The sequence below is a fragment of the Semicossyphus pulcher genome, unplaced genomic scaffold, assembly GCF_022749685.1.
Source record: "Semicossyphus pulcher isolate SPU_LCO1_2020_fin unplaced genomic scaffold, fSemPul1.0.p SCAF_18, whole genome shotgun sequence".
Classification (NCBI taxonomy): Eukaryota; Metazoa; Chordata; class Actinopteri; order Labriformes; family Labridae; genus Semicossyphus; species Semicossyphus pulcher.
Genome location: NW_027211691.1, coordinates 10,200,258 through 10,322,153, shown reverse-complemented (window position 1 = coordinate 10,322,153; position 121,896 = coordinate 10,200,258). Strand labels below are relative to the sequence as shown.

The 121,896-nt window shown below is 41.6% G+C and overlaps 3 protein-coding genes across 4 annotated transcripts; all 3 read right to left on the bottom strand.

The window, feature by feature from the left end:
- Positions 1-6,798: 6,798 nt before the first annotated feature.
- LOC138595565 (uncharacterized) lies at positions 6,799-21,499 on the bottom strand. Its single transcript, XM_069666860.1, has 5 exons — positions 21,166-21,499; positions 20,762-20,863; positions 20,495-20,654; positions 14,406-14,538; positions 6,799-9,648 (listed from the first exon to the last, which is right to left on the bottom strand). Exons 2-5 carry the CDS (start codon positions 20,779-20,781, stop codon positions 9,425-9,427), a joined length of 537 nt encoding a protein of 178 aa, XP_069522961.1. The 5' UTR covers positions 20,782-20,863; positions 21,166-21,499; the 3' UTR covers positions 6,799-9,424.
- Positions 21,500-22,431: 932 nt separating this feature from the next.
- timm21 (translocase of inner mitochondrial membrane 21) lies at positions 22,432-24,887 on the bottom strand. The gene is made up of 6 exons (XM_069667685.1): positions 24,343-24,887; positions 23,848-23,910; positions 23,652-23,749; positions 23,423-23,496; positions 23,099-23,204; positions 22,432-22,885 (listed from the first exon to the last, which is right to left on the bottom strand). Exons 1-6 carry the CDS (start codon positions 24,644-24,646, stop codon positions 22,793-22,795), a joined length of 738 nt encoding a protein of 245 aa, XP_069523786.1. The 5' UTR covers positions 24,647-24,887; the 3' UTR covers positions 22,432-22,792.
- A 950-nt stretch (positions 24,888-25,837) lies between these two features.
- Positions 25,838-108,902, bottom strand: neto1l (neuropilin (NRP) and tolloid (TLL)-like 1, like). Of its 2 annotated transcripts, none has more exons than XM_069667340.1 (12): positions 108,807-108,902; positions 107,637-107,693; positions 107,411-107,545; positions 106,783-107,031; positions 55,634-55,675; positions 55,322-55,449; positions 45,452-45,534; positions 43,622-43,767; positions 35,140-35,253; positions 31,350-31,977; positions 30,416-30,490; positions 25,838-26,490 (listed from the first exon to the last, which is right to left on the bottom strand). In XM_069667340.1, the coding sequence occupies exons 1-11, from the start codon at positions 108,832-108,834 to the stop codon at positions 30,430-30,432; spliced, it is 1,671 nt and encodes a 556-aa protein (XP_069523441.1). In that variant the 5' UTR covers positions 108,835-108,902; the 3' UTR covers positions 25,838-26,490; positions 30,416-30,429. The 2 variants fall into 2 exon arrangements, with proteins under 2 accessions (XP_069523441.1, XP_069523442.1); XM_069667341.1 differs by lacking the exon at positions 25,838-26,490 and adding an exon at positions 28,224-28,326.
- Positions 108,903-121,896: the final 12,994 nt, after the last annotated feature.

The following is a 121,896-nucleotide window of genomic DNA, read 5'->3' as shown; positions in this document are numbered from 1 at the left end:
CAAGACCATAGATTGAATAAAAAGATGGACGACGCGTCTCCACCACCTGTCATTGTTCTTATTTGAAGCCAAAATTACCCCAAAGCGGGTGCTGCCATCTTGTGATGGTGACGTCTCGGTGGAGCCGCAGTAACGATGTCCTACCCGTTCCACGAACCAAAACACACATTTAAACTTACTGGAAAAAACGGCAAGGATCCCTCACGTCGGCGTGTTTAACAGCAGAACAGCTTCTTGCGTTGGTCTGAAGTTAACGTTCACAGATATGTAAACTGGTGCGTATTACTTCCCTCCTTCAAGTTTCCATTTGGAGAATCTCTGGGAATTAAAAATGCAATTATCATCAAACTACCTCTGTGAAGAATGCTGGAGCAACAACGTGCCATTTGTGAGGACTACTATAAGTACTTCAGCCATTAAGGGTCGTCCTCAGAGCCCATCCATAAAGACTGTTACAATCCAGTATCTAGTGATAACTTCTCCAGATCAAACAAGCTGATACCTCGACAGCAGCATCATCCCGCTCAAACACATGCCTGTCTGCGCCTGGTGCTCATCCTTCCGTCCTGACATCCACACACACACACACACACACACACACACACACAGGAGCAGGCCCGTCCCTGCCCTCTAGATTATATCTGTGGTGTCAGGCCAAGGAGAGATGATGTACCTGCTCATCACGCTGCTGACACTTGATGGTGATGAAGGCTGGTGTGGACAGAAGGACTGAAAACACTGTTTAAAGCAAACCACACACTCAGCCCTGTTACTGAAGAGAAATGTAGTCTCTTAAAAAATCATATAACATCAGACTTTATTGATCAATGCTTTTATATGATGGTTATCTTGTACTAAGTGATGCATGCCTATTGCATTGTGTACAGTTAGGTAGCTTTGACAGGTAGTTTCCACCACAGGCGCCGTCAGGCCCCTTGAAAGGGTTTTTAAAGACATCTGGGGGCCTTGAGATGATGGATGGAAAAGAACACAAACAAAGATCTGTGACATTGTTTTCATTGTTTGGAAGCTTCACCTCTTTTTTTGAGATAGCTGAGAGTTTTTCCTCTTTTTGTCACAACCTGAAACCATCTGAAAAGTTAAGAGGAGCAGTTGTTCTTTGGGAGAATAACTAAAAGGTTTGAATGTGACGAGGAGCTCCCGACTGTTTCTTTTTACAGATCACAAAGTAAAACAGTTGGAAAGCAGGTCATGTCTCAATTTGCAGAAGAAGTCGTAAATACAGCTGTCATATAAATGTACAGTATGTGAGTTGATGTACTTACCAGTAGTTTCTTCCCGCTGCTATATTCTTATATGGAAAGAAAACATATGTGAATGGAGTAAATGCATTTCAGGACCACTGAAATGTCAAACTGTTTTTCTGTACAGTTTTGTGAAGAGATTATACGTTTAAAAGCCACGTCATTCGAGTGACAGCTCGGCAAAAGTGACAAGTATTGTCTCCATGTCCACAGGCAGAGGAGCGTGTTCTGCGGCGGACTGCCGCCGTCCTGTTCCAGAGACAGACTCAGGAACTCCTTTGTCCCTGTGGCCATAAGACTGTACAACTCCTCTCGGTGATGGCAGGAGGACGCAAACAACAAACAAACTGACAAGTAAATTTACCGTAGGACTTACAGCTTTTTGACACTTAAACGTTCACTTATTATGCTTATAGATCTTTATGCACATTTGCACCACACTGTTTTGCACTAACTCAGGTTTAAATTAGCACTACCTCCATACAGCCACAACTCTCTGTTGCAGTGTATAGCCTTAATATTTATTTTGTCTCTTAACTTTACGGGCCTAACAGGGTGGGGGTGACAGATGTGTGATGTCATATGTCCTGAAAGCTACTGGAGGCCTAAACTTACCGCAGGATCAAGAAAGTATCTAGCTATCTCGCCACTTAGCTATCTTGCTAGCTATCTACTTATCTATCTAGGTAGCTAGCTACTTATCTAGTTCGATAGCTATAGCTACTTATCTACTTCTAGATAGCTAGCTACTTATCTAGCTAGATAGCTTTATTATCTTGCTGCATGCTTTCTGCACAATGCTCCCAAACAAAGAAAAGAGCCAAGTGGATGAAGATGTCACACACCCACTTTGTGGTGTCTGATCTTTGACAATATTTGAGCAGATGTTGATATCTGGATACTTTGCACTCCATCAGGTAGACACCGTCTCTGTAAACAGGCCAATGAATTCAATAAAGATAGAAACCGACTCGACCTTTAAGAGCAATATGGTGAGGGCACGATTGCTGCTGGCATCTTATCAGGAACACTCTGTTTTACACATGGAAGTGGTTCCAATTTTTCTTGTATTTTCTAATATATATTTTCAATATTTAATTAACTGTAAATTTGGCTACACTACACTGAAACAAACCATGACCTGCAAAGCTCATTAACCTCTGTTGCGTGTGGCAGTGTTACAGTGTACTCCCGCAGGAATGTAATATAATTTTGTTGCAGGCTAAAAATTCAAACTGCATTAAATAAACCCTTCTGCTCAGGCTTGTGACAGGTTTCCTCTTCTAAAATGTCTTTGCAGTGTTAAATCAGTAACAGCCATATTTCTGACATCTTATCCACCCTCACCCATGTCTGGAATGTGCTTTCCTGCTGAATTCAAACGGTGGGGCATTTTTTTTTCCCCCCACACGCACACCACCCTCAAAATATTTGTCATCTGATAGGTGCTGCACCTATATGAGACGCTCGGGAGTGCAATACATCTTTGACGAGACAACAGAGGGTAATTGAGCCGTCAGTTCTGTGTCTCGATCGACCTCCAAGACCTCAATAATCTTGAGAGGGGCTCAGTGAACATCCTTGAGGAGAGCGCGATGTGTTGTATCTATTATACAGCTGTTTATACCGAGATGTAATGATTAGTAAAGCTGCTGGCGTGATGGATAGTCGCAGGTTTCCAAAAATGCAAATACTTCCCCTGAAGACATCAATTACTCAAAGCTAAACCAGTGCACGGCATAGAGGAGTGACAAACAGGCTGTATTTAACAGTGACAGAAAATATATACATACATGAATCAATAAATAAAGGCTACTAAATGTTGATGGATTACCTTCGTTTCTATGTTTAAAGTGATGCCTGAATAGCTGCTTCAGAGCCATAAATAATCCAGCTATGTCTGAGTGTGAAAAAGTAATATAACATACCAATTCCAAACTATAGCGCTCATTTATTTTTACATTAAGAACACTACAGTCCTGCGCCTTTCTTCTGAAAGGATGCATATTTCCTTTGTGTCTTGTTTGTTAGTTGCTTTTAAATCATCATTTATCAGATTAATTTCACATGCAACATTTTCCTCTGCGCTATAATAAAGTGGACGTACACACACTGTGAATTGTTCCAGCTTGGCTCATTTGTATGCAGCTTAGCGGCGCAGCAGCTAAGAGGCAAAGATATGAAAAATGAATGTCCTTGAGTATCTGCTCGGTTATATATTCTGCAACAGGGACGTACGATTGATCGTGATCGAGCCCAATTATTTTTTTCCATCTAAAGTGCAGGAGTTTGGAACACATGTCAATACATTTTCGGTCTCAGAAAGTGTGTTATTTAAGGAATTAAAATATAAATTGAAGGGATAACCAACAGCAAGGCACGGTGGCACTCTGAAGCAACAGGTGCAGGCTGCTCTGATACACAAGGGTGGAATCATCACTGGTGCGATACTGCCCTCTGGTGGCAGATCATAGGTTCACAACTCTACAAGCTCTTGTGTGCATTTGAAAGTTTTTTAGTTGCTGTTTTGGTGTCCATACTGGCTGCAAGCTGTTCCTAACATGAGCACGAGAAATATAAGAGATAGAGGATAACATTTTCAGTAAAATTTATGTGCAAAAGTGTCCAAAGTGCATCCAAAGCTATCTTGATTGCCGTACAGTGTATTTTGTGTTGGTGTTCTCCCTTTCTTCTGTGTTTCTCAGGTGTCTTTTTCTCCCCTTGGTGCAGCTGGTGATTGAGCTCACCTGTCTCAACTTCCCAATCAAGGGCCAGAGCATAAAGAGCAGGAGAGACGAGGCGGCCAGTGCCATAGGGCCATTCAGCTGCGTGTGTGTCAGACCTCTTACTCCTTTTGTGGAAGGAGGGTGTTCTTCTTCTTCAAATCCTTTGTTTCTTTTGCTGTTTGCAATTGAAGTTAATAGTGACTCTAACTTGTTTTCTTCTCTTTTTTCTTCTTTAATTTATTGTTACTCCCCTCATGCCCTAACCAACTACAGGGAACGTAACAATGAAAAAAAGGTTGTTGTTCTTAGTATAAAATGTCCTTTTTGTAGTAAAGGACTGCATCTTTCAAAAGATACTCGCTTCACTTGGGTGAAAGACTGCTGAACACTCAGCTGAGCTCCAGCTGAGCTTAAGAATGCATTTTCACACACAGCGATAGAGTTTTGTTCCCTTTTCTTTCATCCGAGTCACTTAAAGAAGGACCTCATGAGGTTGTAGTTACAGGAACTAAGTATTAGTTACGTGCATTTTTCAATACTGGGTTGTTGTTTTTTTTACAACTTTGCACACAGTCAGCACAACAACAGTAAATGTGGACTGAATATTCTGACACAAAAAACATTTTGCAAAGTTGCGGTAAACTAGATTGTAATTAGCTCTGCAGTATAATCTTATTGGCGGCGTGAGTTTAATGTGGAGGATTACCTTTAGCTAAGCTGCATGGAAGAGTTTTAAATGAAGAAAAACTATACAGAAATTTGTTTTAAAAACCTGTAACATAAACTTTAAATAATATTAACCTGTAAAACTAAAAATGACCTAAATCTCCTGAGTGAAGGAAAAGCTGTATCCTAGATTCTCCAGGCTTGTCTGTAAACTTCAAACAAAGCATACAGCTCTTGGTTATTTCCACACCCCGGTCACAGCCAAAGCTAAATATAAAAGCTTGTTTAAAAGCCTCAGGCAATGCTTTCTAAAAGCAACCTCCATGTGATTTTACACATTAAGTTATCACTCCTCACAGGGAGGAGGAGTACTCGGCCTGTGTAAGCGGTTATATAATGTATTCTGTGACTCTGTGGGAGAGCTAGGGAGTAAATAACCCTGATGTCATTTAAGGAAGTCTCAGTTCAGGCTTTAAAACGCATTAAAAAACCTGGGTTTGAAATATAATCGGGCATTTGAGAGGCAGGTGGGGCGTAATGACAGATGTGAGGTGTATTATGGGTAATGTAGGTTCAGTTGAATTAAACAATATCACACGAGAGAGAGTGATGTACTGAGAATCAGCACTGCCGATTCGGTCGATAATTGCAGCAGTGCAATATTCAGTATAACATCACGACCTTGAGTGTGATTTTACTTTTATACAACAGTTAGACAAGTGGCAAAAAGGAGTAAAAAGTAACAAACAACAACGACAGGGGCCGGTTTGTTTTTTAGACAAAAATAAAGACACCTCACCCCCAGGCTAACTCAGCTCTACCATCCATGTTACCATGGTAACAATCAGTGACACATGCTGACCAGTAACACCAAATTTTGAACATCTTTGTTGGTCATTTCAACGGTCGGATTAACACCGTTTACTGTTGCTGCAATTTTTTTCCATATCGGGTTTTTGTTGTTACTGAATTTTCCGATTAAAATGCCCTTAAAACTGTTGAATTCCTCCTATAGACAAACATTTTCTGCTGGGATAAACGGACTTGAGCGGTCAGATGGGGTCTTAAGTCTTAAGCAGGACTGTGGTACATTGAATTCTGGGCAAATTCAGATGCAATTAAACTGCTTTGTGAAACGGATGAATTTAGACGTCTATCTGAAGTCTGACTATTTGTTATATCTAAGCCATAGTCAAAGTCTATCTTTGTGAAACTGGCCCCAGATTATTTTTTGCTCCAACTCAACTACACTGAACAAAAATATAAACGCAACACTTTTGTTTTTGCTCCCAATTTTCATGAGCTTAACTCAAAGATATAAGACTTTTTCTATGTACACAAAAGGCCTTTTTCTCTCAAATATTGTTCATAAATTTATTGTGGCCAGCCTAAGGCACACCTGTGCAATAATCATGCTGTCTAATCAGCATCTTGATATGCCACACCTGTGAGGTGGATGGATTATCTCGGCAAAGGAGAAGTGCTCACTAACACAGACTTAGACAAATTTGTAAACAATATTTGAGAGAAATAGGCCTTTTGTGTACATAGAAAAAGTCTTAGATCTTTGAGTTCAGCTCATGAAAAACTGGAGCAAAAAGAAAAGTATTAAAAAAATACAAAAATATTTTTGTTTAGTGTAGTTCCCCAACTTAACTTAAACTGGACTTTTGTTGCCAGGCAACCCAAACAGGGTCTACAGGTCACCACAGATCATCATCATCATCATGTTCATTTATCTGTATGTTTTAATTTATCATCAACCATTAAAAAAAGACTCTGCTGTGTGATTCAGAGGTACCAGCTAAATTAATTTTGACATACAGGGTCTGCTGTAATGTTAATTAGCAGTATTCAGAACACCTGACTGAGGCGGAGTGATACACATAGTGAAAAGTCCCAGTGATGTTGTTCTCTATATCAGCCCTCATGGAATGCCTGTCCCTTGAATACTTGCTAAGAACCAGCTGTGGTGTATTTCCTAATAACATTCAATAGAAACCATTAATTTGGAATGACTGTCTATTTATGAGAGTGAAATTAAGGACATATGGATATTTTGGAAACAGTGCAGCTATTCTTCCTCTACAGTGAAGGGAAATTTTTTATAAATGACTTCAAGGTAATCAAAAAAGTTACACTTGGAAGATTATAAACAACAGTTTAATACATTTTTACCTGAAACAGAAAAAAAAAAACCTCCACTCAACTCACAAAGCTACTGACTGGAGAGATCTGATATGTCGACCAGCATGGGAATGCACATGAAGGTAACAAACAGGACGAACAGAACAGTAGACGCCTGTAACACTACAGTTTAGGTAGTGAATCATCACACTGCTGCTGCTGCTGCTGTTAGTGAGTTCAGATTTGGACCTTGCAGCTTTTCTGTCGCATCCGTCAGACTGAGTAAGAGATGCTCCACGATTTGTCATCACAATATGAAGGATTACCGTTTAAACACATCACATTGTACGTTTTCATTTTGTTTTACTTCCTGATTTTTTTTTTTTTTATAATGTCCAGAAACTGTACACAGATTATATTGTCGCTGAAACAAACACAGACGGGCGGTCATGTTGGAGCATCTTCTTACAGTGTGATGCCCGGATTATGTGATACATAAAGCAAAAGAAAAGCACAGTAATGATGTTTCTCAAAGCAATACTATACAAGAAAATTACAAACAGGAGAAATAGACACACTCCTCTGACCTCTACCAGCCTGTGGTAGAGGGATGTGAAGATTACAGCGAACAGAAGCTGATGCTAAACATTTTTTTGGTTAGTCTTTGACAAATATTACAAAAACAAAAAGAATAACTGAGTTTTGTGGATGAATTTTTAGAGGATTGTTTTACATTTTAAATTGGATACTTTTCTCAATTCAACCTTCGGACCAACAATTTAATTCATAACTTTGAATTGGATGAAATGAAATGCGTTTTCATACCTGTCAAAGGTTGAAGTATTCACACCCCTGAAGACCTTTTGAGACACAGAAGTAACAGCACTCGTGTTTTTACCGTCTGCAGAGCCCTGTTTTTGGCATATAGGTGTTAATGTAAAGCAGCAACAAATAAGAGAGGTGATAATGCAGAGAATAACGTCTCTTCTACTGCCATATGGTGTTCATTTATTTCACCATCGTGTCCTCCCTCACTTCCATTCACAGATCTAATAGCCACATGAATTGCCTAATGTGCCGCTCTAATCAGTGTGATATATTAAACAGAACCAGCATCGCTGATGAGGTCATTACTTTAACATTTACTTAATTCATTATCAAATATTTCACCGTGAACAAACTTTGTCTTCAATAACACGTGCGCTGTGTTAATGAAGCGTCGAGAGCAAGAACAGTTGGGATACAATTTATTCACTATGCACATGTATTCTGAGGATCGCCAGATATCTAATTAAACCGTCTGCATTATTAACTCAACATCAGTTTTCAGAAGAACGTCTACAGACGGGAACACGCAGACAAGGGAATGTCCCACATTTTGCATGTGCCGCAGCAGCAGGAACTAAACACCGTCAAGCTTCTACTCGTTTCCCCAATCGTGCTTTTAGAATGAGTCAATTCACAGAGAATTTGCAGAGTGAAACTCACTGAGCTCCTCAAATGCTCTTATAATGTTGGGCCGCTGTATTCCAAGTTGCTGACTGGCTGCAGTGTCGGTCATAAAGCCCGCCTCCTCCATGTTAACAGATGGGACATGAGTCAAACTATAAAATCGAAATACACGCCAAATACATTTTTCTCAAACATGGTTTCTGTCAGTATAGTTATAGTTAGTTGCTGTAAAAAGGATGATTAGAGTAGAGGAGGATCGGTGAGAGGAATCGTCACTAAAACAATCACTTCAGTCATTGAAGTTTCCATATCTGCGAACGTCTGCTTCAGACCAACACAAGAAGCTGTTCTGCTGTTAAATACGCAGACATGCGGGATCCTTGCTGTCTTTCCGGTAAGTTAATTGTGTGTTTTGATTAGAGGAAGTGGCTACAGCGGCTCCACCAGCAGATCTCTGCTGCGCAACTCTGGCTCCAAATGATGTCACCATGGAGACCATCTCGAGAACAGATGGAGATGAGTCGTCCATCTTTATATGCAGTCCTTGGGGCTATCAAATATGTCATTTTGGCTAGAAATGTGGCCTGATGTCCCTCTGGATTTAAACTATTTGTGTATTTTTAGTTGCTGATCAATGTGGATGCATTAAAACAATCTGTTAGTTTCCCTACATTTGGAACACAGCAGTGCCATATTAAAACCTTCTTATGCGTGACATCAAAGAAAAATAGCTGCCCTGTGAAATTGGTGAACTATGTTTGATCTGTGAAAGGAAGTGGCCTCGGATAAACAGAAAAAAAACAAATTAAAGATTTTAAAAAAAGAGCACATTTGAATGCATCTTCTCACTGCTAATGTGTCACGCTGATTCCCATAGAGCTCAGAGGGCAGGGGGGGATTTTCCTCGTTGCTGGGAGGCAGGTTCTGCAGTCTTGACTGAGGCACACAGGCTTGCTGATGTCGTCTGTTATTGCCAAACTCATCAGATGACCATTTTTTTTACACAATACAAAGTAGAAAAACAAGTCTAAAAACCACAGAACAAACACACTCATACATACACACACATTCGCTCGCATTCAAATAAACATCTCCTCTCGTGTTGTGAGAGTTAGGCTGGCAACGATCACTGAGGTTGAATGTAGGAAGGCAGTGCATGGAAAAAGGCAAACTGGCATCGGTGACTGATTAGGTGGACCTGCTCTCTGGCTGCGACTCGCTGTGGCTCGCGGCGCCGTCTTCTATATTGATTTGTGTAGAAGGAGACAGCGTGTAAGGGGGCGGGGCTTCGTTTACGCTGATGGTGTCCCCTCCTCCCTCGGAGATGAGAGGAGAGAGACGGGAGGGACGGGCAGCGTCGGCCTCATCGCCCTGAGCGCACTCGCTGTAGGGAGGCGGCTTCAGGTCATCCTCTGAGAAGAAGAAAGGAGAATTAAGGTCAATAAGTTGTTCAGCTGTCTGAACAACGTAAGACGTAGTTCATGTTTGCAATCCAATCGCGTTACATTACAATGATTCTGACATGTTTACACGAGCAAGAGAGCCACTGCATCAAAACAAACCTCCCAAACCCTCCCTAAGCTGCTTCAACAACTGACAAAGTGTGTGTTCCTCAATGTGACAAACTGTGCACAGGAAGAGAAGGCAGGACACCAATGCACTCATTCAGATGTGTGAGAAACCCAGGTGCAAATTGCAGTTAAAGAAAGAAAGAAAAATGTGAAAAGAAACTCAGGAAATTATTGTGCTGAGGAAAAAAAGAGGCAGAAATGTTGGCAGGAAAAACTGACCCTGGAGCAGTGTAATCAGCTGAGTCCTCCTGGCTGCTCTCATCAAAAAACTTCTGCAGCCTTTCTTCTGCGTGCTGCCATCAGTTTCCTCATCTCTTTAAAACGATTTCCTCGTTTGCCTAAAATTTTCCTAATGAAATTCACTTCCTCCTCACTTGCTCCTCGCTGAAGCAATTAGCGGGTTCTGGTTTATCCAAATGTAATGTTAAGAAGTAACCCTCGGGGTGTCTTTCAATATCTTCCTGACCTGCTCACTGCCCAATCAGATCGCTCAGATCATCAGGTATGAGCCTCCTGGATGTACCTAAATTTTAAACCAAATCAGGCGAGGGTGTGTTTCATCACCATGGTAACAAACTGCCTCCTGACCTGAGATCTGTGGAAGCTTTATGTTCTCTTCAAAGCAGACTTAAAACTTTTCTCTTGTGCCTTTGGCTGTTAGTTTGTTGTTTGTGTGTGCACCTTGTGTGTTCCTGGTGTAAACCTGTGTGTGTGCTCTAATAGGGACAGGTCTGGGAGCATAAGACCTGCACTTTAAAGAGCAGCTCCAGTCATGTTTTAAGACGTATAAAATTCTCTGCTTGAAATAATAAATTGTGTCTGATATGTTTTTATCTGCAAAATATGTTTAATTACCTTGTAAAAATCCTCTCAAGGCAACTGCCCCCTCCGTCGTGAAAACAAAACATGTCTCTGTCATCGTTTAGTGGCAACTTGTTAAAACTTAGCTAGCTTGAAATGTAGTAATCAGCAGTAGTAACGTTAACGTTAGTAGTCAGTAGTGAGTTTGCAAAAATGACGATGACAGTTACAGCTGGCTCGCGCATCGCCAAAGTGGTTGCCATAGGTTACACATAATGATATACATAGCGTCGCTCCGTCCGTTAACGGGATTGGCTCCTTAGGTTTGTGACGTCTCAAAGCTGCCAATCTGGAAACGTGTTGTTCAGCCTGTCCTTGGTACACTGCAGAAGCAGTGCAAAAGCAGACAGGCCCAGCCATGGAGATGACTTTAACTTGTCACTTACTCCTACTTGTATAACAGTTGTATATACCTTGTATTTTTTATATGTATCCCTCATATTTTTTATTTATCTATCTATCTATTCTTATTTTTTTATATTGTATTCACTGACTTGCTACTTTGTCTTGGTACTGCTGTAACACCCGAGGTTCCCCCCTGGGGATCAATAAAGGATTATCTTATCTTATGTTGTCCCTGATATGTCTTGTAGCACATGAAAAACACCACATGGAGATGTTTACAAGGTTAAACACTCGACTTTCACTGGAGGGGGCTTTAATATATGTGAGTGTAGTATGTGTTTGTGCAGGGTCCTTTTGAATTTTATAGTTGTGTTTCTGGATTCATTTGTTTACTTCATATTTCATTTGTTTGTTTTTTTTATCTTACGTAAAGCACATATGGTTTACATTTGCATAAAACGTGCAACACAAAATTGAATTGAATTCAAATCCACTGTTCGACTGACTTTTGTTTGTTCAGGATTTGATTCAATTTTAACAAATATTTAAGCACTGACGTCTACGCCAGTGAACATATTTAATAATGCATATTTTTCCACTGTTATAATGTATATAACAATTAGTATACAGTGTAACAGATGTCAATAACCATGATGTAAAGCATGTCAGTTAAAGTATGCAGCCTTGCAAAGACGCCCTTAAATTCAAACTTTTTTTCTGATTAGGACAAACAGCCTCTTGCCTGTTTAGTAGTAAACAAAGAAAGCGACCAGCAGTTTGCACAAGGCTCAGTAGGAACATTTGTTTCTTCTCAAAATAAAGACAGAACCTGGATTATTTGGTGCGTGTAAACGTAGTCATTATATAATTAATGTTTGGCGATGGAGTGTCACAGTGAAGGAAAGTGTTTCCACATCAGTGACTTCAGAGAAACAGAAAGACTTTCCACTTCTGTTGAGCTTGTTTCGGTTGACTCTCTCTGACACCTGACTCCTGCAGTGACCACAGTGTCTCCCACAGTGCAGCAGCATGTTACAGGTAAACTACGCTGTGTGCTATTTGAAGAGTTATTTTTTTCCACCGTGGGGGTTGAGAGGGGGAAAAAAAAGCAGAAACAATTGCAGATCTAGTTTTTGATGTCAAAATTAAGACAGAAATATGAAGGTATGAAATCATACACCTAATCTTAAGCGTATAGAAAACAACGCAGCATTAATTATACATTTAGGCTACAGCGAGCCCTGAGACACTCTCTGGTATCTCTGACAAGAATAAAGATCATATGTGTGGGCGAAAGTGAGGCTGCAACATGTTGTACTATTAGTTCTCAAAGGTCACCACTTCCACCCCACATAAACCACATCCTGCTGTCAGCCTGCGCGAGCACTTCACATCATCAAAGTGGAAAACATTTGTAACAAACGGCCCTGTGAAGCTCGATTCAAATCTTCAACAACCTGCCCGGCCGGCTTTCAGTCTCTCATGAAACGACATGTAATATGTAGTTAATCATTTGCCTGACACATACGTTTGAGTGTGATGAGGTTATTATGACTGGCTTACTTCCCCTTTTGATATGACTGTGAAAAAAGGAGAACTTCAAATCCTCAAATAACATAAAACAAATGAAACATGAACAGGACTGGCGCATCGGGAGCACAGAATAAGGAACTAAACAACTCAGTTAAAAGACTCTACAGATGATAAAGCTAAAAACAGGCAACACAAATCAGTTAACCGACACAGCACACATCAAGGCAGTGTTTGGTGTACAAAGAAAGCCCTGAAGCTGGTGGTTTCTTCAGAACTAGGTTACTGACACAAAGTCTACTTTGTCTTTTTAAAGCTGACAAAGTTTTCAGTGTGTTCAAACATTTTATTCAGAATAGATTGGTTGACCAATAACGGTAACCTGCTGCAGAATAACACCTCATCCTGCACGTGGTGTTGTTGGTGCAGCGACACCTTCAAGCAGTAAGACACATGCTTGTCAGTCTGTCTTTCTAGGCCTGAGATTGTGGCATTGATTTTCACTAGAATCATAAAGCTGGTGTTTTGCATAATGACGAGATCCAAACTGTTTTCCGCAAGTTCAGGCGTCTGGATTATAATTGCACTCTGATCAGTGATGGTGTTTTGTGTGAGTGAAAATGTTTTAGACTTAAAGGGGACATATTTAAGCTTTGCAATCAATTTTCTATTATTCTAATGTGTTTTTGAATCACGTTGGTAAAGTTTGCGTCATTTAAAAATTGGATACATATTTCAAATTAATTCTTTTCTGAGCCTCTCCTTCCTCCTGAAAGTCGTTTTGCCATTCAAAGGTCAGACCACGATCGGCTGACAGTATTTGGAGTGACTGCGTACTGCACTGTCACTCCAAAGTTGTAGAAAACATGGCTGCTCTAGCATCGGTTATTCGGCCTGATATGTACGAGCCAGAATCGCCAGGAGGTGTCGGAATGGTAAGTTTAAATCTTGACTACAAACGAGTGCAAGAAGGCAGCCTGAAGTGAATGAGGGTGAATGATGATTGGTCGATTTCAGCGAAAGCAAGGTTCTATGCAGAAACCTGCAGCTGTTCTGAACGACCCATTTCAGAGGCGACCTTTTTAAAAATGTAATTCTGGAAAAACACGGAATTATGCCGTTTTAGCTGTGAACAATAAACCCATGCACAATATGAGAATATCCTTAATCATATAAGCTGGCTTCATGCTTCTGTGTTCACAGCTGAAACGTGAGCAGGCCCCATTGTGCTGTAGGCCATGCAGTAGAAAACATGCGTCTCTCGCTAAAAAAAATGTGCTTGCATGTCTGGGCTGCAGGGACGGTTCGGGCTGGTTTTGTCAGTGGAGATTGTTCAGAGTAAATTCAGCTTGAAGCTTGTTGAAAAAGTCTCTCTGTTCTGTGACACACAAGTCAATCTCCTCTGCAAACATTCTGCACATAGTGACCTCTGCTCTCTATCACAGTAAATCAAACTATGTGACGACTGAATGAAATATTCAGTTACTTTAGAATGAATCATTGTAAACACAGTTGCTGTGGGGAATGTAATCAGAACATGTACCTGGTTGTGCTATGAAATGGTGAAACCTGAAAGTCGTGTATCAACCAAAATCCTGCCCTGGAGATATCTTTAACAGGAACCTATTAAACCCTTGCATCATGCATAAACGTGGCTTTTCTTTCTGTGCGCTGTGAACCAGGAAGGAATTTCCTTTTACATGAGCGGATAACAGCCAACAACTGTGGCCAACAGGAAATTATGAATGAAGAAGTAGAAGAGGGGGAAAGGAAGGTCTTCCTGCCTCAATTTTGCATCAGCCTGATGAAAGAGGAAGCAGCATACATGGCTAAAGTACTGGATTAAAAAGAGTGTGTGCTACCTCCAGAGACTGCCTCATATGGGGGTGGCATGTCCAACTGGGAGAAGGATGCAGCTGGTGGCAGGGCCGTGGAGGGCTCCTCTATTGACAGGTCGTCCTGAACGCCGTACCAACTCGGCCACACTGACGTTTGCTACAGAGGGAAGGAAACAGAGTTAATGATGCACAACAAAAAAGCAGAAGCACAACAGCACACAAATATGCAAACAGACCAAGACACTGCTAACATGAGGAGGATACTAACTAAGCTGGTTTTACTGTGCACATCAGTGGAGAGCTCACTGCTGCTGGTTATGGTAATAATGGTTTATAGAAGGTGCGCTCCATTGGGCCCTCCTTCAAACTCTTTGCTTCAGGCTCTGATTAAAGAGCAAGTTTACACACTGAAGTACAAACACCACTAAACAAACACCAGGACTGTTTTCTAAGAGAGAAATGAGAGACTCTGTGTGTTATGGGCTGCATGTATTCTGTCTTTAAACATGACCAGCATGGAACGTTTTCACCCAAAACCTGATGGACCACATCAACCCCTCATACACAAAACACAGGAGTGTGATGCAATATCATACACCGTAAAATTTGGTGAATAAGACACACTTTTAATTAAGGACGCACAATATTGGATTTTTCACCAAAATCCGATATGTCTATATTTTTCAACCCTTTTTGCCGATTGCGATACCGATATATTAGGCATGTTTTTTTCCACTAATTGCAGAGAACATCAAGTCTCCACTGTAGTGGAATTGATATCATGTCTACTCTTATTGTAGTGGCCAAAAAACTGCCACACTGCAGACATCTTGCACCCTTCTTCACGCTTGATAGAAGAGGTGTTGTTCAAAAGGTCACGTGTCTAATCACTCATGTTTCTGAGCGCACCTGAATGCAGCATCCCCCCCCCAAACACAGCAGTATGGGAGACATGCCCAGACTTGTTTACCGCACCTACTACGTAGACATTACTGATCGCTGACGGACTCTTTTTATCGTGTGTGCGTCCATGAATATGTAAGTTAGTTTTGCACTGATGTTTATGTTACTCTCTGTTAGCGGCAGCTTTGGCAGCGAGTGTATTTTCAGTGTGTGTGATGTTGTTAAGTCCGGTAAAATGATGAGAATGTGAGCTAACTGGACATGGTCACGGACATGCATTGATGATGATCGCCATTGCAGCCGCCGCCCTCACAACAATCAACGTTACCATAGGCTGCCAGCTCCCGCTAGCAGCACCGGTAGCTAGCAGGATTGCAAACTCGACAGGGCGAAAAACTGATCCTAGACTATCATTTATGTGCATTTTCAGTGTGTTTTAAATGACAATAAATTGATAGTCTTGAAATAACTTGTATACACATTGTTGGAATTTTTCATGTCTGCCATGATCCCTCTGAGTTCTGGGAGGAGCAACGTGCACACCTGTGCTGACTGGAGTAAATGAGACACAGGTGAACTCAATCTCCCCTCAATCATCTTATAAATCAGAGGAGAACCCATTGCTCAGTTTGCTCATCAACCAACCAGACCTGTGCTCTCCTTTGCCTGTCAAGTGCGTCAAAATGAATTATAATTTAATGTTTATTTGTTTGACAGTGCCCTTTATTTGTTAAGCTAAATTTGACTTAATTTATATCCCTTTCCCCCCGAAATCTGTTGCCATTGCCAGTGGAGTATTCTGCTTTCGGTCTCTTTTTCTGCCGTGTCACCGATGTCAAATACGCGCGCGAAACAGGGTCAGTAAACAGTGAAGATTCTACGGTGGTTAGGTCTTTATTGTATCGATTACTCATTCAGTCTGTTTATCATACTCTGCGCCAACAAATTTGTAACGATGTTCGAGCGCTGCTCGGACGGAGACGGGCGGAATTTGTTGCTGAGATGACGACAGAAGTTACCGACAGAGCATAGCATCTTTTTTGTTTTCCCATCAATGCGATAATTACCCGGGTCTACTGCAGAGTCATTTGAGCCGCGTCTGAATGCCAATTGCAACCTTTCCCACACTTGTCTAGCAAAGGTGCAACTGTTTGCATAAAGTCCTTTTCTTTGGAATATCATGTCTCACTGCCTTTAATTTAGATAACTCATATCAATCATTGAATTTCTCTAAGCTCCAACCCTCCTCAATTATTTTACACCTAAACACACGTTTTTATTAATACATAGCTATAGAAAACCGTTTTCCCTCTGGGATACCCCCCAAAACAGACTGCGTCTGATATTCCAGATTTTAAAGATATAATCTTGAAGATTTTTATTTACATAAATGTCTGTTAAGTCACTATCTATCGCAGAATGAGGTAACACAATGGTGATTGAGCCTATGGCCCACTGATGAAAGCCTTAGCATTTGCAGAATTACAGGACTGGGTGTCGGTGGCGACTTTCACAGGAAAAAATCACAAGCGGCCAGCAGTGGTTGGTCTGCCAGAGAGGGTAGGCAGAGCTGAGCGGCTGCGTTTCCGGTCTCTGCATGTGTTGTGAGTAAACAGTAATCTACTATGGCTGAACAAACAAAGAAAAGATCGACGACTACAAATACAACTTCAAAAATAAGTGAAAATCCAAAGTAAAAGAAACAAATTTGACGCTCAGATGAAGGCAAACAGTCTAAAAAGCAAAGCGACCGTCAGCACGGAAAATCAAGAGTTACAACCAGAGCCAACCGTGGACGTCACACTGTTTGGATTTCTGGGAAGTGTGCTGCAGCAATTACCGTTTATCGCCATAGGTGAGAACGAAACTGAGATCTTCGAGATTACAACTTTAAGTATTCTAAAAAAAACTCTTTTAGTTTTAGTTTGTATACCCCCTCTCAGTGTTTTTCACTCATGTTGGCAAGTTACCTAACAGGAAGAAGGCCCATGCAGATTGAGCAGGAAGCCTGTGTTGATGGACTGATGCCCTTGCAGACTGATGTCATAATTAAGCCTAATTGCCATCCTGTTGTTGTGGGCACGACAGAGAGTGATAAGGGAAAATAGAGCACAGACGAGCCAACCAAAGTTCAAATGTTATTACCAGACAAATAGCATAATAGTCTATAAAGTTACATAATTATTATGGCACTTTTAGCCAAACCAATAAAGTGCTTCTGCAGACCTAAAGGTCTGGACAAAAACCAAACAGGATGAAGGAAAAAATAAACCTTTCAACTCCATCTCTCTCCAGGGCCGTCACACAACAAAAGCTTTTCCTCAAAGGGTTCACTTTTCAGGTAGCCGTCAATAAGACTGTCCGACAGGCTTAGTGAGTGATACTACATCAACACTTTCTCCTCCCCTTTACGTTTGATTCATTTAAGCCGAGGACTCGAGTCGTCTTGGAGTCTCGCCAGAAAACTTTCAGGGTGCTGGGTTATGGATGACTGTGGGGCCTCCCTGCCGCACATTCCATTAAAATCTAAACAGGGAACATTATACACCAGAGACGGGCGAAAGAAGGGCGCTGAAGAAGAGTAAGTGGTAAAGAAGCAAAACAAGAGAGATGAGGGGCAGAAGGGCTGTTACTGGATGTGTAATTAGCCTGTATACATACACTATGTGTCTGATAAGATGAGACGAATAGCATTCTTACAGTGTATTCGACTTTCCGGAAAATAAGACAAATATTTCAGATAGCACACAGGATGTTTCAACTGGTGTGGGGAAACCCAAGGACAAAAGGCCAAGCATGTCTAAGTTTTAACTGCATCATTTGCTTTGCTTTTTTCATAACGGGGGCATTTCCTGTCACACAAATATCCCAAAGTATGCCAAAAATACCACAGCCTGTGCTGTAGATAATATCAAGATTAACTGGAATTGACAAGCTCAGACTTAATTTCTCAGAACGTGTTGATAGCATTCAACCAGCCCCTCTTGTAATAAGTTCTAGGAAGTGGACAGAGTGGGCAAGAGTTAGAAATGATGTCAGAGTGAGCCGTTTCATATGATTCACGGAGCATATTTTAAGACGGCTCTGAATCACGTTGATTGCTTCCAGGTGTTTTAGAGAGGCAGTAAAGCAGAAAGGCTCTGGGGGAAGCACAATCATGATGACTGTCTAAACCTGTGGCATCGCCTGCAGGAAAGACTCCACACAAACTGATGCTGAGGAGACGCATTGCTATTCTAGACATCTCTCAGAAAACACAAATAAAACTACAGTCAAGCAGAACTTGATGGGGATTATAAAAGAGAAGGCTGGGTTGTATATCAGATTTGAGCTGTGGAAGTCCTCACAGTGATCAGGTGACTCTTCAAGGGCAGCACAGATAAACCACCAGATAAACAAATCGCAAACATTAGATAATACTTTCCTTTTACTTACTGATGCTTTTTGATTTCCACGAAATAAGACATGGTGACAGAGAGATTTCAAGAATTAAGACACACAGCACAAAGACAAAAAATTACTTTTTTTTAGTATGTAGGGAAATACCAAGGCTTCCAAAAGGGCTGTAATCAGGGCTGTCTGTAAATCAGTCTTCTCCTGCCTTCCTGCCCCTGTCTTCGCTGATGGTATTTGCACACAAGAATCTCACATGCATAGTTGAAATGTTACAAACTCGTTCCAAAAAAAAGGGTCCCAGCCACCCACTCACGAGTACTTTCTAACTGAGAAGCTGTCAACTGCAAACCCCTGACGTCAGCAAGGTCAAACAAACCAAGCCATGAAAGGTAAGCATACGAGCACATGCGAGCCTGAAGCGTGTGGTTATAAATGCCCAGCCGCACACTTGTACTTGTCAGTGTGTGACTGAAAGTGAAAAGGAAGTTTGTCATTCTGTTCGAAGTAAAAACGACTCACTGAAAACCACATGCCCCTCTTGAGAGAACTCCTCTGCAAAAATGTAACACAACTGTGACCTTATTTAACTTTCCCTTACTGCAGGCCTGCTTCTGAGAAAAGGAACGAAGTTCATTTTATGACACAACGCTTTTGGTTTGTTGTTGGACCATTAAAGTACTCATCGAGGAAGAACACACTAAATTCCCCTTTCTTCCACTTTACACATGATAACATATTCTGGTAAACATATCATAATACATTATAATACATGTGATTTTTTCCTCGAAATGAGCTTGAATATGTCAAAAATTTGCCAAATTCTGAACACCTCTTTCCTTCAAAGCTGGAATGGCCTTTGAACACTATCATCAATAGTGAAAAAGAGGATAGCTTTGTATGTATTAGCCCGTTATACACAAGGCGTGATTATTATGTCTTCTCTGACACACGGAGGTGGGGCGAAGTCGAGGGCACCTCTGAGCCGGCATCGGAGGTAGTAACTCTTGTTTTTGCTAGTTTAGCTACAACTAGAGCTGTTCTGATAAAAATACCAGTTTCAGAAATGCCTCAAATGTGGTAACTTCCATACTACCTAAAATGCGGATATAGGTATCAGCAAGTACGCCAGACTATACATCAATCATAATTAAAGAGCCTTGAAAAACAACTTCTTTCACCAGACATGAATAACGTGCTGCCACAACGCATTTGTTATGGCTGCCGCTGGAAACTTCAGTGTTGTAGCAGAAAAGAAGAACTGATAACAGGTATTGTATCACGTGATAATATAAAACCACACACCACAATGCAGTGCGAGCAAAGACTATTACTGTATTTATGGCTAGCAAAAATGGTCACACATTGGCCATATTTAGCAGTGGAAAATCCCACGGCTGTTAAAAAGTAACATGTACAGTATGTTTCTTTATTGCATTGGAATCTGAAAAGGTAATTTAATGCGTGGAACATCTCTAGCAACAGCACAGGTACCTACAAAGTAATAAACTCAAAGCGCCATACAGCATGTGCATGTCAAAGCTCCATCAGCCTCTGTCCTTCCAGCAGAGAAAAGCTTTTTAGCTGACTAGCTCCGACTACTATCTTTACAATGCTCTCTGTACTACACTGAGTAGTGGTCAGTCAATCTCTCCTGACCTCGCCGCATCACACTACTTAACTGTTTATACTTAGCCTCAGCCATAATAAAGGCATATCCCGGAGGCACAAAGGCACTTCAGATGTTGACTGCTACATTATGAGTTTAAAATGTAGAAAGAGTTAGTGTGCACATGGACGTGTTTGTCTGTACTTACACTCTGTCTCTCACACATCTGATGAAGGTAGGCCCTTCCTCCAACAATGACTATCTGAGCATTGCGAGGGTTGCTCAGATATGCTGCCAGTTGCCTTTGTCTCGATCGGTACCAGCACACATAGAAAAATATCTTGATGATGATGAAGATGATAACAACTCTGTAAAAGGGGAAATAAGAGCGGAAATGGGCTATGTTTACTCATCAACTTTAGACTCTTTCAGTTGAAAACATCGATGCATTTTTAACTGCAAAAGTCATACTCACATGTACCAGTACAGCTCCATGTTTAATGAGATGTCAGTCACTGAGTAGAGGCTCTCATAGCTGGGGAACAACTGGCTGATCCCTGTCTGAAACCACACCTCCCTTAGAAATGGTAAAATTTAGGTTAAATTTTTCCCTCAGAGGCAAAATTCACAACCATTATAGGTTATTATACATATTTATATAATAATATTAAAAAATAACTTAAATTAACACTAGCTGACTCACTTCTATTCACGAAGAAGCTCAGAGCATCTCACCACTTAAGCTAGGTTGAGTTAAATGTTTCTTCACTTTCGGTTAACTTAAAACAGATGGTATGTTAGCATGACAGCTCCTCCTTTAACTTAGCAAATAAAGTTATCTGCTTATACGCAAAAAAGACAACAGGATTTTAAACTTACTTTTAAGAGACAACCTGGCCTTTTGAGTTAGCTGGAAAGGTGTGCCATGTCCCTTTTCGTTGTGGGGATGTGACGCGAGTACAGCTCCAGGAACCAGCTGAGGCTAAAGCTAGCTTAGCTAAGCTAACGAGCAGCAGGCCACAACAACAACAACAGCCGCTTCTCTATTTACCCCCGCCGCGAACAAAACAACCGAAGCCGACCTGATTTATCACCATACCTTTCGGTATAATAACAATGTCTCTATCTATTTACTAGGCAAGCTACTCGTACACTTATCATTAAGGAAAAAACTAAACTAGTAGAGTTTTAGTACAGCCCTGTTCGTTCAGTACTGCCTCTGATCTCACAGTGGGCGGCGTTCAGAGGACTGTTGCCTTCACTGCTTCCCGTAAACGTCTTCCATGATCACAGGCGTAGGCATTCGGTTGTTTTTTTTACGGTCCGATGTTGTTGTTGCTTTAGGAATTGTACATGAAGCTACTTTGTGCTGCCGTAGGATAATGGGAATGAAAAAGCCAATCTTCTTAAGGTACACAATTGACGATTTAACTATTTTTTTTCTAAAAATGAGGCTACATCTTAGGTAGTGCTGGGCCGTATCATTTAGGTCCATAACAAATCTTAATATTTCCCAGGCTCAGGCAAGGTAGCATAAACTAGTCTTACAAATGGGCAAAACTGCAACCAATAAGTGTAAAAATATTTGATTAAATGTTGAAAATCCATCCCTTTGGATTCTGTAACCATTTGATAACTTTCAAAGTCTATTTTTTTTTTAAAACTATAAAATATATTCATTTATATTCATAGAAATATGAAAATGAATGAGATTGTATTTTAAGAAATCTGAAAGGTCATATCAGGTTTGTCCTATCTCTTGATCCATTACCTCCATCTAGTGGTCATCGTCCAATAATGCAATCCAGAAATACAAAAGAACCAAACACAGAATGTTAAAAAATGAAAAGCCCACCTATCAGAATAAACAGGTGTACATAACTTATGATAATATGTAATATATGAAGATATTTGAAATATGCAAGCAGAACACGAGAAATTATTTTTAAGATCTGACATTGTCTTTTAAACTTAAAACTTTTTTAAAGAGTAAAAGGTTTTTTAATGACTGACAAAGCCCCAATTAAACTATACAATAAATTCATAAGCCTTGAAGATCAACCATTGTGACATCTTTATTATTCAACCCAAAAGTCTCAGAAATAAGGCAACATTGAGGCTGTATTTTTTTGCATATGTCTGGTCCAAACATTTTTATTACAATTTAATGAAAAGCTTTTTTGATGCAAAATATTTAAAGATTTAAGTCATCCTGTAGTTTTTTATTGAAAAAAAAAGAAAAAAAATTGTTGCGCACATGTCAGATTTATAAACTAATTGCATAACATTTTCTGTGAAAGAGACTGTGCTTTGCAAAGCTCTTCACTAAATGATCACATTGTTACAGCAAAGTTTAAACCATTTAAAACTGCTGATGTTTAACATAACAGCTTTAAATACTCAATTAAAGATAAAGTCACTGTACATCCCCGGCCACTTGTCCAACAACACAAACCTGATTTTTTTGGAAACACATGCTTATTCAGCGAGATGTCACTTCTGAGTCTTATCGGTTATCTTCAACAATGATGGTTCGTCTTGGGTAGGTGTCTACATCCACAAAGATGTAACGAAACTCATATTTTCCTGTTTCAGGGTTCTGAAAAATAACAGCAGTATAGTTGATTGGTAAAAACTTTTTTTTTTAAATTACTTATTATCAACTTTGCACATTTAATCTCTTCTGTCACACGTGAAACTTCTTATGGATTTTAATAACAGATTCTTAAAATTGGGATAGTTAAACATGAACAGCATTGCTTTAGTATGACACATCCATTTCATACACTGCATGATAACAAAAAATACCAACCTCTTTTGACTCTGAATGCACAGTTCCTTTGAGGCCCGGCTCAGAGCCTTCGATGTAAAACTTCAGTTGCATGTGCTTCAGTCCGTCCTTCAGGTACTCAAAGTGACTGTGGTGGAAGCACACGTGAACAGGGTGAAAACACTGTTTAATCGACATTAGAACAACAATAAAGTTTATATATGTTTAGTACTGTACAACCTACATAAACCAAAAGGCTAAGATGAGAATTAAAGTGCCATAACCGGACAGAAATGTAACAATTATTTATTACCTCTTGTAATAATAATCAACAGCCTATATGTAAAGAGTAAAAGAAAATCCCACCTGACTTGTTGCCTTCTTCCACGACGGGTAGTCTCCCCATAACACTTGATTGGCTCCCCAAATGCACCGATCACCTTCAATTCAAATAACAAAAATGTTTTATTGCATTGAAGTGATACCTAATATACAGTCAAACATTTGTAACAATAAATTAATGCATTATCTGCAACCCTGCTTCATAAACAGTTAAGTTGTGTTATGTCAAGCAGGACAGTACTGTTTGGCTTACCTCTGGGTCTAACCTGACTTTATTGAAGGCTTTCCCATAGACTTTATTTGGACTTGAGGACGAAAACAGCTCCTTGAACACCACATATAACAGCCCTCCTGAAGCGCACACACAGACAGAGCAACACATATTAGTGCCCAGATCTGTGATATTAGCTTGGATGAGATGTTAAACGCCTGAAATCAAGAGTAGTCACCTGTCACTCCAAGCCCGATGAGGACAATGATCAAGTAGGTGAAGTCTCTGCCAGCATCTTTAACTGGAAGATATAAAGGGTGGGAGTTATTCAGCCATGCATAGACTTTTACATGTCAACAGTGAGAAACAATTACTTTATCAGTAAATATTTACCAACCATCTGCTGGTTACCTCTCACTTTTTTTGGATCTTGCACGATCTAAAAACACTGCTTTGTATTCTTATCACTTGTGGCGAAATTTTGTCACGTTCAGATAGTATTTATTGACTGAATCACAATGATCTTTCCGTCGTTAGATATGTAACCCTACTGTGCAGTGTGCATATGGATAAAGTCCATGTGTTTTGTATTTTATGTGCATGTAAGACCTGTTGTTGTCATTTCTTTTCTGCACTACAATTACAGTAAAACATCTTCTCATGCAATTCAGCAGAGCCGAAATGAGAGTAAACACAAGATAGTACACAACTCATCTGTAAGTGCTTTGCTTACCTTTCTGAGCAGCTGAGGGCTTTGGGCTCCCACTCTGATACCTGGAAACAGATTTGTCCCTCTCTTCTGGGCTGCTTTTATTTCGGTTTGTGGAGTCAAGCGAGAAACCCCGCCACCCCTGCGCCTGAATGAAGCAGCTCAGTGCTGGCACAACTGACGAAGGCGCCTCGACTCTCCTGTGGAAGGTCAGTCTGGATAATGAAGACGCTGTCCTGTGTGTGAGCACACATTTCTGCACGGAGTACTGTGTAGCTGGACGTTGTAGATTCCTGTGCAGAGCTCTCAATATCTGCGTATAGGCCATGCTTTTGTCCCCTGTGAATTAGCTGAATGTTAAACTCTAGTTAACCTGCACAGCAAGCTAGCAAGCCAAGCTAGTGTGTTAAAGCACGGTCGACAGCTCGTTCAAGCGGTGTAAACTACAGTAACCTACCACAGCCTTTAATTATTATATAAAAGTGACTCATTATACGACATGAAAGCGCTACTCACAAAATTAACTAACTTAATAGAACATGCTGTGCAACAGGGGGGTTAGTGTGTCATTCATATCTATCGTAGTATTTGTTTATCTGGGGCGCATGATTTTGTCGTCATGAAACGTTAAGGGACTTATGGGAAACTGAGTTTTTATACTAACAACACGTTGCTCGCTTCAACCGAGCACACAGCATCACGAACTAGCAATATTACACATATTCTCTTATAATAGTTAGTTACATTTAATTTGTGACAGGCATATGAACTCTTTTTAATTATAACATTTAGTTCAACTTAATATTTTCTATATTTGCAAAAGAAAAGAAAAGAGACAACCAAATGAACATAGAAGACATTTTTTAAGTTTTTCTCTGATTACCCCCACAGAGAAATGTGCCCAAAGACAATAATTAGACTGTTAATTTAGCACTCATTTTTGGGGGGGTCACTTAGGAGCATTTTAGGTTCCTAGGATAAGAGACATGTTAGCATAAAATTCGCACTTTTCACAGCTTGCAAAAACTTCGCCACATTAGCTTAAAATTGAAGCCATGCATGTGTTCACCAAATGAATTTAAGTAAAATATCCACTGCCCTTTCAGCTTTGTTTTTTAGTCTCAACCAACTCTTTGGGTAAGCATCTACCTCTATTTGCTTGCCTAACAGAAGTAGTCACATTTTTGTATAGCTAAAAATATCCTGAATGTAATTAAAAATACTTGTGTCAGCACATGAAATACCCAGTGTGTCTCTAAAAAGAATTTGTTAATACAGATAAAAGTATCTCTAAGGTTGTTAAAACCTAAATCTTAACCACCCAATGTACTGAGTATGTGATCTCACTAACCTGTCATGCAAAGTACAGCCCTAATGAGAAAATCAGATGTTACTGACAAAACAATCATCACACTAGAATCAGTAAACATTAGTTTATTGAAAACATTCTGTCCAGCATTTTCTTAATGTTATCAAAGAAATATGCAAACAGGTAAAAAAAAAAAAACACAACACAATGAAGTTTGACAAAGAGAAAGACATATAACAAATTAATAAAGTTTAGAAATCAGTAAAAGTGAGAGTAAATAAAGGTTAGTTGGATGAGTATAATAATGTATGCACCTAGTTATGGAATAAACATAACTTTATTTAAAACATTCTGTTATTTCATCTCCTCAACAAGGCTTTCTGTTATTGTTTTGATATAAAAACAACCTGATATTCTACTGTTAAGACATCAAAATAAGAAACAAAATTGGAAATCAGCAGCTGAAATATGCAATTTCATTTTGGGTGGTTACATGAAAATGATTTTAAAAAACCTGATTCTGTTTTTTTTTTTGTCTCCATGAACATCTTTACATTAAAGGTACGCTATTTTTCAATAACCAAAGTTTCAGTCCCGTATCTGAAATCACCAGTGTCCCATGGCTCGTCAATCCTAGCCACTTGTAGAGCACAGGAAGGGAAAATGCACCTCTGCAGTCCAAAGCAAAGAAGAAAATCTTGATGCATACACCACAAACCTTTTTTTTTTTTTAAAACGACACTCTACATTTGTAAAGTTACTCAGGACAACAGATCGCTCAAGATGCAAGGGAGAGAAACCTTAGCTCCGAATGCTGTCAAACTTGGCAAGATGCAGAGGAATGATGCATCTGTCTGATGTATCTGCAGAGAAATAAAAACACTATTACTTCAAGTCTGTTCTGGGCCCCCAACTTTCCTCATATGCTGCCTGCCTGGGCTGCTTATGATCAAATTGGTTTAGACTTACCTAATTATGAAGGTGTCAACCTCTATCTATGTACTGGCAGGTGAGTTTGTGTGTGTTTAATAGAGAGTAAAGAACACAGAGAAAGAGATGAGACGATGTGTGAGCTCTTTTAATGTCTTAATAAAATGTTGGAACAATTGTGAAACAGAAGGACAACACAGACGTACGATGTATGTGTAGAAAAGAAACATTTTATTCACTATCTGCAGAAGTATGGTTCTGTGAATGATTGTGTGTGTATGGAGGAAAAACAGAGTGAAGAGCATGGATGTAAATAATACATACATGACATTGATTACAGAAAATAATGTACACACAGATGGCAAATACCATAAAAATCAACCATTAAGAAAATAACAGGTACAATGATAGAGAGTAAGAAAAAATAGTTTGTGTGATTGTGTTGATGTCATTGTGCTCACAGCTGATCTACTTCTCTCATGCAGGCCTACAAAAGAAGCCTGCCAACAGTGTTATTTAAATGCGAGGTTAACCTGTCTCTTCTGCATTTTATATGGGGTTGATCTCATCGGGAAAAACACATAAAAGTCATTTAACTTGACTGTCAGTTGCCTTGGGATTGTTTGAACTTCAACGTCATTTTATTTTCCTGTTTGATGAAACAAATACTTTTGGTTTCCCTCGAGAGCAAATAGCCACAACAAGTAACCCAATATCCAAAAACATATAAAATCATGAAACATGGTTTGAGGGCACACTACAGAGGAACTACGGACCAAACCTCAATAAAACAAAGAAAAAAAGTGAATCTTTATTGTTATTTATTTTACAAAGCATCAGTAAAATCAGCCCTGAAAGATAATTTGAATAACTGTAAAAACTCCTTTCAATTTGCCCGAGTAGAAAAGTCTGTTTTAATACAAAGGTATTAAGCTAGTATTAAGAGAGTTAGAGGACAAACAGACTCAAAGTGAATACATAGCAAAAAAAAAAAAAAAACATTTGTCAAAAAGTTAGTCGACATACTTTAAAGGGAGTTTATGTGAAAAAGGAAAATGGTTTCATTTAAGTGTCGCAATTATCCTAATGATTTAGCTAAGCGATAACATGCAATGCAATTAATTTTAAAGATGCTTTTTTCATCACTTCTTATGTCCATATGATTTATGTATTAGTAGATGGGGGCTTTTAATATCTTAATGTTAGTATGTTAATGCTTTAATGGATATAAAATAAGCATGCACAAGCCACTCGGCCTTGAATTATTATCTAGTTAGTTCTCTAGTTAAATTAATCATCCTAAATTTGACAAACTACAAGCATCTATAATTAGCCGTTAAAATCATAATATGTTTGCTTTTATTTAGAAAAATACATGCTTAAAAAGAACTGGAAGATGTTTGATGACATTCATTTTGTTATCAGTGAGGAGTCTATGACAATGACAGATATGTTTCTCACAAACATCCCAAATTTAGTTTGAATAACGAATAAACGCGTTCATAAAGGTCAATGACTTTCCAGTGAGATCAAAAAATCTGGATTTACTACAGGACGTACAGAGCTGACTTATTTTCAGAAATGTTCACAGCATTGCCGCTGAAGGATTTTCATCTAGTCCTTTGTGTTCATCTTTGCACATGAATTCACATTACAAAGTGTCCCTTCATCAGAATCAGCATCATGCTGGTGTAAATCTCCGCTCCGCTTTTTCATATGTCAGTGACGCCCGTTCGTACTGATCCAGGATTGCACTATTCTCAAGAAGTCTACATGATGGAGACAATGCAACATAATGTAGAACATAAGCAGACACACACACACAAGAGGACAGCACATTTTTCACACTAAAAGACAGAACAATGGGTCGCACTTCATGTGACCACTCCAATTTACACAAGGATGAAGGTGCAAGCGTGAACTTCTACGTGGAATTTTTGCTTAATGGAACTAAATTTCTCTCATTAATTATTTACATCTGAGATTTATTGATGCAACTTCTTCTTTTTCTGTATTGTGCTTATTGCAACCTCATGAGTGCATAGTCATGGAGCATTCACATGAACTGTTACACACAGGCATAAATATGGTTCACAATTAACCAAACAGAAAATCAAACACTACAAGTGACATAAATCATGCAAAACTACAGAGTAATTCTGTATAAGTGTGATGAATAATGATTTGTAAATTACAAAGACATTTCAACAATCTCAGTTTATTGTATTCACACGGCGGCCATTTTGCTCTGACATCACGCTCAGGGTGGGAAGCTAAATGCTGTTATAATGTAGCATGGGTGTGTTCCAGGTTTGCTAATCGTCAAAACATATTAAATCTGAAAAATTGTTAACATTTCAAATCCCCTCGAATATTTGCAACTGAAAATACAATGGTTTGTGTTAGCTAACATTAGCATTTAACCACTTCCTAGCAAACATAACGAGACCTAAATTCCAAGCTAACAGAAGTGTTAGCTAATAATTGGTTAAATACTAGCTAGCATTAGCTCGTAACAGTCAGAATCTAGTAAATATGGTATTAACGTCACCCTGTATAGCATCACAGCTAGTGCCTGCCAATGTTTGGTTGTTATATACTAGTGTTGAAAGTGTGAAGCAGTGCTGACATGCGTCTCTGACCGTCCATGACACAACCTCTCCTCATTAGCGAGCTGGTGCAGGTTATGCTGTAAATATTTTACTGCTAATGTATGAAAAGTGAATAGTGTATAAATAGTGAATATAGCCCCACGGAGAACTAGCATGATTCAATTCTAAGGTAGCAGCTTGAAAATCTTAATTTTCTTGCCTGTAGACTATGACTTTTTTAGCTAACCTCCAGGTGAGCTAACACCAGTTGACTCTGACTTTTTTAGCTAACCTCCAGGTAAGCTAACACCTGTAGACTCTGACTTTTTTAGCTAACCTCCAGGTAAGCTAACACCTGTAGACTCTGACTTTTTTAGCTAACCTCCAGGTAAGCTAACACCTGTAGACTCTGACTTTTTTAGCTAACGTCCAGGTAAGCTAAGACCTGTAGACTCTGACTTTTTTAGCTAACGTCCAGGTAAGCTAAGACCTGTAGACTCTGACATTTTTAGCTAACCTCCAGGTAAGCTAATGCCTGTTGACTTTTTTAGCTAATCTGCTAAGCTAACACAATGCTGCTAACTCTCTCCTACAGGACTACTAGCCACTGTTACAACCTGTTCTGACTTGGCCGTCTCTAATTAATGACTTATCAAATATGCTGTTTTACGTAGATCTGAAACACAGCAATTTGACATAATTACATCATTTGAGCGACCCTCTCTGAGCATAGTGTCAGAGCAAAATGGCTGCCATGTGATCTGGTTAATGTGCTTTCGTTAGCATGTGCATGTAATGAAAACATGTAGGATTGTGTCTGCTGTCATGTTTGAGCTTTTATGTGGACTTAACAAGTGTTTTTACACCACTAGTATAAATGATGTGCTGTAGGCCTACAGGGAGAAAGTGCACAGGTTAGACATATTTATTTAATAACAGCTTCAGCTAAAGATGATTTAAAAAAAAAAAAAAAAAAAAAAATCCATGCTAATGAATAACCACTGAGTGACACAATGTATGACCTCGGGAGGACATACAGTAAACTCGAGCATCACAAAGACTTCAAACAAACTCAGTAGGAGGGCAAGATGGCTGCAAGCAGGAAAACCATCTTGTAGAAAATAATGATAGAAACATAAAAAAAATAATAAACCTGCGCAAAAATCACAGAAAAGGAAAAAACAACTTACATAAAAGTATATACTGACTGGGCAAATGATGACTACACAACATATAAAGATGTTGATTGTTGGATAAGGGTGCTTACCTTGAGATTGTCTCTTAGACCCTAGTTGTGTTGTACTCTGATTCATGTTTGCTCAAAGAGCCAATCAGGCAGAACCTGAAATGTCACGGCTCTTTCATTTAATATCAAATTCCTTTTGCATAGAATGTGCTACATCACAGCAATAACGTCATTAGTGCTCTTTTTTTGCTAATCTCTGGGAGCCTTGCATGCAAACTTGTAGAAAATTAACAAACACTCAAGAAGAACACTGAAAGTGCATGCAGGAGAAGATCGGACATTCAGATTATTTTTACCAAAATGTACTTTCACATAGTGTTTTTGTAAACATATACAGTTACTTTCTAAGCAGTCAAGGTGCAAGTTCACAGTAAATGTCCTCGTTTTTTAAAATATATAATCTTGCTCATGCCAAAATGTTGAGCCATATAGAATATATGCTATATATTATCAGTATCAAAGCTAGGAATAGAAATGCATAGTTTAGAATAATTTGGAAGGTAATAATCCTTATGAGGCACAGATTCAAGCCCTTTAGTTATCAGCCGAAACTGGACTGATAACAGACATAATGTCTTCTAACATGAGGTCTGAATTTGCTTGAAGACTGAATTAATCCTCACAGAAAATTAGAGTTTATAGATGAAAGCTAAAAAAAATCACCTTTTGAGGACAACTAGCAGGGGGACATGTTCAAAGATGTGCATGCAAGATCATAATTGAGCCCTTTGTAAAAAATTAAAAAGGTTTTTAATGATAAAAAAGGGGGGAAGAACAAGGATAAATGCAAAAAAAGCTTATTGTAATCTTAAATAAATAATGAGAGGAAGAGAAAGAACCAAGCTATAAGAGGAAAACGAAAATTAATGTAAGTATCCCAAACACATTCAAGACATCCCCATTGTTAGCTCTGGGGTTGTTGTTCTTTCCTCATCAGAAATCTATGGATACTGACCGCTGTACTGCCTTTTCGTGGCGTGAAAGCCGGTGGCTGGTGGTGGGAACTTCGTCCAGGTCGTCGTCCAGGTCGCATCCATTGTCCGCCGCCTCTTGCGAGTAGCTGTGCTTCATGACCAAGATGCTCCTGCGGTTTCCTGTGGTCGGCAACAAGGGCCGCACCGACATGGGCGGCTGCGGAAGGTCTGTGAGGAGGGTGGCCGCCGCTGCGTCTCGAGCGCTCAAGTTCCCACGGCTCCCTCGTCCACTGAGTGACAGCTGGGATATGTGGGCGGAGCCGGGGTTGGAGGAGGAGCCACAGTGGTGATCGTGGACGCAGCGTGAGGAGGCACGGCGGAGGGCGTGGTAGTTCTCAAAGTCTTCTGCCAGGTCGACTAAGTCTGCTGAGGTGGCTGCGGCTGCGGTGGCGCTCCGTAAAGTGCACAGCTCGTAGTGAGGCGGCTCGAAGACCTCCTGGAACATGGTGGGGTCAAAGTCCTCGCGCCGCAGGATGTACTTTTTACGTGGCTGCTTGATCTGGACGATGACAGAGACGATGAGGAGGATGAGGACGATGCAACAAGTGACACCAATTATGGTCCCATTTGTGTTGTTCAGGTTGTCCAGGATGTTTGCTTTCCTCTTCTCTGCAAAGAGGTAGAGAGACAGAAAAATAGGGTAACTTAATAGGATAAGTTTATGAGAATATAAACTATATGGCCCAGTAAGATGTCCTTCAAAATGTGTCAGGATACTTATGACTATGAGAAAACAGAGAAAATACTTGTGATCAATACTGTCATATTGAACACATCTTGATTCATTTTGCAGCCCTAACAGTCACACGGTTTCTATCACAAAGCATTGGTAGGTTACCCAGAGAGGGTAAGCAGAGCGAACGTAAAAGACTGCCTAATGTGCAAAGTTATTATGACTGAACAAACAAAGAAACATCCATGATGAGACTGCTCAGTGACTGTTGTCAAACCTGGATTAAAGAATCTCTGGAGAATGAGGTCAAGTAAGGTTCACAATTACACGCTTAATGCCATAGGTGCTGCCAAACAGAACAAAGCAGAGATCTTTGAGATTGTAACTTAAAGGATTGCGATTAATCAGGGTGTCTATCGGCTCAAATGTATGCTACAAACATTAGCATGTCTGGCTAATTAGCTTAATGCTTACAGCAGTTACCAAACAAAGCATTACTTCCATGGCCGGGGGCATTACATACTATGTTACTTTGTGAGATTAGAGGTTAGGTCAAAACATCAACTGTATTGTAGTTTCGTACTGCATAAAAAGCTGGTCCTGGTTAATACCATATCAGAGTAGCAGCTCTGTTTAGCTCTATTTGACTTCTTATGTGAGCTAAGCAGACAACCAGAGTTGTGACAAAAAAATAACACTTAAAATATTAAGACCAAGTAGGTCCACATAATATAAGAACAATGCAAGTAACGGAGTAGTAATGTAGGATGCTGACATTTTCCCAATCTCCTGTTAGCATTAGCTTCAGTGTTTTAGCACTAGATCATAAGCGTAAGCATTCAGTGCATATTAAAGAACTCTTAATAACAGGTTTGTTGTTTAGAGTTGATTTAGGTGAAACAATAAAAGTCAGCCAGAGACGGCATTTTTGACTAACTTATGTAGCTAATGTTAGCTGAATTAGCCAGCTAGGTAGAGCTGATGCCAACTGTCACAGGACAGAAATGAAAATCCTTGTTTTGTCTACCTTTGTTTGAAGTCAAGACCAATTATTTAGAATATTGCTAAGAATTTCAAGAAATAATCGGCCACTGTAAACTTAAGGGGGGCGGAGCTTAACAAATGGACATAAAGATTTCCTTAGTACCGTAAGTTTAATTAGCTAGCTAGCTATAGCTGATCAAATCTGCCAACTGTCAAAGGACAGAAATGAAAATCCTTCTTTTGTCTACCTTTTTCTGAAGAAATTACCAGTTATTTATAATATGACTAAGAATTTCAAGAGATAATCAGCCACTGCAAACTTCAGGGGGGCGGGGCTTAACAAACAGACATAAAAATTTCCTCAGTAACAGCCGAAAGAGGGAAATCTTCTAACAAATCGACCTTATCATGTACAAAATTGAGGTCAAGACGTTCATGAGCAATTACAAAAATGGTCAAAAAGAGTCGTAGCCAAAGTCTATTTATCACAAGGGAAGCCGCAGCAGTAGCACAGACTAACAGTGCGTAGAGAGCCATGAGATCTGTGACATTTAAATGCTGGATGAACATGTAGCACAGCACACTGCGCTTCAATGACACTAAATAGTTACATTCAGAAGTGTAAAGGAGAAAGGGATAAAGCCTGACATTTTACCACTAATGAGGACAAATGTGGGCACTACGGTGGTCCTATGCTTTACTAGAGCGAGGACAAAGAAGAAGATGGAGTAACAGGCTGAGAAACACAGCCTCTTCTTGCTGGGTTCTGCACAATTTCAAACTCGGACTGTTGGGGGAAAAGGTACCTTGCTTTGAGTAAGAAATCAGCCATGCAGGATTCAATAACCTAATTAATTTAATTTGTCGTTGGCTCTGGTTAAAGCTTCAGAGTTGCAGTGAAGCATACAACACAAGCAGCTTTTCAATTACATTTAAAGAAAGGACGGTAACTGAGAGCTGGAAGTTTACTGCAAAAAAGAAATAATGCGAAGCAGGTTAAAGGGTTTTGTGTATGTATATGTTTGAAGGAATAACAAACAAGCACCTTCTTAACTGTAAGCCAAGCGCAACAGTTTAATGAGCATCAAAACCACATTTTATATATTGCCGTGGGAGTTTCCATTCTAGAGGGCCAAGGGGAGCTACTGTATAGATCTCATCTGACTTTAAAAACTTTGAAGCAGGGATGGGTCATGTAAGGTCAAGGAACAGTAGACTAATTATTTCGCAATATAAAGCAGATAAAACAGACTAAACTCCAGAGTTCAAACATCTCCCTTAATTATTATCAGTACGGCTTGAGATACAAAAGTGCTGCAATGAGGGAAACTCGGTTATAAGTTTAGACAAAGTGTGGAGCTCCCAGAAGCAAGACACCAGGGATCAAGATCAGATCCAGTGGCTTTAAAATTCTGAGTGGAGTGAGGGATCAAGCTGCAGAGGAAATAAAGAAACTGACAGTATCACAAAGTCAGGGACTACACAAGACCTTGCTTGCTCTGAGGCATAAAAAAGAGTTTAAAATAAGGGCAAAAAACTAAGACAGTGGAGCAGATTTCAACAAGTTTCTATTTCTTTACGTAAAATTGTATAACTCAACTCCCTTTATTTGCAAAGTTTAACACTCAAAAACTCAACCTCTTGGCCTGTGTCTTGTTATCATGTCTGCTTTAAATGCTAAATCCTGATTGGTGCGTGAACAAATAAGACACCCCTTTTTTCCAAACTAAGCCACGCCCCCCTCAAACCAGCAAAAAGAGCAAAGAGAAATAGAAAGTACAGGAATCTCTCCATGAAATATCAGAATTGCTATAATAGAATTTATGTACGATCCCTTCACGTAAAGTAAGACACTTATTGAAAAAAAGGTTGTATGTGCCCTTTAATTGGTTACAAGAAGGCTATATGTGTTATAGTCTTATTACAGTACAGCAAAACAGTACCAATGGTGTCATGGAGGCATTACTAAAAATGCCTCTAATATTATTTGTAGCACTCATAAGTGACAATTGTCACTAATTGTCGCTGTCCATGGTGCTGAACCTTTAAACATAGCCTATTATAGTGTCTCTCTTCATGGTGCTAAACATTTCAGCTCATAAGTAACGTCTCACCTTTACACTGGTTCTCGTCCCAGGGGTAGACACAGTTCTGCATGCCGTTGCACACCAGCGTGTTGTTTATGCACATGTTACTGTGACAGAAGAAGGCATCTGCATCACACGGAGCTGGAGAGAGATAGAGCAAATGGAAGTGAAAATTCAGCACTGTAATTAAAGGATAGCGATGAAGGAAATGTACTTTAATGCAGCCTTCAAACGTTATCCTGCAATTACTCACTTGCAATGTAATCACAATACATTTTTACAGTTTTTGGTTAATGCTCCTTCATTTACAACAGCAAATATATTGGCAGACTTCAATATGCTGCAGCACAACTCAGTATTTGAAGTCGAGCTGAGGAGAAGTTCCAGTGTGCCAGACTTTTCCGGAAATAAATTTGGACCGGCATTACTCAAATCAGACCTGTTTCCCCCTGAACCCATCTGTTCTTCATGAATTTTCATCCTCATCCTCCTCTTCAAACATTTGCAGAGACAACTTGCGGATATGAATGAATTTCTCACTTACGTGTGTGTACTGTGTGTGTGGACGTGCACGTGCGAGTTATCTGAAAAGACGGCCATGACATTTCACAATCATCTGCGCAAATAAACACATCAAATTCTCCCTATTTATGCAGGAGGATGTTTATTTGGTCAACACAGATCTAAACCTGTCCATAAGTATGAGCATGTCATCAAACACGCCCTCCGAGTGCGTCCTCTCTGAGACACAAATGCTGCTATCTCCACCTTTTTATGACCACAGCGTAAAGAGTAGAGTCACCTGCCAGCAAGACATGGCTGTAAAACCTGTAAGATAATGTTACAAGCTCCATCGTAACATATATATGACGATGGGGCTATTTCATTTAAAGCCAAGGTGCCCTTTCTCTTAACAACCAATCATACTAATGCAGCTGATTGGCCAATTTATTGTTTCCTTCCATCAATCACAGTAAGGAACAGTGCAATGGTTTACACAGAAGTAGTTATCTCTTTGATATTCCTGGTTGTGTTATAGCAGGTTATAGATAATGGATACATTATGGCGATATTGAATTTTGCATTTAGCATCACTTTTACATCAAAGTTGCCTGATATATTTCACACGATTAGCCAGAAAGATTTTTCCAACCTGGTTACATTGATCTTTTCAGTTTAAGATCAATACTGGTATCTAAAATTCATATTGTGAGAAGATTTTGCCATTAGTGTCCTCCTTAGACAGAAATATTAACACACGATACCAATGTTAAAGTATTGCAAGAACTCAGATCTTTCACTTAAGCAAAGGTAACACATATAACACTGGATTGGAAATGTAACTTGACAAAAAAGTACCCAAGAACTTTAAGATATACGTACCTAAACATGCTAATGCAATAAGTATGTTATAGCTAGTTGAGGTTATTTGAACTATTTTAAATACACTTGAGTTGTGAATAATATACAAGGTATTATACAACAGTTCCAACCAAGTAATCTAATTGGACACGAGGCATTCCATGAGTGCTGATACAGAGAACAACATCACTAGGACTTTTCACTGTGTGTATCACTCCGCCTCAGCCAGGTGTTCTGAATCCTGTTATTCAACTTCACTTGTTTCACATGTTGCTTTATTAATTAAACAAACAGATGAAGGAACATCATAGAAAGTAGCAGCTCTGTGATAACTTTTACACACAAACAAAGTAGCAAGAGTGCAGGAGAATGTTTGGGTTGCTTGGCAACAAAAGTCCAGTTTTAGTCAAGCTGTGGAACTAGTTGAATTGGTGGAGCAAAAAGTAATGTTATACAACAGTTAGTTCCAACGTAAAGTAAATCTGATTGGACAAGAGGCGTCTGTGAGTGCTGATATACAATACAACATCACTGGGACTTTTCACTGTGTGTATCACTCCGCCTCAACCAGGTGTTCTGAATACTGTTAATCAACGTTTCAACATTACATTAATTAAGCTGGTACCTCTGAATCACACAGCAGACTCTTACTTCACTGGTTGATGATAAATTCAAACCTACAGATAAATGTACATGATAAAAAACAGCTGATCTGTGGTAACCTGAAGGAGAATGTTTGCAGTGCTGATATTCAGTACAACATCACTCCCTCTCATTCAATATTGCTTAAAAACATTTATCAAGTTCAATACCTCTGAAATGTAGAGAGGCAGAATGAGAAGGTTGCTGTAAGTACAAAGTATTCAGTAAAGCACAAGCATGGTCTTTTAGAAAAGTATGTGAAGGGCGAACGTACTTGGAGAACACTTTCTTATTTTTATTTATTCGCCACCGACATGTGAACGTAATGGATGGCTCTATTAAGCTGCTCTCTCTCTGTTTGTCTCTCATTCTCTCTTTATCTTTCACTGGCACTGGATACTAAAGCAGCTTGCCAGTGGCATGGCAGTCCTGGGGACTATGTGACAGTGTTACCACTGTGATGTATGGCTGTTTTCATCCCAGCACTTATCCCGAGTGAATAATAACACACCAAATTAGAGTGACTTATCTCTTTCTGTCTCTGTATGCCATCCTGCTTGGGTCTTTGCCAGTATTTTCTGACTCATAGTGTCTCTCTGTGTGCGTTCTGATGCTTTTCTTCCAATTTTCACCCCCTGCCTCTTCTTCTCTCTTGTTTTTTATTTCAGACAGTTTATGCCAAAGCTTTGACAGTTGTTGTCTTTGTCACCAGCAGAGGGAGCCCACTCCTTCTCTTTCTGCTCCCAAGTCCTCCTCTCTCCTCCACACACCACAGGGCGAGAGCAGACGTTATAAAAAGTGCGAGCTGCACTAATCTCCTGCGAAAATTAATTTCAAGACATTCTGTAATAAAAGTGCCCTTTAGCCCACACAGAAACGTTCGCAGTTGCTGCTGGAAGCATAAATTAACTCCTAAATGAGTGGCTGATGAAAACAGTCTGGGTGCCTCTGCAGAGAAGAGCTTCTGCAGTGGAGCGCTGGGAGCAACACATTGTTATAATGAATTTTTAAATCAAATAACCATTATAGATCTCTGTTTTGTGTTCTTTTGTTCTATATGAGTTTAGTTAGGCTACATTTAGGAGATGAGGATCGCTGTCAGTTTTACACAACTGATTCTTCTTTCAACAGAATGGTTTCTTTTAATGCTTTATTTGAATTTTCCAGCCACCGATATTAAGTGGATTACATTTGCTACGTTTGTTATGATGTAACTAAGTTACAGTTGATGATACCATCAATCCTTGCGTGCATCAATCCAGTATTGCTTCTCACTTTATTGTGCGCTGCGGTACAATCCTCTCAGTAAAGTGTGTAAAGATGATATTATCTTATCTCAGACTTTGACAGATCTAAATGTTTACAGTGGGCTTCATCAACACGTTTAGTTGATGACATTTCTCAAAAACCTTGGATATGGTGAAAGCCAATCATCCATCCATCCATCCATCCTTTCTCTCATCCCTTAATTCATCCATCCTTCAGTTCATTCATCCATCCTTCCAGTTATCCTATAATCCATCCCTTTATCAATCCCTCCATCCCTTAATTAATCCATTATTCAATTCATTCATACAATAATTCACCCATCTATCAATCCATCCATACTTTAATTCATCCATCCATCCTTTCACTCATCCATTAATCCATCCCTCCATCCCTTAATTCTTCAATTCATCGATCCCTCAAACCAATAATTCACTCGTCCATCCATCCCTCCATCATCCATCCATTAATTCATCCATCCATACTTTGACTCATTCATTGCATCCATCCCTCCATCCCTTAATTCTTCTATTCTTCAATCCATCCATCATCTATCCATACTTTAATTCATCCATCCATCCATTCTTTAATTCATCCAATCCTACCTTTCACTAATACATTGCATCCATCCCTCCATCCATCCATCCTTTCACTAATCCATTCCATCCATCCATCTATCCATTCATCCATCCTTTCACTAATCCATTGCATCCATCCCTCCATCCCTTAATTCTTCCATTCTTCAATCCATCCATCCCTACCATCCCTTTATTCCCCCATCATTCAATTCATCCATTTGGGGTAGACAGCAGCTCAGTCTGTAGGGACATGGAGGGTGGCTGGTTCAAATCCCTGTGCGGACCAACCATGGAAATGGGGCTGGTAGCTGGAGAGGTGCCGGTTCCTTTCCTGAGCGAGGCACCGAATCCCTAACTGCTCTGGGCCCATGTCCATGTGCAGCCTCTGACAGCTCTCCATTAATGCATGTCCATAGAGTCTGTGTGTGTATTTCGGGCCTATGTGTGTGTGGAGCATGCTTGTACTAACAGAGTGAAAAAATTTAATTGATTGTCTTCTTCTACTTCTTCCTCAATAAACCATTCCTTAGTTCATAGATCCATCCATTTATGCATCCATCAATTCATTCTTTTATCCTTCCACTCGTCCAGCCATTTATGCAACCACACACTCATCCATCCAGCCAGCACTGCTTCCTACCCTCCTGCATGTTGCAGTACATTGCTGCACTCTAATATCCCCACAGTATTCTCTTTAATCCCAGAGCTCCCACTGATAACAAGTGCATACAGCTGATATAATCTGATCTAAGACAGAGCAAAGATCCATATGCTAACAGCCACTGGCATACTGTCTTGCTCTCAAATGCTTCCATGCATACAGCGCAGAAGCTCTGCAAGAAACAAGAAGTGATGCGCGTGGTGAAGCTGGAGCACATTTCCATCTGCAACCCCAGAGACGCGTATCTGTTGATGAGGCGTAACAATGCTGACAGCCAATGTGTCACACAAGCACATTTATCACCTAAGAGATAATTGCTCCTTTGGTAAAGATAGCCTTCATTTTTTTAGACTTCAAATTGGTAACCTTCCGCTGCAGACTGTGTGTGTTTGCCTGGGAACAGAGCGAGAGCAGTAGAATCGGCAGGTGTGAGCACAGCACGGACGATAAAGCAGGATGTTTGTGTTTGGGAACACTGCTCTTCCCCATCGGAGAATCTCGTTGGGAGTCAGCAGCTGTGAATGGTTTTCTAAAAGCTGCTGGTCCCACTGGGCTCCAGCAGCTGTGAACAAACATATAAACGCTTAGGATCGACAGTCGCGAGGGAGCGCTTAGTGTATAAACTGGACAATAAGCTCTAAATCCAGAGAGTGCACCTGAAACAGAGCACACACACTCGGTTACCTTTCACTGTATCACTGCTCTTGTTTTACTAAAAGTGAGTAGAGGTCGAGAGAGGGTTCTTTGGGCCTGATAGTGTGAGGGGCACTCACACTTGCCTCTCATTGGGCCTCATTCACTAATATCTGCGCAGAAATGTTCTTACTCTCCGCAAAAAATAAGTACTTGCGCAAAATCATCGTCGGATTTATGACACATGCGTACAGGCCAATTTTGTTCTCACCACCGTGCATATGTTAGTAAATCAGAACCATTCTAAATTGACAGGCGCGTGTCCACGATCTGCCATCAGCATACTGCCACGCCTCTATTTCTCTATATAAGGACATCTGTTTGGTGCCGCATGAAGAGAGCAGTGATACGGAGAAGCTGAAAGAACGTGAAAGATGGCCTCAAAAGGTAAAAAGAAAAATTTCACATCAGCAGAAATAGAAACAATTGTAACAAAAGTGTTACATTTCAATATGAACATTTTCATATGGTCTACTCTGTTGTAAACTTAATAACTCAACTGCTATAATTGAAGTTTTAATTATATGACAATAAGTTATGAGGATGACATGGCATTTACGTTTGGTACATACATTAGTAAATTCAATTATTGTTGTCTATTAAAGCCTTTTTTTTTTCAATAAATGAAGTTTTAATATAGTATGCATTTAGTCAAAAGGGTGTGTGTTAACATTACCTAGGACATTTCTTTCATCATTTGTACGTACGCATGGTCTGAGGGAGTTCTACATTTGTTCGCAGAGTACGAAGAAATTTAGGTAAGAACAAATTGATGAATCCCAGATTTGTGCTTCAAACGTGCGTACGTACAGTTCAAGCACAGATTCGTGCGTACGCACTGTTTGTAAATGAGGCCCATTGAGTTTGGTGAGGGAATCATCTCACTGCAGGGTCAGGTGTGTCTAATTGCCCCTGATTAACACCAGGTGTGGGAAGCCTATATATGCCCTTGTGTTCCAATGCTTTGTGCTGACTCATTATCTCACCATCAGAGGTAGTGAGAGCTTCTCTTGGTGTTTTCTCTTGTTTTGAGTCCACAGAAGCACCACAAGAGCCTGTCTGTGTGACTTGCTCACCATGACTACAGATACCTCAGATGGATTTTTATTTTTTTGTGGTCATTGATTTACACTTAGTTTCTAGCTGCTCTGCTGGCACGGCTACAACCGTGACTAGACTTCCTGCAGATTTTCTACCTGACTGTTGACAAATTGACCATCATAACATTCTACTGGAAAACATGAACAACCCAATAGTACTAAAATATATTGACATTTAGATTAAATTATGTCCAACAACAAAAATATAGTCGGAAGGGGGTCTGTATCTTGCATCAATAGATGCCAAGCACAATCAAAGGAAACCTGTTAGCGTAAAGCTAACAGTTAGCTAACAGGCTGACAGTCACAGAGCTTGCAGATGTGTGCACTGTTATGTCCTTCAAAGCTACACGCATCCGGGTGAAATTCTGCGTTTTCAGGAAGTCCTGTTTCCTTGGTCTCCCTGAAAGTTTAGCTTCCTGTCAGCTGCTCAGCAGCAGTGGTTTAGTTTCCCCTTATTGAAGTGTTATTTAGTGAAGGGAGCTTGTTTGTTTTTTAGATCTTATTATTTTGGCGTTTCACTTCTCCTATCCAATCCCTTATTTGTTTTTACTATTGGGGCTGCAAGTGCACCCACTACAGCGCCCCCTACAGGCCTGGAGCGCTTCTACTGTGATTACTGGATATGAAATGTGTTTCTGTTGTTTTCTGGATTTGGGTGGTTTGCTACTGATGCATATTTTTTCGGCTCTCTGCAGCTCGCTTGTTATTTGCAGCTTGTTATTTCCGTTGTTGAATTTCTTTCGGATTATTGTATGTGTTTTTGAATTTGCCGCCCGTTTCTCTGTATGGACATTTTGGGCAGTTGTGATGTGTTGGCCTTTGTCAGCCACCTTTTTTATTTGTGCGTTAAAAACATTTCAAATTTTACTTTTTTTTTTCTTACATGTTTGTGTTTTATATTATGAAATTAAATCAATCAAAGCCATACACAAACAAAATGGATATATGTACATGAGATGAACAATCTTTATATTATATATCTTCTATTAGAGTCTTTTAATATAGCTTTTTAAATAGTTTAATGTAGGAAATGTTCCTACTTTTTCTTAAAAAAGAAGTTGTTGTGCAGGTGAAGTAAGTTCAGTCAGCACACCAGACCACTTTACTCGTCTTACTGCTCGAGCTCTCAGTTACACCTGTTCAAGCTCACGCTGACAGTGCTGCTGCAGTGCTGCCGAGCTATGGTGGATGCTGCTCTAAAGGCGGAGGTCTGGCTGGGGGATCGCCTGAGTGACTTGGGCAAAAGCGTTGCCCCGGCAACAGCACATCCTGGCTCTGCTTGGTGAAAAGGCCTTACAAAAGGGACGCTGGCTTCACAACACAAACAACTCTGCTGTCGCTTCTGTCGCCTTTTGTGCACAAACTAGCCACTTATCTCTTGTTATCAGTGCAATGAGCGACCAATGGAGCAGATATGTAAGTTACTGATTTGTACTTCGGGTGCTGAGGATTCCACACATATGTGGATCTAGTCAGTGCATTTTTATACAGGAAATTGTGGTTTAAAATCATCTACATCATCCTTTGACAGATTCCTCTCCAAGTTCCAAAAATGCAAACACATTTGGCAGTGCATTTCTGTGGCAATAAAAGGCCCTGACAGACACCGACACACTGTATGCTCACCTCAGACCCTCTTCATTCAGCTCACTAGTACAAAGACTGCCCTCTGCAACCCCTGTCAAACTACGCTCTCCATCAGTGAGGAGCTGCTGAATGAGAAAGAGGAAGGCTGTGTTTGTGTACACAGTGTGTGTGTGTGTGTGTGGATTTAAATCTCTCCCAGGTGCTTGGCTCAAAGAAGAAGGGGAGATGTGGACAGACTGGAGCTCATGTTTCTCTCTCTATCCATTTATCTATCTATTTAACTGCTAGTGCTGCAGTGCTGAGCTAAAATCCACTAATATTGTCACAATCACCCACAGGCAGTATTCGCCATCTAATGGGAATCATATTCCTTGGTTTTCCGCTAGCTGCTATTTAAATGGTCATAAAACTAAATGGAAACCTCTGACAGCACCGTTCCTATGAACGGCGTCTGATATAACTCTCCATAAACGTGGTCACTGTGCTTCCATCTCCCTCTAATGGCGACCGCTAAAGACCTGACCTGTTTTATTTTGGTGTCAATGTTCAATAAGCTAGTCAGTCGGGTCATTGTGCCGTAAACATCTTTTATGACCGTGGATGTGTTTTTGTCTTACGTTCTTGGTAGGTTGTGAAAAGGATTCGGAAGCGGCTCTTGCGGCTGGCCTCGTCCGCCCACATGCGGATGACGCCCAGCGTGGAGACCAGCATGATGTCGTTGGCCACCGTGGAGCAGTACTTGCTCTTCAGGTCCTCCACCGAGCTGAGACGAGACAGGATGAGATAAGAAACCAGACTTTATTATCGAGTTTGAAAGTTATTTGCAGTGAATTTTAATGATCAACGTAATTTAAGAGAAGCTAAGAGCAACCGTGCTTTAAAGCTCATATCGTTTGATCACAACTTTTCTTTGTTATCTGAAGATAACGAACTCGCTTATTTGTTTTTTTTTGGGCCTGTTGTAGTCTATGATTCTTTAATTAGAGCCTTATCTCAAATATCAAATATTGTTGTCCTTAAACCTGATTTGAATATCTTTATCTTGTGATAAAAAAAGTGTCTTATGTCTGGCTGTTTGATTAAAATACCCTCTTCCCTCTATCTGTCTTAAATATAAAACCACTTCCAGCTGATAGCCATCTTAGCTTAGCATCAACTCTGGTAACAGGGAAAATGCTAGCATTGCTCTGTTCATAATCCACCTGCTGGCTCCTTTTTAAGCTCTTTAGCTCTCTGTTACATCCGATTAAAAAAACAAAAACAAAGTGTAAAAAGTGTGTTTTTTGGGTGCGGTTACAAACTTGACTATTTCTTGGTCGGGTGCAGTGACTTTCTGGAGATTTCACTTGTTGCTTAGCAACTTTGTGGTGACAACAAGACTCCCTGTGTTGCTAATGTGCTAAGCTGCTGCCTGTGGCTTTATAATTACCATACAGACAAGAGAGTGGATTAAAAACAAGAACATTTTTGAATACATTTTTAAAGGGATAGTTTGGGTATTTTTGAGTAGTGTACTACGTACAGTAGATAACGTCTGCACTGCCCCTTCCAACACAGAAGCTAAGCTAAACACTGCTGCAGACAGGGTCAGGAGCACCACATACTTTACCCACTAAAAAGAGTCCTACATATAAACAAACGTGTCACTTGAAGAGTACGCTGTGTTTTTTTATTTTTATCACCGCTTCACATTAACAGCCCTTTCCCTCGGCACTATTTCTTACTCAGCACAACGGCCCTGAAAACCTACTATAGACTGTATAAATAATGGATGTAGCCATCTTGACGTCACCCATTGGTTTCTCGACTGCGTAAAGGAAGTCGAAATATGGCCACCGCCATGTTTGTTTACTGGAGCCTGAAGTGACCAGGCTGTAAACATGTTTATTTCTGCTGTAAAAATTGTCATTTTCCCATCTGCTGTAGTGTTATTTCTTAGTTATGGAGCCAGCCTCAAGTGGCCGCTCGAGGAACTGCACTCTTTCACACTTCCACATTGGCTTTATTTTTCAACAACGGAGGTTGCCACAACAGCTGTTTAGGTCACTCACAGGTTTGTAGAAGAGACGACAAATAAAATAAGTACCTCACACAACCCTGCTTCAAAAAATCCAAACTAACCCTTTAACACTTACTTGAAATTTGTCTCAAATAGAAAATTAAAACTGCATTTTCCTTTGTGTTGTAAATGGCTTCCTATAAAATAGAATCGGATGTGTTAATCAGTCTTTGTCTTTAGCTCTCTGTCTGTTACCCAGCAGGTCAGGTGAGGCTAAAGCTTCACTGACACTGAAACTGTAGCTTGTCAGAACCATTAATTTCACTTATTCACATAGTTTAATAAAAAAAGAAAAAGCATAATTGTAAGTTATTATCTCAAGAAAGGAGATTATTAAGTCATGACCGCGTGATAAAGAGCCTTTTGTAGGTGTCAAAAATAATCATACCTTCCACCGTCGTACACTGCCACGAAGTTGCGCTTGCATTCATTGGAGTTGGCCATCTCATAGTCGAGAAAACGCAGGTAGATCTGTCCAACGCACAGAGGCAGAGAGGGGAAGAAAAAGCACACGTCAAATGAGGACATTTAAAGACATGACAAAGGAAAAAGGTGAACAAAACAGACGCGTAGAGGAGTGACAGCGAAGATTTCAGCTCCGTACTATTATGTCCTCTGCATTTTACTCATTATCCAACTGTCTGATACGGCCGCTTTGTAATGAAATAAGACTGACAGACTGCAGCTTGTACAAAGTCATTACACACGCATATCAAATGAGGACTCGGAGACGGACAGAGTCTATTAGCTTTGGACTCATTACCCATATCTGTTGAGATAAAACGTTACACAAAACCTACAACCTTGTTTAACTTTAAGGAGGCCTCGGACTTTTTGCACAGGCTTTGGATGTTTAAGAAGGAAATGTCGCCCATTTACAACTCATTTTACGCAGAGACTTTGGAGTTAGAATCAAAGATATACAGTAAGACTTTCAGACTTACAGATATTACCCATATAGATTATTTTATTACCCAAACAACCTCCTGTCCAGTTAAATCTCCACCTTGCTTCCCACCTTGACACTTCCACACAGCTTTACCAGGTGAAATTAACACTTCCTAACTGCCTCCGCATCATTGTCTGTCACTCATTCATCAGGCCCAGATCGCCCAATCACAGCCCTGGTTCTGGTTGGCCGAGCACACCGCTCGCCATCATTACGGTTAATGAGAGGACCGCTCCCGGACTGTGACAGGGGAATGTGACGCTTTTAAATGCCCGAAGCCACAGATGGAGTGGGATAATGGACCCCGCAATGTCAACTGGGCTTCAACAACATGACAGGTGAAATGGATCGAAGGGGGGAAAACAAGCGATCCAATTCGGCTGAGGTCTCATACTGGTGTCAATAATCCTCCATGTAATGAGAAGTCGTCATTTTCACAGACTCTTTGGCTGTATTAGATTGTTTTCCTCTTCCAGGCTTTTATACTGAAAGGAAACACCGCTCACTGTCATTGCTAGCTTCCTGATTAAAAGACGAATTGACGTACACGCTCACAACCATATATGTTATGTTAATGTCTCTGCCTGTAGAAGGAATGGAAGTTCAATTAGCTCTGAAACTAATTTCTTAGCAGACATCAATATGGAGTTCTCTTGGAGTGTTTTCAGTATTGCATTGATTTTCAATACTTTCCCTTTTAATGTGATCAAAAATTCAGATATGAATAAAAAATGTATGGATGAAATAAACTAATTTAGAGGCTCGATGATTAGGAAAGTGATCTGAGAGGAACATCACGTGACTGTGTAGGAAGTTACGCTGTTTCAATGTGTTATTTTTAAGGTTATAGTCAGTGTAGGGGATAACACGTTACAAAGTAATCTGTTAGAGTACTCGGATTACTTTTTTGTTGTAGTGAGTAACGTAACGTCTTAGCATCTGTTATTCAGTTTCTTTTTCATAAGAAGTAATCTGTTACTGGAAAAAGTAAGCTGTGTTTCCCTTTTCCCGTTTGTCGCCACAAAAGAGAAAATCCCCGAAGCACTGTTTCTGTGTCTCTCCTACTTCTTGGGAGGTAGCTACGTACCAGCAGAAGGCAGACACAGTTGTGTCAGTGCGCATGTGTAGCTAGCTAACTCAGCTACCTAGATAGCAGAGAGGACAGCAGTTACTTTGTGGAAATATTCACATTATTTTGAATTTTTTGGGGAAATGGACAAAAACATGACAGGGAAATGTAAGTGGTACCTGGAGGATAAGTGCTTGTCAGCTGTGAAGAGCTCGACTTTAAATTTCCAGAAGTATCTGCTAGCTAAACACCGCTGTCAGATTGTTAGCATAATAAAGAGCTGTAAAGGTTGTACTGCGTCTGTCATTCTTGTTATTAGGCTGCATAGTTACATATTATGGGCCGTAGACAAAGCTATGTAATGACGGTAGAGTCAATACATTCAAAGGTAGACGCACAGTAGGCTACACGCCGTCCTGACAATACAGACATAATAAATTGCACAGAGGGGTTTAATTTACTATGTAGGGAAAAAACAGGAATAAAATAACAACTTAAGACAATGCTTGACTGAAGGAGATAATAACTAAATAAAACAGCATGGCTTAAACAGAAATGACAAGAAAGCCTTTGATAAAAATTAAGTCTTTAAAAGTGATTTGAGAGAAGATACTGACGTAGCTTGTTTTAGAGTTCAGGAGGCCAATAATGTGAAAAAATTTGCCCAGTCATTCCGCCTTCAGCTCCTAGCAGCCAAACAGCACGCAAAGTTTTCCACCACACAGCACAAAGAACGCAGTTAATGCAGCTGTGTGTAACCAATTAACGGTAATTCAATCAGGGGGCACTAATTACAAATACCAAACATTGCTGATATGTTGTACATTCAACTCCATCTGGTGGTAATGGCTGATTAAAGCAATAAACCTACAATCATTAAGGATCATTAAAGGGCATAATTGTACAGTTTGACCATCATAATTGATTCTGGATGGAGTCGTGAGGCTGCGAGGGGTGTGAGACGATGAATCCTGCTGACTTTGGCAGGGCAGGGCTGGGAAAATGATTCAGGGCTGGATGCGAGTGCCCAGGAGATGCCAGGCCCCGTGTTGTAACCTTTTTATACTGTTGAATTATTTTTTTCATGCAGGTAGTTTATCTTTTAGTTTAATGACAGAAGATCATACCATTAGGTGCAAAGCAGGCTGGGGGATTACAGTACACAGTGATTACTATTTAGCATATTTAACACTGGCCTGAAACTGATGGGAAGGATTCTCATTGAGCTCCTTGTGGGACATTCGAAGCCTGGACTTTGGCTTTTTCTTCGAGCACCATGAATTAAAATGACAACATATATTGGATGACTTCCTGAGTGTGCTAAATCTAGCATGCTAACATGCTAAATTAGGTTGATGAATATGGTAGACATACTTGCCTAAGATTACCTTCACTTCAGGCATTTTAGTATTCTAATATAGCATTAGCTCAAAGAACTGCTCACAGATGCTGGCTTGGCTGTTGACTCTTATTTTTGTCGTCATCTAATGTATTTTACAGCAGCACTGATGCAACGGTGCAACCATTGCTGTGTTATTTAAGGCGATACATTAGCTGTATCCCAATTCAGAGGCTGCATCCTTCAAGGGACGTATTTTAAGGCCGACTGACGTCACAGTGGTGCGTCGAAGGCTCAAGTGATATCCAACGTATCCTGAGATTTGTTGTGCAGCAATTCAAACGACATTGCAGACTCTTAAACGGCCCCAGAATATACTTAGCTAGCTTAAATAGCTAGCGATACAAACGGGGCCTTTAATCGAATGATCTTTAATAACAACAGGTTAGGTTACCTAACGGTAGTTATGATAGCTAGTTAGCCTACGTCCTTCGAAGGATGCAGCCCCTGAATTGAGACACCGCTATTGTCTGTTTGAATTAAAGTAATCTCGAAGATTTCTATTTAAATAAATGTCTGTTAAGTCACTATCTATCGGCCACTGATGAAAGCCTTTGCATTTGCAGTATTACGGACTTGGTGTCTGTGGCGACTTTCTTGGAAATAAATCACAAGCGGCTCACCAGTTAGTGACGCGTTTTCCATCGCCCAGCAGAGGTTGGTCTGCCGGAGAGGGTAGGCAGAGCGAAGCAGACAAATTTGACGCTCAGATGAAGGCAATATAGGTGCCGCTAAGTGAAAGAGATCTTCAAGATTACGGCCTTGGCTTGAGGTCTAAGTCAACCTTTCCCAACTTTCCAAAGCATCAACAACATAAATAATGAGCTGCACTTGTTGAAGACTCCTGGTGCTGTTTCATAGTATGATAGTAAGGTAGTAACTGTTCCCAGTTAGATAATTGCTGTATCCCTCATGTTGCAGCTACAGCTAATGGCTTTGTCCTCAGCATGGTGTTTCTTCCTGGATGGTTTAAGTAGAATAGAGGTTGTGATGCAGTAAAACAGAGAGATTATCATTTTTTGATGTATTACTCCAAAGTAAACCAATCCAGCACTTGTACTATATCTGCAAAAAGAAAGCACAGAACACTGACTTGATTCATTGGGCCCTTTACCTGGAAGATAAGCACCGCAGATGTACTACTGTATCAGAAAATCCAACTGCTGCTGGAGCGCAGCCAGTGTGAACTGTAAAACCTGAAACACTATTTCAGAGGCTCCTGGACGTGGCTTCCATTGTAAGTGCTGGTAGTTACAGGCTGTACTTGAAGGTAGCAAGAAACCAAAGTGTTTTCAATGATTGTTATTTGGCGGAAGGGAGGGTAACAGAGCGATAAAAGAAAGAAATAATCACGTAATGCTGCGACATACAGGCTTTTATGCTGTAAAAGATGACAGCCTGATGGTTTTTGGAGCGATTTTATTGCATGAAACGGTGCAAACGGCATCACAGACTGCAGTCGTTTCAATTTCGCTCATGTGCGTCCTGCTGAGTTTGCATGTGGAAAAATAATAACTGCGATTTGTAATGCCTGTGATCCGTTAGCATCCAATAAAGTAGCATAACATAAATGCCAGTTAACAGATTTGACTAAAATAAGGAGGCCTCGTTTTGTGACGTGCAAAAACCAACAGATGGATCAATAAAAGCTTTGCATGCTTCTTTTCTACAGCTCTCATTGGCTAAACCTTCTAACTGTGCAATGATGAAGAAAAATCAGAGTGCAGATGGCATCGCGAAGCCAAATGACGGCAATGGATCAGATAGATACAATCGCCAATTTGTAATACGAGAGATTGGCCCGGGCAGGAAAATAGGGCTGCCTCCTCATTGATTCCAGCAGCGCCCAATAATGACGCAGAATCCATCACTGACGAGGGGGAAGAATATGTTCTCGCCGTCGCTAAAGAGGGACCTGTAACGGCGTCCGTGCTGTTCATTACAGGCGGAATGAGTGTCCATATTTTGAAATGAAAAGACACAGAAGGTGTCAGGCAGTGCGGGCAGGTGTGGCGGAGGGATCGAGACAAACAGGACACAAATGATGTCTGTGGAGGAAATGAGGTATTCCTCTGAAACTAACAGCTGTCAGATGAGTGTGAAAGTCCTGTGAGAAATCTTATTAAACAAAAATGCTGAAATTAAAATGACACATGCTGATATAAACCAGTCACATCATGGTATCCAAACTGCTGCAGTGCTGTCACTTCTGCCAACAACACACAGCCATTAGTGCTTACTTGCAGGTACATCTTTCACTCCTCCACACCTTTCCTGCCATCCCTCTCTCCCGCATCTTTCCCCAAACTTCATCCTATACATCCAGATCTCCGATAAAATGCATTATTAACTACATCTCTCCCTTATCCCCTCCTTTCCCATATTCCCTCCTCCTCTCCTCTCTTCTCCTCCTCTCTGGAGTGCTCCGGTGCAGTCTAATTAGAGCCCCCGGTATAGGATGTCATTATCTCTCTGCTGTTTCTGGCACTCTGGGTACAGTGCAGTACTGTATCAGCATAGGGAAATGAAAGCCTTGCACTTCATGCATGCACACACACATCCATGGCGGGGTGTTTGCATCTTCTACATCTCCATTGCGGCGGTAAAGTGCGGTGTTTGTGTTGAAGGAGCGATTTTCAGTCCAAGCTGATTTTCTTTGTAATCGATAGAAGCAGTAATATTTGAAATTGGGGCTGTGGAGAAAGTTGTAGAAAGAGCTTGTGGTTTCGCCCATTCTACATTCCTACAACACCCAGCGTGCATTGCGCCCCTCCCTCTGAAAGGAACAGCCCCGCGAGAGACGCTGGAGTGAAATACTACCGTTTTCGCTGCAGGCAATGGCTCAGAGCGGGACAGAATCCAAAATACGACGAGAATATACCGGTGGATCGTCTAAAAAATCTTCAGGTCTGCAGTCTACATTTCAAACCTGACCATTTTGAACGAGACATGACATCGGAGGCGGGCGTACTAGATTGAGGATGTGTAGTTCTCCCTGGCCTACGCCAGATGACGCGTTTTACGTAGTCTGGCGGAGGTTTTCAAGGGCCCACTGGAGAAGCAGATAGCGTCCTCCAAAGGCACAGAGTCAAATTGCATTTTTTCCTACAATAATGGCGTTAGCTCCCCATAATAGCATGATAGGACTGAGGTTTAAAATCAGCGAACTGGCCCTTTAAGGGCCTATGTGCTAAATGCAGGCATGCTAACATGCTAAATTAGGTCTATGATTGACTTGTTAACATTGCTAGCATATTGGAATGCTAACATTAGCATTAGCTGAAAGAACTGCTTACTGATGCTGGCATGGCTGTCGACTCAGTCTTCACATTATCTTCTATCGACATATTTTGGAGTGATTTCAGGCGATACATTAGCTGTGTCCGAATTAGGGGCATCCTTCGAAGGACGTATTTCAAGGCCGATTACGTCACAGTGATGCATCGAAAGCTGTCCCATTCAGAAGGCTCATTCAGATGCGGCTCAACGTATCCCAACATTTGAATGGAAAAGTTTTTGGTAATATGGCTGGGTGTTTGCATCCTCTACATCTCTATTGCTGCTGTAAAGTGCAAGAATGCATGTGTGTGAAACAGAGAAACGGAGTAAGTTATATTTTATGTGTTACAGAGTGTGAAAGCTTCAGCAAGGAGGATGGATGTGTGCTAAAATTTTTATTTGCCACCTTGTCTATCAGTGTCAGCTTTTGGCCCCATGAGTTGTCTTGTGAGACACTCCTGCAGGGCGAAATATGACACTGATTTAGACCAAGAAAAATACATCATACTGCCAGGCTGCCTCACTCTGTCGCTCTTTCATGCTCACACACACGCGGCCTCACACACGGTGGCATGCACGGAACGCGCGGAAAATTGACTTATGGTCCTTTTTGGTGAACCGGCTGACTCATGCGCTCCACTTAGAAGCACTGAGGAATCGATGCAGCTCTTTTTTTTAATCGACCCAAAACGGCCAGGGTCCCTTCTAATACCCGCTTCAACGTTACACTTATCGTATGGCTCCACATGAGTGCTGATGATGAAGAGAATGGCTCGGGGTGGATGACGCATGCTGTCTTATAGTTCCTGTGGCCTTGGGGCTTAAAGTAGCAGAATCTGAAGGACGTTTCTGAAGGGAAACAAGGGCATTACCAGGAAATATGCGGGCAGAAGAAGATAAGAGCTAAGCAACTGCTGCCGCCATGAATCACAGTCGCACCAATATTATCAGCCGTTCATATCATGAGCCAGTGTGCGGGTACAGTACACTACAAGAGCCTGCAGGGCAGTATGGAAGACAGTGTGAAAAACTACTATGAACCAGTTTTATCGTCTTAATAGCTTCCCTAATGTGGACTTCTTTGTGACTTATATATATATGGAGGCCACAACATAGAAGGATAACATCTTGTAACATTAACAAGTGCTGAATTAGTGAAACAAATAGTGACACGGTTAAGCTGACAGTGCAGCTGCCTTATCTCGCTCCTGGGAGTTACAGGAGGATGCACACAGGAACTGCACTATTAAAACCCTATACAGTAAGTCACCATTATATATGCATTGACTTCAATGTGTGCTATAAACTTTATGGATTATAATAAAAGGAAGCCATTCTAATCAAATTTTTTGAAGATTAGTTTTTTGGCTTTTGCCTATGTTGGACAGGACGGCTGAGGAGAGACAGGAAGAGAGTGGGAAGACTCAAACCTGCATCCACGACTGTAGCCTCTGTATATGTAGCGCTTGCTCTGCCAGTTGAGCTAAACAAGCGCCCCTAATCTAAACTTTAAATGATATATTTTTGCATTCTTGTGCATTCAAAGGTCTGAAATAAAGTGCTGAAAAAGTATCCTTAAGCAGGGGCGTATCCACACTTTTCTGACTGGGGTGGCCACACAGGGGTACTGACGTGTGCAGGGGGGGGCGTGAAGTATGTGTGTGCATGAACACGTCTGAATAGCATTTATCTACTATATCTGTCTCCACGAATTATATTGAGATATAAGACAACAGATACATCTTCACAACAAATAAATCTTTTTCTTTTTTTAAAGATTATTTTTGGGGCATTTGGCCTTTGCTGTTCGGACAGCTGAAGACAGACAGACAGGAAATACTGGGAGGAGAGATTGGGGGGATGACATACAGCAAAGGGCCGAGGATAGGAGTCAAGCCTGGGGCCGCTGTATCAAAGACCGTAGCCTCTGTATATGGTGCGACTGCTCTACCCACTGAGCTGAACCAGCACCCCTCAGCGTATAACAATGTACTACTTATCTTGATGCTAAATCCTTTAGGGACTCACAAAGAAGATGCATCTCCAAATGCCACAAAGTAAAGTACAAACCAGATAAACTGGATATATAGAAATGCCACAAAAGCTAGGAAATTGTAAAATGACTGTAGCGCTTTTCTAGTCTTCTGACCACTCAAAGCGCTTGCAAAACACACATGCACACACTGATGGCAAAGGCTGCTGTGCCAATCTCCAATCAGGATCAATGGACATTCATACACCAAAGGCTACGCCACCAGGAGCAATTTGAGGTGTCTTCAACACCTGAGTGTAGCAGTCAGGGATCAAACCCCGAACCTTCAGATTGATACGACCAACTCTACCACCGAGCCATAACCGCCCCATAAGTTGGTTTGACATTGGCCCTGCCTCTGGCTGGGCAGACAGCCAATCATGATTCAGAATTATGGGTCAATCAATCACAGGGAGGCCCATGCCACCCCAGGCCACCCCCTCGACACGCCCATGTCCCCAATCCACGATAACTGAAATTGCTGGTCTATTTCCCCTCACCATTTACAATGACACTATTATAAATGTGACTACGCCCTTAAACCCTTACTCTGCACTTCCTGTCCTTGAATGAATTGTTCTACCCATAAACTAGTGGCATTTTTCAATTAAATCAAACCCTACAAATGGACCCAAAGGGAAGCCAACACTATTTCATCACTAGATTTACCGCAGTCATGGGCTGGACTGTGTGTGTGTGCGTGTGTGTATACGTCGAGCTACATGAAGCCAAATGAGAAGTTATAGCGTTTGTAAAATGTGGCCTTTTCCTGCACTGCTGCCTCCCCTCGGGAGGCTTTTAATCCTGTAGTATTAACGCAGCACAGGTACTTTTTGAAGATAAGGAAGCATGTCTAGGAGGTGCAGCAAAGGTGTGGGTATGTATGCGTGTGTACGTATGTCATTATTTGTATATGCACGCAGCGCAGAGTGGAGAACACTGGCAGAGAAAACAAATACAGGCTGTAGCAGACCTCAGGGTCAAACTGCATGGCAACACTATTTCATCAGCGCTAACGCTCCTTCCCTCTCTCCTTCCCTCTCTCCTTCTGTCTGGCTGGTCTCTCGCTCTCTTTCTCCTTCCATCCCTCCATTCCTCTTGGCAACGGCTCGCTGATTAAAAAAAATGGCGCCTGACCCCAAATAAACCCGTCTGCGTGTCTGTCTGACCCCCGCCGTCCCCCCGCAGCCACGAGCACTCACATCGGGATAGTGCTGACAGCTGCAGACACATGAAACATCAAAGCTTCCTGATGCAACGGCTGATCTTAATGCATGAGTGAAGGAATTCTGAACGGAAACAGCAAATTAATAAGAAAAAATACTCCAAATCTCAGTGAAAACTTCCGGAGACGTGCACTTTTTTCCCTCGCATCTATCTTTCTTTTTGATTTGTGTCTGACGTAACCGCGTTGAGCTGTCATCGACCCGGCTGACGGGAACACAATTTCATTTGATTTCATGTGACATTTCAAAATTTGCCAGTAAATCTAATTGACAGCCGGATGGGAGCGCATGTTGTGTCACTAACCTTGGAGCGTGGCGGAGCCCGGATGTACCATTTACAGTCGACGGCCTCGGTGGCGCCCGCCTTCCCGTCTCTGGTGATCTGATGGGACTCAACGATACCTTCTGGTCCAACCATGTCATACTGACAGGCTGAAACACACGCAGATGCATAAACACATGCGCACATATACACGACAACCCACAGCACACATTTCGAGAGCTAGCACTCAAATCATATGTGTAAAAGTGGAGGAACCATGGTGTAAATTAGCAAGAGAAAGAGAGAAGAGGAAGGAAACAGAGGCAGAAAGACAGAGAGAGCGGGTATACCTACAGGGCAGAGGCGGGGGGACTCCCAAGTCTGCAAAGTCCGGATCTGAGGAGAGAGCAGAAGAGAGGCGGGGGCATTCATTTTTAATACATGATTACAAAATCAGAGGCAAAAACAAGCAGGTGTAACAATGTGCTGAGGGACTTCCTGCAAGGAAAGCTACAAATTGCTGCCCTCACTCTGAAATTATTTTGATATCCTCCATTGCTTCACCAAGCTCTCGCCTTTGCGGTGGCATAGAGGGAAGTTGTTGGCATCTACTGTCATACAAACAAGTCAAAAACTGAGGTCATGACAACTGAACCTGAGATTGATTGTTGGGAGCTTCACTTGTGCATGAATGTTTGGCTTTTTGAAGACATCTTTGCAATACACAAGGGGTGGTGGTTGAAATCTTTACCAAGCAAATGGGTCATCACTTATTACAGCTTCACACAGTCAACATGGAAATAACTGTACTGTCAAAAATTATTCTTTACAAGAAGTTCTATTGGCATCATGAAAAGCATTTTATCTGAAATATTTTCCTCTCCCCCTTTTGGGACTGCACCAGAAAACGCAACGTCTGGATGTCTACAACTCGATCCCCGTAAGAAACAGCACTCCTTACCCGACATGGCAGGACTTAGTTGGGCCAAAGGGGGGATCTGGGTTTGGGTTATTAAATAAGCCAGGCACGAATGATTTTATACACAACCTAAAATAAACATCCGATGTACTTTGACAGCGTTTCATTGAGCTTTCACTGAACATGCAGAAAATGTTTCCAACGTAGATCTCTTTCATTGGCCCTCTCTCACCACTCACAACTATGTAACCTGGAAATGAAGCTTCATTTTAACTAAGAAGAAACTCTTTTCTGAGAACATGGATTGTGCAGGCGTGTTCTCGACAATGCATCAGCAAGTCCAGATTACGAAGCAACTTGAACCCAAAACCTTGGACGTGCAACAATGAAATATGCTTTACGTAGGCTTAAAACCAAAGTATTGAACAAGTTAGTGTTTGTCCTGACGATGGCGCTAGATGAGAAATCAGAGCACGACCAAAATGTATCTTGAGGGGGGCATACTTCGCGACACCATATTGAGTAGCTATCCCTCTAATAGCTGTTGAGACAGATCCTTCTGGACCAAATTGGTGGTGTTGGCGTTGCTAAAATGTTAGCACACATATGACATATCACATGTCTACTTAATGCATTTAATGGAGTAATTAAACTATTTTACTTTGCTTATTCCAGTAGTTTAAGCAGCTAAAATCACGCTCTGGATCATGTTAACCCAACGACCCACCAACACCAGAGGATGCTAACGAGTCTCAATGCTTTTAGGTCACCAGCCAAAGTTAAAGGCTCTCCTTTGATTACAACATCTATCAGCAAACTAATGACCTACAGAGGCTTATATTTGTAGCTTGGTCCACCAGTCAGTTTAGAGCTGAAGAAGACCACAGGATGAGAGGTGAAACGTCTTCAAGAACTTCAACCAACTCCTGTTGCCTTTTGGATTGGGCTTTGACACATATGTATGCTTTTTTCTTCTCCAGCCTTATGCAAAGTCGGTAAAACCATTTATGTCACAAAAAAAACACTAAATCAGAATTCAACATTGTACATATTCTTAGCTAAAGAAGAGAATAAGCCGACCGCAGGATCCCCACTCTCCTAAAATGATGTAAAATGGCCTCATTACAGCTCTATTAGTCAAAATCTGGCATCAATCAAATTTACTGCCAATTAAAGCTTTGCAGCACATTTAAAAGATGAAGGTCAAACCCTTGTGCCGTGGATGTTCTCTTGGGGTTTCACTAAAATATTTAGCTGTATTTAACAGCAACTCTGGTTATAACTGAGTTTAATTAGGCTTAGACCTGATACACTTTCATTGACAAAGTAGCCATTGATGCTGTTTTAAACCAGACGGTTGTTTTCTGGGGGAATAAAAGCCAGAGCAGTTAAAAGCGTGTGACAACAAGCGTCTGTTCAGGTTTTTGAAAGTCAACATGAAAAGGTTATAAACACTTTTTCTGAATAATGTGGCAATAAATTACATCAACAGGCCCAGCCTGGCTGAGGTGTGTTACCTCGTCTTGCTAGTGACACATCACAGTCCTGTTTTTTCTCCCCAAAGATTCAACATCAGTCCTCAGATGACTTCATGCAGGACGGAAAATCACTCTTGAATCTCTACTGTTCTTTCAGGTCGTCATTTCTGCGTGTGCGGGGACGATTATGTGCTTTTCCGACCACACTGGAGTAGAATTAAAGATGTAGTGTGGCGTCAATTTCTTTGATTATGCTAATTTCAAGCTTTGTATTTCACTCTGTGATACCTGTGAAGTAGCTTAGCATAATTTACAGTTAATAAAACTCGGGGTCATACAGCCTCTGCCTGAAACGACTCAGTCAGCTCTGTCCCTTTAAGAAAACCCGCCCCTACAAGCCCACTCTCTTCTGATTGGCTGCACTTTGTGATGTCACAAAGTGAAATCTTGCGCTCACAGCAGCCTGCAGACTGAGCTGAGAAGCCTGGAGATTACTCCGACATTTACTTTTACCGACAGATTTGAAACTTTGCCCACAGGTAGTATGAGCATCCAACATTACATATATGTGAAACAGCATAATACCCCCTCTTTAAGGTGATTTGTAATAAGTGATGATTTTATTGTGAGTTTTGTGAGTCACATTAAAATCGTATTCAAAATGATTCTGTCTCACTTTTCAGCACGACGAGGAAATTATAATGAAACCTATTAAAGCAGTCACGGGCTCATCGCTCTTAGATTCATTTCAGACTTCTAATAGCACCACGTGTCACTGTGTCACCTCGCTCTGACACACAGCATTGTGTGTGAAATAATCCACAGCTTTAAGTACAATCCCCGCTGATTTCGTTTTATTCCAGCCATAGTGACAGAACAGTTTCAAAGATCTGCCGTTAGCTGTGAGCTCCGGGCTGCATTCATTTTAAGGACAGAGCCTGCGGAAAATAGGAAACACAAAAAAGGCTTCCCATTAAATCTGATTGTTCCTCGCCAGATCGAGCCACGGCGGCCGCTGACTGAGCTCAGTGTGGAAAATGAGCTCTGATTGCACAGCGGGAACACCTCGACTAAATGTCACAGCTTTTTGTCTGTATGTATGCCCTAATTTTTCTGTCTAGACATGAGTCAGAGCGTCAGTGTTTACGCGCCGGACATGAAGAGGAAGTCCCATATATACCTGGAAAGACATGAGTGAAGTGGAGGCTGATGGAGGATGAGGAGTCAGTGTGTTTGAAGATGACACTCGCTGCATGAAATCTATAATCAAAAGAGAAAGATTCTTGGCAGAATTCTTGTGGGTATCGAGAAAAGTTGAACCTCCACTTAAGCTGAAAGGAAGAAGAGTACTTTGAATTCCTGTGACAAATCTAGCAACCATCTCTCCTCTGCGCTCTCACTACCTACAGAGACATAGTCAAACATTCATGTGAACGCTGCAGAGGTGCTTCTCCTGAAGGTGAAATGATCCAAATTATAAAGCTGAATGGGGAATACGATGCAATCTAAAAAACATACAAGTGGCTTCTTTGGCCTTGGATCGCGAAGTAGAAGTGAGTGTATTTTTTTGCTCGCTTGTACAGTTCAAAACAATCCACCCACATGGCCACTCTCCATCTAGAGAGCTGTCGAGTTGTGTACTTCAACACAGTAAGTGATTTTTTTTCTTTTTTTCTTCAGGAGCAAAACATCCTCCACCACAATTAGCTCCCACAGAAGTGAATCAAAGCTGCCCACCTTCATTCTTTATATCCAGATGAATCCACAGGAAATGGTTTGACTCACTGTAACAATTATGAACCAAATTATTAATCGGTTAATCAATCTGCTTGTTGTGTTTAACCAACGGTCCAAAGATTGTGCCACGATAAAATGATGTGACGATTTATCACTTATCAAAGGAGTTCTAATGTTGTTAGATTGATGCCACTCTCATTAGATTATGGTAAATATGACCTAGCTTAGCTTAGCTTCAAGATATGAAACAAAAGCTGTGTCCCACTTCAGGGGCCGCATCCTTTGAAAGATGTATTTGAAGGCCGATGTGTGTCACAGCCGAGTGTCGAAGGCTGTCCCATATGGAAGGCTCCTTCAGATGTGGCCGACAAATGCATCCTCCTTCTCCCGGGCCACGAAGGCACCACACATCCCGAGATTCATTGCTCGCTAATTCAAATGAGGGGGACTCTCAAGCGGTCGAGGACTACATTTTTTAAATGTTAAAGTTTTTGGTTTCAACTCAGTCGAATAGCTAGCTATACGAATGTTAAAAATAACGGAAGCTGCCATGAAACAATTTAATCCAAAAAAATTGGGGAACAAGTTGCGCGACGTTAGTTATGATAGCTAGTTAGCCTGCTAGCTACCTGTTTGTTGACGTAAGCGTAAGTGTGTGAACAGCTGGTGATGCAAACAGGAAATCCTCTGTAGACCAGATTGTCTCATTTCAGTTCGGCCTTAGCGGTCTACACAGGCTATGAATGACTCATCCTCCGTAGGCTGCGTCCTTCAAAGGATGCAGCCCCTGAATTAAGACGCAGCTAACGTCAAATGCTCGTCTGGTCATATAATGACACGGTCTCATGATTGGGTACAAATAATATGAATTTTCAACTTGAAATTATGGCAAAGCCTATGCCAAAGTCCAATCTAGCAAGAAATTATAAAACCACAAGTTAGCTTAGCATAGTTGATGCTAAGCTAAGCTAATTTTCTTCTAGCTCTACCTTCTTATTTAACATATGTACAGTAGATGAGAATGGTATGGATCTTCTCATCTAACTCTAATAAGCTTTTTTCCAATATATAAAATTGTACCGCATACAAAAGCCTCCCTTCCTCATTATCCATATACAGTGTATCCATGTTGCCCCCACATAATGTTAAGGTGCTTATAGTGAGCAGGTAGGAAGGCAGCCAGGGAAGCAGACAGGAAGGAGGGATGAGATCGAATCAAAGTGGAAGACAGTTAATGAAACAGTGACCTTCAGGTCATGTGTGCTGGTTGTGCCAGAGATTTATTATTGGGCTTTGGCATCACTTAACCTACTACGATCACAAGGCCAGGCAACCTAAGAGGAGCAGACGCATGATGTGCATGCACACACACACTAACACACTTCTGCTGAGGCTATTCTTAAGATGGCATCAAAGGTCCCACTAAGACGCCGCCATGCCTGTAAATGCTCCTCATGCGACCCTTGACCTTTTTAGACTGCGGCTCCTGAATTTCAATCAGGTGAGTCCCATCCCCGCCGCCATCAATCACCTCCTCTCCTTCGCCGCCCTCCTTGATTAATCGATTCAATCAATTACATGGATTGATAAAATGATTGATGAACTATAAAAAGTGTGTCTTTCCACAGCTGTGGTTTAACCTTGTTATTTATCAGCCGCTGTGTAATATTTGATTACAGGGTGAAACTTCAGAAGCATTACTGTATGTCGCTACGCTGAATAATGAACACCATATAGGTACACCACGGCATGCTGTATTTGCTGACATGTAGAATATGAGCCTCCTGCGCTGTCATTGTGTTCACACTGCAGCTTCTTTTTCATGCCTGAGAGAATTCAGAGCACATCCATGCATCATGGCCACGCCCCCTCCTCTTCTTATAAAGCTCCAGTAAGTGTGTAATCTTCTGGGGCTTTACTGTATTTACCCTTTTGCGACACAGAAAATGCTCACTTTAAAGCCTACGACACAGACTTTAAGTCGGCCTGCAGCTCTGCTCATGCACATACCGAGCTCCTCAAAGAGAAATACGCTGCCGCCCTCTTACACATAATCCTGACAAAAAAAACTACACCCACACCAACGCACAGCAGCTTGTACACCTGTATGTGAAAGCATTACACTCATAAAACCAAAGATTTTCAAAGAGAAGGAGCAGAATTTACAGACGTTGCAAAAGGTGCAAATTCCCCCAAAAACAAACTGCTTGCAAATGTCAGTTAAAATTTGCAATCACACTGCTTTAAAACCAGTTTATAATGGCAGCAGAGCTGCTTTCAGTCTGGCAGCCACAAACAAATCAGCCAATAAATCATTTGGATTTTGTTTTAATAAAACATTCTGAACAAATGATGAGTAGGACGATGAGTAGGCCCTGATTAGCCCCGTTTGGCTCTTCACTGTGAAATGTCCTTTATTAGAAAAGCAAAGACACACAGCATCGCAGAGCTGTCAAGAGAAGTAAATTCTAGTAATATACAGTCCCAGAAGTATTGTATTGCTCTTCCTAACACAGGCCCGACACGTGTTTTATTAATGAGACACAATGAGCTCTCACTTGGAATTGAACATGAGGCTCTATTGCTACACATCCCTTCAGTATTAGCTGCAATGTGTATAAAACAGCGAATGAATGAGGTTCATGGTTATCAGTGTGTGGCAGTATTTCAGGAAGCAATGGGAGTTCGCAAACACACACATACATAAGCAGCCCACACACACACACACACAAAAGCCCAATTTCCCAGTGGCCTCATTTCCTCTCAGCTGCTCAGCAGTGACATTTAAATAAGCATCTGATTAATAATCTCTGCTAAAGTGGTTGATCAAGCTAATGAATGGCTGCCATTAATCACACCAGGCACAACTGTAGACAGAGTATGAGAGGCAGAATGAGGAAGGAATTGAGAGATAGCGAAGGAAAAGGGAGGATTTTCCACACTTTGATTACTTCCAGCCCTTCCAATCATACCAAAAGAACAATTTTGGCAGAGGTGATTGTCTCTTTCATACTCTCACAGCTCCCTGTATTGAGTGTGAGTCTGCAGTTTCAACCCAGCTTTCAGCTCCAAAACAAACTTACATGCTACACTATTCAAAAACACTGCTTAAGCAAACAAAAGGATTTGTAAAACCCCCTTTTTTTGATCAAATGGTGCTGTAAAGATTAGCTTTGTAGCTAATACCCACTCGCTTTGTTGACCCCGCGGATGACAGCGCGGCTACACAGGACAGTAGCTGTGAAACGAGGAGGCCACAGGATCTGCTGGGGACTGATAGCATTCACCACACCCTGGGTGTCATGGCCAGTGAGCTGGGTCTGTGCCCCGAACAGCGATTAGCAGCGATGTGTACCCCAAGGTTACGCCATGACCAATACCGGCTACACATCAACGATCCTGCTAAGAACTGTACTGGACTAGTCTGTTGGGAAAAGGCGGGAAAGAAAATGAGTTGGTCTTGTTTTTATGGGGCAAAAAGTGACATGAATTACAATTTTTCTGTTATTTATCCAGGGAAGCTTAATGCAGCCTGCCCTTGACCTGTATTCATCACAACAACACTACAACACCCTGAATGCAAAATATGGTGCGTGACATCATGAGGGAGGCTGTTGAAACCTTGGTGGGGAAAAATCTACTAATAAATCCCAACACATATCCCAAACATCAATGGTGCAAGTGTCCTTGAGCAAGACATTTAACCCCAATATGAATGTTCCAATAGAGTGTCCAGTATAGCCTTTCAGATTAAAAAAAATCTAAACCGGGAGGATGGACTGTCAGAGAAGCATATAGATTACAAGAACTGTGTGATCTCTGCCCTTGTGCGTGAACTAATGATTCATGTGCTGCATTATTGATCTGTATAAGGGAAGCTGCTGTTGAAAAGCTCTTGAAAAAGAGAGGGATACAGTGTCTTGGTCAAGGACAGATCAGCAGGCCAAGCACATGATTCTCAGGGTCAGCTCGATCACCACACCAAATGAATTCATTTTAAACTGGAAGGTATTTAACAGTATTTAATGTATAACGGTACCATGCAATTCAACTGTCAGTGTTTCATGGTTTTTATGTACTAATCTTGCCATAATGTAAACCATTTAGCCTAGCTGTTACGTTAGGCTAACTATCTAAACTGTTTAGCCATTATTTTTAGGAGACAAATTCCATCATTCAGACATCACTTCAAATCACATCACTTTTATCCAAAAATTGAAACACTGAAACTGCATTGTTAGCTAAACGAACACTTAAATTCGTTCAGCTAACAATGCCAGCTCTTTACTTTTAGACCCTTTAGCAATTGTTTTTCACTAACAAGTTAAGCTTATTGTTAGCTAACAATTTAATCATCACACCATTACCTTAAGATAACTATTTTAGCCATATAGTGCTAACTTTTAGCTTATATTTTTAGTTTATTACTTTAAGCTAACAATAAAAAGCCCTTAGCCATTACGTTAAGCTAGCCAACAATTCCAACAATTTATCCATTACTTTTAGCTAGCAAACATTAAGCCATTACTTTAAGCTAGCCAAACAACTCCAACAATTTATCCATTACTTTTAGCTAGGAAATGTTTAGCCATTACTTTAAGCTAGCCAAACAATTCCAACAATGTATCCATTAGCCTACTTTTAGCTAGCAATTTCAAGTCCTCAGCCATTACTTTTAGCTATCATTAACTTTTTGAATACTAACTTTCAATATATGTCACTGATATGTATATGCAAGATAGAAGTGTATATTTTTTGAAGAATGCATTTATGAATGTCTAGCTCATCTACATAATCACAAAACTGACTTAAAGAACTGACTGGTAGAAACATATGCTTTTAAAATATATACAGTATATATGATTTGATTTATTTGTATTTTTTCCAATGGCATATAGTCATATAGTCCACCACATGTACATAAATGAAGCTTTGCGTTAGTTCATGTAGGACATGGAAGTCATACGCCCCAGCTTTAATCAGCTGACAGCCAGCTGACTGAATCATTGTTTCTTATCACTCTCAAACCAATCACAGCCCACTCTCACATCAAGGCGGTCCATTTAGATGCAACTTCTTCCTCACTGATCCCTGCAATACCAATGCTGCTCCCACTGCGCTGCTGCTTGCAAAGCTTTGCCCCCACCACCCCAGCCTCCTCCTTTTTAGCCTAAAAGCCTTTGGCTCACCCTCCTATACCCGGGGGGGGGGGGGGGGGGGGGGCGGGGGGTTGCACTGCACTCCCTGGAAAGCTGTAGCATGCTGCTCGGCTAACACAGGGAGCAATTTAAGAGCGGAGCCATCAGCGTCAAGCATAAGTGTATTTCCATTTGCCAATAAATGGTCAAATCTATGACGACAGTGTTCCTGACTGAACATATACTGCTGATGCGTACAATCTACCACATAATATAAATCCACTGATGTGTCTTTAAACGTGTGTTTTGCTTTCTTTCTAAATTAGTTTTGTTTTTTCATTGGCATAAACTTTTGTCTCTGGCCCATTGAGCATACTGCCGTTGAAGGACAAAATTGTAATTAATCTGCTCATCCATTCATCCATGTCTTTGTTCACACTGTCTTTATATTGTTTCTAGAACAAAATATATTAAACACACTCACAGTGTGTATGCCACATCAAATAAAAGGGTCCATCAAGATTTTGCTTTGAGTGGACAGCTGGGAATTTGGTCGTGGTAATGGAGTTTCACTTCATTTTGCACCTTCAACACCGTGATGGATTTGAGAAATCTGTTTATGGCCGTGTGTGTGTGCGTGTGTGTCCATAGTTGTGTAGTGTGTGTGCTTCCATCTCTTCCATTGGTCAAGCTGTTAACTGCTCTCCTCCTTCCCTCCTCCCAGAATGCCCCTGGGAAACAATGACAAGGACACAAGGCTGATCCTGAGACAGGTGCTACTCCATCACATTGCAAACAATGTTTGTGCATCCTGCGTGCATGTGTGTGTGTGGTTGATCATTGGTATAATGCAGTGGAGGTATTTTACTGGACGGTTGCATGATATTTATGTGTGTATATGCACCTTAAATTAAACTGCAATAAAGCCAATATGTTTAGTTATTTTGTGTGAATGGTGTTATAACACAAAACAACAAAAGAAGGACCAGCCTGTGCGTCAGAGAGCTTGACATTTGAGTATGTGTTTTTAACAGTGGTCTGAATTGCATTGATCACCAACACCAACGCTGCTCATGTAGCATCATCATCTCCATCTGGGGAGGTATCTTCATCCAACTTGTGCCTGACAAAATGGTTATCAGATTAATAATGTGTTTTATACCACTCAATGAAGGTTACATGTTATGAAATGAGGGCAGGGTAAAGGACTTATGTTCCTTTAGTTTGTCAGGAGACAGCACTTTTCCTCATGCAGTGGCGGCGGTATATTCATCTGCTGGAAGTCAGGGAACAAAAGTCTCCTCTGCACAGTTAAAGGCAAAGAGTTTTACACATGAAAGTCTGAGTATGGGTCCTCGGGAGTACTGCTGCATATGTAGAAACTCATGACTCATGGGAAGCTTTGGTTTCGGCTGAATACTACAAGGTTGAAAAGGGAAAAAAATCGGCCTTGTCAGGCCTAAAGGAAGTGACGTTTCCTGAAATGTGTTGTCTGTGTTGCACCCCCCAAATGAACTGTCCAAAACACGTCCATCTTCATCAATTAGTTACTTTTATTAAAGAAATGCCCACAGCTCAACAAGCACGTTTTCTTTCAACCTACACATACAGCATCTCTCCGGAGCTTCCCTTAAAGGGCTGGTTTTAACTTACATCTTTAACTAATAATATTAAAAATATGAATCAACTGAAACACTTAAATCAAATTAATTTAACTGGAAAAATCTGCAAGAAAAATGTAAATCAACCTTTTCAGTGTGTGACTCATGTCTGCTTGGGACTACTGTCTTGAATGTTTGCTAGCCGCAGCTAGCATAACACACAACTCGCAAAGGGGGTAATTGCCTATATTAACATGGTGGCAACTTTTCTTTGCTTTCATGCTCATGGTGGGAACCTTAAAGGCTGTAATAATTTTATAATGCTGTGTGTCAGGTTGCAAATTGTATATATTTAAGATATCTGACAATACAATCGTTTTACTGCTTGTCAACTGAGCTGGCCATATTTCAAATTAAAACAGCATATTTGATAAACCCCTCGCTACAGTCAGACAACAGCTAACGTTAGCATTCAGGCACTTTTTACATAATATATCCGTTAGCTAGGAAGGGCCTGAAAGCTAACACACAAACAGGAAAAGCATAAAATCCAAGCTAAAGTAAGGTTTGCTTGGAATTTACTACTAAGCTAATGTAATGTTAGCTAGGAAGTTGGTTGTATGCTACAATTACCTGCTGTCTAACTATAGCTAATAAGCAAATTTTTGTAGCTGCTCAATAATAGAGAAGCAGTGTAACATTATAACAGCATTTGGGTGCCTACCCTGAGGAAAATGGCTGCCATGTAAATATGGTTAAGGCACCAGGTTTTAACACTGCTACACTTTTGGTAAACTATATATGGGGCTACGTCTAATTTCAGGCAAAGTTGTTTGAATGACTGTGCAGCTGTGCAAAGAACATGTTTTTTGTGCATGCTGTGCATCGGATTGTACATCTGTGTGCTGGTGTGTGCGTAAGATGCTCTGAGGGCTGAGGCGGGAACCTATTCCTGATGGAGCAGTTAGTTGTCACTCGGCATCACAGGTGTTTCTATCTAAGCGACGCCCCAATGACAGACACATTCCATCCAGGTTCCATTTGGGCAACCATGCAATAAATCAACCCAACATCATCGCTCTGCCACTCATTACTGCACGCTGAGTGCCTGAGAGACAGAGAGACAGAAAGAGAGGGGGAAACAATGACATAAAGGGACAGAGCGAGGACAGTTCTGCTGATCTGCAAACAATGCCTCCGCACGTAAGGTAATTTGAGATTCTGATTGCTTTCTTGAGATAGTGTTTTCATTTCGCTGTCATGGAATTATGAGAGGTAGCAGGCTCCTGTTTCAATTTCCACTGCCGCTCTGCATCTGTTCCAGCGGGCCAAGGGGGGAATCAATGGCTCGCAGTCTTTTTTACGCCAACAACAGGCTACAATTTGGCCCAGTGCGGTGATAAACTGCAGTCAAACACACTTTAGCTAGTGGCCAATACAAACACAAGTGGATTTAAGAGAGGAGGGCAGAACAAATAGCATGTTACGTTAGCACAGTAATTCTTATGCTAACATGGTTTAGGATTAGAAATAATGTGATTTCAAGGTGGAATTGAATGTAATATTAGCCTTTAAATAAACACTTCATCATTGAGCAGAGTGCGTGGGGAGGAAAGCATTTAAATCTGGAAGAGAAGCGGAGACTGACAGAGGAAGAGGGATTACAAAAGAGAGATTAAGACACGGGGAGAGAGAGTAAGATGCAGATGGAGATTTTGGCCTCAGAGCTGCACGGTTTCTTGCACTTTTTCCATCAGTAAAGTGATTGACAAATTGTTGAAAAGAACAGTAATAGGATTTACAGCTGCATTAAGAATATTAAACCAGCATGTGCAGCTGTGCAGCACAACAAGAGCTCTAAAGGGAACCGGTCATTAGACGAGAGGCGCAGCAAGCTGTAAAAATCACAGCGCTGCTAACAATCACAACTGTCAGCAGTGGCGGATACATTTCCAACATTCATTTTCCCTCTGAGAACATAATGCTTACAACACATGGGCTACCACAACAGCGACTTCTATTCTGTGTTTCCCTAAACAAAAAAAAAAAGGGCTGACAGCATGCAGCGCAGTTTACTAGCACACAAGTGGGGGCATTTACACAATGACAACTTTCCTTTGAGGAGTGAGAGAGACCTTGAACATTGAGCACTTGGGGAAACAGCTGATGCGTCCCAAAGCACTCATATACAGTATTTTGCACAAGTGGTGTAAAAAATAATGAGTATTCTCAATGTATCATTAACACCAGGAACAACAGAGTTAATTTTAATGAACATTTTACTATCAATTGTAACATTTAAATGGGAACTTCACTAAATCAGAGTCAGTTTACTAGCCAGAGAGAGTGCTCCTCAGCTTGTGAAAACAGTTAGATAATGTCCTATGTGGCTCTGAAGGGAGCTTAATCAGGTCTGAGTTAATGACCCAGGGTTATATCACCAGGGTAATCTTAACTTGGCCTTCTTTTTTTTCGCAGAAAGCCTGAACATAAAGTTGGGGCACAGGGTTCGAAAGATTTGGATGTTGACCAGGCAGGGAAGGTCGATGAATAAAGATGCTGTCTAATTGCATGACTGGAAGTAAGGCTGCACGATATGTCGTTTACGAATCGCAATTTTGCGATGTGTGCATGTGCAATAGTCACATCGCAGGACTGTGTGATTGTGAGGCACATTAAGTGAAACACGTCAAGCTGTTACTTTATTGTTGCTGTGTGCTAAACGAAAACTCGCCACTTTCTTGTTTTCCATGACCAATCTACAGGAAACCTGACATCACATTAGTGCAGCTATAGAGCACAGAGTGAACTGAACGCGGAGCTGCAGAGTGTTTGTCACCTGCCTGTAAATAAGCACACAACCCTGCTGCCGTCACAGATCATGTCGGTTGGATGATCGAGGCAGGCTTTTAGTTATGCGTGCCGTTACCAGATGCACCTGGTCCCGGTGCCCGTTTATGCTGTGGCTAGAGCACGGAGCGTTAGCAGCTGTGCTGCGGATAGTTTACTTTTAGCAGCTACACCTGTAGCGCATATATGGCATGAGGTTGTGGGTGCCAACAAGAAGTAGGAGACGGTGAGCTCTGTTGCCAAAAGTTACCGATACCGAGCTTGTCACGCGGATAAAACATATGTTTGGACACCATTAGATGGTAGATGACACCCTGGATAAGTAACACAACTGCAGCCCACAAGTCTGAATTTATCTGGTATCCAGTAATTTATCTGAATTTCCTGTATTTTTTTTATATCGCGATAAATATTGCGGAACAAAAAATTATCACAATGTCCCTTTTTTCCAATATCGTGCCTTAAATTGTTCCATAGTGCTGAGGGGAACTGCAGAAGAAGTGGGTTTCTCACTACAAATGACGTCTATTCATACACTTAGTCATGCAATCCACCGTATATATTGATTATGGCAGCATTTAGTACCAAATCAAACTGGACCTTATGACACTACATCAAAATGGAGCTAGCATCTTGTATTTAGCTTGCTGCCTGGTTGGAAAACCAACAGAACAAAGTTCTGAAAAGTTAAGGATCCTACATGCCGTACCTCACACTACAGCTTCTTCCCTGAAGATTAGCTGTGGCTACACTATTAATGATTTTTTCCTCAGCAACACCTCTAATGGCGAACAACTAACAACACTTTCTGCACACATGTCAGTGAGCCGCTGCTTCTTGTTGTCACCAAGGAGATGCAGCTTCTTTCTGTGCACCGACAGCGGCCTCTCTGACCAACACAAACACTTCAGGTAAGCAGGAACAGTGAACGTGTCATGGGGGAAGATGAAGTGAAGCTGCTGGACCTTGACGCGCACAAACCCACAAGCTTCGATCTTCTGTCTCCTTTACTTTGACCTCCGTCTGTTGGGATACACCTGGTGTTAAATTGGCTGAATCTGAAGGGAAATATTCAGTGTGGTGGGCTACCTGTGTCAGGCCTGAGTGAGCCTCTCTCCACCAAGCTCAGAGGATAATCCATGCAGGGCTGGTGTGTGGAAACAACAGCTGTACGGGGACACATAAGGCCATTGCTGATTTATTACATTTGATCAAACTAAACTGGATTCATTTCCTTTTTTACCTCCTACATTTTACAATTGTTCCTTCATGAAAATAAAACTAGGTATGATTGGATTCTTTAAATTAATTTCCTCTCTACAGAACTATAAGCTCACAATAAAAGTAATACACTCTCTGTGCTTGCACTAAACTTTGTGTCATTGTCTTTCTCCTACCCCGCCTGACTCTCTCTGCAGTCTATTTCCAGAAACACTTAAGCCTGCTAAATTTAGCCAACCCATCCTGATTGTGCATTAAGGCTGAAAATATTTACACGAGTCAGCAAATTATTCTTGGAGACACTTCTTGACGAAGTGACTGGTGGTGAAGTGCCAAATCTGGCTTCACACCCACACAAACGCTCATTTCACTGGATCCTATTTGGAGAAAAGATTGTGTAAATTCTGCCAAGATGTCCCACTAAGTATGAAATTGCATGAAATTGCCAGGTAAATAATCACCCAGAGTGGTTATCATAATGGTAAATATCCCAGCAGAGTGCTTTTCTTACAGCATGGCATATTTTTAAGCCATGGCCATTAGATCCAAACGAGTAAATGCAATCAACAGCGAGAGAGAGGAGGAGGGACGCCGGAGGAGAGCAGCAGGGTGGTGCTGTAGTCACATATTAGTGAAATTAAATTATCTATTTGCAAACTGAAAACTGCATTTACACTTGAAACCTCAGATTTCAAACAACTCCCAGCAGAGCGGACTCGAAGGTAATGGAGGGTGGCCGTGGTGTTGGACTTAATTTTGCCAGCAATTTGGGAACAATGAAACAGCGGAAATGTCTGAACACTGAAATGAAGCGGAGGTTGCTTTAGAAATCTTTTACGTTTTGGATTTTAATACTTTGATCCCTTCTATTATTTGCAATTTTATCCCTTTGAATGGATGATACTGGTATTGAGAGTTTGACAGAAGAATTAGTAATCAGCGTTTTTAGGTGAGATAAGGTAAGGTAGAAAATGCTTCTTGCCGTGGGGCAATCGCCTCCCCTGGTGCCCCCATGTCTGAAAAAAATGCAGCAAAAGTGCACTCATGGATGCACCTGTTGCAGAAAAAATAAGAAAATGCTCTTTAAATGATACATGCTAGAAAATTAGTTAGCCTCCACACTTTCCTATGTGCCCCCATTGTATGCCCCGATAGTTAAAAATGCCCACGTTGTTGTTTCGCATCACAACTTTTTTGCGCTGGTACGTTCAGAGTAACTGGAAGCATCCCAGCGTACATTCATCATGTGCAAAGTCACTCTGTGTTTTGTTAAATATCAAGATCATTTTGCACTGTAAACTATAAAATGGTGAAACAACTGATAAAGTTACATCTGTTACATGCTTTCTTGACTGTTCACCCACAAGAGGATCCCTCTTTAAAATCCTGCAGGTGTTTCTCAAAGTACAAAATATAAAGAGGGAAATGTCTTCCACAGCAGTTCCTACTGGTTGTATAAAAAAGAAGCTGACTAAAGCCTTTCCTACCTGGGGTCTGTTTCACAAAGCAGGTTTATTGAAAACTCTGAGTCTGTTAACCCTGAAATGAGGGAAACTCTGAGTTTTCCGTTTCACAAAGGGAGGTAATTTAAGCTCTCGGTCAGTTACCGTAGTAACAGACTCTACGAACCTAACCTGGTCGCGAGCAGGTTTTCTTCAGGAAACTCAGAGTTTCACTCTGTCTCCTCCCTCTAGAATATAAAACCAATTCGGTTTTATATTCTCTTATATTCTCTTATATTCTATCAATTCGACTTCCTCATTCATTCAGCCCGTCGCACGCGTGTGTTTAAGCGGTTACTGAATTAAAAGAAGAAACGTTGCGTCTCTGTGGTGCTCTGACCGCGTTGCAAAAGTCTTTTATATTTATGATAAAAAAAATCAAAAGACAAATCTGTGTCAAAGTCATCATTTTTAGATTTTCCACCGCCACTGCCAAGAGCACTCAAATAAGACACCGTAAGTTATTGGATTTCTTTTTTTTAAACTAACACATTCAGTTTAATCAACATGAATTATAATGTATGTGAAGTCAGCATCATGTTAGGGATAAAGCTAATGCACATTAAAACAGCCACTGAATGATATTTCATTAGTTTAATATTTAAAATATGATTGAAGTGCTTCCATGTATGTTTTTTTCTACCGCTGCATTGCTCCTAAATTAATATAAATTTTAGCTTCCGGTCGTGATTAAGTATTAAATAAATAGACCAGTTCAAACTTGCGCATTAACTCGAGCAGCAGTTTCTTCCCACGCCGCTTCTCTCTCTTTTGCAGCTGTAGCCATGTTACTTTATTTTTCTGAACGTCCGCATGAGGATTTCGAGCTCCACTGGTGTGACGTAGGAGGACCTCTTTTTGTGTACCGTTGCCATGGTGAATCGTGGTGTCTGGGCTCCATTAATGCTGACTTTTTACAGTCAGCGTGCACGCACTTAACTCCGGGTGAACCTACTCAGAGTTGATTGAACTAACACTGATCAGCTGTTCTGGAACCGAAAACTCAGAGTTTCCTATCTCAGAGTAGATCGACTCAGAGTTCAGGGTTAGACTCAGAGTTTGTTGAACCTTCTTTGTGAAACGGACCCCTGGACTGAGAGCAAATAATGTTTGAGTATCTGTCGATTTCCTCAACACTGTTATTTTTACAGTCATTTTTACTACTGCTTTCTACTTAGACACCAGTCTAGCTTATGGGTTGGACTGGGAGCCAATAATCAATAACCCAGTATTGAGATATCAGCATTTTAAAGGCAGTGAAAGCACTAATACACACATACAAATAATTTGTAATTGCTATAGCTATAGCAAGCAGCCATTAGCTAGCAATAGCAAGCAGCCGTTAGCTAGCTAAAGCCAGTAGCCAATAGCTAGCTATAGCAAGCAACGTTAACTAGCTAAAGCCAGCAGCGGTTAGCTAGCTATAGCAAGCAGCCGTTAACTAGCTAAAGCCAGCAGCCATTAGCTAGCTATGGCAAGCCGTGTGTTAACTCGCTAAAGCCAGCAGCCATTGGCTAGCTCTAACAAGCAGCCGTTAGCTAGCTATAACAAGCAACCATTAGCTAACTATAGCAAGCAGCTGTTAGTTAGCTATAGCAAGTAGCCGTTAACTAGCTAAAGCCAGCAGCCGTTAGCTAGCTATAGCAAGGAGCCGTTAGCTAGCTATAGCAAGCAGCCGTTAGCTAGCAATAGCAAGGAGCCGTTAGCTAGCTATAGCCAGCAGCCGTTAGCTAGCTATAGCCAGCAGCTGTTAGCTAACTACCTTGGCTGAAGAAAGCATGAAGATAACATTTAAAAAAAGGGACCATAGTGTAACAGCAAAAAACACATTCTGCAGTTTTATTGGGGGTACGTGCAGCACTATTTTCATTTAATACTTTGTGTTAATTCATATTTTTGAGTTGCTCAATAGTGAGTTTTGTTACCTTAAGAGTGAGCCAGTGTAGCTGTTTCCTTAGAACCGTTTATGCTAGGCTAAACTAACTGGCTGCTGGCTGCAGCTTCACTTCTACTACAGACAAGAAAGTGAATACGAGTTTTTCCAATAATATCCAACGGTTCCTTTAAATCAGCATCCTCACAGCTGAAAAGACAAGAGATTTATTTACTACAACCAAAAAAGGCATGTTAAATCTCTCCACTCTCTCACAGGGACAGAAATAGGTTCGCAACCATAAATACACTTCCTTTCACTGCAGTGACACTTGATTAAGTCCCTGTTGGCAGAGCAACAGCTACCAGCATGCACATTGTAATACAGATGAACCATCTACTGAAACACACCCACACTGCTGTGCCCATCTTTCTCAGTTCCACCATCATCATGCTATGAGGGAGCTGCTAGAGTGTCGCGCAATAAATTTCAATACACCGGCATCCTCAGCACGGCAGATTTCATTGATGGGAGGATGAGATATGAGGTTTTTATGGTGCTGTGGTCCATCAAACTATACTGAAGCAAAACGAGGGACTTCCCGCTGCACTCTGTAGCCTATTCCTCTTTTTGTTCCCATATGTCTTCACATGTAAATGTGATTCAGACAAGTACATTTGTGCATGCGTTACTGCCCACATCCAATTATGCGGCAGCATGTGTACATTCAAGATTTGCACGCATGCTCGTCTTTGAGTGTCCAGATGTTCCATTTTGTCGTTCTGCGTGCTGTCATTGCTGTTTATGACTGCTCTGACACATCCATATGGACACATCCCCGGTGACAGGCTCATCATTTCAGTCAGCGGAGGCCACTGAGATGCTTTCTAATAAGACTGGATTGCTGCCAGAGTCGGCACAGTAACCACTGATGGACAATCACATATAATTCTGTTCAGTGTCTGTTGATCCAACAAGCACTCGTACAAAGACAAAACCTTTACTACATTATGAAACAATTTGTCCTTTCTTGTTATGGAGTAGGAGGCATATTGTTGGTGTTATGAATAAAGTTTGAAAGATTTCTTCTATAATGAAAAGTCCCTAATTGGTGTGTCTGCTGGAAAGCCGGTCAAGCTACTTAAGATTCACTGTTCTGACTGCTGCTGACCCCTCAGACCTCCATGTAGGAGAGGATAAAGAACTAAAGAATAAAACATTACAGGAATAAGTAAAGCAGCAATATATTAAAGCAGATACCAGTCGAATATAAGGAGCGAAGCTTCTCTCATAAGTTATTGATTTCTCTTGTATTCTTGTATTACCATTGTAGCTAACATATTTAGCCATTTTAGCTAAGTGAAGGCAATAAGGGTTGATTCTGTCCATCACTACAGCCCCAATCTCTGGCCCTGTTAGCTTACTTTGCTATGGAATTATTTACAATCATCTATGGGGCCCAAAGGCTGAACCCTGAAGAACTGACCTTTCCTTTTGTGCCGGCGAGAGATGGAAATTTGACTTTTTAAGCAATATGTCCTAGCAGGTTTTGGATGGATTGTCATAAAATTTGGCACGCACATTTAGGCCTTTATTTAACATATAAAGCACCATCAGCTGTTTAAAAAATGTAATACATACAATATTTTGGTTTAACACATAAATACCTGCAAAACTAATGACATAACCATTAGCATCAGCTTTGCAGGCATGCAAATGATAGTATGCTAACATGCTAAAGTAACATAAAGTATGTCCCAATTCAGGGGCTACATCCTTCCGATGTGAAGGATGCATTTCAAGGCATATTGCATTACAGCGGCGCGTCAAGGGTGTCCCATTTCAAAGGCTCAAAGTTAGATGTGGCGCACAATGCATCCTCATTTTCCCAGGCTATGAAGGATCTATTGGGTGCATTCTTTTAAAAGCTTTTGGTCAACCGAATAGCTAACGATACGAATGTTAAAAGAGCTTTAAGGGACCTTGAAACTTTAAATTATCTTTAAACACTATAAGTGACGTTAGCTAGTTAGCCAGATAGCTAGGCGATTTGTGACGCAAGGGTAAGGGCAGGAACAGCTGGGGACACAAACAGGAAATCCTGCGACTGCCTCATTTCAGTTCGGCCTCAGCGTTCTACACAGGCTACGAACGACTCAGGCTACGTAGGCCGCATTCTTCGAAGGATGCAGCCCCTGAATTGAGACACAGCTAGTGTGAACGTTGTAAACATTACCTGCCTAATGACTAGCACGTCAGAATCGTTATTGTGAGGATGTTAGCATACGGATATTAGCTTTAGAGTCTGATTCACGTCGCCTCATTGGAAGAAAGTGGAGTTATTTAGTAAAAAAAAAAAAAAAAAGACATTGGTCCAAGAGGTTTGAGAAGCAGCCTCGAGGGCAACTTGTTCAAATCTGAGAGAAGAAAGTTAATAGCTTACACACTCCTCACTTCTGGAGCTGCAAATTTCAAATTTCAAAATGTAAGAGGAGAGTTAAAACTTCATCTGAATGTAAAACATACGTGTTACTGCATAAGAAATATGGAATAAAACTTTCTGTAGGACACCAGTGAAAGCCTTTGATGAATTTTTACTGTAATCTTGACTTTAGGCAGCTGAGTATACAGCGGCAGTGTCCCTCTCTACTGATCTTCTTAGTCGAAGCAGGAGCAGAACAGTCGAGTTGAATCCATAATCAGTGAGTACCAATGGGCTCATTGTGTGACTGCCCTTGAGGGCTAATCTATATGTGTCCCTGGTGTTTAGGATGTCCATGAAATGAAGCGACTCGGAGCCCAAGCCCTCACAGGACTCGGTGGATGTAGAGTAAAGAGTAAAAAGGTCCAATGACTGAATTGTTGTGCTGCCTTTTTTGGACTTTATTCATATCCTGTTTCTTTTTCTGTTCAATATGTGTCTATTTTCAACTCTATTATAAGCTACTGCACATATCTGCGTCTTTTATGGATAAAGCAGTAATCTTTTTGTGCTGATATGTACAGATTGCAGAACTTTTACAATACAGTTACTATGGAGGCAGATTATAAAAGGATAACACACATGATTTAGATTTTCTTTTCAACCTCCGTCAACCACAGAAAACATTTTTCTGCGGTAAAGGCTTGGTTGATTTTAATCTGTAAAACAATGAATAAAAGATAATAATCTTGCCAGATCCTCTCTAAGGGCCCTGCGTACTTTTAGTTTTGATGGATTTGCCCTCTACCAGCTCCTGCAGTGCACTTTTCATATTATCCTGCTACAATATTTTAACATTGCTCCTTTGGGAGCTCCTGGCACACTTTGCATCCTAAAATTCAACTTTATAGCTTGCATGTCAAGGTGATTGCCTTGACCGGGCTCCTACTTTTTTTGTAGATAAATGATGGTGGAGAGAGCTGCACAGCTGACCTCTGACAGGAGTGTGGATTTCTGTATTAATGTTTAGTGTACATATGCACGAGAGAGATTGCAGCTGTCAACATGCCAACCTTTCCCTCTCCTGTCCTGTCAGCCTCTCCCCGCCTGTGCGCTCTATCCCATGGTGCAGAACAGAGAGGGGTTAGGAAAGCCTCCCTCTTCCTGCCTTCTCCCATCATGCTTAAGTTGGAAACTGAACCATTGTGTGTCATGCTGTCAACACTTTCACCCATCAAATCAAGAGTCCGACACAAGCTTTGTAATGTTTACTGTACCCCCCCCACATCCTGGAGTTCACGTGTTTGACATAAACAGCTTCGGCACAGGCCCCTAGATCTGTGGTCTCTGTGCTCTGCTGTCAGTGTGAGGGTCAAAGGTCAACAGCCTTGGACTCACGAGAGTGATGACAGCCCAGAAACGGAGACCCTGAGGTCTGCATCGTGTCACACATGTCATCAGCATCACTGTGCATCAGGGATGTTGAGTGTTTGCCTTGTTAGTAACGTGTCATATGTGTCAAGACACCCAACATGATTGGCAACAATGTCAGTGTGATGTCTCATTATACAAATGGTAAATTCATGCTTGAGCCAGAGCACTTGAGCACATGTACATATTGTACATACCGGTGCTGGTTTACAGTGAAGATGGAGGCAGACACAAGAGACTTTGGTGAAGGCCCCATTAGTGAATATTTACAAAACTATTAACATTATAAGCTACGGATAAATCAACTCATGACAGCATAAGTCCTGGCATCTGTTCCTGCGTGTAGCCTCCCACACACCACTGATGATATAGTGGAATAGCTCTCCATATGCTAGCCTATGGCCCTAACAATCCTCACTACAAGGTTAGGCTTCCTTATTATCCTCGACTAGATAAATACCACACAGAAGCATCCATCCATTATCTATAGCACTTATCCTGTTCAGGGTCGCTGGGGTGCTGGACCGTATCCCTGCTCTCATTGGGTGAGAGGCGGGGTACACCCTGAATAGGTTGCCAGTCAATCACAGGGCTGACGCATAGAGACAGACAACCACTCACACTCTCACTCACCTGAACCCGGATTCAAACCAGGAACCTTCTAGCTGTGAGGCGACAACAGCCCCCACACAGAACCAAGTACTGTACTTGAATGCACCACACCATGCGCTGTTCTTCCCAATGGAATCACACATATTAAATTAATATTAATAATGTCTGCAAGTTCCACACACCGATGATGTCATGGAAACACAGGTGGGGGAAATGCAATGCTGCACCAAAAGTAGCTGCAGTGCTGTGGTTAGCGCTGCTGCCTCACAGCTAGAATGTTCCTGGTTTGAATCCCGGTTCAGGCGTAGGGAGCCTTTCTGTGTGGAGCATGTTCTCCCTGTGCATGTGAGGGTTCCCTCCGGGTACCCCAGCTTCCTCCCACAGTCCTTTGGGGTTTACTGGGGACAACATAGGTGTGAATGTGAGCGTGAAAGGTTGTCTGTCTCTATGTGTCAGCCCTGTGATTGACTGGCGATCAGTCCAGGGTGTACCCCGCGTCTGGGATAGGCCCCTGTGACCCTGAACAGGATAAACAGTCTAAAAAGTGGATTGATGGATGGATGCACCAGAAGGAAGAGTTAAAGTTAGGTGTACATATGTTGTCACTCATCAAAACAAAGTGTGTATGTCATTGGGGTCTGTTAGCATTTAAAAAGCAGTATTTTTTGAGTATTCAAATCTGGCATTGTTTGTATTTATGTTCGCTAACGAGCAGCCTTTATGTTTACTACCTTTGTTGTCCCATTTGTTGGCATGTTGTCAGACGAGTGGAATAGCATGAAACATCCCCTGCATGAGCACATAAGTGTCCTAATGTGTTTGCATGATAGAAACAAAATGTGGACCCACTTAAAAAAATATTGCGACAAAAAAAGCACCACAGGGTGCCTTTAATTTAATATTGTCAGTCAGTTGTTTCATTATGGTAAGTGGTTGGATTGTAGGCAATGATAATAAAAGCTTTGGGCTTTTTTTTGCAATAATGAAATTGTGATAATAAACACAAAAGGATTGAAATAACTGTTTAAAAATGACCCCAAGGTCAGGAATAAACTACATTCCTTATATTGAATTTAAATGCATTATGTTATGAACATTCTGCCAATATGAACCCTTACATAGCTCTGTATCCGTTTAACATCTTTAAGCTGAATATCTTCCATCTTTTTGTCTGTGATTCTCATCCAGTGGGCTGACTGAAGTCTGTAGCATACTTCATGCTGTCAGATGTATGATTAAGGTGGTGATCAATAAAGCTGAATCAAAGCTGGAGAGGTAGATGACGTCAGCAACCAGGTTTTATAACGACCTCCAAAACCACTTAGAGTCTCTCCACTGCCTGCAGGTCTGTAAATCCTCACGTCACAGTGAGAGCATGCGTGATCTTTATCACATCATGTTTTTATAACAAATTATAGTCAAGTGCTATCACATGCTCTTGTCAAAACCAGACAGCAGCTTAATATTATCTGCAAATAATGTATGATAACAGGTGACAGTTCTAAGGTGTTTCTAATAATTGCTTCACGTGTTACCGATAAAGTCCACCAGACGTCTACATATTGACAAAGTTATGAGTACTCTTTCACTTCATAAAACGTTCATGATTAAAGACACAGAGGGTAAAAGAACAACTTTATATTAGTGTTTGTTTATGAGTTTGCATCATCAGCTTTATGGGGGCGCATTTAAAAGCACTGTGGCGGGACATAAGTGTGAGTGTGTGTGTGTTTAACTTGCAGAAGATATGGTATTAATATACTGCGGCTTTATGTACTAAAATCTACATCTTTTTGCATAAACTTACTGGAGCATATGTTTGTATGTCCCAAACTACCCTTACATCCATGAGGGAGATCTACTGTAGTATGAAGTTTAAGGTTTCCAATGCACAGTTTAAAGAGGGGGTATTATGCTGTTTCACATTTTCAGACATATATATAATGTTACAATATTGGATGTCCAAACTAAACGTGGGTGAAGTTTCAAATCTGTATGTAAAAGTATGTTGGAGTAATCCCCAGGCTTCACAGCTCAGGCTGCAAGTTTCTGACTGCACTTTGTGACATCAGAAAGTGCAGTGGAGAGCTGGCCAATCAGAAGAAAGTGGGCTTGTAGGGGCAAGGTTTCTTAAAGGGACAGAGCTGACTGAGTTGTTTCAGGCAGAGGCTGTATGAGGGCCTGCATAGAGCACCAGTGTGAGAAAAAGTTTGAGAAATTGTAAATTATGCTAAGCTACTCCACAGGTATCACAAAGTGAAATATGAAGCTTGAAAATAGCATAATACCCCCCCTTTAAGGTTTAGCACAAGAACACCTTGAGAACAACGCTGGACCTACAAGAGCTCTGCAGATATCTGCCCTGTCAGTGCAGATTTTGATGCTGTTTCTGTGACAGCCACTCCTCACTTTGCGTGTTTAACTGTAAGTGTCTGTGTGTGTGTGTGTGTGTATGCAATTGCATGCTTGTGTATAAGAAGAATTGGTAAGTACCACTTAAGTGTTTGTTTCTGTGTCGGCTTTCTTGAACGAGCGAGCAAGACTTGTAAATTGAAATTAGCATCCTCTTACAGTCATTGGAAATTCAAATTTGCGAGCAGTCGCTGGAAGAATGCATTACCATATTTCTTATTTCACCATTTTAATTATTCCTTACTCGAAACCTTTTAGTGTTTAATCTCGTTACAACTTAAATCTGCACACCTTGCTTTTCCTCTATTCTCACACACAAACACACCTGGCCTCTTCCTGCCTCACTGAATGTGTCTGATCTGTTGTAAATGACGTAACATATACACCGATCAGCCAAAACATTATGACCACCTGCCTAATATTGTGTAGGTCCTCCTTTTGCCACCAAAACAGCCCTGACCCGTCGAGGCATGGACTCCACTAGACCTCTGAAGGTGTGCTGAGGTATCTGGCAGCAAGACGTTAGCAGCAGATCCTTTAAGTCCTGTAAGTTGCGAGGTGGAGCCTCCATGGATTGGACTCGTTGTTGAGTTCCTCAAACCATTCCTGAACCATTCCTGCAGTGTGCCAGGGCGCATTATCCTGCTGAAAGAGGCCACTGCCATTAGGGAATACCATTTCCATGAAGTACTTGGGTCTGCAACAATGTTTAGGTAGGTGGTATGTCTCAAAGTAGCATCCACATGAATGGCAGGACCCAAGGTTTCCCAGCAGAACATTGCACAAAGCATCACACTGCCTCCGCCGGCTCGCCTTCTTCCCATAGTGCATCCTGGTGCCATGTCTTCCCCAGGTTAAAGACGCACACGCACCCGGCCGTCCACGTGATATGAGATAATCAATGTTTTTGACCTCGCCTGCCATAATGTTATGATTGATCGGTATATATATACTTGGGCGGCCGTTAATATGCCTGGGCAGCCCTCCTAGATATAGTCATTGAAGTGGGACCTTTTGTTAAAGCCAGAATTCATTAGAGCTGAGAGAACACACAGAAGTAAAACAACAACAACAACAAACTAGTTGGGTTTTAAAGATTTTAAATGAGAAACTCGGGCTTTTTAAGATGCCGTTTAGCTACAATGTTCTCCAACCTCATTTATCAGCAGTGACGGTGCTTTTCCCCCCAATAATACTCGCAGCTTTAAGGAAGGATCAGGCCTACTTGGCGGCGGCACCCTCGCCTGCCACCAGCACAATAAGAAGGCAACAGGAAGCTAGCCAACCCTAGCTCTTAGCACTAGCTGTAGGGCTCTAAGCAGCAGGGAAGCTGTAGCGCAACATAGCTTTGGCTACATGTCTGCCAGATTCCAGCATGAATAAATAAACACAGTAAGATCTGTCCAATTTTCCCTCAGCCCCGAGGCTTTCAACCAGAATACTTCTGACACCTGCTCTGATCATTCATTATCCTTTCCTCACATGCATTATTACACACGTGCCAAGTTAAATATAGTTCTTTCCATTTTTGATTCGTGCCAACGAACAAGTGAAATAAAGCCCACTTGTGCTTGACACAGCGCGCAGTGCCAGATGAGGAGATTACAACTGGTTAAGCTGCTCTGACTGTGGTTCCCTCAACCAAATTACTCAACAGGTCACAGTTCACTTGTTAGAAAACAAGGGAGTCTTCTGGGGACAGGAAGGACTCTGAAAACATCATCTACTGCTGTGTCAATAATCAAGCTTAATGGAGACTTTTAAGTGGAGAGTTTTATCCATGCAAAGTGACATATTTTTGGCCCGTGCATCATGTTAATGACCATTAAAATCTCTTAAACACTTCCCCCCCTGGAACTTTCTTGCAGTTTGTAAACGCCAGCAGGCAGTTAGTATTTAAATTCATTTTAGACTCCATTTCCTCCACTTCTTATTTCTCCAGCAGCAGATTAATGCAAAAAACGAAGTGTTTGTGCAGCCTAACCAGCTCCTGTGCCAGAAACAGGCCTGTGTGCTGCCTGTTTAATAACCCAACAGAAATCTACCCCTTCCAGAGATTTGTCATGAATCATGGGGCTGCATCAGTTCAACATAACACTGGGGCCAAACCAAGAGAAAGCTATACCTGAATCTGTGTGTTTGTCAAGGGTGATGCAACCTGGTGGAATAACCAGCAGAAACACTGGCACAGACAATCAGTATTCAGTACACCTTTGGTTTCCACATACACACTAATTTATGTGGAATTCGAGAAATGTTCATCCAATTGGCTTCGCAATTGGTGGGTCCATTGCTGAGGACCCCATGGAGAGCAGCGTCAAGTGTGAAGTGGATCGCATGAGGGGTTCCTCCTCAACTCAGCAAGCAGCACTTCCAGGGGTCAACAAGGGGCCTGCTCTAAACAGGACCTGTTAGGAGATACCATTAACACAGTTACGTTTTCTGTCTTCCTTTCTTCCTGTTCTGGACAAAGAAAAAGGCATTTACCATAAAATCCAGATTATAAATCGCACCGGAATATAACAATATCTGTTTTTGGGAATATGCCAGAGGGAAAAAGGTTTTCTATAGCTATTTAGTTATAAAAAACACATATAGAAGTTATTTCAATTTATTTTTATTTAAAACACATTCAAACCACACAAATTTCAGCCTATTGTCTGTTTCCGGCATATCGAGTTTGCAATCCTGCTAGTTACAGGTGCGGTAACTGAGCTCAGGTTACAGTAACGTTGACTGTTGTGAGGGTGGCGGCTGCACTGGCGGTCATGACGGTGCATGTCCGTGACAAAGCTTGGGCTAGATTATATAACGTCATCGTCTGGGTAAAATACCATAACACAATAAAATACCTCTCTCTGCATTTTATACTGGTAAATTGGTTGCACCAGTATGACGCAGCCCACTTTTTCAAAAAGTATCAAAAGTGCCTTCAGTAAGGGTGGTCTCATTGGTTATCAATTTACTCTCAATTAACAATGTTTGTAGTCGGGGTGGCGATTTAGCTTAGTTGGTAGAGCAGGTGCCCCATGTACAGAGGCAAAGTCCCCAACGCACCGGCTGCAGGTTTGTCTCCGACTTGCGGCATGTCTTCCCACATTCTCTTTTCCCCCTATTTCCAACCACTCTTCACTGTCCTCACTAATAACGGCTAAAGGCCAAAAAACACTAGAACATGATACAATAATCGATCAATTGTACAAGTTAATTATTATGGAATAATGCCAAAAATCCTTTAGTTCGGACATCTTAGAAAAGCATTTAGCTATTGGTCTGTGAGAACAAGCTAACCGAAGACGTCTCTTTGAGGTCTAGAGTGTATTTATGCACATTTTCTGCTTCCACAATTAATGGCATGATCCAAAAGAATCAGCAGAATAAATACTGATGAAAATGAGTTACAAACCATTGTTTAGAAAAATAATGAGCAAGGGATGGAAATTTGTCGGAAATGATTGTTCAAAGTGCTCTTAACAATAATGAAGTTTGGCAATGAAGCAACAAAAAGGCAGACAGAGCTGCAGCTGTGTTATATACAGACAGCATTAACCAAGAGTTAGTGGTCAGTCACACCATGCTCAGCAAGGTGCTAAGAGACAGAGTGAGGGTGCAACCTGACCACTGCAAAACTGAAGAAATAACAGGCTGACAAGTTAAGACTGACACGAGGGGAAAAATTGGTCCGGACTATCGAGAAAAAGAGGGAAGGAGAGAGAGAGACACAGAGGGGTTTTAGAGTAGAAAGAGAATACAGAAAAAGGCAGATGGTGGAGAAATGGCAAGGCCTGTAGAGACGGAGGGAAGTAAAAGAATATAGGCTATTAAAAGGTATCGAGGAATGGGAAAAGCAAGTGATGGGTAATGGGAAAAACAGAGGCTGACAGAGGCAGGGAGAGATGGGAAAAAAGACGAGTGTACAAGATGGCAACGGTCTAAATTCAAGAGAGAAAGGCAGGTGATTAGTAGTGATGTGATGAGATACGGTGTGTCTATATATTTGTTCCTGTGTGTGTGTGCGCATGAGGCTGCTGATGAAGGATAGCTTTCTAGCAAGTACGGGAGAGAGCAAGAGAGAGAGAGAGAGGCCACCAGCCAAGTGGTCCAGCAGCATCCTGGGAGAAGCAGCATCTGTCTCAGCAAAATAGAGAGGAGCAATCAATAACTATACAGTTAAGGTGTGTGTGTGTGTGTGTGTGTGTGTGTGTGTGTGTGTGTGTGTGTGTGTGTGTGTGTATGTGTGTGTGTGTGTGTTTCTGGTGCATTGGCCTTTGCAGTTTGCCTACATTGCATCTACACCACAGAATTTTGATCGATAAATATGGTATGAAGATGATATGTGAATGTATGCATAAGCAGGCTTGTGAAATTTATGTAATATTTAGCCTAGCTAGCAGGACGACACTGTTGCTAAGTGACCTGAAATTGAATTTATTGGTTGGTTAAGCAAATATCTGTTGTTTTTTTACTGCTTGCAGGTTGGCTTTTTTGTATCTCTTAGTAAAATATCTTGACAACTATTTAATGCATTGGAATGAACTAGGATACAGATATTAATGGTGTTCAGAGGATGAATCCCAATGACTCCTCTGACAAACTATCCAGTGCAACTATGAGGTCAGATTTTTTAGCTTATCCTGCACATATATTCATTGTTCCTTGACAATGTACCCTAACCCTACAAAGACCAAAAAGACCAAATAGCAGCAAAATTAACAAATTCCCATTAATCATCAGCTGGACTTAGTGTTGAGGGAACATGATAAACATTATATCGTCTTGACATAAGCAACCATGGTTATCATAGCATGTTAGCATCCTTATGCTATGGTCATTGTTGGCATGTTAGCATCCTTATGTTACGGTTATTGTTAGCTTCCTTATGTTCTGGTCATTGTTAGCATGTTATCATCCTTATGTTATAGTCATTTTCAGGATGTTAGCGTCCTTATGTTATGGTAATTGATAGCATGTTAGCATCCTTATGTAATGGTCATTTTCAGGATGTTGGCATCCTTATGATATGGTTATTGATAGCTTGTTACTATGCTTATGTTATGGTGATTGTTAGCCTGTTAACATCCTTATGTTATGGTCATTGTTGACATGTTAGCATCCTTATGTTATGGTCATTGATTGCATGTTGGCATCCTTATGTTACGGTCATTGTTAGCATGTGACCATCCTTATGTTATGGTCATTGTTGGCATGTTGGCATCCTTATGTTATGGTCATTGATAGCATGTTGGCATCCTTATGTTATGGTCATTGTTAGCATGTTGGCATCCTTATGTTATGGTCATTGATAGCATGTTAGCATCTTTATGTTATGGTCATTGATAGCATGTTACTACCCTTATGTTATGGTCATTGTTAGCATCCTTATGTTATGGTCATTGTTAGCATGTAACTATCCCTATGTTAGCATTTAGCTCAGAACACCCTGTGTTTCACGGACCTGCTACCATGTCTACAAACAGGAATGTTAACTGTATTTTGCTTTTCATAATTAAGCATTATGGGCATGACTTTTCTTTGAATATGATGATTTATACGCACTTGTACAAAATTAGTTTATAAAAAAAAATATGAAATTACATCAAGGCTGTGCAACTCCCATTTCACTCAGCTAAAAAAGTGAAGCACATGGTCAATATGGTCCTTTTATCTCACCTTTTACCTGCTTTCACAATATTACAGGCACACACACACACACCAGTGAAACAGGGCTGTAATCTCTCTGAGCATCATGATTCCTATTGGGTTTCCAATCCCAACCAGAAAGCTCCATATGGGAAAAATATGGCTGCTGAAGATATGTGACCTCCGATTTGAAAATGAAGCATCATCAAGTTTTTGACGAATATGTGTTTCAGTGGCCTGTGGAGAACGCAAAGTGCAATTCACTTAATGGCTTTCTATCCCTTACATGTTTCACTGTACAAAGTGTCCTTTTTTTTTACTATAAAAATAGAGTTTTATTTATCACTGCCAGGAACAGAACGCCAACATTACTCAACATCTAAACGGACACAGTCTCGCACGCAGAAGCACACTGACTCATGATTGATTAAAGCGTGCCCTCAGCCATCAGAATGATGAATATATATACTGTATATGCACTGCATTTATTACTGTATGTAACCTTTGAAGTCTCATAAAAAAATGTGGAGAAACACTCTGATCTCCCAGAGAGAATAAGCGTGTTGGTCAGACTCCGCGCAATCAAAAGGACCGTCTGCTTCTGAATGCATGTCAGGGGGAATTAAGACCCCCGAATGAGAAATCAAATCACACAGCATTTCCTTTCATCTTCTCGGAAATCGATAGCATGTCATAAAGTATGTTGGAGCAGACCTCACAGCTCTCTGGAATAATCTACCAATGAGGAAGACCGGCGGAGGAAAAAGAAAGGAGCTTCTTGCGACACGTTTGCGCAAACTCCCCTTAAAATGTCAGGTTTTATCACCGTCCCGCTGACACGCCGCGATTAGCCCTTCATCAGAGTATTTGTCCTTACAATACAAACATTTCCGTCATCCAATTTAGTCAATTTAGGCGTTCGCCTGCCTGCGTGTTTGATGGATGTCCAGAGTAGTTGGCATTGCAGCGGAGACTCGGCTTTGATGTTCCGGCCCAGACTGTTAGAGTATTCAGGTTGACTTTGATAAACCCCATTAGAGTGTCGCTATCTCTCTCTTCCTCTCTCACTCGCTCGCTCTTTCTTGAACACACTTAAAGGCTATGAGCCTCGGAGGAATGCGCGCGAGGGCAAGAATACAAGGTTGCTACGACACTGCATAAATTCTGGGTGAGTGAGTGAAGAAGTGGATGGCGGAGGAGATAAACACCGGGGCATCTGCTCACAGAAAGGGAAGGAAAACTTGACTGAGATGAAGGAAAAATGAGGGTTATGTTACAAAAAGGTTTACATTTGCAATTTCAGGCCTTTAAAGATTGAGAGATGTATATCGGAACGTCACCGGATACAGCTGGTTCTTTGAATGTGCAGGCGCAGCTGCAGTGCGTGAACATGAATGATTCGGTACTCTACATGCACGCCAACGCTACGCCCCATTCACCACTCGCCACTATCTAAATTGAAAAGAGTATTTATACCAACTCAGGGATCAGAAGTTAATGGAAGCTGTCATGCATCAATTGAGTTACATAAAAATGTCCGTCGGAAAACGGCCGAGATAACTACATCCTTTTAAAAGAGTTTTAATTTTCTCAAATTGGCTTTTTTGTGCCTGATAGACGTGTGTGTGTGGGCGTGTGTGGTTCGGGGTTGTAGGCACATTACTGTGAAGGTTTTAATCAGACATCAGAAGGGGTATTAACGGGGAAATAGTGCTAAAAGAGAAGGATCAAATAGAGATCTCAATCCAATGTAATGAAACGCTGCTCTTTGGTTGCTGGCTAATCATGCTGGCCGAGTTGTGCACAGAATACTCAAAGCAGGCAACAAAAAAAAGGTGCATTAAAGGAGGTGGAGGAGTGATTAAGATGGAGTTTGCGATGCTAACTCAGTACACATAAGAAGGACCCCTCCTGCAAACTCCTTTGTCACTCTCAGTATCTCTAATGCCTCTCGTATAATCCCATCTGCTGGTTTATATTAGTGTACACAACATTTCTGTGGCTTTCGCAAATCTGAACCTCGGGCAACCTGCTGCCTGGCGGTGATGAAATCCACTCACATTTAATGAAATGAAAAACCCAATCCCAATCAGAAAAGCACTGAGGACACTGAGAAGAGGTTTTGAGGCATGCGGCCGTGCCAAAAACAAACTACACTAAACTCACTGATAAGAGACGGTGTACGTTTACAACAGCTTTGCATGGTTTGCATACGCTGATGTGCAGCACCTCGAACGCTGGTGTCTCAAATGCAATGAAAAAACTTTTCAAGACTGTTGCAGGAAAAAGCTGCAGCGACGTAAAAAGGCGACGACTTAGCTCAACCTAAACCGGCTGATGGCGTCGCCCGCAACTAAGCTTGTAAAGTTGTGGGTAGGGTTATTTTTACATTCGATAGTTCCAAAAGGAACCAAAGCTTAAGACTGATTGTTGTTCTGCTCCAGGGACGAAGCTGTAGCTAGCTTCGGGGCTAACTCCTTTCACTTTAACACGCCAGCAGCCAACCCAACTGTACATTAGTTCTGCTGTTTGTGCTACCGATCACTCTTTGCTCTGCTCTTCTGCTGCTCCGGTCTCCGACACTACACGTGCACACGCACTTGCGTTCTCTCTCGCCCGCTCTACAACGCCTCTCTCACGCACTTAGATGTTCCCAAAACAGAGCTACGCTTCTAGTATAAGACCGTCCAACAGAACTGATCATCTCAACACCAACGCACATCAGAAGCGCTGCATGTACCACTAAGTACCCGACCCCCCCCAACATGTTCGATATAATTTCGAAGAAAATTCCATATCACGTTGAATTTGTTGGAACTTTTTGGGGAAAAGTGACAGCCCTAGAGGCAACTAACTTAGTCCAATTTAACTTCTCAACTTCACTACTCAGTATGACAGAAATGTGCCCTACCAGGAAACCGTTTTCAGGAACTTACTGCCTCTCCGTACTCTAGTATTGAAGCAACAGTAGAAAATGCCTGTCCAATCAGAGTCGAGTATAAAATTCACATGCTTAATTAAACTCACCGGCAAGATTAGATGCAACAGGGAGCTACTTTGACTCTGTAAGTGTGAACAGGAAGAAGGAAATGCATAGCAACTGGTGTCACACATGTAGCCTGCGTCTGCAGTAGTTTGTTCCTCACAAGATAAATGGTGGAGGCAAAGAAAGGACCAGAGCGCACGAAGAACTAAGCAGAGCCTTCCTTATTCTCTATAAAAGCGTTGCACCTCATCACCGACGTGACAGATGCTTTTAGATAACCTTTGTTTCAGCTGAAAGGGTGAACCCACAGATGTTTGACAAGCACTGCACCGAGAGATCCACCGCTAGCAGCGAAAAAACATCACACCAGAGCGAGCGCCACCGCAGAATGAATATTTACGCCACACCAAAGCCTCCCTCTCCACACAGTCAATTTAAGCATTTTCACTGAGCTTTTTTTTCCCACAACAATCTAAGTTTCCTCAAAGCCTCGCCTCTTCACAGGCAGAGCACGATAAAATCAATGAGTCAGACTTCCCTCCTGATCATAGCCGGTCTCTCATATAAGCTGGAAAACACACGGTGAGGTGTTTTTTTTTTTAAGGGGGGTTTAAACGTAATCCCACCACAATCTCACGCTCTTTCCGTCTGATGTATGGTTGCGTGGTTCTGTTTCAGGCCCTCTCGCTGTTCTGTGTGTTACGGTGAAAAAAGTACAGCTGCGGGGGAGATTAGTTCATGGATGTGAGATTACAAAAGCAATATATTTAGCTCCATATGTGCGGCTTTTTGCATGCGGCACAGCCAGCGCTCCATGCTCACATTTCAGACTGTGAGACGAAATCAGACGGTAAAGTTGGTGGACTTTTGAAATACTAGTGTTGCCCACAGGGTGACAAAATTCTCCGCAGAGCCTCACAGATTCAACCTAATCTTTTCTAATTTAAGAAAAGGGAAATTATGTCCTCGTGGCACGCAGATACACTGATTTCAATCTCACTTGAATTCTACATCTCACCAGAAGAGCCCCGAAAGGATTTAAGATTACTGTACATGGTGAGGGTGGTTGTGAATACAGATTTTGAAGGACAATATGTGTGCACATCTGTACTATATGTGAGATAAATCCCATATTATTTCCTGTACAAACACGCAGCACACAAACCGAGCGCCAACGTCACCTCTGCAAACAAACTGAGAGAGCGAAATGAAAAGGATTTTTTGATGCGAGGGTTCAGATGGAGCCGCTCAGTAGAGGTCCAGTGTGTTTGTGTGAGGGGATTAGGAGTAGCATACAGATTTGAGGAGTTTCAGCCAGCTGAAGTACAGCTTGACTCAAGCCCTGGATGAGGAAATTCGTCTTTGCATGTAAGGACCGCAAAATAAGAGCATCCTTGTATTTTTTGTATGTGCAGAAGAACATGTGTGCACAGTGAGCGTGCATCAAAAACTACAGTAATGGTCTGAATATAAGATTTTTTTTTTTTCCTTTAACATACTGTACATCTGAAAAAGTGGTGTGAGTGGGAGCGTGAATGTTTGTCTGTCTCTATGTGTCAGCCCTGTGATTGACTGGGGATCGATCGGTCCAGGGTATACACCGCCTCTCGCCCAATGACAGCTGGGATAGGCTCCAGCCCCCCGTGACACTAAGCAGGACAAGTGGTGGAGCTAATGGATGGATGTACGTACAAAACAGTAGACGCCGCCACTTATCTGTAAAGCGAGTGTACCCCTCATGACTGAGGCCAGCCGTCACTTGCAACTACAGCGCCAGGGGGATGAAAGACGCAGAGACACGGTGATCGTCTGTTACAAATGGCTTAAAAGTAGGCCGAGTCAACCAACAACTGAGTGTTGATGTCAATTTTAAGACATTGTAATGCCCCGTCCTCCTGTGCTCTCAGCGGGCTTAGCCTGACACATCCGCACCTTGGTCGAGCCCCCAGGACCGGACCTGCCTTCTCTGGCTCGGAAAAACGCAGCAACTGGCCGATGCACCGCCGCGTCTTTAAAATGCTAACAGTCTGAGCTAACAGATGGCAACAGAGAGAATCGGACCGTGGTTGGCAAAAGGTGCTTCTTTTCGACCAAAAGCACCAGGAACCTTTCGGTCCATGAACTTCTTCCTCAAGGGACTAAATGGTTCCTGTGGCCATTGTTGTCTGCGTTTCCACAGCAACCACAGCGGGAAGAAGATGCAAATCAGGCCAATGACGTACGGAGAAGCAATAAAAGCGACCGTGTGTGAGTGTGAGTGTGTTACGGAAAAAGAGCTGTCATCCAGCTGTTTCAAGATTTATTGAAATTTAAATGTGACAATTAAATCTAAAAGGTAGGTATTGTCTTATAATCAGGGTCGTCATATATTCGGACTCTTTTTGCTGGTGGAAAACCTCCGTTTCGTCTTCAACTCATGCTTTTACCCTGTGCAAAATTACAATGCAATAAAAGTTGCTTTGAGGTAAACCTCTCTATCCCGGATCATGACTGAGTAAAATTATATAAACGCTCTGAATGGATGAATAATCTACTTTCTGGCAAAGACTTCCCAAACAATTTCTCCCCCTGCAGCAGATCAGATATTTCATTATACAGAATGAATAAACAATCACAGCGCAAGAAGATAAAGTCAGCGCATCTTGCTTTCAGTCCTGGAGATATAAAAACAACTGTCACAGAAAAAAAAAACAGTTATCCTGTCATGCATTTGTCAACACGGGAGTCAAAGCGAGCAGAGAGTAAACAGTTTGTGCTGTTGAAGCTGTTCTAAAGCTGTTTATAAGGACGTGCAGGAGTCATTATGTGTCTGTGCATTATGAGGAGTCGTTTGTATGCACGCTCGCTGCAGAGGCTTATTAGAGGCCACAAGGTAAAAGCCAATTGGCATCCTTTTATAGACGGTGGCGAGAAAAGCCAGTGTCAGCTCAATGAATATGCAGATAGAAGCCGAGCCTCGAGGGGACATGGAGCAGCACCAATGTTTTTATCAGTCTCCCTCACAGAGCGGCCGTAACCTATTCACAGCAATCCAAATCTTTCCCTGTATCAACAAATTCTTTTCTCCCTTTCTTTCTCCGCACAGAAGTCTTTCTGCAGCGCTCCTCCTGCTCTTTCTCTGCCTCCGCTAGCTGTGCATTTCCCTGCGACAGGGAACAATGAGAGCCAGCAGCGGTGGGTGGCCGCGTGCGTCGCATTGTATAGGAGTGCTGTGATTAATCGAGCTTGCCAAATGGAAAATGAAATGCCAGCGAGGCCGTGCTGTTCGGCAGGCTGTTGTGTGTTTGAGGGACAAACAGAAATGAACACACATGATCGACTTCCTGACTTTTACGGGTCCTCACTCTCGGCAATCTGCCAGGAAAGACTCGAGTCGCCCGATGGGAGAAGATGGTCTTAATTGACTTGCTGGACTCCATTGGCGTACAGTCAGTGGTGTGAGGGGGAAATAAATATGTCCCCCCGCACCCTCCTGCACCTCAATAATCACAGATGGACGAGCAATTTGAGGCTCCGACAGGGATGAAAGAAGACGAAGTGTGCGAGAGAAGCTGATGGGAACCGACACCTCGCTAAGAACGTGTTAATGTTTGTGACACTGTCTTCCTGACAGTTCTTTCAGCTCCAGTGAGTCAAGGTTTCAGAGCCGAGCGAACGCTTGACACCTTCAGCGAAACGCCTGAAAGTGAAACCAAAACACCTGCAAAGAACGCCGTGCAATCTGTTACACGCCTCCAGGAAAGCAAATGTCACCTGAACCTTTAGGACAAAAAGTAAACATTCAAATTTCACCTTTTTTTGGTTTTTCCTGTAGGAACTTTTAAGCTGCCTGCAAGCACAAATAATGGATCCTTTGGGTTCTGTAGCAATCCTTCAAACAGACAGGGGAAAGAAAGAGAGACAGGAGCACCAAACAGGTCTTTCTGCGGAAAAAATTTAGCCTTAAACTAGAATTACCGCCTTGCGGTTGTATGCCTCCACCAACTAGTAAAGTTGAAGTTACATTTCTGTCTGTGTGGACTCTAGATGTTGGAGTTATTAGCACAAGGTATTAAGTGTATGTTTTGGCGAAAGGGAAGTTAATACCATAGCAACATGTATGATTCCAGTGAATAGTTTCCAGTGAGAAATATGCTGCCCTCACTTTTTTTCAGAGGAGAGAGACACATGATGCAATGATCATCATCTTAAGTTCAACATTAGCGAGATCAAAGAGCTTGTTGTGGTTTACCAGAGGAACTTGTCCTGGTTGTCACCCAGTGAGAGGAAGTCAAAAGGGTGGATTCATACAAGTACCTTGGGCTCTAAATCAATCACAGTGACCTTGACCTTTGACCACCAACATCTAATCAGTTCATCCTTGACTCCAAGTGAACAATTGTGCAACATTTGAAGAAATTCCCTCAAGGCGCTTCTGAGATATTGCGTGCACAAGATAAGAAAGGACATGGGGTCAGGGTGACCTTGACCTTTGACTTCCAAAATCTAATCAGTTCATCCTTGAGTCTAAGTGGACAATTGTGCCAGGTTTGAAGAAATTCTGTCAAGGAGCTTCTGAGATATTATGTTCACAAGAATGGGATGGACTGATGGACAACCTGAAAACATGAAGCCTCCGGTCACGGCTGTCGCCAATGCAGAGGCCTTAAATTCTGCCATTATTGTTATGCATGAGCATAAAAATGAAACAGATGCACTCTGATATGGGCATTCCTGTTTTCTGTGCTCCATTCTTTTTGCCTTGAATATTTCCGTCTACATTGAACCCAGAAAACCGTAGATGAATAAAATATGACAGGCTGAGAGGAGCCGCTGAATTACAGCCAGTTGTAAACCGTAAACCACTTGTCACGGCTTTCCTATAAGCACATCAAACGGTAATGATATGCATTAACCCTTCAACACAGTCCCACCAGTGCACAGAGCGGAACAGCTGCTATACGACCCTCGCTGCACTTTCCATTCCACCAAATGTACCATCAACTCATTTTCATCCCTATAAGGGAGCGTAATGGATGGTTATAGGCGTCCTGGCATCGGCAAATGTTTTATCATGCAGAAATGTTCAGCGGATTACCTCACATTTCATAATCCCATCATGTTCTTGCCCTCTTTTATTGTTGACATCGTTCTCCCGGCGGTAAAACAAAAGCCTGCCATTAGATTACCCCCGATGGCAAATGTGATTTAGGTCCTTTTGGAATCTTTTGATGATAATCTGGGAATGCAGAGTCAAAGTCGCTGCCAGAATAGGAGGAATTAGAGGAGTAATGTGTAGATAAAAACAAAATGTAGTCCTTTTTGACTTTTTATCCGTGTATGTTAATGCAGGAAGTCCCTGAGGGAGTGTTGAGAAGATGAAAACAAAAGCAAAACTCATCAAGCACGGAAAGCAATCTGCTCAGCAATCAAAGGTACAAATCAGGAGCGATGAGCAAACAAACATCATTCACCTTCTGGAAAATGAAAAGACCTTTCCTGTCACTTCTTAAGACAGTAATTCTTCAAGATGTTTTCAAAAGCTTTAATGTGTGCAGAGATAAAACGCACCGCTCAATCTCGTTGCTGTCTAATACGGCATAATGGAGAGAGTCGGGCTCGCAGCTTGACAGCCGAGGCTCCACCGCAGCGATAGGCTAATGAAACAAAGAGCCTTAGGCGAGCTGTTATACCTACAAAGGAAGGGAGGGGAGATGAAAAAAAAAACACTCCTACAACAACCGAGCTAATTTCTGATGCAGTTCTGAGAGCGGGGACCATATGCATCATGTGTACAATGTAGCGAACACTGTGAATACACAATCGGTCGCTCTATTGTGGATTTAGCGCAGTATGGGTTTGAATAGGAAAGTAGCCAAGATTCTAGTGCAGATAAGAAGCATGCAAACGTACACAAACACACTGTATTGACATATGTTGTTGTGTGTATACAGTACTAGCAGGCCCCCCAACACCCGGCACGCTAACGTTCAGCTACAACAGATCCGTGCCCTGACCCCCGCAGCATCTGCAGCCGAACAGCAGGCCTGGCTAACAAACTGCCACAGAGGAAACAGGAGGCAGCAGGAGCCGCTGATTGATCTGCAGGGTAATTGGCTGGGAGCGGCTCAAACAGCCACAGGACGTAAATATCAGCCGTCCTGTGAGTTAAGTTCCACCGAGCGATAAACTCTGGCTGGTTTGTCCCCCAGAGTGAAGGCTCGTTGTCTGATAAGAAGGTGAACATTTCGTGCCGGGACTTCAGTGCTGAGCAGGAAGGCGCGAGGTGTGATGTCAGAGGAGGGAGAGGGGAGAGGAGTCGAGTGGAGTAGAAGTGGTGCAGGGAAAAGAAGATCTGATGTACTGACAACTTTAGGGGTCACTGAAAACATCTATACACTGGAGTAGTGCACTTTTATTTTTGTGATACTACAGTATACCAATGGTCAAAAACACAACGGATTTTAAATGAATATTTAACATGCAATGATTTTATTTTTAGTGATCTTAATTCTTAATTCTTTTGGACAGATTACCAAAAAGTAATGCTATGATGTTGATATTAGAGGGACTGTGATAAAAACAAATGCAGATCCAACTGGGCTGTTTGCATAAAAAAGGAAACTTTTTTAACTCAGATTTTATGAATAAATATGGTTGTGTTTAATGATGACAGTTTGCTAACATTGATTGAAAATATATCGCGATATCTTGAATCGTAACCCCTATATCACTATATGTATCGTAACGTTTCCTGCCAATACACAGCTTTAAACAAGTCACAGGTCTGGTTGGTAAACATCTCTATCAGGCAAGCTAACGGCTAACATCCTAGCCAGCTGGGAACATGCTAGTGTTAGTGTAGCTAACAGCTAGCCGAGCTAGCTATCTCACTATTTCATGTTGTACGTTGTTGGATTGCAAGTTGTTGGTAAGTTAGCAAGACAGTTAGCTTGGTGACTAAACTAGTTCACAAGAGATTTTGTAGCTTAATTTGATCCCTGTGTCATAACTTTCTACAAGTCCCACTGTAGCCAAAGTAAGGCTATTGAACTATTAACAAAGTTAAAGTAGGCATAATACAAGGCATGTGTCTACTAATGGCGTTTTTTGCTCCAACAACCTCAAATTCAGCGCTTCTGACCGGCATTTGCTGTTGCTAGGTTTGTCTGGCAGCCCTTGCCCTTGGTAGTTACCGGTAAGTCTGTTTTAAATCGCTCTGTATGTTTAATATTTGCTTGAATTAAAGGAAATTTGATAAAGAAAAACATTGTAAAGGAATCATGTCCTGTCATCAGCAGCAGCTCGAGACAGGAAATTTTACAGTTGAAAAAACGAGTCTAGTTTTTTCTCCGCCATTGTTATTGACAAAGTGGGTATGAGAAGTCCCGCCCCTTCTTGATTCTGATTGGTCGGCGATGGAGAAGTGATATTGATGAGCACTGTAGTGTTCCAAAAGTTGAAGTTGTTGCCTTTATTTATAGGACAGCTGAAGAGAGGCAGGAAATGCTGGGAGGAGAGAGTCGGGGAAGACATGCACCAAACGATCGGCAGACCGGGAGTCGAACCTGCGATCAGTAGCCTCTGTACAACTGAGCCCAGCCTCCACCAATTGAGCCAAACCAGCGCCCCAAGTTAAGCTATTTTTAACTGCGAGTGCAATGCCAAAAAACTGCTGACGCTGAGAGCTGAAAACACTGAACTGCATTGGTTTTGTACAGAAAACAGGCGCTGCCAGCGCAAAAAAAAAACCCGCTGTTGCATGGACTTACGTCATCCATTTTGCTAATCCAGGGTAAAGGTATTGGTTTTGAAATTACATTTTAAATGCTGTTTAGTGAGCTTAGTGGCTTAAAGGATAAATCCAGTTTGTTCAAAATGAGGTTATTACTTTTTGATAATATGGAACTCAGACATCATCATTAGACAGGTTATTAAAAAAACCCACTTCAGCCAAATAACTGTATCTAAACTACTTTTTTTAGAGGTACAACTGAATGTGAGAACTCCTGTAATATCTCTCAGGAATAGTCAAAGCTGTGATGGATCTCTTTAACAGAAAGTTTAGGCAGTAATTTTATTGCTCCCCTTTGTTTTCTATACAAAATAACTTTGTCTAACCTGGGGGTTTGTTTGCTCAACAATCTTTTAACTGCTTTAGCTCAAGAAAAAAGCTTTAAGTGATGTTGGAACATTCACACATCCCTACTTTACCCTGGTAAGTAGCTCACGACGTTATTGCAGACGGAAATCACACACATCGGGGATGGTATAGCTGAGTTTTCTAGAGCGCTACAACAAGCATTTAAAACATGTAAGCCAAGGTGAGCGAATGAGCTAGGCGTGTTAGGAGGAGAGGAGAAAAGAGGCCAGTGTTGCTGAAAACAGAGAGACAGAGAGATGAGTAAGGAGAGCGAGGGTGCAACCGACCTCTTCCACAGCTGCAAGAGGTGTGCCTGCAATGCTAACTCGCTCCATCCATCTCTTTTTGCTTGAACAGAGGCACTGTGGAGGAAGGGTCTCTTCAGCACATACGAGCACAGGAGAGCCTTTATGAAATGAGACTGATGTGGTCAGCCATGACTCAAAAACACAGAGAAAGATAAGGGACGACACAGGAAGGGCCGAGACATTGAAGCGGGTTATCTGTCAAACAGACGCCAGCAGAGACCCGGTTATTTTCTCATTGCAGAAGCCCTTCAGCTGATAGCATTACTTTGGGGAAATTGCATTACACATGAGGAGCATACCTTCGCTGTGACTAATGTACACCTACACGTTCTCCCGGCAGAGAAAAGACAGAGCCATAACAATGAGAGAAGCAGTAGGCAGCGCTGAACAATCAGGGAGAAAACGCACAAAGAAAGCCACTTGCACTGTGGGGAGCACTAATGACAATAAGCATTAGAGCAAAACATTGGAAGGAAGGTCTTTTTTTATGTGATTTATGAGGAGTGACGACACACGAGCAGCTCATTCAGGCAAACACACTCTTCAACCGAGATCTTGGAAGAACAGCAGAAAATGCGCCACAGGAGATTTCTCTCTCCATTTCGACTCATGAATTTCATCTACTTTCCCTCCGTGTTCCTTTGTGAATACCTACGAGAGCCGGGGCCACAGAAAATGAAATTTTTTACTCGCAGGGCCTCGGGTGCTGCACCAGCGTGGGACAAAGTTTTGAAAATGTTTTATTGGATTGAGGGTTGAGAGGTAGCACTATTGGAAAAAGACAGGCCACATCTCACGGGCTCAGCTTCCACTGTGAGGCGTCTATTTGGACTTCTGTGCGTGTTATGACTCTGCAACTGTGTGGTCTGCTTCCCACCGTCTGTACTGTCTTTCTTCTGTGTTGAAAAGTAAATGCAATGTTACCTGATATACTTTTACAGCTTGAATATACTTCAGTAGCACTCACTGGATTAAATGTTTTTTTAAATTGCTTGCAAATATTAGTGCGTTTGAATGTTTCTATTGCTCATTACCAGGAATTTTTAGCCTTATCCCTATCTATCCACGTTAGTTATATAGTATGATAACATGCCTGCAGTTGTTGCTTGGGACAATGTCATCTGACATGGTGAAATTTTTACATGCTATTTCCGTTTGGATGTCGACTCTCTGCCTTTAAGTGTAGCGCAAAATAGCTTCGAAAGTTTGCTGTGAGCAACAAAATGGGCATCCCTAATTATGAGTACAGAGGACGCTACAGACCAGGATAAAGTTTCAGTTGGTTTGCGTATTCAACCATATTTATTCAAGCATGCAATGCATTCTGGGGCATGCAGGCAGGAGCAGGAGAACTCTGCTTTATTGGTGAGTATACAGCAGCACACACTGTAGAACTTAAATTGCAGACATTTAGCATCACCGATTGAACATCCACATAAAGGTAAGGCTCGCCATTTACAGATCCTGCATAATAATGCAGGAGCTGCTGGACTGGATTTCGGCATTGGAAGTGTTTATAGTGCGTGTGTAGCTCTAGTAGTGTTAGCAGGCTTTGGTGCATGCAGGAAAAAAAGTTGCTGTGGAGAGTAAAAGGGGCGGAACGCAATCCACCGTAATGCAATCCCATTAGCATTTTACTGATCACTATAAACAGATACCTGCATACAAGTAAAGGGTTAATGGACTGTACTTACGTAGTTTAAAAGTGCTTTGAGTGGTCGCAAGACTAGAAAAGCGCTACACTTATTCACCCATTCACACACTGACGGAGTGCCAATCTCCAATCAGGATTCGATGCCCATTCATACACCGAAGGCTGTGCCTTCAGGAGCAATTTGGGGTTCAGTGTCTTGTCCAAGGACACTTTGATATGTGACTCTAGCAGTCAGGGATTGAACCCCCAACCTTCTGATTGAGAGATGACCGACTCTACCACTGAGTCGCAGCTGCCCCGCAAGCACAGCTAACAGTCCGCTCTTTGACGTTGTCTCTCAACCCCAACTTCATTCTCACTTCTCAAGTTGCTCGTCTGCTAACTGCTGGCTACACTGGAGGCCCCAAATAGTTGGCCCCGGCTTCCAGAGGCTTTATCATCATCAGGCGATAGCAGGATTGAACCCTCAACATCTCCTTAGGGAATGTGGTGAAAACATAAAACATAGACTCCAGTGTAATAATAACTAATGCTTCTTATATCCAGTAGCATGCTCAATTCTGTCCTATAATACAAATGACAACCATCATGAATTATAAGATGTTTCTGGCATCATACTGAGAGTTCAGTGGTTCCATTGCAAACAAGCAGCTCAAACATTTAAATGCCTCGTGCTGCCACGGGCAAATGACTTTGGATGCAGATGTGAAACTAGGAAGTGGTTGGACTCTCTGTCCAGCCTCAGCAGCGGTGCAGCCAAAGTCACTATCCTTCCAAGAGCGAAGAGTCGATCTCCATGGTTCAATTTTCAATTTTCCAGTCGGAGCCCATCTAGGTTCAATCTCATGGCCCTGCCCTCTTTATGATAGGCCCATATATCCTGTTCCAGCTATAATCTTAAATGCCATTTGACTCATTTCAGTCCAAAAAGATTCTCAGCCCAGTTTGAGCTGGGACTGGCTTTTCGATCAATCAGCGTCATCCTGATTTTAGATTCATTAATCATGGCCTGAATTCTTCAGAGTAGAAAATATACAGGAGCATTGCTACTGAGGGGACCAGGAAGCATATGAGCCTGATCAGTATGCTGACCAGTTTCCACCTCAGCTTCTACGAGACAGAAAGAGTCCTCTCTCTTTTTCACTTGTGTTTGGCACAAATTTACATATTGTTTGCTTTAAAATGATAAATGTTGAGGAAACGGTTCATTTAATTTAGTCAACCACTAACAGGTAAAACAAATACAGTCTAAAAATACATTATAAAATCAAAACTGTACAATTCAAAATCCATTTGTGGTGTTTTTCCGGAACAACACAGTCTGAATTTCTTCTTTAAACGCATTCACAGCCCTATGAAAGAGATTTACGTCACATCTAACAAGCAGCTGAAAACCTACTGGGCCACATGAGTACGCTGTATACAAATATATACAATTTCATATGCATTCAACAGTATATCAGAAGTCCACGGCTGTGGGAAAATGCATACATACTGCAGATTCTGCCTCAGCGCCAGGTCTCTGCTGTGCAAACAGTGAGCGATCAGAGAGCACAGAACAAGAGGGGGAGAACTTGCAGCTTTTATTTGCTCTGGCTTTGGCTTAAGGTGCTGAAACACCACTTAATCTAGCAGTCCACAGGGTTCTGGGGTCAAGGCGCCCTAGGACAACCTGAGCAGCAGAACATTGCTCAAATCCCCCAACACCCGAGCACACGCACACACACAGAAATATACACACAATGGTTCCTCCACTCAGCAATTTTCCCTCTGTGCACGCTGTATTCAACCATTCTACAAGCAGTTTTATATTATGTGTCAGAGCTATGAGGCTGCTTGTCACATATGTTAACACAAAGGCTTTGTCGCTGATGCGCTATGAGCAAAATAAAGCTTCTTATTGTATCGACTTTAATGGCAGACAGCTGCATTTAACTAATTATGCTTTGTTTCCATTTGCAGCACAACAGAACTGAACATAGATCACACACAGACGCTCAATATCACACTTTTCCAAGTTGCCACTATTTCAAAACAAGATTAATGCCCCACCATGAATGTATTTGTGCAGAATAATGAGGACGACAGAAGGGATGAGACAACAAAAATAAAAGTCATCCCAGGAATTATTTTGCAAATTGAAACACAGCTGTGACCTACAAGGCCCGAGGCTTCCAGCTCTTTCCTAAACCGCTCTTACATGCCCGCTCTCTCCCAGGCTTCCCTCGCTTAATTGGCTGAATTGCTTTTATTTGCAGACTTGTTTGTGAAGCAGTGGAACGTTATGTCTTCTGCAATACACTTACAGTGGGCTCTGCATACTGCTGCAAAGTGGCATTAGGATAATCTGTTAACGTTGGGTTTACTGACTATTGCTGTTTTCTGCTGCATCAATGTGCACTTAAAGGAAAAGTTCAACATTTTAATAATAGGCTTATTCATTTTCTTAAGTTGGATAAGAAGATTGATACAACAACCGTGACTGTAAAGTAAGGGCCTGTGTCCACACCCTCAGCATCAGTTTTTGTTGTTTGTTTTTGTCGCTCTCAACTTTTGGAACACTGCCTTGCTCGTCAATGTCACTTCTCCCTCATCGACCAATCAAAATCAAGAAGGGGCGGGACTACTTTGTCAACAACAATGGTGGAGGCGAAACTAATAGAAGCTAAGGGTACAATTTCCAGGTCTAGAGCTGCTGCTTTCAAATTTTTCTTGAATAAAAGAAAATATTAAGCATACAGAGCAATGTAAAACAGACTTCATGGTTACTACCGAAGGAAGCGGAAGTGCCGGCAGACAACTTTTGTAACCTAGCAACAATAAGCGCCGGTGAGAAGGTCGTTGGCGCTGCCAGCGCAAAAAGCGCCATTAGTGGACCATCCATCCATCCATTATCTTCCGCTTATCCGGGGCCTGGTTGCGGTGGCAGCAGGCTCAGCAAGGTGACCCAAGCATCCATCTCTTGAGCAACGTTTTCTTCCTGGGGAATTCCGAGGTGTTCCCAGACCAGACGGGATATCTAATCCCTCAAGTGTGCTCTGGGTCTGCCCCGGTGTCTCCTCCCAGTTGGATGTGCCCGGAAAACCTCCAAAAGGAGGCGACTAGGAGGCATCTTAATCAGATGCCCGAACCGCCTCAACTGGCTCCTTTTGAGTCGAAGGAGGAGCGGCTGTATTCCGAGCTCCCCCCCGATGTCCGAGCTCCTTACCCTATCTCTAAGGCTGAGCCCAGACACACTCCGGAGGGAACTCATTTCGGCCGCTTGTATCCGCAATCTCATTCTTTTGGTCACTACCCAAAGCTCATTGGATTGGTCGGAACGTAGATCGACTGGTAAATCAAAAGCTTTGGTTAGTGGACGCTGGCTGTTGACTGTACATTAAGATTTAGGACCTGTTAACTTAGCTTAGCATATAGAAAACTGAAAAAAGTCTGAGGCCCCATTTCCTCAAAAAACATGGCACATCCCAGTGTCAAGGGAAGGAATAGAGTGTCTTTTTTGCAAGGAAAACTTGCTAGCTACTGCTACAAACTTTTTTTAATCAAGCTTGCTTGATAGAGAAGAAGGAGGAAGAAACAGAGTTAGGAGACTTTTCAACTTCCTGTGCAGATTTTCTTCTCAAGAAAGTTTTGTCTTTAGTTTTGTGTTTATACAGATTAAACACAGCAAAGGATACATGTTGTTAGTTAGTTTCGGAGGTGTATGTAGGTGGATTTTGCAGGTTTGCTGTTTTCCACTGATTCAGACTAATGCTAAGCTAGGCTAAATGACTGCTGTTCTTGCCTCTTATTTAACTTACAAATGTGGCATCACCCTTCCTATCCAATTTACAGCAAGAAAGCGATGAAGTGTACTTCCAGAAAATGCCTCACTCTTCTTTTAGGCATACTAGATGGACGGTGAGCGAGCGTTCACTAGGGCTGTTATTAGGACAAATTCTTCAATGATCTGCATGAGCTGTCACTATGGTTCATCTGGGAGCCCACATTGAGTCCTTCAAGGGAGGTATTTTTTGAGTTTGGTGTAAGGTACGCTCATTCAGTAAGGTTAGTAAAATGAGTCACACATGCAGCCTGCCAGACGGACTCCACAGCCTTGTAAGCATATCCTTACACAGGTGCCAGACAGCCTCATAATGGAAAGTGATTCTTAGTAGCTGAATTAATTCACTATAGTTGTATGTATGATTTACAAGTATTCCATTTTATTCCCCTGCAGACTTTCGATGTATTCTGCAGAGGTAGAAAGACTGCTGTAAAAGTTCTGTGACGCATGAGAAGACAAGCATGAGGCCTCTGGGTAAAATTAGTCTGACAAATAAATTGCACATCTCATCACTGGAGCAGCCAAGTTTGTTTAGTCATTGTTCTGAGTCATCAATAGTTTCTGTTACACCAACATCTCCGACTTCCTCTGATGCCATATTTAAACTGAGATCAGAGCATCTGTGCTGCACTTTAGTACCCTAACATATATTATGACACCGGACATTGTGAGATCCCTGTCACTGCTGTTTCATTCACTTATCGCTGTGCTGACTGCATTAGTCATGAAAACACAAGGCTCTGAAAGGACACAGTTTTTATATCTGCGCTGCTAATAAGACTGAGGAAAGTGAGTAAGAGGAGCTGAATCACGGCACCTTTGTTGCCTCTCTCTCTCTCTCCCCCCATTCATCAGATGAGGGCTTTGTGAATTAGCATGGTTAGCAGAGCAGCTGCAGATGTGAGGCGCTCTTCACAAGGCCAGATTTCAGAGTATCAAGTCGAGTGAATTCAGGACTTTTATCTTCTTTAATTATGTAAATCATATGCCACAGATATTTCCTATCAAGACGAGAGGCAGAGCTTTTTTCTTTCCTCTCAGCAAATATTCAATGAGACTCCCGAGAGAAGCAGGCAGAGGAAACAATACTTCAACGGGAAATAACCCAAAACGTGGTCTGGATTCTCTGTCTCTGGCTGGGTATAACAAATTATACTGCATGTGTTTTGTTCTTTAGATATTTTACCAAAGTTACAGTAGGGATGTTTCTTGCATTAACATACTGTACTCCAAATTGTAGTCACAAAGGGAATTTGTAGACTAACATCAGGAAAACTGGAAATGCATATAAAGTAGATGTTAATATAACAGGGTTTATATTGAATGCTATTCCACATGTATCAGTCAGGGCGCAAACCGCCAACCTTGAGCCACAGCCACCCTAAACATTGTGAAATTTTGTATGTATTTATTTCTACGTATGGCTCAAGAGCGTCCTCTCTCAGATGTAGTTGATGTCCTCAACTGGCGACCGTAATGCTTTGCAAGTTATGAGAGATGTGTTACCATGAATTAAATGTTTGTATATACACTTTATGGACTCAAATACCCTGTGATATATGGAAATGTTGATGAGATAAGCCCTAAGCCCGTGACTGTAATTATTACGAGCTAAAATGTCCAAACAGGGGTGCTGGTTTAGCTCAGTTGGTAGAGCAGGCGCCCCATATACAGAGGCCACACTCAACGCACTGATTGCAGGCTTGACTCCCAGTCTGCCAATCATTTGGTGCATATCTCCCCCACTCTATCCTCCCAACATTTCCTGTCTCTCTTCAGTTGTCCTATAAATAAAAGCGAATTATTAGTCAGCTACTAGCTTGCGTGCTAAAATCACTTGCTTTCCTTTTGTAGTGTGCTGCGTTTGTAGTATACCACTTAGCCTAGCCAGTTATAAATATTTATAAATAGTTTTATGGTTTGTTCAGATACAAAGTGAGGTTGACTAGAGGCAACACAATTCCCTACTAAATCAATAAAACCACAATGGTCACAGTTAGCCGTATGTGCTGTGAACTGCGGCAAGGTCCTGTCTGCATTTGTTGTTTGACGTTGTCCGAAAGAAAAAAGTGCCTACCCTAGAGCTTTATGAGTGTAGCCTGTTTTTTATTAACATACACAGAAGAGAAAGGAGGGAACAGGAGATAAACTGAGTTCTTTGATTAATCGGGAGCTAGCTTTACACATTAACAAACACAGTAATCCAACAGTCATCCGGTCTGTGCGTACATTTCTAGCTAACTCTCATTGGATCTTTAGAGGGAATCAACGTGACTGCACAAATGTATTCCAGTTCACGTCCTGTCTGAACACATCTTTGGCGATGCTGAAAGACAGACTTTGTTATCACTTATTAGTCCTTGCTAACAAAGCCAAGCTAGCTGTGTCACCATGGTTCCTGTCTCGTGCTAAGATAAGCTTTTATTTTAGCGGATGCTATCAAACTTCTCATCTAACTCTAAAGAAAAGAGCAAGTAAGAATGTCCCCAAAATGTTCAACAACTTCCTCTAATATAAGATAAAATACCATCCTTTCAGACTTGACAATTAAATCAACGTATGGTTTAGCTGCTAGCTACGAGCTTTGCCGCTGAATAGCACCAAGTAACATATTTGCAATATCACAACATTTCTTAAAAGCAAAACTTCAAATCGAAGTGCTGTGTCAACTTCCACAGCTGAAGGATTCATGCCTCGGCAGACAGAAATGTGTGACACTCCCTTGAAATTTGTGTCGATTCATGTTTTACTTTTCAAGCACTTTGTCTTTTTCTTCCCCAGCTCCCCTCTGAATTGCTTGCAGGGAAAAAAACACGTTTGACACTTTTACTTTGAATTCACTGAGCCACAGCTGTTTTACCTTAGTGTACATAACCAATACACTTTGAAATCTCAGACAGGTAGCAGTGCGTCTGCCTAATAATCCATAGTATAGAGCCCTTCACTTTATTCCTCAGTAGGATTTATTCACATTGAGTGCACTCCTTCACCATAATTTCCCATGAAGAGCTCACCATGCTGATTCCTCGATAACAGCTCACGCACAAAGCCTTTAGAGATAAATCAATAGTCCCTCTTCACCTCGGTCTTTTCAATAGCCTGTAGCAAGTAGCATGTTTTTCGGATGAAAGGTTGACGTGCTGCATAAGTGTTCATCATATAAACAATGACACACTTGAATCTCCAGCGGTAACAGATCCCTGAGGGTGCTGCGCATGTGAAGACAAATTGGCTCACTGTTCGGGTTCCGTGGCCTCAAACACACGAGAAAAGTTGACAGTGTTATTAAACCCAGTCAAGTGTAGGTGAAGGAGTATAAAATCATGGCTATGCCCTGGCTCCTTGTCATCAATTCCTACGCTGCCTCAGTAAAAAATTAAGAAAGCCAACGTTTTACACAAAGACATAATTGCCACAACTGTGTGCGACAACACCGATTAGTTTCCTGATCTCTCTAGGCCTCTTCCAGCCCTGAACGCCGAAGAGTGGTGCTGCTGAACTGCATTAAAAATCTGACAGTGCTCCACATCTTTCCTGGCACAGAGAGAAAAGAAATAACAGCCTAGCCACAAGAGTGTCTCAGCCAATGACAGTATATTGTCAATGGAAAACCAGGTGTATGCAGACAGGCAATCAATAAAACTGCAAGAAGCTCCAACAAGGACGAGATCCCTGGATGATGTTTGTTTTTAGAAGGCTTGCTGTTAAAGCTATAAAGCACACTAACAAAGGTAGAAAGCAATTCAAAGAAAATTTTTTTTTTTTTTTTACCTGCAGTGAAGTTGTAATTCGCCGAAAATCCCACCGCTTCCAGTTCACCATCCGTTACAAATTTTATCCACAGATATCGGCCGCTACTCCTGATGTCAGGCGGGCTTTGCTGACCGCAGTACCGTCCGAGCATTGGGGAGAAGCCAAACGGTCCATCCCGAACCTCGATGTTGTCAAATTTACATTCCCAAGAGGACTCGATGGAATAATTCTCCTCAAAGTGTAGATCGATACACTGCCTTGGGGGAGCTGGAAGACACATTGAAAATAATTACAACCTAGCACAAAGGAGGGAGTAAAATATGACTCAAGCTTTCATTGATGAACGCTCAACCTGTTTCATTATCAGCACGCCCACACGGTCAATACACAGCTCCAATCTTGGCGGTTAGTCAATTCATCTCTTAAACACCAAAGCTGTGATGGTCTTAAGCTTCGACATTCACATTTTGTTTTTAAATCTCCTTCTGTTTTGAAAAAATAACCACCTAAAAAGCCAGTACAGCTCATCATTATTGAGAAGTTACTGCGATAGGCTATGTCCCCCCAAGTTTAACCCGGGAGCGTGTTAGCTTTAGCGAATAAAAAGCAACATCACCTTAATTTCCCACTTTAAGAGCTCATTTACCTTCAAGGATGTAAACACACTCTGTGTCTGGGGGGTATTTGTTGGGGTAATTGGGAGAAGTAAAGATCCCTCCTTCTGATTCTTTCACCCACGTTCCACATTGACCTGCGGGCTTCACTCCTGAATTGTTTTTCACTAAAAAAACACACAGCAAAGAGACAAGAAAAGTGTGAGATACAAGCTTTAAAAGTGAGATGGAAATGACGAGCGCGGTTGTGGAGATTACCTGCTGTATCCTTCCTTGTTGCCCCACACAGTCCAAGTATGAGAAGACTTGCAACAACTGTAACAGAAAGACAAATGTGCGTTTTTGATAGAGGACTGCGCATACTGACATGAACATATTGACATGAAAATATTGTCTAATCTTTTAGCTCCTCTGTTTGGTGCACAGTTAGACCTCAGCTGAGGGAGGTTTGAGGCAGAAAGAAACACCTGTCAGGTTTGGGATTTCATGTGCTGTTGCGCTAGCGCTATACCTAGCTAGCTGTAACCTTTGAGAACCCGCTAAAAACAGCACAATGTATCTAAAATAATCCAAATAGTTAACATTTTTTGACATATTATGGTTCACAAGGATGTATATTTTCTGTTAAGTAAAAAATAGGAAAGCCTTTATGATGCTAATAGGCTAAGAACATAACCTCTTTGCGCGTACTGTAACTTTGTGCTGTTGGCTACTGTAGCATATCTGATGGGGAAAGAATAATATTTAAAATGACCATTAAAGATCCTGTGAGTTTTTCAGTGGTTATGAAACAGACTGAAATTAATTCTGATGACTCTATATGACCTAAAAAAGCAAACTAGACCATCAGCGACTAGATTGATTATCCCTATATTGCCTGAAACTGCTGGCGGCGGGGGTAGATGTCAGACTAAGTGATTAACTGCACGCTGCCTTTGTTTACATTTTCCAGGGCAAAAATTTAAAGTGAATGATATATATGACTGTTAAAGAAAGCAGGATGAGATTTTTTGTTAAAAACCACCACTTGAGACAAGAGGTATGGCTTCGTCCACAGGGGGCGCCAATATCAACACAAACCGAAAGTTCGTCACAGCAGCTTTAAATTACTTCAAACGTACTTTAAACACATCTTTATGAGCGGTAACAGATAACAGTTTTTAATATGAGTATTTCCGACCAAAAAGACCCCAAAAAAGCGACAAAAACTTAACAGCGTTACCTTCAGTGATGAGTTTACAGGTTGGAACACGTAGAGCGTGCGCTATTTCATCGTAAAAAAATCACAACTCCACTCCTTATTATTGAGTTTTATCTGTTGCTCTGATATTTAGAGTACCGCCGATTAAAGGATTACTACTTCTAGGATGTAAGGCAGCAATGAGCTTTGACCAAGTGTGCTTCAGCTGATGAATACAGATGTCTTACCGTGAGGGAAGCTGTGCCCATGTACCATGTCTGTTCCTTTCACAAACGGCTTCAGACTCAACTAATTCCATTTAGATTTGGGAATACTTGAAGAGGAAAAAAAGATGTGAGATGAGAGTTTTCACACTGGGAAAGCGCTCATACCTGTCGGTGAATAAAAAAAACACCCAGCAAATTTACTCCTTAATAAAATCTTCAGTTTAAAAAAGAATCCTTTAAGATGAGTCACAGCAACTAATCACCAGTTTCATATAGGACCAAAAACAGTTCTAAACACGCGCCCGATTTCCATCCAAGCGTTTCTAATACCCTTTGGTGCCTTTGATGCACTGAAAGGATTAATAGTCCCGTCATCAGCCCTTCTCTAATCGCTCCACCTAGGCAATCTTCTTTTGGAAAATATCATTGACAGCCTTGTTTTTGTCCTCTTTTGTCCCTTTATCAGGAGAGGGGATCCGTTGGGAGCAAGTAAAAGCACGCAACACTCATCTCTGCAGCGTTTTTTTTACTCTCTTTCGGTGCGTAAAATCCCCTGGAAAACACTCCGTAGCCAGAAAAAAATTAAGTAGGCTTTCGTTTTGTTGTCATTTCTCGCTTTATTTAAACAAGAAAAGAAAAAAAAAGCAGTCAGTGTTGCTCTGGGTGCATCCCTTTGCTTGGCTTCTATCAACTGGAGAGTCCCCGCAGCCAGCAGGAGTTAATGTATGATCTCCCTCCTCCTCCTCCTTCCGCTCATTCTACACTACAGCCGTCCAATGCGCCACAATCCTCACGCACTTTTGACGCACGCCGTGGAAACTTCTCCAAGACACGACTTCAACCACACACACACTCACACACACACTCACACACACACTCACACACACACACACACACACAAGCAAACACACGAGAAAAAGTAGAAGAAGAAATGTGTGAGAGTGTTTGTGTGCATGTATTTGAGCATTAAGCACGCGCGGCAGAATTCATTTCAGCTCGCGGATGCGCCGCGCAAAGAAAATGAAAAGGTAAGCAGAAAAGGCAATGAGATAGGAATTGGGATAAACAAGCAATCAGGCATACATGTCAGAGAGTGAGTTCTATCAGTGTGATCAAACATGCAGAATGAAATAAAATGGGGAGAAACAGAATTGTCTTTCATCCTGCTTTTGGTCATCACGTCTTTATTTCTGCAAAAAAAACACATCACAAATTACTGCTTTTACCGCCATTATGCCTCTTATTTGTGTTTGAAGTTTACCTCCCAAATACTGCAAAAGCCCTACAGTGTAGTTTCGACCGTCTGCCACCAACTTCAAGGTTATCAAGGATGACATCTTAAGACTTTCTCCCTACCTCTCCCTGTTTCCAATTTCTAGCAGAAATGCGCAGAACAGGCAAGTGCACAGATAGGACCCAGGGGGGGCTTGAGCCCCTGCCCTTGTGCCCCAAGAGTCAAAAAGTTCCCCTAAATGTAATAAGTAGACTTTTTCCCTTGTATTTTGTCAACAACACATTCAAAGTGGGCCCCTCCTTGGGCTCTTCATCACCAGAAGCTCACTCACCCTCTCTCTTGCGAGAACACGCCAACCCCACCGAGCTAACACCGACAGCATCATGGTTACATTTGCACTAGCATGCTAACCTCCGGTTAGCTTGTCATACCCGGTTTGAGGCACCTACCTGTCCAACAGAAAGAAGACGTAACAAAAGTTCCCATGGTATCAACATAATGTGTGATTATGGATAGCGGCGGTGTGACAACATCAGGGTGGATGTTGGTGGGGCAAACGCCCGTCTTTTTTTGCCCCTGCCCCAAAAAATGTCTGTGCACGGCCCTGGCGCAGATACAGTGTTTTTATGTTCTTTCTCTAGTCTTCTTCTTCTCTGAAAAGTGACACAGACCTATTCCTTTGTCTGTAGTGTGAGTGTCAGGATGCGTGTGGCGTGTGATCTGCTCTCACACCTGATGACAAAGCTGATCAGAGGGTGCCCGGGGACAAGTCCGGGGCTCAGGCTCCCAAAATAGTTTTGGCACCCAGCAGACAATATCCATCTTCAGATTCTGTTGCTGCAGAGGCAGTCTTGAGCTCAGCCCCCCCTGTGTGTATTTTAATGTCACTGGTTAGCATTTGGATCGGCTTAAAATACACTGTTAATGAACCACGCTGATATGGATGCAATTACGCCCATGACAGACTTGAGTACAATGACTTTGTTCTTTATTTCTTCTCCCCCTGTGAGTCTCTTCTGGTGCACCAACCCTCTTGAGATTTCCAAGATAAAGACTCTCCAACGTCCTCCTCTTAATTACATCCTGTCCTGGAGATCGGCCTGTTACCCAATAACGCTAAAAGTGTTTGGTTTTTGCAGCAGGTAGTGCAGACTTTGCAAGTGTCACACTGACTTTGAGAACACATGTGGGAGTGGGAAATCTCAGAACTCTTTTCAACTAATAGGCTCCCGCTAATCTGTTATACAGAGTGATTTAATGGACTTGGGATTTAGACCCCCCCAATACACAAGATCTGGAGCTTAGCCAGTTACTTCCTTGTGAGCGTACAATCCCATGAAGCTGGAAGTCCACAGCGTAGCGCTGCTTTTTCCAAAATTTCACAAACACAACAAAGACACGGCTGAATTCAAAATGTCAATTTGTCTGCACAGCCAAAGCCTATTATAGATCTTAGAGTCTGAGAGGATGTCAATAATATCAGCGCCCAAATACAATGCAGAACCCAAAGCTTGTTATTGATTAACTGTGGCGTCTGACAACTTTATAAGCGCAGCAGCGCACGTTTGTGATGGGTAAACTCTGAGATAAAGCAGCAGAGCTATATGGGAATTATTCAAATGAGGCTTATCAGGCGCACTGTATGCAACAGTAGCCCTGGTGAATTTAGCAGCAGCCTCCGGTTTAGCTCTCCGGCATGTAGAAACTGTCTGAGTGAATGGCGCCGAGGCGGTGGGAGCGTCTCGGAGAAATTATTCATTCGACAGCAGTCTGCCATTTTAATTAAGGAAGTCTACCATTTTGGCCGGAGATAAGTGTTGTGCTGTGTCGGCCATAACCTAAATTTGGAATTGTAATCAGCTTGGGGAAATTGGACATTCATAGCAGGGAAACAAGCAACACACATGTCACAATAGAGACGATAAAACATATCAAAAGGTTACACATGTGCAGCTCTTTAAGCCTTAAACCTACAGTTGTATATTATCTTGTAAATATAAAGCAGCGAGTGTTTCCTGATTGCATCCTGTTCATTGGCCTCATTTGGACCCAATGAGTAAATTGTGCATTCACCTTCCACTTAGTGTCATTCTAATGACACTGCCAGCACTGTGTCTTTTTGTCAGTCTAACAGGGGACAGAGCTAAAGCGGATAAACACTTAGGCTAATGCCTCCTGCCCACTGGGACTCAAATTAACCTTATTAGTGATGCATTGAGCAGTTTGTTGCCCCCAAAAAGCACCATTTATTTGTCATTCAAGGCGCCTTGTAGTTCATTAAGCTAAACCCGGTTACAAAAAAGGGGTCGCTCCGACCATGGGAACATTTTGAGCTGCTTTTTATGCTGCATTAGCTGTCTGGGTCTCTGGTGATAGACTGCCTTTATCCTGTCGCTGCACCTGGAGCCGGTGGGAAAATAATTCCATCAGATGATAGGCCATAAACTACATGTGGCTGAATATTTGCTGAGGTGCCTTTGTTAGTTTGCAATATAGCATGCCATTTTGAGCCCCGTGCTCGCTCTCGCTTTCTCTGCAAGCAGCAGCAGACCGTGTTTTATTATGCAGAATTGGGAAAAGTGTGAAGAATCAGCTGCACACACGATTAGAAAAGCATTTTTGACACAAAACGAGTAGAAATAATGTGCTGTATTTGCTAGTCGTCCGATAAAATCTCATTTTGTTGCATTAACTTTACTGCAGGGTTGTGTTTACTGCAGCTCTTCCTTGGAGACCCGTCAAGGTGACATAACAAATGTGACACTATAGCCATGAATAGATAATAAATGTTGATGTTAAGATTCAGAGGCTGACTGAACAATGAGTGTAACTCAAGCAACAACCTCCGCCAATGTGGAAGTGCAAAAAACTGCAGAGAGAGATTACAGCGGACCGTCGTGATGAGGTTATTTTACGTTTCCTGGTACGTGTCGTTCACTCGCTGCTATCTCACCGGGTAAGCGAGCGACGAGTCTGCTACTTCTTTTCTCTGACAAATAAACACCTGCAGTCAGTCACCGCCACAAACAGAATCTCCTCTGTGGGAATCAGAGTTAAAATAGCTCATTATGGATCAGACACAGAATGTTTCGCTTTGATAAGTTGCCGTTTGCCAACTACTCGCCTTTCTGCAGCACCACCCTCACACCCAAAATTGATCACGTCAGGCTCCAATAAACCAACATGGCGGCCATATTTTGGCTTCGTTTACGCAGTCGAGAAACCAACGGTTGAAGTCACGGTGGCTACATCCATTATTTATACAGTCTATGCTTGTGATTTGTAGTTCATTTCACTCTGTCTATTAAACACAGAGACTTAATTATGTTGTCAAACGTTCTGTATAGTTTGTAGAACATCCCAAAGGTCAGATGCGCATTGTTACTTCAAATTAAAAGACGGTGGCAACGTGAGCTACATGACCTTCAGGTGAGTAGTTGAAAAAATGCAATTACAATGTGTACATGTAAAAGTGAGCTCAGGAGCATCAATAGAACAGGTGGAGTTCAGATGTCTTGATGCTCTGTTGTAGAGATACGTCTCAATAGTAGACGTAGAAGCAACAACAAAAAATGTTTTTGCCACCTAAAAAAGCCCAACAAAATAATAATATCAATTTAAGTATGCACTATATTAAGAATATTTTCACCTCTTACTTGCCTTCAGACATCCCTTTCTCTGGTACTGAATTTCCAGAGAACTTTCAAGTCGGGGATGGCCCAAAAAGAAGAGAAAGAGATCTTCTGTGGAAACTGGAGGACAAGCTTGAGACCAAGAAAGAGGCCGACTAGACTACGTGGTGACGCAAATATAGACTATAAGCTCATTCTCACAGACCCAGAGAGGAACTGCTGTCATAAACGGGCTTGATTACAACAACATAACTTCAGAGTCTTTCTGAATCAGAGGGTGCCAGCGCCTCACATACAGTCTGCATTCTTAACCATCAGTGTTGTGACCAAGTCATCTTTGCTCAAGTCCAAAGTAAGTCTCAAATCATTTGGTCCAAGTCTCAAGCAAGTCTCGAGTCATTTTTCTTGGGCAAGCCAAGTCGAGTCCTTAGTTAATGTCGAGGTGAAATGAAAAATTTCATTTTAATCCTTTTAGATCATGTCCCCGGTAATATTGTGCATCTATTTGACATTATAAGGCCAAAAAAAATACAGAAAATCAATTTCTTCGTGTTCTTATTTCAAAATCCGATAATTTTTTCTTCCAGTAAAACAAAATTTCCCGTACGTTAGTTAGCACCAAACAATTTCAACCAATCAATCTGCAACATTTAGCCGCAGAGCACCAAGAACGCTCGGTCAGTAAGCTATCTACTGCGCTGTGGAGAACGTCTGTCTACGCCCACTTCTCAACGATCAACCCTCTAATGATATGTCCCGCCTGCACGTCCTGTTTCACTCGGAAATACGTCACGATACGGAAGCTAGATACTCACGAAATGCCGTTTCAGCTCGACTTTAAGGCAAGTCAAGTCACTTTTTGCAATACTCTTACCTAAAGTATCCCGTCTTTATAAAGAGAAAAGACAAGGTATTAGTCGCCCGTCTAATAATGAAATTATTGGCCAATTTATATAACCTGTTCAAAAGGTATGACAGTGAATTGTATCTGTATTATCTTGGCACAGACGCAGCCATGATGATGGTCTGGTCTGAGACCGTATTGAGTAGTAACGAGTACCACTGATGAGGCTTCTCTTTGGGGAAAAACATCAGGTAGCGGGGGGCTTTGATGTTGTGTGTTGCCATAGCGAGGAGTTTGACTGACAGCCAGTCATCCAATCATGACAATCAAATACCGGGGAGCTTTTTGAGTCGTCTAATCATGATTCCCACTTTGCGCTGCATACATACTTGATAATTAGAGAGAAACTTGACAATATTAAGTCAAGTCATTAACTACCAAAGCGAGTCTCAAGTAGTTTATTTTTTGTCAAGTCATCAAAACAGTGACTCAAATCGATTTAAGCCCACATCTCTGCTAACCACCCAGAATCCCCTGCCTCACTGGATGCTGCTGCCTTGTGGACCTTCTACAATTTTCCGCCTTCGAGGTGTGCTTGTGCGTATTTTGGAAGTTTGGCTTGGAAAACTGAAGTTCAGTACATTTGAGGAAATGTAGTGCCTAAGGAAAGTCTGTCTGATGGCATGGTAAAGGAGTGAAAATATTGTAAACATGGCGTCCAAAGCGGTACATTGCGTTGCTTCTCCTGCCTGCTTCACCAAACAGGCCGACTGCTATCCACTGTAGGTAATGCACTGACTATCAATAAGTACCTCATGTAATCCCACTTTAACAGAACAGCATGAGTTCTCCGTGTACTGCTTCTGCTCCAGTTTGTCTGACAGTTTTTAGCTGGTTTTTAAAAATGAAAACACGGCCTGTAAAAAAAACCCTGAACACCTGTCACGTCTACAAATCTCCCAGTGTTGCTCAAATCACACTTTGCTATATAAATTCCAAATGTTTGATTCAAGCACATTTCTTTTGAGGAATTCAAAGCACTCGATGCTAATTTCACTTTGAACTGCTCCACATTCATCTCTCTCATGCCTCCTCAATGCTGCAACTCATCTGTCAATCACTGTGGCTTTATCCATCCAGCAATTAATCTCAGCCCATGAGGGGCAGCTGCACTGGCAGTGAACCTAACAGTCTGCTGAATCGCTTCGCCTGCTCTGCAGATTTCTGCTCTAGTTATAAGAATTGAGAGTAGCTAATTTTTTTTGCATTTTTCAGCAGGTCTTTTGTCTTCATGTTTCCTTTCTTTCACTTCAGCCTTGTGTCCATACAATCAGGCATGAAGGAAACAGTGACCTGCTGCTTCACAGGTGTCCTGGATTTGGGCTAACATGCCCTCTGCAAGCTGTTCCCTGTATGAAGTCCCAAGCCCCCTGGGTTAAATTGACTGTGTAATACTTCATTTGACCTCATTAGCCACTTGGTGGGGGGCTGCCATAGACACTGTGGAGTGACACTCTGTGGGCCATAACACCCCCAGTGGGAGAGCTGATGTCATACTGCCACAAAAACACCGTATTGGACTGAGGTTGTAGAAGTGAAGCCAGAATCATGGTGGACACTGATTTAGCCCCAGAAACTAAAGCAGATAAAACCACTGATATGTTGCATGCTAGAAATTTATATTTTTATTTTGTAAGAAAGCAATTTAAACTGACCGTTCACCATAAAAGTATTAACCGATCATAGCTAAGCAAATATAAAAAAGGTATGGTACACTAAGCCTGGGGACTTATCGTGCATGGGGCCTTTGGCGAGTGTATCTTCTTAAAGTGTACGGATGCAATAAAACTCTATCTATCTATCAACACAACTCCTGGTACGCATTGATTCCTGCAACTCCCTACTACATGCACATTCAAACCTCTGCAGATGATCCAGAACGCAGCAGCACGACTGGTCTTCAATCAACCAAAAACAGCACGTCAATCCACTGCTCATATCCCTCCGCTGGCTCCCAGTTGCCGCTCGCATCAAATTCAAAACCCTGTCGCTCGCTTACAAAACAGCAACAAAAATGGCTCCTGCCTACCTGAACGCCCTCATCCAGGTCTACACTCCCTCCCGCCCACTACGCTCTGCCAATGAAAGGCGCCTGGTGCTCCCATCACAACAGGGCCCTAAGTCGTGAGCTAGACTCTTCTCCTCTGTAGTCCCCCGGTGGTGGAATGAGTTACCAAACTCCACCTTTAAGAAGAAGCTAAAGACCCAGCTCCTTCATGAACACCTCTGCACGTAATGATATTGATGCTATTGATGATGATGATGATGATGTATTTTAAGTACTTTTTTGTAGGCCGTGATGAAGTTTGTGCGCGGTAAACATCGAACATGTAACAACGAATCATTCTTCATTTCAAAAACCTTAAACACGGGCTTAAGATATGGCCATGGGTGCTCAGGTGGAGAATCGTCATCCCTCTCTGCCGTAGCCATCAATACCACCACTAAATGAACGTTCAACAATGGAGAAGCGCTAGGTACAAGTACAGCAACACCACTTAGACAAACCAAACGCAGAACTACACGAACAGAGTTTACTTTCACAGAAATATAGTGGAGTCAAAAGTGCGATATTTGTCCTTCAAATGTAGTGGAGTATAAGTAAAAAGTTTTCCCCCAAAATAATACTCAAGTAAAGTAAAGATACTCAAAAAATGGACTTAAGTAAATTTACTTCGCTACTGTCCACCCCTGGCTGTGATGGACTCTCAGGGGGGTACTACAAAGCAGGATTTGCGATTATCCAGGTAACTTCAGGATTAACTCTGGGTTTTCAGTACTACAAAGGCGGTTTATTTCTTACCCGGGTAGATCACCATGGTAACTTATGCTGAACACTTAACCTGCTCCGGAGCAGGCTATGTTCGAGATAAGAGATCAGAGCCTATTTACGGACCGCCTACTGACCAATAAGGTCTTTTGATTCAGGATGTGAAATATATTCATGAAAGATATTCATTGTGCTTTACTGATACAAACATGTACAACAGAGACTGATACATGCACTGACGCCTTGTTATATTTAAAGGATATGGAAGTAAGCTTTAAACTGCTGTAAATTGTGGTTTCCGTTTGATGCAGCTGGGCGTCATAAAAAACGCCTCATAAATACACCTGTGCGATGTATTAATTTAATGTGACATCCAAGTGTCATTATACCCCGCTCTAATGATGGAGCAGTGATATTATAGACTTGCACAAATTTGCACATTTACACAGTGTATTTTTTTTTTTTTACCAGCTGTCCTTCCTGCATTCAGCAGCTGCAGCTGAGTGGATTTTAGTCTGGATTAGCTTCTAATATCATAGTTTGTAAAATATGCCAATCAGCTGACGGCAAATGTAGGTGATTGGTCAAACACAGCAACCAACGTCACTTTTATGTGAATGCACTCATAGAGACCCTGGGTTGACTTATTGAGTCGATAACCAGCGTCGTGCGATCTCCTTTGTCAGGGTGATTGAAGCCAGATAACAAAAAGATACCCTGGGTATGTTGAACTCGCTTCAAAGTACAGGCCTCTAAGATGGCCACTCATTGAGTTTGGTGAGGGAATCATCTCAGTGCAGGGTCAGCTGTGTGTGTGTGTCTGATTGCCCCTGATTAACACCAGGTGTGGGAAGCCTATATATATATGCCCCAGGGTTCCAGTGCTCTGTGCTGACTCATTATCTCACCTTCAGAGGTAGTGAGAGTAGTTTTCTCTTGTTGGGAGTTTGCAGAAGCAAAACAAGAACCTGTCTGCATGACTTGCTCACCATTCTTAGTTTTGTCTCAGAGCAGTTTGTTGGTGCAGGTTAGGTCTTTCTCTGTTAATGCATCCCTGGCGGCTATTGTGTTTTGGGTTAGAAGTGTTTCCTCAGGCTCCCTGAAAGTTTTGTTTCTTGTCAGCTGCTCAGCAAAAGTGTTTATTTTCCCCTGATTGAAGCATTATTTAGTGAAGGGAGCTAGTTTATTTTTTAACTCATTATTTTGGTGTTTCCCCTCGCCCATAAAATCGCTTGTGATTTTTGTGGTTATAACCTTAAGACACCCCCAGTCCCCAATTGCGTCCCACTCCTCCATCATCCTGACAATAGCGCTACATTTTTCAAGCTCATAAGGTAGTCCTCATTTTCATGAAGTCAAAAACACTGTTTAAAACGATAAACATTAGCTTGTAAATTCAACCACTTTTACTTATCCAACTATGTTTTTAAGCAGAAAGCTGCCAACAGTTACGTGAGAAAGTTAGAGCGTTAGTTAAGCCAACTAGCTTAACCCACTAATACACAACCTTTGTACTTTTCATGTCTTATATGTGGATCATTGGCTGGTGCAGATGCTAGTTTGTTACCCGGGTAGTTTTAGCCTTACTCTTTTGACCACGATACTATTTTAGCTGAGACTTTGTTACAAACAGATGGAGGTTAAGCATTACTGTCTGTATTACGTACTGTATAGACGCGAATCTGTGGCAAGATTCCATAAAAAGTCAATGCAATGATGCGAGTAAAATTTGCGCCACGTCATTTGCGCCGCCTGACGCGAATTTGCATGAGTTGAAAAAATTTTACTTCCTTGACAAATTCTCACACATGGTGTAATGAAAGCCTATCAACATCGAGATTCTCTTGACGCCGTTAGTAACCATGGAGATAAGCCCTGCTTCCTCTCCTCCATTCCGGAATCGAAGGGTGAATATTCGTGCATGTAACAGGAGGCGAATATTCACTTCGCATTTGGTGGGAACGCACAGTTAGCATTAGCTTACACTAACTATAGCTACAGCTGATTGAGTCTGCTGTTGAAGGAGTAGTAGTCGCTTCAATTGTCAAAATCCATAGTCATGGTCAGACATACGGCCCCTTTTGCTGCCTTCTGTGTGAAATTAAAGATTTGTTATATAAAATTTCGAATAGTAAATTTGCGAACTTTTCCTTTTTCCTTGTTCCCAGCTCCCAGGTTGTGCAAGAAGAGAAAGCTTGACTGACACTGACTAAGAAGGGCTGGTATTAGTGAATGTGAGGTTGCATAAATGACCTTAAAAATATGCTGAGGTCACTCTGTTAAGAGGAAATACATATTTTGAGTGTAATTTGATTCACACTCCAGCAGTGGAGGTGTAAAAATGTTCCAAGGCGCCCCGTTGTAACCTGGCAGGGAGAGGGATCATTTCTGCTGAAATGCCAGGTGGGCTCTGTGTAGTGGTGAGAGATGACCTTTTATATTGGCCCCCGTGTTTGAGGACACAGACTGGCTGCTGAGATCCTCTCACCCTTTAACATCCTCGCTCAGTTTTCATTGTCAGTTTCCTCAGCGTACCTGCATGGTTCATTTCATTCAGTAGAACTGAAGTTACTTTTTTTTGCTTCTGAAAATGTCAGAGAGAAGTCAGGGTTATATAGCACATTTAAGTTTTCATGTAAAATACAACCAGAACAAAAACTAGATTCCTGTACTTTAACAAACAAATTACATTTTTGTTGTTTCAATTGTTAAGTTGCATAACATAATTTTCCAAAAAGAGCTATTTTATCTTTTTGATAAGACCTCTTTTTTTCGTCAAATCATGCTTCAGTCTCGTTGAGCTCCAGGTGAGAGAAGATGGATTCCACCTGATTCAATGTGGCACTAATTACAGAACTCCTCCCTGATTGGTCCAAGGAAGCAGGTAACTGGGTATAAAAGGTTTGGGAGAACAGAACACTGGTTGGTCTGTGTTTGTCACTCCTGAGGAGAAGACTGTTACGCCAGTTACGTTATGATAAATTTCTCCAGTTTTTGATGCTTAGGACTTTTGGTAAACTACCAGATGTATTTTTGTGTTTCTCTTTTGTGGCCGGCCTGAATGAACTCATTGCATCTGAGAAATCAAACTCCTGCATGCTTGTCCACCCTTTCCACTCACACTGCCTGACATCCACAAGTATAACATTAATGTTATACAGTCAGGTAATCCATTACTTACTTTTTCATAAAGTAATCCGTTACGAGAAAAGATTTATTTCCCTTTTTAACTTTTGTCGCCACAAAATAAGAATCTTTCAGATAAAATAGTCAAAATTCCCGAAGCACTGTTTAGTAGCTGCGTACCAGCAGAAGGTAAACACAATTGTTTGTGTCCATGCGAGCTAGCTAACTGGTAATGTTATACTGATAAACCAAAAAGCTGTTTTAAAACATTAACTGATAATGTTTCAACAAGCACACTTTCAGGAAAAAAAAGGTAAACATTCCCAAAGCACTATTTCTGTCCTATTTCTTGGCAGGTAGCTGCGTACTAGCGGAAGGGAAACCTACAGTAGTCAGTGTGCATGTGAAGCTAGCTAATGTAATTAGCGTGATGGCAGAGAGGACAGCATTTACTTAGCCTACTTAAATATTCATATTATTTTTTAGATTTTGGGAGAAAGGGACAAGAACAACATCACGGTGAAATTTAAGTTGTTCGCACATGTCTGCTGCAAAGAGCTGTACTTCAAATTTGGAGAAGCATCTGGAAGCTACACACAGCTCTGTGACGCTAGTGGCGACGAAGAGCCCGCGTTGTAATGTTTCCATTGAAACATCTGTGCCAAATACAGTATGCTGCTGTCCAGTTCACTGTCAGACTATTAGCATTATAAATAGCTGTAAAGGTTGGACTGCGTCTGTCATTCCTGTTATTAGGCTGCAGAGTTACAGATTATGGGCGGTAAACTAGTCTGCAATGACGGTAGAGTCAATAAAGGTAGACGTACAGTAAGCTACACAGCGCCCTGACAATATAACTGACGTGCGTAAAGAGAGGCAAAGGGGGTTGGAATTTTTCTGTAACACAAAAGTAATTTGACGCATTACTTTTCTCAGTAAAAGTAACGTTACCCAACACTTATAAACAACCATATCTAAGCATGTAACAGTACTAATTACATGGCTGTGGTAGTTTCAGTAGTTCACAGCAGTTGATTTCTTGGAGCTGAACACTGGATTTTTTAATGCTTAGTTTTCTAGCAAAAGAATGGCATAGTAGCATATGGATTCATGAGTGAATCATAAGCCTGCCCAAATGTTGCAATATGGCAATTGAATAATTAATCTTAGAAGAGGTGCCTGCCATATTGCCGCAATCCAATACCATGTACTTCATGAGATGCTGGTGTGAATGGTTTTTCTCCCATCTGAACGTCTTATTTTTCCCTTTTCTGTACTATTGCACATCTGTTTTTCAGTATGAATAATTGCTGTGATTTAGTTTAAGATCTTTGTCCTATTGTCACTTTTTGTCAGCCTGTGTCATGCAAGAGTGGACCGCAACAACTCTAAAACAAAACACAATAAAGACCATTATGTCAGTGTACGCCATCGATTATAATCAG

What these genes read in the sequence shown, in the direction of transcription:
- LOC138595565 (XM_069666860.1), bottom strand. Translation starts at nt 20,781, where the DNA reads ATGGAGCTGTACTGGTACAT. An exon ending in ATGGAGCTGTACTGGTACAT is followed by an intron (nt 20,655 to 20,761) that starts GTGAGTATGACT and finishes CCCCTTTTACAG; the next exon opens with AGTTGTTATCATCTTCATCA. An exon ending in AGATGTGTGAGAGACAGAGT is followed by an intron (nt 14,539 to 20,494) that starts GTAAGTACAGAC and finishes TTCCCTCTGTAG; the next exon opens with CAAACGTCAGTGTGGCCGAG.
- timm21 (XM_069667685.1), bottom strand. Translation starts at nt 24,646, where the DNA reads ATGGCCTATACGCAGATATTGAGAGCTCTGCACAGGAATCTACAACGT. An exon ending in CATCGGGCTTGGAGTGACAG is followed by an intron (nt 23,750 to 23,847) that starts GTGACTACTCTT and finishes TGTGCGCTTCAG; the next exon opens with GAGGGCTGTTATATGTGGTG. An exon ending in GGAAGAAGGCAACAAGTCAG is followed by an intron (nt 23,205 to 23,422) that starts GTGGGATTTTCT and finishes CTTCCACCACAG; the next exon opens with TCACTTTGAGTACCTGAAGG.
- neto1l (XM_069667340.1), bottom strand. Translation starts at nt 108,834, where the DNA reads ATGGTACATGGGCACAGCTTCCCTCACG. An exon ending in AACAAGGAAGGATACAGCAG is followed by an intron (nt 107,546 to 107,636) that starts GTAATCTCCACA and finishes GTGTTTTTTTAG; the next exon opens with TGAAAAACAATTCAGGAGTG. An exon ending in CACGAAAAGGCAGTACAGCG is followed by an intron (nt 30,491 to 31,349) that starts GTCAGTATCCAT and finishes GTGACATTTCAG; the next exon opens with GTTCTGCCTGATTGGCTCTT.